The sequence below is a fragment of the Schistocerca nitens genome, chromosome 3 (assembly GCF_023898315.1).
Source record: "Schistocerca nitens isolate TAMUIC-IGC-003100 chromosome 3, iqSchNite1.1, whole genome shotgun sequence".
Lineage (NCBI taxonomy): Eukaryota > Metazoa > Arthropoda > Insecta > Orthoptera > Acrididae > Schistocerca > Schistocerca nitens.
Genome location: NC_064616.1, coordinates 975,304,118 through 975,448,296, shown reverse-complemented (window position 1 = coordinate 975,448,296; position 144,179 = coordinate 975,304,118). Strand labels below are relative to the sequence as shown.

The 144,179-nt window shown below is 41.6% G+C and overlaps 1 protein-coding gene across 2 annotated transcripts; it reads right to left on the bottom strand.

The window, feature by feature from the left end:
* Positions 1 to 79,096: 79,096 nt before the first annotated feature.
* Positions 79,097 to 134,056, bottom strand: LOC126249037 (exocyst complex component 3). Of its 2 annotated transcripts, XM_049950656.1 has the most exons (13): positions 133,753 to 134,056; positions 124,447 to 124,745; positions 111,882 to 111,990; positions 110,800 to 110,948; positions 95,594 to 95,792; positions 95,222 to 95,476; positions 94,986 to 95,141; positions 91,407 to 91,532; positions 90,867 to 91,043; positions 90,611 to 90,786; positions 83,088 to 83,205; positions 80,498 to 80,650; positions 79,097 to 80,422 (listed from the first exon to the last, which is right to left on the bottom strand). In XM_049950656.1, the coding sequence occupies exons 3-13, from the start codon at positions 111,969 to 111,971 to the stop codon at positions 79,811 to 79,813; spliced, it is 2,211 nt and encodes a 736-aa protein (XP_049806613.1). In that variant the 5' UTR covers positions 111,972 to 111,990; positions 124,447 to 124,745; positions 133,753 to 134,056; the 3' UTR covers positions 79,097 to 79,810. The 2 variants fall into 2 exon arrangements, with proteins under 2 accessions (XP_049806613.1, XP_049806612.1); XM_049950655.1 differs by lacking the exon at positions 124,447 to 124,745.
* Between the last annotated feature and the right edge of the window lie 10,123 nt (positions 134,057 to 144,179).

Genomic DNA, 144,179 nt, shown 5'->3' with positions numbered 1-144,179 from the left:
CAAATGAGAACAGGACAAACAGAAAAAGAAAGTAAACTGTTTATTATTTAAAAAGTAATTCCCAGAACTGTTAATACACTCCTGGAAATTGAAATAAGAACACCGTGAATTCATTGTCCCAGGAAGGGGAAACTTTATTGACACATTCCTGGGGTCAGATACATCACATGATCACACTGACAGAACCACAGGCACATAGACACAGGCAACAGAGCATGCACAATGGCGGCACTAGTACAGTGTATATCCACCTTTCGCAGCAATGCAGGCTGCTATTCTCCCATGGAGACGATCGTAGAGATGCTGGATGTAGTCCTGTGGAACGGCTTGCCATGCCATTTCCACCTGGCGCCTCAGTTGGACCAGCGTTCGTGCTGGACGTGCAAACCGCGTGAGACGACGCTTCATCCAGTCCCAAACATGCTCAATGGGGGGCAGATCCGGAGATCTTGCTGGCCAGGGTAGTTGACTTACACCTTCTAGAGCACGTTGGGTGGCACGGGATACATGCGGACGTGCATTGTCCTGTTGGAACAGCAAGTTCCCTTGCCGGTCTAGGAATGGTAGAACGATGGGTTCGATGACGGTTTGGATGTACCGTGCACTATTCAGTGTCCCCTCGACGATCACCAGTGGTGTACGGCCAGTGTAGGAGATCGCTCCCCACACCATGATGCCGGGTGTTGGCCCTGTGTGCCTCGGTCGTATGCAGTCCTGATTGTGGCGCTCACCTGCACGGCGCCAAACACGCATACGACCATCATTGGCACCAAGGCAGAAGCGACTCTCATCGCTGAAGACGACACGTCTCCATTCACGCCTGTCGCGACACCACTGGAGGCGGGCTGCACGATGTTGGGGCGTGAGCGGAAGACGGCCTAACGGTGTGCGGGATCGTAGCCCAGCTTCATGGAGACGGTTGCGAATGGTCCGCGCCGATACCCCAGGAGCAACAGTGTCCCTAATTTGCTGGGAAGTGGCGGTGCGGTCCCCTACGGCACTGCGTAGGATCCTACGGTCTTGGCGTGCATCCGTGCGTCGCTGCGGTCCGGTCCAAGGTCGACGGGCACGTGCACCTTCCGCCAACCACTGGCGACAACATCGATGTACTGTGGAGACCTCACGCCCCACGTGTTGAGCAATTCGGCGGTACGTCCACCCGGCCTCCCGCATGCCCACTATACGCCCTCGCTCAAAGTCCGTCAACTGCACATACGGTTCACGTCGCGGCATGCTACCAGTGTTAAAGACTGCGATGGAGCTCCGTATGCCACGGCAAACTGGCTGACACTGACGGCGGCAGTGCACAAATGCTGCGCAGCTAGAGCCATTCGACGGCCAACACCGCGGTTCCTGGTGTGTCCGCTGTGCCGTGCGTGTGATCATTGCTTGTACAGCCCTCTCGCAGTGTCCGGAGCAAGTATGGTGGGTCTGACACACCGGTGTCAATGTGTTCTTTTTTCCATTTCCAGGAGTGTATATTTAGTCCGCAGCTCGTGGTCGTGCGGTAGCGTTCTCGCTTCCCGCGCCCAGGTTCCCGGGTTCGATTCCCGGCGGGGGTCAGGGATTTTCTCTGCCTCGTGATGACTGGGTGTTGTGTGGTGTCCTTAGGTTTAAGCAGTTCTAAGTTCTAGGGGACTGATGACCATAGCTGTTAAGTCCCATAGTGCTGAGAGCCATTTGAAGCATTTGTTAATACATTTATCCCACTCTGAGACAAGACTGTCAATGCCTTCATGGAAAAATGTTTGTGGTTGTCTGCAGAACCACGATTGTACACAGGCATGCACTACTTGATTCAAAGCAAAGTGGGCCCACATTCTGCGAAGGTTGTATAAAGTACTCTGTAGAAGTTTTGTTGGAAAGCCCTTACACAGCCCTATCTCTCTCCATGCAGTTTCCATATTTTTGAAGACCTGAAAACAGACGTTCATGGTTGTCTATTTGCTTCAGATAAAGATGAGCACGCCTGGGTGCAAACATGGTTTCTTGAACAACCGCAAACAGTTTTCAGTGAAGACAGTGACTGTCTTGTCTCACAGTGGAATAAATGGACTAACATTCATGGCGATTGCTTACCTTCATTACTTACTTTTACTCATCTGTCTCATTTTCATTTGACTGTCACTTATACTTGAAGCTAAAGTGTCTATAGAAAATCAGAAAGGTCTAATTAATGGAGACTACTTAGTTTTCAAAATCATAAATGCTAAGTCGGGAAGAAAAAAACACAGAGATGAACAGAGAAGTATTTGTTTATATAGCATGTAGGACATTGTATAAGAACATAGTTTATTCAGCCTCTAATGAGAAGAATATTATTGTTTCTATATCGAAAATATTATTTGCTTCAGTGGTTTCCCTTATATTTTTGACTTAACACAAGATGGCGACTGTGGCATAATGGTACAACTTTATGACGTCCCAGTCCAGGTCAGATCTGTCAGGCTATTTATGACAGTGTAGAATTCTGTCATACTACCCCAGAACTGGAATACTGGCGTAACTTCCATGACATCAGAATCCTGCTCAAACTTGATATACTGGGTTAGGTTCTATGACATCAGATTCACATTCTCAAATACTGACACTATGACTTCTGATGCAAAGGATGTTTGTGCACGTCCAGCTCAGTGACAAGTTTTTCCCAGCTACTATTCACTCAGACATGTGTGGTCACTGCTTCTCCTAACTCTGAGTTTGGTTCTTTCCAGATTATTGATTTAACACCACACTGGGAGGGAAAGGCTCTCACTCAGAGGTGAATGGTCACTTAGATAATTCCTAGGTACTGCTTCTCCTAACTCCAATTCCTGTAACTCACCACCGAGTCACATCAGTGACAGTTTCATGCACTGAGACGTCACATGCATAACATTGATTCAATTATCTCATGCAAAATGGGGGACATCGCTGCAGTCACACCCATTGTCCTAAGTTTAACATCACATGTGCCATGTTTAAAACAACTCCAGGGACTAGGATTGTAACAGAAGTCCGCCCATGGCCGCTAAGATCCATGTCACCATAAACCACTGAATATGTCAGAACACAGGGCCGCTGCTTGTTCTTTAACGCAAGTGACAGGTAAGAGATAACAGTAGTGGAAAAGTTAGAGGTTCAAATGGTTCAAATGGCTCTGAGAACTATGGGACTCAACTGCTGTGGTCATCAGTCCCCTAGAACTTAGAACTACTTAAACCCAACTAACCTAAGGACATCACACACACCCATGCCCGAGGCAGGATTCGAACCTGCGCCCGCAGCAGCAGCGTGGCTCCGGACTGGAGCGCCTAGAACCGCACGGCCACCGCGGCCGGCCAAAGTTAGAGGAATCCTGTGATTGAGAAGCACCAGAAATTTGCTCCAGCCAAGCCTGCTCAACGTAGAATGAGACAGGAATGCTGGGATATTAAGTGAGAAACACCAAAAATCTTTTCCATCACATACATATGAACATTCTGGATAGAAATAGAAAAATCAAGAGGTGCATATTCATCCTCCAAGGCACTGGACCATCCTGTTTGGACCCCTGTTTGAGTACAGTGCCATATTATACCATCTGTTTAATGTGCTGTGAAAGGGTGACGTACGTGAGTGGCAGTCTCTCCCTCTCTCCCTGCCACAAACACATTTTGCATGGGTCACATGTTTGATACATGTAATTCCATTTGTACATGAATGTGAATCATCACGTCACATGATATAGGGTATACATGAGAGGGGTATGTATAGAATCAACCATCTATCACATAAGGTGCTGTCACCTTGGATTCTGAAGTATAGAAGAAGCCTTAAATCATGAAGACACATTTTGCTTTGTCTAATAAGAATAAATAGAATGTGCAGTTTGCAGAAGAAGGAGAATGTGAGACAGTTCACACGTTAACTGCAATGGATTATGCCTATTGTGTAGGATATATTGGTCCATGGGGACAGATAACCCATGATTATAGTTGCTTCCATAGACATATCGAAGACCTGTCCAAAATTTTGTCACATATACTAGATGAATGCTGCAGAAATGACAGAGTGTAAATTTCCTGAGGAAGATTTTTCATAGATACTACACTTTGGAACCAATATATATCAATTACTGCAAGGGATGCACCTAATATTAAACTTCAAAACAAAGTCATTCTCTTTTTCTACTTCTCTTTATTCACCACACTGCAATACTTGCCAAATAACTGTTTTTATATGCTTTAAATTCAGTATGTACTTCATGCACTCCAACTGGAACACTAATAGACTGAGGAATGCCTTCTCTAAACTCAACTTGTATGCAGTTTCTGTTTATAGGAGTAACACTAGCAGACTTAGGTATGGCAAACATAAACACAAAGATACACACATTTAACTCCTCATCCTCATTGTGTAGTTTGTGTTCTAATAGATACTTGACAATATCCTCAGAGTGGTTTAACACAAATTCGCCACAGACTGAGTCTCTCCATGGCGAACCTTATTGCATTGTGCAAAACACGCTGGTTTGGGACAGACTCCTGAACAATTCATATACACATATTGTTCTGGGTCTTCAGATGTTAACTTCATTGTACCACTCCACTCCAGAACATGACAACAACTACACTGCGGCTGCCAAAGATACTGACGTCTCGAGGGAATGCATTGTTCTCAACTGTCATGCAATCCTCGATGCATTTCAACTTGCTGTATAGTTGATCCCACTCTATATCACTGAACTGCACCTTTGTACCTCACTGGACATTCTCTTTATCCACTGTAACTTTGAAGTCTGTATCAAGTGCTAAACAAACATTAACACAAATTGATCCAGTGGTGGTCAGTTGATAATTAGTGTTGAACAACAGCACTCTGTATCGACTTAGGTGAGAATCGAATGAGTGGTGCAAACGTTGGATAAGGTGGATTTTTTCTACTTGCTGCTTGGCATTTAAGTCTGCTGCCTTTATAATATAGCGGGGTGTAAATACTGCAGTTGGTCACTTAGCCATTACATCAGTCACTCAAAGCCAAGTAAAGGGGAGAATCCACAGAATAATTAACATACAGCCACACAAAGGTACACACTCTAAGTCTGATTCACATACCTTCCTGAATGACTGATGTGCTGTTGCCCGTGTCCCGCCCCGTGGAGGCGGACCATATGCAGTGTCTGGCAGTTTTTACTAGTTCAGAGCAGCATTTTAATAATTAGAAAAGAAAAGACAAAATGACATACATGTTATTTTGAAAATACAAAAAATCTATAGTTATTTTAATATAATGAAAAATTAAAAAGAAATCATATTTACTGAAAATCCCTTCACCAACAAGGCCATGAGAAGAAAGCCTCGGAAAATTCCTCGAGCCTTACCGCTTTTGGCCTCATCCTAAATACTAATATTCAGATTTGTGAGTCCATATGCTACATCTATAATCATGTACTGCGCCCTTGATACAACGATACTACATTACATATATTATAGGTGGTGGTGTGAGGGGCAACTCTCGGAATAGTATCATCGAGCTATGGCCCTCTCACCAGCAGTTTTCTATCCTATTTCTATGTCTAAAACTACTCTTCTATTTTTCATGTTGTTCATTTTACAAATTGTCCTGCTGTACTCTACTTGTAATTGTCTTGAAACTTTGTCTGCTGTGTTATTTAATTCTGTCCGCGTAACTGAGTCCCTAATGGAGTTGTAAATATTAAACTGTCTCAAATCTAAGTGTCATATATGTGTGTATTGCATGCAAGAGATAATCATGTGTTCAGGGGTCCCAATGTCGTCACATGTGCATGTATCACTTTCCTTAATATTCATGCGGTGTAGGTGTGCTGGGTAAGCCCATGACTGTTCAAAAAGTGTCTCTTGCCTCGATTCGGATCTATGTATTTCATTTGTAGTCTCTCCCTGATGTTTGGGAAGAAGCCATGAACCCTATGGTCCTTTTCACTCTTAACCCAGTCACTCTGCCAAGTATCTAGGCGCCAATTTTTTAAGTGTAATTTGTCTTGAATGTCTTCTCCTGTTATAGCTCTTACCCGATCTCTACTGCCCTTTTTTAACCAGTTTGCTGCGGCACGGTATTTAATAGTTATTTCGATCAGAAAGACACCTTGGACCACAGACAGGGCATCCAGTGATGTAGTTTTGAAGGTGCCTGACAATCTCAGCAGCACCCCTCTCTGACTGCAGTGAACAATAGTTTTGTTTACCACAAGGCTCAGTTTATGAGCCCATGTACTGGCTGCAAAACATATGATACATTCAAAAATCGCACAGTGGTAAACCCTCATGTATCTTAATGGTAATCGCAATTCTATCGTATTAATTCTAGCAAGTTTCTGTAGTCATTTTTCTACCTTATCGGAGGTCATCCATATGTGTTCTCTAAAAGAGAGCCTTTCCTCAATCATGACACACAGAATGTAGTCTTTTTCCTAGATATATTGTTTGTTCCCAATTTAATGGAGGGGTCTCACTAAGACTTCCCTTTAGCATAACGTATAATGTTTTATGCAGAGCAATTGTCAATTTGTACTTAGTACACCACTTTACGATGTCACCCATTATACCTCTTGCTCTCATTTCTAATTGTGCTCTGGAATGCGCATTTTTAAGATTGACTCTGACAGAGGTCGTCAATTTAGTAGCATGTTTGCTCCTGGTATGAGAGAATCAGAGACGCCCAGGGGACGCCCGGACGTGTAGAAATTAGTAAGCGAAGCACACCCTACTTGGAGGCTTCTCTCGTGTCCCCCATCACGTCAATTGCGGTGCTATTAAAACAAATTTAGCACAACAAATTCTTTCGCAAAAACCTGAAGTGAACGCTTTACAACGCAATAAGATAACCTCATTTTCTGAGTACTCATGAAAAAAAGTTCTAACATTTCACGTCATAAAAAGAAACCATGAAATGTCAAAAGAAATAAAAGAAGTTGCCTTTGATAATCGGAATTTCCCCGATATTATCGCGTTTTTGCTACTTATGGGAAATTATACAGCAGTTCAAGCAGTATCCAGGTTGCCTTGTTCCGCGCACTTCTTACACCGCTTCCTTCTTCCCTGCAGTAGCTTCCCGCTTTTGCACAACGTGTGTTTGTTTGTGCTGTTTCTTGCTCACATTTCGAGGAATGTCCATTGGTGGAAGGAAGCCCTTTATAATGTTCATTCTGTAATCGTACAATGTCATTTTATTTCCTGAGTATTTGTTGTACAAATGTAAGGAATTGAAAACAAGCACCTCAATGACAAGGCCCCAGGAGTAGACAAAATTCCATTAGAACTACTGACGGCCTTGGGAGAGCCAGTCATGACAAAACTCTACCATCTGGTGAGCAAGATGTATGAGACAGGCGAAATACCCTCAGACTTCAAGAAGAATATAATAATTCCAATCCCAAGGAAAGCAGGTGTTGACAGATGTGAAAATTACCGAACTATGTGTTTAATATGTCACAGCTGCAAAATACTAACACGAATTCTTTACAGACGGATGGAAAAACTGGTTGAAGCCGATCTCGGACAAAATCAGTTTGGATTCCGTAGAAATATCGGAACACGTGAGGTAATACTGACCCTACGACATATCTTAGAAGAAAGATGAAGGGAAGGCAAACCTACGTTTCTAGCATTTGTAGACTTAGAGAAAGCTTTTGACAATGTTGACTGGAATACTCTCTTTCAAATTCTGAAGGTGGCAGGGGTAAAATACAGGGAGCGAAAGGCTATTTACAATTTGTACAGAAACCAGATGACAATTACAAAAGTCGAGGGACATGAATGGGAAGCAGTGGTTGGGAAGGGAGTTAGACAGGGTTGTAGTCGCTCCCCGATGTTATTCAATCTGTATATTGAGCAAGCAGTAAAGGAAACAAAAGAAAAGTTTGGAGTAGGTATTAAAATCCAAGGAGAAGAAATAAAAACCTTGAGGTTCGCCGATGACATTGTAATACTGTCACAAACAGGAAAGGACTTGGAAGAGTAGTTGAACAGAATGGACAGTGTCTTGAAAGGAGGGTATAAAATGAACATCAACAAAAGCAAAACGAGGACAATGAAATGTAGTCGAATTAAGTCGAGTGATGCTGAGTGAATTAGATTAGGAAATGAGACACTTAAGGTTGTAAAGGAGTTTTGCTATTTGTGGAGCAAAATATCTGATGATGGTCTACGTAGAGAGGATATAAAATGTAGACTGGCAATGGCAAGGAAAGCGTTTCTGAAGAAGAGAAATTTGTTAACATCGAGTGTTGATTTAAGTGTCAGAAAGTCGTTCCTGAAAGTATTTGTATGGAGCGTATGGAAGTGAAACATGGACGATAAATAGTTTGGACAAGAAGAGAATAGAAGCTTTCGAAATGTGGTGCTACAGAAGAATGCTGAAGATTAGATAGGTAGATCACATAACTAATGAGGACGTATTGAACAGAATTGGGGAGAAGAGGAGTGTCTGGCACAACTTGACTAGAAGAAGGGATCGGTTGGTAGGACATGTTCTGTAACATCAAGGGATCGCCAGTTTAGTACTGGAGGGCAGCGTGGAGGGTAAAAATCGTAGAGGGAGACCAAGAGATCAATACACTAAGCAGATTCAGAAGGATGGAGGTTGCAGTAAGTAGTGGGAGATGAAGAAGCTTGCACAGGATAGACTAGCATGGAGAGCTGCATCAAACCAGTTTCAGGACTGAAGACCACAACAACAACAGCAACAACATGTCAATGACATGAAAGAATAGTTTTTTCTGCCAGCGGACAGTCTTTCGTTCACCTAAATAATACGATAACATCTGATCTTTTTTATCAGTCCCAGACATACACGCACTGTACCTAATAATAGGCAAAGGTTTTGTGACTATTTGCTGGAGCACATTGGTCACTTGCTCCATAACATTTAGATGTTCTGTGGGAATCTCTCGTCGATCCTTCCATTTTCCAATCATAACTCCATTAGAATACCGCGCAATTGTCTCTCCTCTCTCTCTCATCTCCCAAGTTTTGCCGATACAACGTCTTCGGGAGTATATTTCATATTTACTTTCAGAGTACGTGTGGAAAGTATTTTTATGTTCAACAGCGTTGTAGCGAAATGAAAACTGTTACAATAACTGTCCAAGTAAATGTGATGACCAACATGCAGCTCTTCTGCCATCGCCGGCCGAAGTGGCCGTGCGGTTAAAGGCGCTGCAGTCTGGAACCGCAAGACCGCTACGGTCGCAGGTTCGAATCCTGCCTCGGGCATGGATGTTTGTGATGTCCTTAGGTTAGTTAGGTTTAACTAGTTCTAAGTTCTAGGGGACTAATGACCTCAGCAGTTGAGTCCCATAGTGCTCAGAGCCATTTGAACCATTTGAATCTTCTGCCATCAAATGCAAAACGACCTTTTCAGCGTGACCTTTTCCCCCCATATCTCCACTACTTCCCGTGTACACAGCGCACTTATTTATGAAACTGTCTGGATTGTTGAGCATGTACATCTTAATGCCATATTTATTACGTTCGCTTTTTATGTATTGTCTAAACGACAATCTTCCCCTCCAAAGAATCATTGATTCATCTATTGATAAATCTCTCGCAGGTAGTACACTTGAGACATGCTTGTGTTAAAATAATCCAATATAAGTCGTATCTTATTTAAACGATCGTCTGGTTTCCGCTTTCCTGGAAGCGGATTTTTTTATAAAATGCAGAGCGCGTTATACAATCAAATACCGGTCTCTGCTTATATTAATCGCTATTCCTCTATTCTCAAACAGCGGTTCTTTCTTCCAGTAGTCTTGTAATCGCGGACATTTAACGTTACCCATTTGTAACAAAACGCCCAGGAAAACTAGTAATTCGCCTATGCTTAGAGATTTCCATTTACAGATCCTAGATCCCTCTTTTCTATTTTCGCTCAGCAATATGTTGACTGCGTTATCGTTCGGTTCGTCAACTACAAGTTGCAAAAATTCGTCTGTTACCAATAACCTGATGAAATCCATAGGAGAATTGCCAGCAGGATGAATTTGCAAAACTTCTTCCTTCGTAAATGGGTGATACTGCATGTTATGTGGTTCTTTATGCCAGGACTCACCTGGATTATCTCCATGTGACAGGTCGGACTCTTTTTCGTCGTCGATTTCCACACAATCGTCAGATTCGGAACTGTCACAAAACAGATTCGTTAGCTGTGCTTCCACGCTATCATCACTCTGCAGTTCTTCTGCAGCCTCTAAATGACAATCTCCGTGGTATGCCTCGTCCTCACTACACAGACAATCACTGTCGTCTAGTACACTAAGTAACTGTTCCTCTGTCAACTTAACACTTTTCCTGCTCCTTTTCACATTGGAAGGTCCTGGTGTCGGTTCATTAGCCGCTATTACGAACAATATACGTTCGATAACTGACCACACAAAACAAAAGTTTACACGCTTTGATGCTAGGTTAGACGCTGCAACTACACTCCGACAGTGAGCGTGGACACTTGTAAGCGTCAGCCGCACTGGCTCATGGCTTGTTGTGACGCTTACAGGCGTCAGCCGCAGCGAAAGTGTTAAGAGACAGGATTTTGGGTCCTTGGGATATTTATCTGTGGGTTTCTTTATAATTATTCTACTGGCCGTCTTCCATGTTAAGGGTATTTTACCAAACTGTAATGCCTCATTTAAGGTCTCTGTTAGAAAAGTGGTTATATATGGTGCAATTTGCTGAAGCACTTCTGCATGAACGTTGTCACGGCCAGTGGCCTTACCCTTCTTTAGTCTTGCAATTGCTCTTGCCACCTCCTCGTTTGTAAATGGATCGACTATCCTTTCAGTTACATATTCTTGTTCCATTTCAGTTTGAATGTCAGTATGTATCTCTAGATCAGTATTTATGTCATCATCGGGGAGGAGTTTCTGCAGCAAGAATTCTGCAGTACCCCTCTAGCCTTGTGTCAGTGTACCGTCGTCTTTTGTCAGGGTAGCCAAAACGAATGGGGTTTTGACCCTTTCTGTCAAAATTTTGTAAGGGGTTCCCCACGTATTGTCCTGTAACTGTCACTGTACGTAGGTGTCCCATTGCCATTTTTTAATCTCAAGTATAGTAATCCCATATCGTTCTTTGGTCTCTCTGTATATTTTCAGTCTAGCCAGTTCTTCCTTAGCTTTATTTGCTCGCTGATAATATTTATGTGTTTGTCGTGTTCTTTTCCTTAGTTCCGCAAGTTCACAAGTCAATTGCATTTTTATGCGTGGTTTTGAAGTTTTGTTTATATGTGGTATTGATCTTAATTGCGCGTCTTGTATTGAATCTGTCAGTTTATGTATTTTATAATCCACACTACCTGTAATGTCTGATAGCTGGTAGTTCGAGATTATCTGTCGTAGACTATCCCAGTCTGCTTTATTCAAGAGAAATCTACTATACGTTGTTGTATATTCCACATTCCAAGTTTGGATGTTAATCATGATGACATTGTGATCACTTTGAGTGTACCCTTCATGAACTGTCCAATCTATCACAAACCTGAGGGTGTTATTGTTTACTACATATATATGACTGCGATGTGTATGTGTACACCAAGTCGGTGGTTGCCCTTCCCTGTTTAGTATATACAGGTTGTTTTCATATATTGTATCATTGACTATCCTACTTCTTCCATTTGTTTCGTCTGAGTACCATAACAGTGATCTAGAGTTTATGTCTGCACGAATGAGCAAGTTTTTGTGTATCGAATATTGTGCCACATTAGCTATCACTTGCGATATGGATGAATGTCGTCAGAATATTGGGCATAAAGTACGGTATGACCCATTCTGTATACCCCCCACGTAAGTTCCACTGTGACTAAGTGCTTATCACTTATTGGCTTACTTTAGTTACATTTCTATTTCTATTTAGTACAATAATATAGTGAAATATGGAAGATTAGAAACAATTCCGTGTCTTGCTGCAATATATCAGGTGCTGGACCAGGGAACTTGTCCGCATGCTGCCTTAGTGGTGCTGGTGATGGATACAGTGAAACTCGAAGTCTGGAAATAGTTCTCCATGCTAACTTAGTATCCACTCCAGTGTGACGAGAGCTTGTCTGTGTGCGGACTTAATTTCTGTTGCTCGAATGTACTTGATTTACACTCAAAAGTGCTCGGAGCTGCATCATGGAGCGCATCCGATTGCTGGCTTGATATCTACTACTGCTCCTCAAATGTATCAGTCACCACGTCTACAATGTGGAGCTGTTGAACTCAGGGACACATTAAAGAAAACAGTGCAAAAAACATACATACACACATTACGAATAATGAACATTGAGAGAGAGATGAATGGTTAAATGCTTATAATCGAATGTGTGTGGCGGTGGTAGATTTCTGAAGATGCTTTATGATTATGATGATGATAATGATTATGATGATGATGATCAGTTTTTCATTTTTTAGTATAAAGCACAACTGGTGGGTTTGCTTAATGGCCGGTAAGCCTGCACTGAGGGTGACTGGTGGGGTTAGACAATCACAGTGCCATGAAAACTGGAACAACTATTTTGGACTGCGTTCATATTCCCAGGTCAGCTATCTTGGATTCTGATGTCGTAAAAGATGTCATAGATTCTAAACTTAGAACCATGCAGGTTAGTACCCATAGGGTGACATCATGGAAATACTGCTACCCTGCTCTGTTGTTTACTATGTTGGAATCACAGATGAGAGTAACATGCTTGATGTCCGTAACAGCGACTTGATTCTTGATAAGTGGTTAGCCTGCATGCAATACATGTTGGAGAATATCCTATATCACTGCTAGTCAGTTCCTTTCTCTATTCCACTGCATATGGAGCGATGGAAGAACAAATATGTGCCTCTGAAGGCAGTAATAAGCGTTCAATTGTGGTGAAACTGTGGGACTTGTACTTTGCAATAAGGAGCACTATGGAGAGACACTCTGTGGTGGAGGTATCTCAATTATCCTTCTATTATGTTATCATATCAACTATTACAGCACATTTCCCTGTACAATACTAGTATTCCAGAACATTGCTCTTACGACCATAGAACCTGTCCCAGCATCTCAAGTGAGGGCCAGTATGCCAGAATTCTACACTGTTGTAAACAGAACAATAGGTCTGAGCTGGATTGTGACCTCATAGAGCTAGTGTCGGTGCCAGTATTCAGTCTTGGATTCTCGCTGTGAGTCGACCTCTTTTGCTATACCCACCTGCATTTGTAGCGAATGGAGAACGAATATGTGCCTCTGCCAAGTAAATATAAGTATTCAGCTCTGGTGACCTGTGTGACTTGTACTCTGCAATATGGATCGCTATGGATATACTCAATCTATGATGTTCATATCTCAGATGCTCTTCTATTATGAAAAAAGTATTTGTTGGAAAACAAAGTTAGAGTTTCTCACTTCTGGTTGGTGTTAAATACATGGAGTGCTGTGGGCTGGCAACTGTTTCGTGTGTTAAAATGCTCTGTGGTCTAGCATCTGGCACTGGTGACTGTTTTTTGTGTTGAAATATCACAGAGAAGAAGGGAACAAGGTATTATTCTCGTTAGACGTAGCTGCTTCGTCACATATGTCTATCATCGCTGACATCCATTTTATAGAGGATGATGCCAACATACCACAATTTCTGAACTGCAATCGGTTATGAACTTGTAAGTGGGGCACCCCCAGGCAGAATCACATTGGCAGCGAGGCACATCCTCAAATCAGAGAAAGTAACCATGGGTCAGCCAAGTGTGCCGAGTTCCAGACTTCCAGCAATCAGTGACGTATAAATTACCAAAGGTCCGGTTCTGTGACCTCAATTCCTAGAATTGGCATCCTGGTGGTCAGTTTGGCCAACTAATAAGCTCATTCATTCCCAAAATCCGAATATTACTGGGGGTCCAAATGAAAACAGCTGCCCATCCAGCTTGATGGAGGTCAGAGACAAGATCCAGGAGAGCCATAACCAATGGGGTGAGGAGAGCAGCACTGGTCTGTAGCCTGAAGGCTGCTGAGAGAGTCACTACAGATTAGGATACTCTTGCTAGTGCAAGAACAGACATGGATAAGGGCTAGTTTAATGGCCATCAATTCAGAAGTGAAGACACTGCAGCCATTTGGCAGAGAGTGGAATTCACTGCACCATGAAAGTGTGTATGCAAAGCCTGTTTGTCCATCGACTGCGAGCCTTCGGTGAATACCACTTCCAAACCCGGTTACATCTCAATGACAGCCAAGAGCAGACAGTGAAAAATTGTGGGGGTCAACGGAATCTTTTGGACCACAGGAGACTTCGATACAAATATGAGGTCAGGGCACAAGACATGGGGGCAGATGCGATGTCTCTCTGACCAGAGGCGACAGTGGAGGAAGTTGCAGTTCGGAACAGAGACACTGGAGGTGTGAAGCAATTGTAAACCCAGTTCTGGATCACTGGCGTGGGGGGGGAAAAGGACATGGTAGTTGGGGCGTTCAGGGAAGCTACGAATGTATAGAGGATAATTCAGCAACTGTTGTTGGCGCCTGATAGATAATGGAGGGACGCCAGCCTCAACTAGTAGCCTGTTCACAGGGCTATTTCAGAAGGCTCCTGTCACGAGTCAGACCACACAATGATGAATAGGGTCCAGTATCCACAATGCTGTCTTGATGCGGAACCATATGCAAAAATCCCGTAATCAAGACTGGACAGAATCAGGGCTTCGTAGAGCTGCATAAAGGTAGAGCAATGTGCACCCCAGCTAACATTACTGAGGCACGAATTTGTATTGAGGTGTCACTAGCACATTCACTTAAGCTGGAAAACGTGGGGAAGCCATGCCAGCTATGAAATGAAGACCAGTCAAAAAAGCGGTATCTCTCAACTACAAGAAGTATTGATCGTCTAGGTAAAGCTCTGGGTGTGAGTGGACAGTACAATGGCAACATAAGTGCATGACATGAGACTTGGTGGCTGAAAACTGAAAGTCATGGGTCAGAGCCTATGATTGTACCTTTCATATGACACCCTGTAGGCAACACTCAGTAATGCCCATACTAGAGCAGCAATAATAAAAGCAAAAAACAGTGGTACATAAGGAGGGTCATACCGAAGACCCCTCAGCAGCTGCTAGACCATTGATGGCCACCAAAAAAAAGCGGAACGCTCAGTACAGAGCCCTGTGGGACCGATTCCTCTTGGGTATGGGGTTACTGAGTGAAAGCACTCACTTGAACACAAGACGTACGGTGCATCAGGAAGTTCTTGACAAAAATTGGGAGTTGACCCCGGAGACCCCACTCACGTAATGTAGCAAGGACATGGTGATGCCATATCGGGTAATATGCCTTCGGTAGGCGAAAAAACACAGTGATGAGATGCTGATGATGTGCAAAGGCCATCCAGATGGTGGACTCCAGTTGAACCAAACTGTCAACAGTGTAGCATCCTTTGCAACAACCGCCCCAAGATGCAGACAAGAGGTCCTGAGACTCGAGGAGTTAACACAGCCACCTGCTACCTGCTCACCATGTGCTCGAGCAACTTAGAGAGAAAGTTGGTAACGTTGACTGGGTAGTAACTATCCATCTCTTGTGGGTTCTTACCCTGTTTCAGTACCAGAACTATTATTCTTCCTCCTACTGAAATAGGAACTCACCTTTGTTCCAGACCTGATAACGATAGATAGGATGTGATGCTGACAATCCACTGAGATGTTCCAGCATTTGCTTCGGAATGTGGTCTGACCCTGGGGCCTTATTGGGACAGTGGGTTAGAGCACTGGAGACTTTCGATTCACTGAATGGAGCATCATAGGGCGCCAGGTGGTGGGTAGTAAAAGATGAACGCATTCACTCCACCCATTGTTTACTGAGCTGAAAGGTGGTAGATCTCAGACACAAATGCACAAGCATAATGCTCAGCAAAATGTTCAGTGACAGTGTCTGGATCAGTATAAATGGCACCACCTTAGATAATATTTGGTACACCTATAGAGGCCTGGAAGTCATAGAGGGATCTGATGTTTGCTCATACCTGTGATGGAGAGGTACATGATCCAATGGTGGATACTGGTGGATACATACTATTCCCAGATTCTTGCTTTCATCATTTTATGAGGCAGCAGGGGTGTGCACGGAGCTGTTTAAAGGCAATGAGGATCTCCAGTGAAGGGTGCCACTTATGGCATTGGAAAGCCTACCTGTGATCTCTAATGGCCGCAACAATCTCTGGGGTCCACCAGGGTACTGTTTTCGTACAGGGAGGATCCAGAGGAAAAGAGGATGGGTTTGTTGGCTGCCAAAAGAAAGGCTGTAACTGTATGCTGAACAGCCGCATCAATACTGTCTTGCAGTTGGGAGCTGAAGACGACAGCAGAGATGACCCCATCCCACTCATCATTACGGAGGACCCATTTGGGCAGTGCTCAAGCGGAGTGATGCTGAAGAAGGGACCGTGGAGGCTGTAAGGTCATTGTGGACCCCCCAGTGGATAGATGGTAGAAGACCAGGGCAGCGCAAAAAGAGATCAATGGCTGAATAAGTTGTGTGTGCCACACTGAAGTGTCTGAGGGCACCAGAGTTCAAGAGGCAAAGATCGAGCAATGTTAGTAAAGCTTCGATATCTTAACCATGACCAGTGATCATTCCCACATGGGGTTATGGGTGTTCAAGTTGCCCAAGACTAGGACTGGTGGGAGGACCTGAGAGAGTAATGCAGACAGTAGATTCGGGGACATGACATCATCAGCAGCGAGATCAACGTTACAGACGGTAAAATCCAGATGTGCCCTTACCCGAACATCCATGGCCTCCAAAGGTGTTTCAAGAAGCTCAAGGTCACTGTATACAGAGTGTAGCATATGTGTACAAACTCCACTTGATACCCCCTCATAGTCAGTGTTGTTTTTCCTTGTTGTTATTGTTGTTGCTGTTTTGGTCTTTAGTTCTGAAACTGGTTTGATGCAGCTTTCCATGCTGCTCTATCCTGTGCAAGCTTCATCTCCCAGTACCTGCTGCAACCTACATCCTTCTGAATCCGCTTAGTGTGTTCATCTCTGGGTCTCCCTCTACGATTTTTACCTTCCACGCTGCCCTCCAATACTAAATTGGTGATCCCCTGATGCCTCAGAACATGTCCTACCAGCCAATCCCTTCTTCTAGTCAAGTTGTGCCACAAATTTCTCTTCTCCCCAATTCTATTCAATACCTCCTCGTTAGTTATATGATCTACCCATCTAATCTTCAGCGTTCCTCTGTAGCACCACATTTCGAAAGCTTCTATTCTCTTCTTGTCCATACTATTTATCGTCCATGTTTCACTTCCATACATGTCTATACTCCATACAAATACTTTCAGAAACAAATTACTGACACTTAAATCTAACCTCAATGTTAACAAATTTCTCTTCTTCAGAAACGCTTTCCTTGCCATTGTCAGTCTATATTTTATAGCCCTGCGCCTGCTATACGGACGTCTGAGTCACAGCTCTCGTACAAGATAAGTAATTTAAGTAGTAATAAACTGTTTGTAACACTTTAAACTAATTTATTACGTTAATTATAGTGCTCTTCAAGCGTACCATTAAAGGTTTTTTGTCTTACTCGCGTATTTTCACAGTAATCACGTAAAGTTCGCTTTGTTTACATATCGCGGCCGGGCCGAAGTTTTGAGCTTTCAGATTAAACTTCATACCGCAATTTTAAGTGCATTTACTGATAGTTTAGTGTGCTAAATACGTTTGCTGCCCCTTTATATCTGTAGAGTATCGTCATCTCTCAAGTAATTTCCAGTAATAAACTTCTGAACCACTGTTTACATTTTCGCGAGTAGGCCTAATTTTTCGTACACGTATTTTCATTGTTTTCCGTTAACTTAATTGTCTTTCTGTCACTAACATCGATTTGCACCATGAGTGTAAAGTGCCTGACGTGCCGTAGAATCGTTAGCTCCGGGGTCTGGTGTGATGGATGTAGTAAGTTTTTCCATTGGAGCGATTGTAGTGGCGTGGGAATTGGGAAAATGAGCGAGACTCATCAGTGGTTCTGTAGGATATGCAGTAGAGATAGAAAGATTGTGGAACAGGAGGGGAAAATTGCTGCCCTTCAGGCTGAGTTAGATGAGGCTAGGCGAGAACTGGGCAGGTTAAGGGGGGAGAAGGGTAAACAGGGGTGGGAAGTGGCAACAGGCATAAGGAATAGGCCAAGAAATTCTTCTGACAGCTTTGTTATTAACGTAAAAAATAGGTTTGACCCGTTGTCTCAGTCAGAAACCGATGAGCCTATCACAGAAGTAGATGTAGACAGGGCTCAACAAGCTTTCAGAAGCAAATTGAATAAGAATGTAGGGAAGCCTGCAAAGAGAAACAAAGTCTCGTTGCTAGGTAGTTCGCATGCTAGGGGTGTGGGCCAACTTCTGCAGGATGAATTAGGGTCAGAATACCAGGTCACAAGTTTTTTCAAACCTAGTGCTGGACTGGTTCACTATGTAGAAGCTTTACTAAGGAAGATACCGTGGTTATTGTGAGTGGGCCGGGCAACAGTATTGACAGAGATCTGGGGTACAGCATAGAGTGTGACCTGGCAAAGATTGCATCAACATCGAGTCATATCAGTGTTGGGTTTGTGTCGGTTCTGGAGCGCCACGACTGACCTCATTTGAGCTCTTCTGTCAGGAGAGTTAATTTGGAGTTGGAACGGCTACTTGGATCTGGTGCAGGGTCACACATTGGTGTGGTTCCTGTTGATTCACTCTGTAGGTGGGACTATACTGGACATGGCCTACACCTCAACAAGAAAGGGAAGGGTAAACTGGCTGGGCTGATAGCAGGATATTTAAAGGGGGGAGGAACTACATCTCATGGTGGAAACTCTTTTTTAGTGTAAGATCAGTGTCCAGTGGGAAACTCAGCCAGGCAAGTACTAAAGATGTTAAAAAAGTTCAAGATACTCACAAAAGTAAAGTGAAAAATAATGTTAGTATATTTCATCAAAATATTGGGGGATTGAAGAATAAAATTGATGAGCTTCTGCTTTGTTTAGAAGATATAGAAACTGAGAATGTAATAGATGTACTATGCCTGTCTGAGCATCACATTTTCACTGATATGCAAAAGGTTAGCATCAATGGGTACAAATTAGCTGCACATGTAAGTAGAGATAATATGATGAGAGGAGGAGTTGCCATATATGTCAAAAGCTTCCACAGTGTAAAAAATTTAGAAACTAAAAAATTTTGTGTAGAGCAACATATGGAAGCATGTGCCACTGAACTAAAACTAAATGATGGCACTTTCATAATTGTAACAGTGTATAGGTTCCCCTCAGGGAATTTCCAGCTATTTCTAGAAAACTTGGATGCTTTGTTGTGCTATCTGTCAGACAGGGGGAAGCAAATTATCATTTGTGGGGATTTCAATGTTGATTCCCTGAAAGAGTGTAATAGGAAGAATGACCTTGTAGTATTACTCAGTTCTTTCAATTTGAGCTCCGTCATTGATTTTCCTACTTGGATAACAAACAACAGCAGGACATTGATAGATAACTTTTTTATAGACCAAGATAAGTATAAGGACATAAATGCTTATCCTGTTGAGAATGGTCTTTCAGATCATGGTGCACAGCTAGTTACAGTACATGACATAGCTCCATGCAGTATATCAAATCAGAATTTCAAAGCAGCGCGTTCAATTAACAATATAAATATTGCAAACTTTAGGGAAAGCCTACAGCAGCTAGACTGGGATGAAGTGTACAAGGAACCCGATGCAAACTTGAAATATAACTTATTTCACGATACATTTTTAAGGGTATTTGAAAATTGTTTTCCCAAGAAAATAGTTAAACATAATTCCAAGAAAACATATAAAAGACCTTGGCTAACTAAAGGGATAAGAATATCTTGCAACCGTAAAAGAGAACTGTATCTAACAGCAAGAGGGAGTACTGACCCTGAAATTGTTCAATATTATAAAAACTATTGTGCGGTACTAAGAAAAGTTATTAAAAAGTCCAGAAGCATGTGTATCATGTCTGAGATCAGTAACTCTGATAATAAAATTAAAGCAATTTGGAATATTATTAAAAGGGAAACAGGGCAACCAAGAGCACAGCAAGACTTTAGTGCCATAAAACTGAATCACAAGTGTACTAACAAACAATCAGAAATTGAAAATACACTCCTGGAAATGGAAAAAAGAACACATTGACACCGGTGTGTCAGACCCACCATACTTGCTCCGGACACTGCGAGAGGGCTGTACAAGCAATGATCACACGCACGGCACAGCGGACACACCAGGAACCGCGGTGTTGGCCGTCGAATGGCGCTAGCTGCGCAGCATTTGTGCACCGCCGCCGTCAGTGTCAGCCAGTTTGCCGTGGCATACGGAGCTCCATCGCAGTCTTTAACACTGGTAGCATGCCGCGACAGCGTGGACGTGAACCGTATGTGCAGTTGACGGACTTTGAGCGAGGGTGTATAGTGGGCATGCGGGAGGCCGGGTGGACGTACCGCCGAATTGCTCAACACATGGGGCGTGAGGTCTCCACAGTACATCGATGTTGTCGCCAGTGGTCGGCGGAAGGTGCACGTGCCCGTCGACCTGGGACCGGACCGCAGCGACGCACGGATGCACGCCAAGACCGTAGGATCCTACACAGTGCCGTAGGGGACCGCACCGCCACTTCCCAGCAAATTAGGGACACTGTTGCTCCTGGGGTATCGGCGAGGACCATTCGCAACCGTCTCCATGAAGCTGGGCTACGGTCCCGCACACCGTTAGGCCGTCTTCCGCTCACGCCCCAACATCGTGCAGCCCGCCTCCAGTGGTGTCGCGACAGGCGTGAATGGAGGGACGAATGGAGACGTGTCGTCTTCAGCGATGAGAGTCGCTTCTGCCTTGGTGCCAATGATGGTCGTATGCGTGTTTGGCGCCGTGCAGGTGAGCGCCACAATCAGGACTGCATACGACCGAGGCACACAGGGCCAACACCCGGCATCATGGTGTGGGGAGCGATCTCCTACACTGGCCGTACACCACTGGTGATCGTCGAGGGGACACTGAATAGTGCACGGTACATCCAAACCGTCATCGAACCCATCGTTCTACCATTCCTAGACCGGCAAGGGAACTTGCTGTTCCAACAGGACAATGCACGTCCGCATGTATCCCGTGCCACCCAACGTGCTCTAAAAGGTGTAAGTCAACTACCCTGGCCAGCAAGATCTCCGGATCTGTCCCCCATTGAGCATGTTTGGGACTGGATGAAGCGTCGTCTCACGCGGTCTGCACGTCCAGCACGAACGCTGGTCCAACTGAGGCGCCAGGTGGAAATGGCATAGCAAGCCGTTCCACAGGACTACATCCAGCATCTCTACGATCGTCTCCATGGGAGAATAGCAGCCTGCATTGCTGCGAAAGGTGGATATGCACTGTACTAGTGCCGACATTGTGCATGCTCTGTTGCCTGTGTCTATGTGCCTGTGGTTCTGTCAGTGTGATCATGTGATGTATCTGACCCCAGGAATGTGTCAATAAAGTTTCCCCTTCCTGGGACAATGAATTCACGGTGTTCTTATTTCAATTTCCAGGAGTGTATGTTCAATAATCATTTTTTAAATGTTGTGGAGAAAATAGGATCTAAATCTTCACTAGAAGAGGCAAGGCTACTAATAGAAGAGGCCATACCTGTACAGTTTGAAACAACTGTATTTCCACCAACCTCTCCCTCTGAAATCAGTAAAATAATAAACTCACTGAAAAGTAAAAGCTCTTACGGAATTGAGGCATTTCCAGCAAGGTACTTAAAGCTTGTTCCCCACAGATAAGTAGGATTCTTAGCCACGTATGTAATAGCTCTTTGGAGCAGGGTGTTTTCCCCGATAGACTGAAATATGTCATTGTAAAACCATTGCATAAAAAGGGGGCTACGTCGGATGTCAACAACTACCGCCCAATCTCTCTTCTGACAGCTCTATCAAACATTTTTGAGAAAGTAATGTATTCAAGAGTAGCCTCCCATATTTGTAAAAATAAAGTACTAACAAAATGTCAGTTTGGTTTTCAGAAAGGCTTTTCGACAGGAAATGCTATATACGCTTTCACTGATCAAATATTAAATGCTCTGAATATCGGACATCACCCATTGGTATTTTTTGTGATCTCTCAAAGGCCTTTGATTGTGTAAAGCATGGAATTCTTTTAGATAAGCTAAATCATTATGGTTTGAGGGGGGCAGTGTACAAATGGTTTCATTCATACTTAACTGGAAGAATGTAGAAAGTTGAAATAAGTGGTTCATGTAATGTTCAAACAACAGCTGATTCCTCAAACTGGGGGCTATCAGGTACGGGGTCCCACAGGGTTCGGTCTTAGGCCCTTTACTGTTCTTGATATACATTAATGACTTACCATTCCACATTGATGAAGATGCAAAGTTAGTTCTTTTTGGTGATGATACAAGTATAGTAATAACATCCAAAAACCAAGAACTAAGTGATGTAATTGTAAATGATGTTTTTCACAAAATTATTCAGTGGTTCTCAGCAAACGGACTCTCTTTAAATTTTGATAAAACACAGTGTATACAGTTCCGTACAGTAAATGGCACAACTCCAGTAATAAATATAGACTTTGAACAGAAGTCTGTGGCTAAGGTAGAATTTTCAAAATCTTTAGGTGTGTACATTGATGAGAGGTTAAACTGTAAGCAACACATTGATGGTCTGCTGAAACGTCTGAGTTCAGCTACATATGCTATTACGGTTATTGCAAATTTTAGTGATAAGAATCTCAGTAAATTAGCTTACTATGCCTACTTTCATTCACTGTTTTTGTATGGCATCATGTTCTGGGGTAATTCATCGTTGAGTAGAAAAGTATTCATCGCTCAAAAACGTGTAATCAGAATAATTGCTGGAGCCCACCCACAGTCATCCTGCAGACATCTATTTAAGGATCTAGGGATCCTCACAGTAACCTCACAGTATATACACTCCTGGAAATTGAAATAAGAACACCGTGAATTCATTGTCCCAGGAAGGGGAAACTTTATTGACACATTCCTGGGGTCAGATACATCACATGATCACACTGACAGAACCACAGGCACATAGACACAGGCAACAGAGCATGCACAATGTCGGCACTAGTACAGTGTATATCCACCTTTCGCAGCAATGCAGGCTGCTATTCTCCCATGGAGACGATCGTAGAGATGCTGGATGTAGTCCTGTGGAACGGCTTGCCATGCCATTTCCACCTGGCGCCTCAGTTGGACCAGCGTTCGTGCTGGACGTGCAGACCGCGTGAGACGACGCTTCATCCAGTCCCAAACGTGCTCAATGGGGGACAGATCCGGAGATCTTGCTGGCCAGGGTAGTTGACTTACACCTTTTAGAGCACGTTGGGTGGCACGGGATACATGCGGACGTGCATTGTCCTGTTGGAACAGCAAGTTCCCTTGCCGGTCTAGGAATGGTAGAACGATGGGTTCGATGACGGTTTGGATGTACCGTGCACTATTCAGTGTGCCCTCGACGATCACCAGTGGTGTACGGCCAGTGTAGGAGATCGCTCCCCACACCATGATGCCGGGTGTTGGCCCTGTGTGCCTCGGTCGTATGCAGTCCTGATTGTGGCGCTCACCTGCACGGCGCCAAACACGCATACGACCATCATTGGCACCAAGGCAGAAGCGACTCTCATCGCTGAAGACGACACGTCTCCATTCGTCCCTCCACTCACGCCTGTCGCGACACCACTGGAGGCGGGCTGCACGATGTTGGGGCGTGAGCGGAAGACGGCCTAACGGTGTGCGGGACCGTAGCCCAGCTTCATGGAGACGGTTGCGAATGGTCCTCGCCGATACCCCAGGAGCAACAGTGTCCCTAATTTGCTGGGAAGTGGCGGTGCGGTCCCCTACGGCACTGCGTAGGATCCTACGGTCTTGGCGTGCATCCGTGCGTCGCTGCGGTCCGGTCCCAGGTCGACGGGCACGTGCACCTTCCGCCGACCACTGGCGACAACATCGATGTACTGTGGAGACCTCACGCCCCACGTGTTGAGCAATTCGGCGATACGTCCACCCGGCCTCCCGCATGCCCACTATACGCCCTCGCTCAAAGTCCGTCAACTGCACATACGGTTCACGTCCACGCTGTCGCGGCATGCTACCAGTGTTAAAGACTGCGATGGAGCTCCGTATGCCACGGCAAACTGGCTGACACTGACGGCGGCGGTGCACAAATGCTGCGCAGCTAGCGCCATTCGACGGCCAACACCGCGGTTCCTGGTGTGTCCGCTGTGCCGTGCGTGTGATCATTGCTTGTACAGCCCTCTCGCAGTGTCCGGAGCAAGTATGGTGGGTCTGACACACCGGTGTCAATGTGTTCTTTTTTCCATTTCCAGGAGTGTATATTCACTTATGAAATTTGTTGTTAATAATCCAGCCCAGTTCAAATGTAATAGCAGTGTGCATAGCTATAACACCAGGAGAAAGGATGATCTTCACTATGCAGGGTTAAATCTGACTTTGGCACAGAAAGGGGTAAACTATGCTGCCAAACAGCATCAAAAGCCTGACAGATAGCCAACCGACATTTAAAAATAAATTAAAAGAATTTCTAGATGACAACTACTTCTAGTCATTGGCTGAATTTTTAGATATAAATTAAGGGAGGGGAAATAAAACAACTTAAACATTAGTGTCATGCAATATTTTGTGTAATGTAATATCTTGTACAGACATCTTTTATTAGCCTGACACGTTCCACATCATTACGAAGTGTCGTATTCATGATCTATGGAACAAGTATTAATCTAATCTAATCTAATCTCTACTTCGACCATCATCAGTTATTTTGCTCCCCAAATAGCAAAACTCCTTCATTACTTTAAGTGTCTCATTTCCTAATCTAATTCCCTCAGCATTACCCAACTTAATTCGACTACATTCCATTATCGTCGTTTTCCTTTTGTTGATGTTCATCTTATATCCTCCTTTCAAGACACTGTCCATTCCGTTCAACTGCTCTTCCAAGTCTTTTGCTGTCTCTGAAAGAATTACGATCTCATCGGCGAACCTCAAAGTTTTTATTTCTTCTCCATGGATTTTAATACCTACTCCGAATTTATCTTTTGATTCCTTTACTCCTTGCTCAATATACTCATTGAATAACATTGGAGATAGGGTTATAGCCTATCTCATTCCCTTCCCAACTACTGCTTCCCTTTCATGTCCCTCGACTCTTATAACTGCCATCTGGTTTCTGTACAAATTGTAAATAGCCTTTCACTCCCTGTATTTGACACCTGCCACCTTCAGAATCTGAAAGACAATATTCCAGTCAACATTGTCAAAAGCTTTCTCCAAGTCTACAATGCTAGAAACATAGGTTTGCCTTTCCTTAATCTATCTTCTAAGGTAAGTTGTAGGGTCAGTATTGCCTCACATGTTCCAATATTTCTACGGAATCCAAACTGATCTTGCCCGAGTTCGGCATCCCACAGTTTTCCATTCGTCTGTAAAGAATTCGAGTTAGTATTTTGCAGCTGTGACTTATTAAACGCATAGTTCGGTAATTTTCATATCTGCCAACGCCTGCTTTCTTTGGGATTGGAATTATTATATTCTTCTTGAAGTCTGAGGGTATTTCGCCTGTCTCATACATCTTGCTCACCAGATGGTAGAGTTTTGCCAGGGCCAAGGCTAATGGAATGTTGTCTACTCCCGGGGCCATGTTTCGACTTAGGTCTTTGATTTCTCTGTCACACAGTATCGTAGCTCCCATTTCATCCTTTTCCATTTCCAAAATATTGCCCTCAAGCACATCGCCCTTGTATAGACCCTTCTATATACTCCTTCCACCTTTCTGCGTTCCCTTCTTTGCTTAGAACTAGTTTTCCGTCTGAGCTCTTGATATTCATACAAGTGGATCTCTTTTCTCCAAAGGTCTCTTTAATTTTCCTGTTTTATTCATAGTCAGTATGATTCTTAAAACAACCTTGGTAACACGAAGGGCAGGTGTCCGAGTTGCTGGAAACCACGTTTCCTGGATGGAAATACAGAATGCAAGGTTAGTGCTTAAAAGCTGCCATATTTCAGCCAGGTGGTGGAAAACCCCGTTACAATTCTACTGTCCAAATACTGTGGGGACATGATGAAGTGACAGGGGGTAGGGTTGAGGGTTTGAGGAGTGGAGGGGCGCAGGTTATGATCCAGGGTCATGTGCTACCGCCAGTTGAGATTACAGGGAATCCACTGACGTGTGTTCTATGGCACACTGTCATGGGAGACCTGGTGGCTCAGTGGCCACCAGGATTTCCTCCTTGGGCACAGGGATACATGCAAAGTCTGGTGGCGTGGGGGCCACCGGAATTTCCTTTGTCTTAGTGGAGTTCTTTTTGTCCGTCTTCTCTGTATGAGGACTGGAAAGTTTCCTTGAATTTGTTTCAGGGACAGAGGAAGTCTTTGGAATGGCTGTGTACTGATAATGTTGTGCATTAAATAAGTTACTTTGATAGTTTAACGACCTTAAGCTAAACATATTATGGTGTGTACATGTGGATTAGTAATTGTTCTCTGGGAGTAACTAAAAATACGGAGTCTGTTCAAAGAACAGGGACATATTGTGTTTTGTAACAAATTCGTGTACAATGGCCGCGACCAGTTCGGAAAATTTAAATACTATTTACGAAATAAGTGAGGGAGCGTGGAACAAACCTTGTTCATGTAACAAAACAGCAAGAAAAGGCGTTAGTTGTGCAAAGTATAAGAGGAAATTCCATTACTCGTATCTAAATGCAACGAATAGACTGAAAATCTGGAAATGTAGTGATTGTTTTCATACTGAATGTGACGATATCGACGAAATCAAAACAGAACTGTTACAAACGTGTGTGTGCGCGAAACGTTAAAGAATGAACTCAGAATAGTAAGAATGGAACTTAAGTATTCGAAAACAATTATACGTGTACTAAGAAGCGAACTACTGAAGCGAGAATCAGCCAAGAAAGAAATGTGTGAAAACTACAGATTTGAGGCATCCAAAATAAAACACGGTTCACAACACAGAGTGCATACCACAACACAGAATGAAGTTCAAAAAGAAAAGCAATCTAAGGGTGCAGCAATGAAAATGCAAACCTTTGCTCCTGAGAGTGAGTCAGTGGCAAATAATAGTCAAAAGTGCGTAAAAAACCACTCACACTTCCTAGTGAAAATAAAGGCCAGAACAAATCAAATAGACATACCAGTAGGCCTACCAGTGTAAGCAACAGTGGACAACGTGTAATAATATCTAACACGGAGGCCTTGCAAAACCAGGAGTGCCGTTTCGTGAGATAGCAGAACAAACAAATTCTGCTCAGATATCCAACTTAAATAAAGATGATTTTGTAGTAATTTTAGGTGGCTCAAACGATGTTTATCGGAATGAAACGAACGTGTTAATAAAAGAACTGAAGAACTGTTTAAACAAATTAATACACACCACTATTCGCGTTGTAAACATACCACCTCGTTATGACTTGTCTACCTGGTCGTGTGTAAATCGTGAAATTTGTGCTGCTAACAAACTATGGGAACGGGATCGGTAATTGGGATATAGAAAACTTAATTCCCATATATGTCGTAGCTCGGATATATTTACACTTGACACTGCATCCGTACAGAATGAAGTATAACAATGAACTGACTAAAGTAAAGTTAAGATGGAGCCTCGACAGAGCACTTAGAGTTCACAGATATAAAGTTTCGCGGTCAATACGAACTGTCGACGCCACACAGCCCCCTCCCCCCACCCAACCGCAGTATGGAGTACTACAGATGTCCAAGGTTGAGCGTGTGTGGGTTTCCACATTGGTGGAAATCGTGCACTTAGGCAGGCACACCACAGGTACTTCCATCTCGAACGAGCTGGGTTGTGCAGGCGGAGCGACGAGAGGCACGTCCACTTCGTAGTCACTCAGCCACCTTGGCTGGATGAGGCGGCGGCCGGCCCGGGAGTAAGTGGGCGGGGCAGTCGACGGCGTCGTGGAGGCGTGTGTGGCCCTTAAGTGGATCGAGCCGTCTGTAGAAATGAAAGCACATAGAGATGGGAGTGTGAGGTTGTGTGCAATGTTGACGTGTAAGGGACCGTCCGATGGCGGGACCTCGGTATCTGTCAAAAGAATGAGCACTCGGTCGTCGAACGTCACTATAGAAACATCATTCACTCGATGCAGAGGCACGCTGCAGGACAAACTGATAATAGGTGTGTGTGTCTCCGACGTTGGAGGTGAGGGTGCGAATCCTGCACAGGGTGAAACAGGAGGTGAGGTCAGGAAACCAGCGAACGGTGGCGAACAGTCTTCAGCGGAAGATGTGTGCGGTGAGGTTGATGGGAGCATGTCTTTGTTCTCGATCGAGGGTGGATCGTCTGTAGTGTCCGACTGCGGCGATGTGAGACCACAGGGTCGATGAAATCCGGTTTTAGGCAATGCAAAGAAACTGTCTGTGTACGGCCTTTAATCACGATATCAAAAGTCGTGTTCCCCCACCTCAGGACCTTGTAGGGACCAAGATAAGGAGGTTGAAGAGGCTGCCTAACTGCATCATCACGCAGCATGACGTGGGAGCAGTCGGAGAGTGTGGTGGGAACCTAAGTCTCGGGCGGTGAGTGACTGATGGGCGGGTGCAAACGCGTTTGTTGAAAACGCATGTGCATCCGGCTAATGAAATCTGGTGAGGGGGGAAGATCCTCGCTAACCTGGGGAAGAATAAGTTCCCCCGGTACGACCAGATTCTCGCCGAAAACAAATTTGGATATAGTCCCCTGTAGGTCAGGTTTATAGGTCGAGTGTAGACCAATTAGCACCCACGGGAGAGCTCCTGACCAGAGACGATCGTGGCATCAAAGGGCCATCTTGAGGGTAGAGTGCCATCTCTCCACCAACCCATTGCTTTGGGGGTGATAGGAGGTAGTGTGTATTTTTTTAATACGACTGATATTGCAGAGGATGGCGAAAAGGGAAGATTCGAACTGTCGACCTCGATCAGTGGTGATAGTGGTCGAGCCCCCGAAACGAGCAATCCACGAGCCAATGAAAGCCTTGGCTACTGTCTCGGCAGTAATGTTAGGGAGAGGGACAGCCTCGACCCAGCAAGACAAACGGTCGATAGTTGATAAGATATATCTATGGCCCTCCGAAGGAGGAAGAGGCCCGATCAGATCAATATGTACGTGACGGAATCGTCCTGCGGGAATGTCGAACTTTCCCAGAGGCAGGGAGGTGTGGCGGCTGATGTTGTTGCGCTGGCAAGCGATGCAGCTGCGTGCCTAGGTTTGACAGTCCCGTTTGATATTCTTCCAAACAAAACGTTCTGACACGAAACGCGTGACGGTTCGAACGCCTGGGTGGGCTAGGTTATCCAGGGCGTCGAAAACCTGTCGGCGCAGCCTGGGTGGGAGCAAAGGGCGTAGGGTGCCGGTTGAAGAATCACACCACACCTCATCGGAAACGCCAGGAAATTTAGCCTTTGTGAAAACAAGTGATGTTTGTGGGTCTCGTAGGAGAGCCTGAGAATCTTCGTCAGAAGCTTGAAGGAAGGCCAGATCGGAAAGATCAATGATGTGGGGAAAACAGCACTGATCTGCGAGAAGAAATCTGCAGCGACGTTATTTGCACCCTTGATGTAATGGATGTCCATTGTGAATTGAGAAACCAGGTCAAAGTGGCGGTAACGTCGAGGGGACGGGTCCTCAGGTGGGTTGCAGAACGCTTCTGCCAATGGTATGTGATCGGTGAGGACGAAATACGAGTGTCTATCGATGTTTGGGGAGGAAATGTTTGATTGCCTCGTAAACAGCAAGGAGCTCTCTATCGAATGCAGAATATTTTCTCTGAGCCGTAGATAGTTTCTTGGAGAAGAAATGAAGGGAAGAAACCGTGTCGCCCTTGCGTTGTTGCAACACTGCTCCCACCACTATGTCGCTGGCGTCCGTAGTGATGAATAACTCAGGCCGAGGGGTCAGGGTGGGCGAATGTCACTGTGTGAGCTAAAGAATTCTTCAGAGCCTCGAAGGCCTCTAGCATTGGAGCAGTCCAAGAAACGGGTTTGATACCGGAAGTTTGTTTGCCTAATAGCACGTACGTCAGGGGTGCCTGAACAGCGGCGGCAGAAGGCAGATGGCGACAATACTAACTGATGGTGCTGAGGAAACAGCATAGCTCTTTGTAAGTAGCCGAGTGCGGCAGAGACGTGATAGCCTGCACACAAGATTTGGGAGGCTGTATTCCGTCAGCGGAGACGGTGTAACCTAGGAAGGAGACTGACGCCTGGCACAAGTGAAACTTGTCTTTGTTGACCTCGACACCGTTGGAGTTCGAGGTCTGGAGGACCGTAGACACATGATTTTCATGTTCCTCCGCAGAGCTGCTGAAAGCGACAATTATGTCCAGATAAGCAAAGCAAAACTCCAACTGTCGCAAGATACAGTCAATGAAACGTTGCCACGTTTGGGCCTCGTTCTTTAGGCCGAACGACATGAAGTGGTATTGGAATAAACCGAGCGACGTAATAATAGCCGTCTTAGGAATGTCTTCTGGCGCCACGGGAATCTGGTGGTAGGACCTTATGCCTAATAGGAGGGTCGGCAGTGGTAACTATCTTGTGTGTCGTTGTGTCAGTGACGGAAGAAACTGAGAACTGCACATGAGACTGATAACGTCCTGGGGCCGAGTCTTCGGACGAGTAGGGCATGACGAGGCGTAGCTGTTAGTCCCATCTGCACGACCAGGGGGACTTGATTGCTCACCTGGTCGACGCCCCGGACTCATCTACCCAGTAAACGCTAGCCAAAAAGACAGTTCTGCGTCAGCTTGCACGCTCAACTGAGGCAGCAATACGGCAAGTGCTCCAAGTCGAGCAACTAGGCAATGACAAAACTTCCCAGCTCTGAATATGGCTACGTGCCTTGGTCAGCGCCAATTTACTATCTGACACAGCTCTCCTCGCCATCTGGTCAGATAAACTCTCCCCTCACATCCGCTTTGCTCTGGCTCAAAGGTCTCTTGAACTTGTTGAGCAAAGAATGACAATTGCTGACAAGCTACACGATACGTCACTGCTCTATTTCGCCAGCCACTGCCTACCTGAAAGTCTCAGGTTCAGGCTCATCGCCCTGCGGCCAGACGCGGCCGGGGCCGTACTGTGCCGACCGTTCTGCTCGCTCCGGGAAGCAGTAAACAAGCAACTGGGACGTCACCGGCTCCGCCCACAGTCACGCCCCCTCCTGCAACCGAACCTGCTGCGGCCACCGAACCTCGGCCACCACCACTGACAACGAATGTTCCGCAGGAAATGCAACCGCACTACCCGTACTGTTACTTCCACACGCGGTTTGGTGAGGCGGCACGGAACTGCAGACCATCCTGCTACTTCCCAAACGCCAATAGCAGGTAGGTCCGGAAGCCGCCTCCTGCGCACAACATGTCAGGCACCCCTCAGTGCTCCATTCTGTCCGGGAACAACTGGATAACTGCGGACGACTTTACATTAAAGACATTTCGTCGGGATACCTTTTCCTAGTAGACACAGGCGCCGATGTTTCGCTGCTGCCTACGTCCTTAGCGTCATCGAACATACGCCCTCATCATACTTCACTGCAAGCCGTGAATTCAACTAAACTACAATGCTCGGGTTCAACTTCCCACGTCGTCTCACTCTCCGCAAACTGCAAACTCGAGTGCACTTTTTTAGTGTGCGAAATTGATGAGCCTATACTAGGCATTGACTCATTGCGACACCACAAACTTTCACCGGACCTAGTGCAAAACACTGTGTTTCATCGTCCGTCCAAGATTCACTTCCCCTGTGCTCCGTCGAGCACGAGCACCCCCCCCCCCCCCCCCCCCCGTGACACATCGGTCCGGGCTCATCTCATCCGTACATGCTCGTCTCTGTCGACGACGTTACAAAAAACCACGCGCAAGTGCCTTGTCGAGCTTGAACACGTCACTCGCCTACGCAAGGAAAACTTCGAGCTCTCCCTCCAGCTCCATGAAACACAGCTCCAGCTCTCCGATGCAGCAAAAGAATTACAGACACTACAGCAAGGACAAAGCAAGGTCAGTACGTGCGCCGAATCTGCTTGCAATCCCAGCAATCGAGCCTCCGTGTGTTTACCTCCCGCTACCCCTCGCAACTGTACTATCAAGACTGCCATAACGTGTACTGACAGTTCCGCAGGTCCACACCCTCCTAACACGGCAGCGTTTGACACTCGGTAGGACACAAGTGCGCATGCGCAACGAGCGTCACGTGTTCCCGAACTGACGGCTCCTACCCCGCCCCTCACGGACAGCACCTCAAACTATGCAACTTCGGCAACTTCGGCTCCTGTGCGTCGCCGTGCGACGGCCACTGACAACACAAACAGTGCACTCGCGCCAAGCGTTTCGCCCGCGACCGTGCTGCCACAGGCCGCGCCCTCGGACAATGGACTCACTAACGGCTCACGAGCTCTACCGAGCTCACCCGACCACAGTGCCACTGCTTCAGGCCGGCGGCCATCTTGTTGCGTTGATTGCTGGTACACTTCGCTGCCTCGACTTCCGTCGGATCCGCTGAGTGGCTCCGAACACCACGACCTCGCCTCGCCTGCCCTCCCCCCCCCCCCCCCGCCACACATTGTAAACAAACTGCCTCCCGTGCCGCCAGCAACATTTCCGTCGTCACCAAGGCACCGTTCACAAGCTTCGCCTCACGCCAGGTCCCCCGATCTCCAGTAAACCACGTCGACTTTGTCCCGATTTCTGAACTAGTAAGCTCCGGCGTCATTGAACCCTCTGCCAGTAGCTGGTCTATGCCCATACTTGTGAGATCCAAGAAAGCCGGGTCCTGGTGCATGTGTGGAGACTACCGTTCCGTTGACTAAACGCACGAACAATTATGGACACCTACCCCATACCCAGCATTGCTGACTTTACCAATTCCCCCGCAGGTGCGACCACGTTATCTGTCATTGATTGCAAACGGGGGGCCTACCACCAGATCCCCATGGCACCTGAAGACATCGAGAAGACAGCAATCACCACCCCGATCTGGTTATTTCAGTTTCAATTCATGCCCTTCGGTCTGAAGAACGCAACCCAGACCTGGCAACACTTCATCAACGAAGTGCTATTCGATCTAAAATTCTGCTTTGCATATCTTGTTGACATTCTTGTATTTAGCTCCTCCGTCGAGGACAACATCCGACGTGTGCAGATTGTTATGAACACACTCGCGGCAGCAGGCACCGAGACCAACCAGGACAAATTGCAGCTACATCAACCCGCTGACACTTTTCTTGGTTTTCGGGTCTCTGCCGACGGCATTTCACCGCCTCCTGAGAAAGTTCCAACAATACTAAACCTACCCAGACCTTCGTCATTCAAAGAGCTCCAGCGCTTTCTGGGGACGGTTAATTATTATCGCCGACATCTACCTCGGGCTGCGGAGATTCAGGCTCCACTGATGGACGCCTTGGCAGGCACCAACACTTCTGGACCTCAGCCCGTTCCATGGACTCCTGCTATGACTGACTCTTTCACTGCCCTCAAAAATCTTCTTGCCGAAGCCTGCACCGTTGTGCATCCTCATCCCAATGCGCAGCTTTTCATCACCACAGACGCGAGCGATAATGTCATCGGCGCTGTCCTTAGCCAGACAATCGATGGCCAAACTTCGCCTCTGCAGTTCTTCTCGGGCAAGCTCACCAATGTATAACGGAAATATTCTGCGTTTGACAGGGAGTTGTTCGCGGTCTACAAAGCGATTAAGCATTTTAAGACTGACGTTGAGGGACGCCCTTTCTATGTTTTAACGGACCACAAACCCCTGGCTGCGGCCATTACAAACCCGCCAGCCGACCCATCTCCTCGCTGCTTCAGATACATGGACTTCATATCTCAGTTCACCACTGATGTCAGACACATAAAGGGTGCTGACAATATAGTTGCTGATTTCCTTTCATGAGTCAACGCTGTCCATTCGCTGTTAGACCTCTCTGAACTGCCTAACCTCCAACCCACCGATGAGCAAACACAAAACCTGATTTCAGACTCTACTTCTTCACTACACTTCGTCCGCACCACCTTCACTGGCATTTCTGGTGGGATCTGGTGCAACGACAGTACGGGCACGTTACGCCCCCTCATCCCAACCACGCTCCGTCGAGCTGTCTTCAACACACTGCATGATTTATCCCACCCCAGTGTTTGTGCATCCCCCCACCTCATAGCAGAGCGCTTTGTGTGAAGAAATGTCAATAAGGACTGCCAGCAATGGGCACGCTCCTCTGTCGCGTGTCAACACTGCAAAGTACACAAGCACACTTCACCCACCATTAGCACCTTTTCGATCCCTCCTGGGTGTTTCCAGCATATCCACATTGACATTGTCGGCCCTCTCTCCCCCTCTAACGGCTTTCGTTATGTTCTCTCGTCTATCGACTTCAACTCGCTGGGTCGAGGCTGTCCCCCTCCAATATTATGGCAGAAACTGTTGCTCGAGCTTTCGTCAAGTCATGGGTATCGCATTTCGGATGTCCAGCTATCATCATGTCTGACTAGGGCAGACAATTTGAGTCAGCCCTGTTCAACGGGATTTGTAACATTTGCGGCATCTGGCACGTCCATACCACAGCTAGTTGAGCGCTGGCACCGTATCTTCAAGGCGGCTCTTCGATGCCATGACTCTCTATGGACAGAGGCCCTTCCCATTGTGCTTCTCGGCATTTGTGCGATCTATAAGGAAGACCTCAAAGGCACAATAGCCGAGTTCGTATACAGCCAGAACATTGTTCTCCCTGGCGAACTTGTGAGCCCTTCCACTTCTCTCCCTCAGTCTGACTTACCTTCCTACTTCATCAACCCCCATATCCCTCCGCCCACCAGCCATTCCTGCCCTAAAGTTCACGTTCTGGAATCTCTGGACAATTGCGAGTACGTCATGCTCCAAGATGACACTGTCCGTGCTCTCCTCCAACCTCTATATACTGGCCAATACCGAGTTCTCCGGTGCTCAGCCAACACCTATGACATCCAGATGAAAGATTCAGCTGTTGCAATCTCAATCAACAGACTTAAGCTTGCTCATGTCGAGCCTTCTTCTACCCCCCTTCAGGCCACAACCATGCCAATCACTGTCATGGCTCACGACGCTCCGACCACTCCCTCCACGTCAGACTTACACACTCGATCGAGTGACTTCCAGGTCCAATTATCGAGCTGTCCTCCGACCTCGGCCTCTACGCCGATCTCACGCATTCTGTCGAAACACATGCTCCCCATGTCGATCTTACCTATGATCTTGCCCTCGCCGCCGGGCCCTTCACCAGTCCCTTCGACCTCTCCACCGTCGCCTGCCTCGCCCTGTCGAGGTTTCTCACGCCCCCCCCCCCCCCCCGTCTTCAACGTGCCCTCACTCGAGGTGCTTGTGCCTGCCCCCGGACATAATCCAATATCTCAATAATACTGCGCGATCATACACTGTTTGTCATGTGTTTCTCTTCATCCAGTGCTCATGAGACAACCTCCGCCATTCCCTGCCACATGGTGAAATGTGTTTCCCTCCCGCCTGACATCGACTTGGACATGCTTCGTGTGTTCGCCACGCCCACCGGAGACATCGTCGTCGTTGCTCCGTTCCACCCACAAACCGCCGGCCTACCTGTTGCCATACGTCCAGCACGACCAGTACAACGCCCGGCTCGCTTCATCGACTTCCAGATTCAGTGGCTGAACCTTCCTTCACGACATCTACCCATACAGCTCCCCGTGACTGTGGTCTGGCTCCCGCGGACCACCCCTACTGACGCCATAATCACCCCTCCCCCCCGGCATCTCAAGAGTATTCCGTACTGTGGAGGGGGGGGGGGGCTACGTGGCGCCGATGAAATCGACACCAACATCGATATGCATTCATCTTTGGACTCTAAGCATTATATTTGGATGTTCCGCTATGTTCGAGTCAGTTCTTTGTGATCCTTGTATGTGTTAAGGTTAATAAATTAACTATTGCTAAATGGGTGTGATTATTGGTGCAACCAACCCGTTAATCCTCCTCAAAGGTATTAATAACAGCTGATTTCAATATAAATTTATTAAACCAAACAAATGACTCAATAAATTTTATGGACTTAATCCAAAAATTTGGATTCAAGATAAACTTTCAAGGTAATCACAAAAGAAAACGAAAATACAGGAAGCTGTATTGATAACATTTTAACAAATTATAAATCTGATGATGCGAGGAAGTTATGTGTGGAATTAGTACTCTCAGATTATTCTGCTCTGTTCATTGAAATAGCAAATGCAAATGAAGCAAGCACTAAAAATACTTATGGCAAAAGACATTTTACTGCTGAAAATTTAAAACGGTTCTGCTGTATATTAGAGTTGTAAGATGGCGGCTAGTGTAAAAATTCGTTGTGCGTGTCCGAGAAAAAGTGTGAATTTTGCCGTGAAAAAGAAAAATTGTGACAGTTGTAAGGATGAAATTACAAAGCTCAGCGAACGGGTGTCTAGTTTACAATTTATTATCAGTTCCTTGAAGATGGATATCAAGAAACTTAAAGAAGAAAAAAGTGAACGGAACATGAAAAACTCGCGCCATGAAAGTACGAATATGTCGGAGAATTGGACGGGAGTGAAGTACATAAGACGCAAACAGATAATACAAGATACAGAAAACGGTGAAAGAAACATAAATATAGTGAACGAAAATTACTTTCAAGCTCTTTCGACTATGGATTGTGAAAGTGAAGTTAACAGTGCGAGTGTACCATGTGGAAAACCAAACGACTTTGTGAATAAGGTAAAACATGGAATATTTCAGCAGCAGTTAAGTAAAAGATCATATGCGAAAGTGCTCACGAAAAATCTTCCACCGCTAAGCTGCTCTACTGAGACAATATCGACATGTGTTAGCAAAAAAGACACAATAAATAGGGCCAAACAAGACTTCGCTTACTGCAAAGATAGGCAGGAAACAGGCAATCTCGGAACAGCAAGTACCGGTGAAATTGAACTGTATGCCGACAGCCAAGGACGAAATACAGCCGCTGAATTTTAGTTTTAACTGTACAATAAAACCAGGAGCAAAATTCAGTGCTGCTACGTCAATGAGTCAAGAAAAAATTTCCTCATTCAGCAAAAAGGACTTTTCCATCTTCCTGGCGGGATCAAATGATATAGCTAGGAACGAAAAAAACGATCTCTTAATCTCGCTAAAAAGAAAACTGTATGAGCTGAGAGGAACAAATGTTATTGTTTTTTCAGTGCCACACCGTTACGACTTGATAGAATGGTCCTGTGTAAATAAAGAAATTGAAACAGCAAATAAAGAGATGCAAAATATTTGCAAGCGGTTTGAAAATGTAACATTTGTGAACATCAGCAATTTAGGGAAAAGATTTCACACAACACATGGTTCCCATCTAAATGTACTTGGAAAAAACGTAATAGTAACCAAAATTTTAGAACTTGTAAATAAAATCTCAAATGTGCAGTGTGGTGATAGAAAAGTCATACCTCTCATGGACAGGAAGTGTGTGTATCCTGTAGAATCCAATGTGAAATCTGCTATCAGTGAAGCTACACCTCTCCAAGACAAATGTGAAATTTTATTAATGCAAGTGAACCCTCCAAATGTTAATAATTCACAGAAAGGCACAGCAGTTATGGAACAACAAACACCAGAAATAAGTGAAACAGCAGCAGCACCATCATTATCAGCAGAAGCAGCAGCAGTAACAGAACCAACAATGACTGGAGCAGCAACACAGCAATGCTTAAGGAGGAGCCAAAGGAAAAATACATCTGTGTCATTCAGTGATAATTTTTTATGGTTTCATGCCAAGAAGAAAATAAAAATGTGAAAAACCAGCCTGCTAACTCACAGATAAGTCACAACAACATCCTATTTTTAAACATTCAGGGTCTTGAAAATAAAGTTGAAATTCTGGATGAGTCATTGCCACAGAATAAGTATTCTTTCTTATGTCTATCAGAACATTGGCTTAAACCAGAACAAATACAATACTATGTACCAGAAGGTTATAAATATGGAAACAGTTTTTGCAGATCTCAGTACCGTTATGGTGGTACTGTTATCTATGTTTCAAATGAAATAGAGTGTAGAGAACTAGATCTTAGTTGGGCATGTGTAGAGAAACACTTTGAAATTACCGGGATCATATGTGATATAATGAAACTTATCATAGTATGTATCTACCATTCCCCTGACTCAGATGATAAAACTTTTTTAGATAATTTAGACAGTGTACTCTGCTACATAACGAAATGGAAACAGTATGTAACTGTAATTGGGGGAGACTTTAATTCAAGCTTTGATGTAACATGTAACAAACCCAGTGTAAATAAGTTACTGAATATGCTAAGGCAGCACAACTTCCATCATGTAAATTCAGAACCAACAAGACTACAAGCGTGCTTGGATAATGCTTTTGTCAACTGTGCTCGTGATATGTACTCCACCAAGGTAAAGGAGTTTGTTTTCTCAGACCACTCCATGTTAACAGTAAAGTTAAGACATTTTATAAAAGGGGATGAGAGCAAGGCTGGACAAAAGTTAACAAAATCTAATACCTTAATATTAACAAAACACAATCTCATAAAACTAACACACCAGTTGAGCATAACAAACTGGGACAAATTATTTCAAAACTGTGATTCCAGTGCCCAAACAGTTTATGAAACATTCCACAATTACATAATAGGTATTTTAAAAGCCCATCTTGTTCAAAAGAAATACCATAAAACAAGAAAAGGTAAATTTTGGTACACCAAAGAACTGGAGAATCTAAAAAATAAGCTACTGCTGTTGAAGCGCCTTGCCAAAGTAAACAATTCTAATGAAATTAAGGATCTCGAAAAAATCACTAAGAAACTGTACAAGAAAGAGTTGCAATTAGCGAAACTAAGATACAACACAAATTTCATAAAAAATAGTAAAAACCAATGCAAAACAGCCTGGTCAGTAATTAATATTGTTAAAGGTGAAGTCAGAAACTTCGACAAGACAGTCCCAATACCAGCAGATACATTCAATAAATATTTTGTAACCTGTGCTGATGATATCAAAAAGCTGATCAGTAAACCCAATGTAACATGTATAGATTATATGAAGAGAGCAAACCTAAATCATAATAGAGCCAGATCATCATTGAAACACTTCAAAGAGGTATGCCAACATGAAGTTCTTATAATAGTCAAAGAAATGAAAAATTCATACAGTACAGATATTTTTTAATATGTCAAACAATCTATTGAAAGAAATCATACATTACATTGCAGCACCATTAACATATTCTATAAACCTGTGTCTCATAGAAGGGTTTTTTCCTGATCCTCTCAAACTACCCAAGGTAACTCCAGTCTTTAAGAAGGGTGTCAAATCAGATCCTGCAAACTACAGACCAATTTCACTAATTCCAGTACTAGGAAAAGTCTTTGAAGGCATAATATATAAGCAGATGTATGAGTACCTAGAACTAAATGGTATGTTAAGTGCATCACAGTTTGGTTACAGAAAAGGAAGGTCAGCTATACATGCCATAGAGCTCTTAGTCAGAAACATTCTAAGAGCATTTGAGGACCATGCGCACGCACAGGTAACCTTATGTGATCTGAGCAAAGCTTTTGACTGTGTTGACCACTCACTTCTGCTCTCTAAACTTGAGTACTATGGAATATGTGATAAAAGTTTAAAACTCATCAAATCATACCTCAATAAAAGGAACCAGGTGGTGAGTTCAGGAAGTCATCTGTCAAACATACTCGAGGTTCAACATGGAGTGCCACAGGGATCTAAATTGGGACCCCTTCTTTTCCTTGTACATATAAATGACTTACCAGGAAATATAGATGTAAAGACATATATGTATGCAGATGACACAACTTTTCTATCTGTAAACCATGTACTTGATAACCTTGTAAGTGATATGAAATTGGCAAAAGAAAATGCAACATCATGGTTTAATGCCAATGGTCTGCTATTAAATGAGGAAAAGACCCAGAATATGTGGTTCAGTCTATCAAAGACTACAAAAATAGAAAAACAAAAGCCAAAGTTTTTAGGTATTGTACTTGACAACAGTCTAACATGGAACTCTCATGTTGATCACATAGTGGTTAGGTTGTCAAGAGTTATATATTTGTTGAAGAGACTGATGTGTTGTGTGACATTTGAGTACGTAAGGACAGCGTACTTTGCCTTTTTTCAATCTGTTTTAAGGTATGGGTTAATACTTGGGGAAACAGCAGAAAAATAAATGAAATTATGGTGATCCAGAAGAAAGCAATCAGAGAAATGGCTAAGGTAGATAATAGAATGTTGTGACAGTGCCACGACATTCAAAAGTGCCGCTACGTTAGTACGCGAACACGGCGATAGAGGCGCTCCGCAGCTCGGCCGAGCGCGGGAGCGCCACCTGGCTATGAACGGCGCCGGCCGCATGTCACGGCACGGCAGTCGAATGACAGTTACGAAGTTAGTAGTATGTAACCCGCTAGTGTTTCTACTTGTGCTTATCCACGCAAATTATTAGTGATTAAAGGTTAGAACATTTTGGCGACGAGGTCGGATATTTTTTTTCCTGCGTTGTGGACTTGGGTGTTCGTGTCGGGGCAGACATGGAACAGCTTATGCAAGCGCTCATTGAACAACAAACACAGCTGACGGCTGCTATTCAGGCGTTGTCGACGTCGCTTACTCATCGTCTGTCTTCCTCTTCTCCGCCTCCGTTCCCTCCTTACGACGAGGCCGCTGAAGACTGGGACGATTATGAGAAGCGTTTGCGGCAACACTTCTTGGCTTTCGGCGTTGTCGACGCTCCTCTGTGTAAGTCGTTATTTCTATCGTGGATTTCCCCACGGATCTATCAGCTGCTCTCTCAGTTAGCCCCTCTGCGGGAACCTGCCTCTCTGTCCTTCCAAGAAATGTGTGAATTGTTGTCTAACTATTACCGAACAAACACCCACGTCGTTGCCGCCCGCGTGGCGTTCTACCGGTGTCGTAAACAGCCCCATCAATCTTACCGGGCTTGGGCGGCGGAACTACACGGTCTGAGTAGGAAATGTCAGTTTGTCACGGACACTCATCATGAGTCTTATGCTGATTCGATGGTTCGGGACGCTATTCTACGGCTTGCTCCTGATAAAGAAGTTCGGCAACGTGCCTTACAACTGCCAAACCCGTCGTTGTCGGAAGTTCTCAGCATCGCTCAATCTTTTGAAGTGTCTCACGCTGCTGGTGCGCAAATAGACGCGTGGTGTGATGTGGGCGCTGTACAGACCACTTTCGACGCGGACAATTTGCCTGTTTCACAGGGGAACGACGATGTGGCGGCGGTTCACTCGCGTCAACAACGTCGCGTTGGGCCACCACGCTCGCAGCGAAAACAGCAACCACAGAAACAGGTTCGTTCCGCTCTTCCTTCTTGTCCACGTTGTTTCGTACAGCATGACAGGGCCGCGTGTCCGAAACGTTGGGCCACGTGTAATTCATGTAGGAAAAAAGGCCACATTGCTTCTGTGTGTCAGTCCCCTAAAGTTCCTGTCGACGAGGACGAGGCATCGGACATTGATGTTAACTGTGTGCTTTCTCAAACAAATAAGTTGTTTGTTACTGTTCGTGTTCTGGATAACGACATTCGCCTGCAAGTGGACACGGGCTCTGCTGTAACTCTCATTAATTCTCGCACGTATTTGGAGTTGGGCTCCCCTCCCTTGTCTCCCGTTACGCGAAATCTGCGAACTTATAATAAGCAGAAAATTCCTATCGTTTGCCAGTTTGATGCTTCCACTGCCTACAAGTCTGTTGTTAGGCCCCTCACGTTTTATGTGGTGGATCATGCGGGCACGGAAAACCTGTTCGGTTATGATGCTTTCCAGTTGTTCGGGTTCTCCATTGATGATGATTTGCACCTCATATCTGAGGATATTCCGTATCAACAACTGGATGGATTGTGTTCTGAATTCTCGTCCGTGTTCTCTGCTGGTCTGGGTCGGGCCAAGGATTTTGAAGCCCACATTACTCTTAAACCTACAGCTCGGCCTAAGTTTTTCCGGGCACGCCCTATTCCGATGGCGTTGCGTGCGCCTGTCAAGGCTGAGATAGACAGGTTAACAGCTTCAGGGATTCTCCTTCCTGTTACCTCCAGCGAATGGGCATCGCCCATCGTGGTGGTTTCTAAACGAAACGGGAGTCTGCGATTGTGCGGTGATTTTAAAGCCACTGTCAACGCTCAGAGCCTCATTGACACTTATCCTCTTCCCCGTCCTGAGGAGTTATTTACCAAGCTCGCTGGGGGCCAGTTCTTTTCCAAACTTGACTTATCGGAGGCGTACCATCAGTTGCCATTGGCTGCGTCTTCCAAGGAATTTCTCGTCATCAACACTCCTTGTGGGTTGTATCAGTACCAGCGGTTACCATTTGGCGTCGCTAGCGCGCCAGCCATTTTTCAGCGGTTTTTGGAACAGCTCACGGCTTCCGTTCCCGGCTGCATCAACTACCTGGATGACATTGTTGTCACGGGGGCGTCCACTGAGGAGCACCTTCGCAATTTGCGTTCACTGTTTCGGGCCCTGCATTCAGCTGGGTTGAAGTGCAATCTGGACAAGTCACAGTTTTTCCAACCCTCCATTGTGTATCTTGGTTTCCACTTGTCCCGTGAGGGTATACGTCCTCTACGACAGCACGTTGCGGCCATTACCGCTCTACCCCGGCCGTCTACGGTCAAAGAACTTCAGGCGTTTCTCGGCAAGGTTGCTTATTATCACAAATTCATTCCATCCGCGGCGGCGGTGGCTCATCCTCTGCATCAGCTGTTACGCAAAAACGTTCCTTTATGTTGGTCCGACGAGTGTGAGCAGGCTTTTGTCCGCCTGAAGGCTCATTTGCAGTCGGCGCCTTGTCTTGCCACATTCCGTCCGGGTCAGCACTTGGTTCTGGCGACTGACGCGTCACAGTATGGCCTAGGGGCTGTTCTCGCCCATCGGTATGAGGATGGGTCGGAACGACCCATCGCCTATGCTTCCAAGACCCTCAACGATGCTCAACGGCGTTACTCTCAAATCGAAAAGGAGGCGCTCGCTATCGTTTATGCTCTAAAAAAGTTCAGCGTCTTTTTGTATGGTTCTAAGTTTCACCTCATCACCGACCACAAGCCGCTGGTCTCTCTGTTCAGCCCCTCGGCGTCGCTTCCGGATAAGGCAGCTCACCGCCTGCAACGTTGGGCCTTATACTTGTCTCGTTTTCACTATGAGATTCACTATCGCCCCACGGCCCAGCACGCCAACGCTGACGCGTTGTCGCGTTTGCCGATGGGCCCCGACCCAGTTTTCGATCGAGATGAACTACTCTGTTTCCACATTGATGAGGAAGAACGTCGTGCGGTCGAGGGTTTTCCACTTACAGGTTCGCAGGTCGCGTCGGCTACTGCGCGGGACCCGGTCCTGCGTCAGGTGATCGGTTTTGTTCAACGGGGTTGGACGGACAGGACCGAGGGCCGGGCATCGGATCCCCTTCACAACTACCGTGCCTTGCGCCTTCGTCTGTCTGTTCGTGAGGGTGTTGTTCTTCTGGCCACGGATGGCGCATCTCCACGAGTCGTGGTGCCAGCATCTCTTCGCAAAGCTGTTCTCAAACTATTGCATGAAGGCCATTGGGGGATTTCTCGGACTAAGTCCCTGGCCCGCAGGCACGTTTATTGGCCCGGTATTGATTCGGACATCGCCCACATGGTCGCTGCGTGTGATCAGTGTGTTCAACAACTGGCTGCACCTCGTACTATGCCCTCTCCGTGGCCTGATCCAGCGCAGCCGTGGGAACGGGTGCACGCTGACTTTGCCGGCCCCTTCCTCGGCACTTATTGGCTACTGTCGATTGACGCCTTCTCGAAGTTTCCGTTTGTTGTTCGATGTCCGTCGCCCACCACTGCGGCGACGACGCTGGCTTTGTCCAAAATCTTTGCGCTAGAAGGTCTTCCATCCACGATTGTCACGGACAATGGCCCTCAGTTCTCTTCGCAGGCCTTCCGTGATTTTTGTACTGGACAAGGGATTCATCATGTTACAGCACCGCCCTTCCATCCGCAATCGAATGGGGAGGTCGAGCACCTTGTCCGCACTTTCAAAAGCCAAATGAAAAAAATTCCTTAGTAATTTTTTCCACAGATGACGCTCTGTTGCAATTTCTGAGTTCTTATCGCTTCACGCCTCTGGGTGATCGCAGCCCTGCTGAACTCTTGCATGGCCGCCAACCGCGCACTCTACTGCACCTGCTTCACCCTGTCAGGCCTTGTACTGTGTCCCCTAGTGCGGGAAAATACCCGGTGGGCGCCGACGTGTGGGCACGGGGGTATGGATCTCGCCCTAAATGGATTCCAGGGGTGGTCCAGGCTCTTCGCGGCCGCCGGCACGTACGGACGACGGCACGGTTGTTCGCCATTACGACCAGATGCGCCCACGAGTGGTGGCCACGCCGGTGCCACCGCCCCTTCTTCCGTCTCCACCAGCCCGAGAAGGCAGTCCTGTCGCTGCTGCCGATCTACCGTACGTGTTGCTGCAGCCGATGTCGCTACCGCTTCCGAGTACGCCGGAACCGGCCCCAGTCGCGACGCCGCCTTCTCCGGGACCCATCTCGCTGGAGCACACCCCCAGGTCCACGACACCTATGGATGCTGCTCCGGAGTTTTCACCCATCATCTCGTCCAGGAGGCACGTTCCACGCGCAAGCTTCCGTCCTGGACATTTTCGACCCTACTCTCGTGTTTCTCCGCGGGATCTTCTCGGGGCCTCCCAAGAGGCCATGGATGTCTCCGCACTGTCCGTGTCTCCAAGGAAGTGAGTGTTTTTTTTTTTTTTTTTTTTTTTTTTCAAGGGGGGGAAAAGTGTTGTGACAGTGCCACGACATTCAAAAGTGCCGCTACGTTAGTACGCGAACACGGCGATGAGGCGCTCCGCCACCTGGCTATGAACGGCGCCGGCTGCATGTCACGGCACGGCAGTCGAATGACAGTTACGAAGTTAGTAGTATGTAACCCGCTAGTGTTTCTACTTGTGCTTATCCACGCAAATTATTAGTGATTAAAGGTTATAACATAGAACACATTGTAAACCATTGTTCACTAAATATAGAATTTTAACAGTAATTAATTTATATATTCTTGACAGTGTTAACTACATACTTGCTGAACTACCTAATTTAAGTGTAACAAATGAAAGACATGGCTACTATACAAGAAGGTGTACTTCTCTGCTGTTGCCACAAAATAGATTGGCTAAAACTAACAATAGTCATAAGTATATGGCAATTAAAATATATAACAAATTGTCTAAAAATGGGTCAATCAAGCTTGACAAATTATTTAAAGACAATGTTCATAACTTCTTGTTAACTAATCCATTCTATTCATTAGAAGAATTTTTAGAAATGCCCAATATCAACTTAAATATGTAAATTTTTTTTTGTAAAATTAATAGGTTAAGTGAACTGACGAAGTCTATTGCATGTAACAATGCTGAATGACTAATAAAGAATCTGAATCTGAAGAGGTGGAGTGGCAAGTTGAAGATGATACTCCAATTTCTGTACTATTTAACAGGTTTCTAGAAAGTTTCTAACATGTATTTAATGAAATATTTCCACTTAGAGCGTTCCACACAAAGGTGACAAATAAGCTAAATTGGATCACTGCTGGAATAAAAATATCCAGTTGGAAGAAAAGACAACTGCACAAGGAGTTGAAATACAACAAAGACCTTGCTTTCATAAATTATGTCAAACGGTATAAAGGCTTATTTAAAAGGGTAGTGAAAGCTGCAAAAGAAATGGTAAATAATAAATACATCTTGGCTCATGAAAACAAATTAAAGGCAGTTTGGTCTGTCGTAAAATCGAGGATGAGAACTAACAGCAAAGTTATCTCCAAAATTAAGGTGGGAAATAAAACTATAACAAATCCTGCTCTGATCTGTTAACAATTTTTTTTATAAATGTATCAAAATCAGTTGCAGATGTAGATAGTTATATCGAAAAATTAGAATTAGGTCAGAAGGCAGAAAAATGCTTTAACAAATTTAAAAAAATTTCAGCCAAAGATGTAGACAACACTATACTACAGCTCAAAAACAAAAATTCCACAGGGTGGGATGGCATACCTACTAAAGTAGTTGAATCAGCTGCCAGGATAATAGCTCACCCCATTTGCTCAATAATCAATAAATCACTTGAAGAAGGCCACTTTCCAGATGCACTGAAACATGCAAGATAAAACCTTTGTTCAAAAAAGGCTCAAGAGAAGATATGGGGAACTACCACCCAATCTCTATTCTCCCAACTTTCTCAAAAATATTTTAAAAAGTGGTAGTAAAGCAAAACAAAAAAAATTATAGAAAAATCAAACATACTATCAGATAATCGATAGGGCTTTCAGAAAGGCAAAAACGCAATAGACGCCATAAATAAGTGTGTGAAAAAAATTTGTTCTGCATTAGACAAGTCTAGCAAAGTTGCAGGATTGTTCTGTGACCTCACAATAGCATTTGATTGTGTAAACCATCAACTGCTCCTGTATAAAATGGAAAAATTGGAGGTCGTGTTTTACAGTGGTCCAGGTCATATCTCTCAAAGAGAAAACAAAGAGTAGTTATATCATCAAGCAAGGGAAATTTCTTCCCTGAATCGACGATTATTTCACAAGGCTCAATTCTGGGTCCAGTTTTATTCTTAATTTACATAAATGACTTGCCACTAAACATAAATTCACACTCAGTTTTATTCGCTGATGAAACTGTAACGAAGCAGGGTTGCCCACTGCTATCCTGTTTTGGTTTTACACTCCTTCAGTAACTTAGTTAAGCAATGAACTGTTCTTTTTTTTTTTTTTTTTTTCATTTTCACTACTCAGATTCCGACTACAGATTTTGTGGCCTTCAGCCTCATAGTACAGAATTCAGAAATAGTTTAAATAAAATTTCCCTAGTAAAATCTATTATTTCAGTACATTCTAATGTCTATTCTGAAAGTAATCAGCTAATTAATTTGATTGGAAATGCATCCTATTAAAAACTATGAACAATGACATATTGTGCAATACATATTAAGTAAAATTCAAGTGAGCTAATAGATCGAATTCAGCTATAAGACTGCATCCAAAAGAAAGCCTAAATTTTACTGATTCCAGCAAAGTGTTTAAATTAACCTAAAGTCTATTAGTTAAATAGATATTAAGACTTGAAATCTGTAACCTGTATGACTTTCAGTTCCAATTGTGACCAAACTACTGTATAATTCCAAAATCTGTTTTGATACTTTTGCTACCTATATTTTTCTACATAAAATGACTCCAGTCTCAACTTTGTAAGTGCATTAATCAAGAATTAAGTAAATTTGAATATGTAAAAATTATTGTCCAAGAGGGCTGCCATGGTTATAAGTCGGGAATTCCCACAGCGGATGCACAAGTTAGTTCTGCGTATTTAAATTGATACAGCTCACTCATGTTATTTAAATAATACAACCCAATAGTTAACTTCAAAACCAGTTAGAAATGATCATTTTAACCCTGGGAAATTATAAACTATAATATATTAACAGAAATAGTCAAAATTCAAGCGCTCGTCTATATAAGGTCCGAGCTGGTGCAGTTCTCAAGTAGTTCTCGGTCAGATTCTCTTGGAGCAAAAGTGCAGCAAGTTGGTTAATTTTTTGGTAATTGTAATTGTGGACATTGTTAAAGACTGGAAGTTTTTGACCCATCTAATCTGACGATTAAGTGTAAGAGACCTGGTCACATGAATATTGTGTGCGCGAGTGATAACACATACAGGGTGTTTCAAAAATGACCGGTTTATTTGAAACGGTAATAAAAACTAAACGAGCAGCGATAGAAATACACCGTTTGTTGCAATATGCTTGGGACAACAGTACATTTTCAGGCAGACAAACTTTCGAAATTACAGTAGTTACAATTGTCAACAACAGATGGCGCTGCGGTCTGGGAAACTCTATAGTAGGATATTTTCCACATATCCACCATGCGTAGCTATAATATGGCGTAGTCTCTGAATGAAATTACCCGAAACCTTTGACAACGTGTCTGGCGGAATGGCTTCACATGCAGATGAGATGTACTGCTTCAGCTGTTCAATTGTTTCTGGATTCTGGCGGTACACCTGGTCTTTCAAGTGTCCCCACAGAAAGAAGTCACAGGGGTTCATGTCTGGCGAATAGGGAGGCCAATCCACGCCGCCTCCTGTACGTTTCGGATAGCCCAAAGCAATCACACGATCATCGAAATATTCATTCAGGAAATTAAAGACGTCGGCCGTGCGATGTGGCCGGGCACCATCTTGCATAAACCACGAGGTGTTCGCAGTGTCGTCTAAGGCAGTTTGTACCGCCACAAATTCACGAAGAATGTCCAGATAGCGTGATGCAGTAATCGTTTCGGATCTGAAAAATGGGCCAATGATTCCTTTGGAAGAAATGGCGGCCCAGACCAGTACTTTTTGAGGATGCAGGGACGATGGGACTGCAACATGGGGCTTTTTGGTTCCCCATATGCGCCAGTTCTGTTTATTGCGAAGCCGTCCAGGTAAAAATAAGCTTCGTCAGTAAACCAAATGCTGCCCACATGCATATCGCCGTCATCAATCCTGTGCACTATATCGTTAGCGAATGTCTCTCATGCAGCAATGGTAGCGGCGCTGAGGGGTTGCCGCGTTTGAATTTTGTATGGATAGAGGTGTAAACTCTGGCGCATGAGACGATACATGGACGTTGGCGTCATTTGGACCGCAGCTGCAACACGGCGAACGGAAACCCGAGGCCGCTGTTGGATCACCTGCTGCACTAGCTGCGCGTTGCCCTCTGTGGTTGCCGTACGCGGTCGCCCTACCTTTCCAGCACTTTCATCCGTCACGTTCCCAGTCCGTTGAAATTTTTCAAACAGATCCTTTATTGTATCGCTTTTTGGTCCTTTGGTTACATTAAACCTCCGTTGAAAACTTCGTCTTGTTGCAACAACACTGTGTTCTAGGCGGTGGAATTCCAACACCAGAAAAATGCTCTGTTCTAAGGAATAAACCATGTTGTCCACAGCACACTTGCACGTTGTGAACAGCACACGCTTACAGCAGAAAGACGACGTACAGAATGGCGCACCCACAGACTGCGTTGTCTTCTATATCTTTCACATCACTTGCAGCGCCATCTGTTGTTGAAAGTTGTAACTACTGTAATTTCGAAAGTTTGTCCGCCTGAAAATGTACTGGTGTCCCAAGCATATTGCAACAAATGGTGTATTTCTATCGCTGCTCGTTTAGTTTTTATTGCCGTTTCAAATATACCGGTCATTTTTGAAACACCCTGTAAATCGCACTGTGGTTGACATAAATGTTCAACAATGAATACGGTCTTGACTTTTGATTTTGGAAAACTTAATCTAGGATCCTGGCTTCTTAATTTCAGTGTGATTTAGGTGAGATGGACGCAGCTACCGCGAACACAATATTGAATAAGCAAAGCAAGGTAGGTCGAGAACACTGCGCACTATCTACTGGGTGAGGAAATGTTTCAATACCGGTACATCCGGTTGTGACGTGAACTTTAAGTCGCACTAATACAAGGATATGTCCCGGCACGTTACATGTGGTGCCCCTTTGGCTGAGGAAATCGAACTTACGAACCTTAAGATTATATTTGGAAGACCGACTTCGAGTGATTACGAACCTTAAGATCATATTTGGAAGACCGACTTCGAGTGAGAGTCAAATCAGTGGCAACAACAGCAGAAGTGAGAACCGTGCACGTATAACTACATCCAACGCAGTTTAAAGATAGCCGCAACAGCAGCAGCGGTGGCCACGATGGAAGCAGCAGCCAATCCACGCAAGCCGGACATAGCTGACCAGGGTCAGTGATAGCAGGCGCCAAATACGAATGGGAGCAGCTTGGCAGATCGTGAGTTTGCAGCAGCAGCAGCAGACCACGGACATCTTAAACAAGACACCAGCTGACGACCGACGGAGAAGACACCCGGAACTTAAAGGTATCGTACGAGCAGTATATATATTGTAACTTTCGTCAAAATGGAAAGTGAGGAAAACAAAGCAGTAGAGATTGAGCGAGTGGAAAACATTAGTGACATTGCGAGTGGAATGAAAGGGAGTGACACTTTAGGGGGTAGAAAAGTTGAAGTATTAGAATTCGCAGACGACAGTGGGTATAGGTCAGAATTAAATTCGACCATAACTGACTGTGAAGTAAGTGGTATTCAGGAAGAGGAAATTACGGCTTCGTCCACTGCAATTAGAGACAAAGTGGGAAGAGAGGGGAGTAATGTTGATGGGAAGGACTTCAGTGAGGAAAAGAACACTGATAGTGGCGCTCAAAGGGCACAGGCTTCGTCAAATGAGAATTATTTACAAGATATGCTCATGCAAATCATGCGGGCTATGAATAATATGGGTAATGATATAAGTAGTGGTAATGCAGAACTTAGTAATGAACTTAGTAAGGTGAGGAGTGATATCATTAGCATGGGTACCAGAATGACCATACTAGCTAATGACATTAAAAAGGAAGTTAATCTCATTCAGGAAAAAGTGTCTAGGATGTACTTAGCTTAGAGAAAGAAGGCTGGCAAAGTGTACTTTCTTCCTCAACAACAAATGAAAAATATGACAATTTTATGCAGATATTTAAATATTACTTTAATTGCCATTTCCCAGAAAAAACAAAGACTATCACTAACAAAAAAAAAAAAAAAAAAAAAAGAATGCTTGGGTCACAAAAGGTATTAAAACTTCATCAGAAAAGATGAGGCTGCTGCACAGACTTAGCAAACTTGACAGTGGCAAATCCAGAGAGTTCAAAGTATACTATAAAAATTACAAAAACACATACAGGAGAGTTATCAAATGGGATAAAAAAGCCCATAATGATAAAACAATTAGGTGCTCTTCCAACAAATGTAAGACCATCTGGGGTATAGTAAATGAACAGACTGGTAGAAAGTTAAGGATAGAGGATAAAATCACACTAAATATAGAAGGACAAAAGACTGAAAATGCACATAAAATTGCCAATAAATTCAACAGCTATTTTTCAGAAATTTCCACAAATCTCCTAACCAACTCTTCAAATACTGTTCACTCTCCTCCCACAATATCCTGACTAACTCTCCAAACACTGCACACTCTTGTTTCAAAAATAATACTCCTCTGAACTCCTTTTTCCTATCTCCTACTACACCATATGAAATTGAAGATATTATTAAAAAAAAAAGTCAACATTTTAATTACTTGTAATAAGCTGTCTATTCACTTGTAGATATTTCTACTTAGTAAGATAATTTAACTACTGTTTGTTACTCATTTTCTGTCTGTATCTCATATATGTATTCTACTATGTGGACTATGTACCAAAATATTTTAATTACTTGTAATAAGCTGTATATTCACTGGTAGATATTTCTACTTAGTAAGATAATTTAATTATTGTTTGTTACTCCTATTCTGTCTGTATCTCTTATACGTATTCTGCTATGTGCAGTATGCACCACTGTCATCTCTCATCACACACCACCTTTTTTTATATTTTGTTTATATATCCTGTATGTATTCTGCTATGTGAGTTATGTACCACTACTGTTATCTCTCATCATATACCATCTTCACATAATTTTTCAAATTGACTTTTCCTATATTATGATGTGCATTGCTGTACAAATTGTATGATCTACAGGACCAATAATAAATCAAATCAAATCAAACAACATGTCAATGAAGTAGAAAAGAGCTGTGATAATAATATGATAAAAGTAACGGAAGAGATTGATAACAAACTTAAAAAAGTGAGTACTAATTGCGTTGAGGGGAGAAGGAAGTTATGTGAGAACTTTGTGAATACAGTACAGGCTGTTGAGAAAAAGGGTAAGGTGGATGTACAAGCAACTAGGAAATTTTGTGCTGAAAATAGATCTAAAATTGAAAGCAAAATTGAGGATGTAGAGAGTGAACTAGATGTTAAGCTACTGAATGTAAACACTAGTGTAGAGTCTAAGTTAGCTGAAATGGAAAAGAAAGTGCAAACTGTAAAGCACAACTCGTGTAATGGTGTAAATAGTTCTTTTATTAGTTGTAAGAAATTCAGTAACTTTGACCCATATGGGGGAGTGCATCCATTAGATTTTGTTAGAGAATTCAATGACTTACCTGATACCTGGAGTGATAAAGAGAAAATGTCTTTTGCTAGAGGTTTTATGATAGGAGATGCTTATGGATGGACTGCACAAGCAGCTGATTCTTGTAACTTGTGGGGTGACTTCAAAACTGCATTTTTGAAGGAATATTGTTCTAAGGAGAAACAGCGAAAGATTCTGAGTGAGTTTTGGGGAGAAGAGAGATATGAATCTAGAAAGGGTACTGTCAAAGGCTTTTGTCAGTACTGGATTAACAAACTGAAATATTTAGATAAGGAATTGGGTAGTGAAGTGATTATTATGGGATTGGAAACAAAGTTACCACAAAAGGTTAGAGAATTGCTGGTACCTGCTCCAAGGAGTAGCATTAATGAATTTTTAAGTTATGTGGACAAAGTGGAGAGAGCAAAACCTATCGTTGATAACAGTAGGAGAAGTTTTGATGACAGTATTAATTGAGGGAGGGATTTCCATGTTAATAATATGAGTGGATCTAACTCTTGAAACTATGATAATGCCAATAGGAGTAATTGGAGGGAAAATAACCAAAATGGAGACAGTAGTGAAGGGAGAATGTCCGGAGATAGGAACAGAGGGAGGAAATTTAATTTTCAGTTAGGACATTTAAACTAAGACAAGCTCCTGTGAAGGCTCGCACTTGGGCAAGGTACTATGTAGAGCCACAGACAAATGATTATACAGTAACTATTGAGGAGCAGAGGCACTCCATAGACGATAGAATAAGTGAAAAGTGTAATAGACATAGTAGTTCAAATGGAAATCTTACCAGCAGTACCCAGAGAGTAAGTGCTGAAATGGTTGTTCCATCAGATAATGCTGATGAATTGAGTAGAAGTACTTCTATTCAGGAAATAGCCAGGGATAGCAGTGTGTGCCATATTGATGCTAATAGTGTTCCGAGTACAAGTTATCAAGGAGAATTCAGGTGTTTAGCCTTATGGTCATCTGAAGAGGGTAAGAAACAATTAATAGATCAATTATTGAAAGAAAGTGAAAGTGACAGTAGTTCAGAGTCTGAGAATAGCGAAGTAGTGGTGAGGATAGTGATGATTCTAGTACTGATGATGATGATGATGAAGTGTTTGAATTTGTGTTGGATAATGAGAATAATTTAATAAGTAAAAGGAATATTAAATGTAAGACTGATCAGGTAATGAAAAAAAATGGTAGAAAATGATGAAGAAATGGTAAGTGAAAAGGAACAAGCTATCTGTCACTTAGCTGTGGTTAATGAATGTTTTGGGGAACCAGATGATCATTTTAGCAGGGAGAAAATCATTGAAGATATTTTTTTATGAGGAGAAAACAGAGTTAGTGAGATATGACATCCTGTGATTACTGCTAAGATACAGGGTGTACCTGTGAAATGTTTACTGGACAGTGGTAGTGATTTAAACTGTATTTCACAAGCTTTCTTTGAATCTATAAAAGATACTGAAGGAATAGTTGTTGTGCATGTATCTGGTATAAAAATTATTGGTGCTACTGGTAAACTATCTAAAAGCATAAAACATGAAGTACTCTTAAATGTGGAATTGGCAGACCAACTATTAGAATGCAACTTCCTAGTGGTTCCCTGTCTCAGTGTTGATGTTATTTTTGGGATTGAATTTTTGAGTAAATGGCATGTAAACATTGATTTTGCAAATGGTAAATTTAGTTTTAAGAGCCAAGAGCATATGTACGAAATGGCATTTTCAGAAAAGGTCAATAGTGCTAATGAAAGTGGGTTAGATTTACCTTTAAGATATGTGTCTGTGGAAACAAACTTTGAGTATGGTGAGGAAGAAAAGATTAAGAATGAAATAGTAAAGAAAGTAGAAGCTATTGAGGGCATCACAGTCAAACAAAAGGAGGAACTGAAGGGGGATCTTGTTACAAAATAGTAAATCTTTTTCTGATAAACCTGGTTTAGTAAGAGAATTTGAATGTGAACTGAGGTTAAAAGAGCATGAACCATTCTTTAAAAAGCCACATGCTATACCATTTTCTAGAAAGGAAGCTATAAGGAAAGAAATACAAAGGATGTTGTCCTGGAACATAATTGAAAGATCAAACAGCAGGTACTCAAACCCCTTAGTTGTAGTAAAAAAGAAGGATGGAGGTGTTAGGCTGGTCCTTGATGCTAGGAAATTGAACGAAATAGTAATAAAAGAGAGTGACAGGCCAGCTAACATGGATGAGATTTTATAAAAGTTTTATGGGTGTAAATTTCTGACTTCTTTTGATGTGACTTGTGGATACTGGAATATTAGTCTGGCGAGGAGATCTAGGCCATGTACAGCATTTTCACATGAAGGTAAGTGCTACCAATACTGTGTGGTTCCTTTTGGGCTAAATATATCTGTATATGTTTTTATCAGGGCTATGGATAAAGTATTAGGAGACGTATTATCCAAGGAAATAAGGACACAGAATTAATGAACATGGGATACTACCAGACAAAAGTAAATTGGCTGCAATTGCTGAATTTCCGCCTCCCAGAAATAAGAAAGAATTGAAAGCTATGTTCGGTCTATTTGGATTCTACAGAAAATATGTGTCTGATCAATCATTCAATCATCCATGTTTGGGTAAATTACTGAGGAAAAATGTACCCTGGGTTTGGACAGAGGAATGCCAAGAAGCTTTTCAGAAATTAAAAACAGGATTAGTAAACAGTAAGCTATTGTACCATCCTGACTTTTCACAACCTTTTTGTATGAGTACTGATGCCAGTATTTGTGGGCTGGGAGTTGAAATCTTTCCGTTGATTATGACTGAAACTGGTGTTGAACACAGAACTATAGCCTTCGCCAGCCGTACATTACATAATCATGAGAAAAATTATTATATTTCAGAATTAGAAGCCTTAGCTATCATCTTTGGGTGTCAAAAGTTTGAGTACTATTTGTTGGGTCATAAAGTAATAGTATATACATATCATAAAGCTTTGAGCTACCTACAAAAATGTAAATTGAAACATGGCAGGTTAACTAGGTGGGCTATGTATTTGCAGCAATTTGATTTGGAAATGAGATATGTAACTGAGAAAAGTAATATAGTGGCCGATGCTTTATCTAGAATGCCATTGGGTAGAAATGACCAGGAAAATGAAGATGGGCAGGAAGACCATATTAAACTGTTCTATATGCACGGGGTGAAGGATGAGAGAGCTGTCAGGAAAATTTGTAAACAAATGAAGAAAGAACAGAATGATGACCCTAATTTAAAATTGGTTATACAATACTATAAATCCAATGATTATCCCAAGGTAAAACAATATTATACTATGTATAAAGAGCTTCTATTTAGAAGAAAATCCTTAAATGATCAGGACTGGAAACTGTGTTTTCCTGAACAACATGTTGACAAACTGATAGATTGTTTGCATGAAAGCTGTGGGGACTATGGGGTTAGAAAAATTGTTGCTAAGATTCAAGAAACAGTAACTTTCAATAATCTATGGAGAAAGGTAAAACAGAGATTAGAAAAGTGTGACTTGTGTCAGAGAGTAAAAACAGCTAATAATACTTCTAGGGGTTTAATGCCTCCTGTCCTCCCTTCTGAACCTAAGGAACTGTTAGCGATTGACTTACTAGGACCCCTTCCTGCTTCTATAGGAGGTTGTAAATATATATTTGTTGTTTTGGACACTTTCACCAAATTTGTGACGTTGTACCCCATTAAGAGGGCCAATACTAAAACAATAGTCGAAAAATTAGAGACTGATTATTTTCCTAATGTAGGAGTACCAAATTCTTTACTGTCTGACAATTGGCCCCAATTTTTATTAGAAAGATTTATGCACTGCATGAGCATATACAAAATAAAACATATTAAGACATCAACCTACTTTCCCCAAGGAAATATGAGTGAAAGAGTAATGAATGAAAATGGTTCAAATGGCTCTGAGCACTATGGGACTCAACTGCTGTGGTCATAAGTCCCCTAGAACTTAGAACTACTTAAACCTAACTAACCTAAGGACATCACACACATCCATGCCCGAGGCAGGATTCGAACCTGCGACCGCAGTGGTCGTGCGGTTCCAGACTGCAGCGCCTTTAACCGCTCGCCCATTCCGGCCGGCCGAGTAATGAATGAAATAAATAGACTGTGTCGAACTTACTGTAGCAAAAATCACACTGCATGGGCAAGTTATATTAGATCCTTTGAAGATATCATTAATCATATGTGGAATGAATCAACAGGATTTACTCCAGTGGAATTAATGTTTGGAGAGAGACCATCAAATATTATAAGTGAGGTGGTAGATTTTCCAGTGATTAGTGAAATAGCTCATGACGAAAAAATTAGACTTGCAAAAGAGATGATGAAAAAGAAAGCCATGGGTAGGAAGAAAAGGCATGACAAGAATCTAAACCCTGTTACTTTTAAAGTAAATGATTTGGTGTTAGTAAAAACCAAGGAAAAGTCAAGTCAAGTAAATGAAGAAATTAAGAAATTCTTACACATTTTCCATGGACCTTTTAAAATAGTAAGGATAGCACATGATAACACATATGAATTGGCTTATGTTAAATCAGGTAAAATTTATGTCCTTAAGAACATTATTGATCTAAAACCATATATTCTGCCAGTCATACATTTAAAGATTGATCCACATTTATTTATTTATTTATTTATTTATTTATTTATATACTTGTTCCATAGATCTGTACATGTGAGCAAGTCACTCAGATGTGGAACGTGTCAATGTACGTAATAAAATACATAGAATAGAGACATTGTTATAGTATTAATAACAGTGCACAAAAGTCATACTTATTAGCTTAAAAACTAGTCAACATAAATGTGAAGATAGCAGTTTCATATTTAGGGCATTACTGCATCTATTTTAACCTTGAACAGTAATCAAAACTTCCCACTTTGGGTTTAAAAGTGACCCAAAAATGGAAATGAGAAAAAACAGGAATTTTTACATTAGGGCATTATTACATTAGTTTAACAGTAAACAGTGTCAAAAAATTTAAAAACATCTTTCCAATCTGGGTTTTACTTATTTCTCTGAAAGAATTCCTCTAGTGAATAAAGGGAGGTCTCAAGTAAATAATTTTTCAAGCTACGTTTAAATACTGATGTACTACTCCTTATACTTTTGATGCTGTTGGGTAGGGAATTGAAAATTTTCGTTCCAGCGTACTTTACCCCTTTCTGAATAAGTGTCAAGTTCTTTAACTCACAGTGGAAATCCTCTTTTCTTCTGGTGTTATGTTCATGATGTAGGCAATTTGTTTCATACAGAGTGGGGTTATTTATTATGAAGCACATCAGTGAATATATGTACTGAGATGTTGCTGTCAGTATTTCAAGTCGTTTAAAAAGATTTCGACACGAGGTTCGTGGGGGTACACCACAAATGATTCTTATTGCTCTTTATTGTGCTGTGAGGATTTTCTTTGCGGCAGGTGTATTGCCCCAGAAGATGATGCCATAATACATGACTGAATGAAAATAGCCAAAGTAAGTTGACTTTGAGATGGTAATATCATTGAAGCGTGACAAAATTCGTAAAGCAAATGTTGCCGACGTCGGCCGTTTTAGTGTTTGTAGAACGTGATGTTCCCAGTTCAGCCTACTGTCCACGTATACGCCTAGGAATTTTGATAAGTACACTTGCTTTATCATCTGATCATTCTGTGTGATAACTATTTCTTTTGGGTTTTTGTGGGTTGTCTGGAACTGGATAAAATTGGTTTTTTTCAGGTTTATTGAAAGGGAGTTAATACTAAACCAACCCAGAACTTCTTTAAGGATATCATTGACCTCGGATTCTAAGTCAGTAGTTGACGCATTATCCACCACAATGCTCGTATCATCATCATCAGCGAACATTGTAAATTTACACTGCTTATTGATGGATAAAGGCAGGTCATTAACATATATGAGGAACAGCAAGGGCCCAAGTACTGATCCCTGTGGCACTCCATGCTGCACAATTCCCCACTCAGAGTCCACTATATATTGTGATACACTATCTGAAACAAGTTGAGCTGTTTAAAAAACTGGGAGAGGTACAATTTGCAAATAGATTTGACGGCATGGTAAATAGACCATAAAAATACACCACCTACTAAGGTAGGGGTCTATGTTTATTTTAATGGACACACCAAGTTGGTATTTGGTGCCTCCCCAGCTGTGTTTGCCATTCTTCCAGGTAAGTTTTTTTGTTTTTCTGCTATCCTGTGTTAAGTGTATAAATGAAACCAATTATCTTTAACTTTCCCTTTGTCTATAAGATTGATCAATGTTGCTGTGGTATATGAATAATTGTTATTTGAAGGTGCTGTCATAGTATTTGTAATAGTATTTGGAGAAATAATTAGATAGAAAGCTGCAGAGGAGGAAATATGATTAATGATAAACTTTATTGATATTACCCATTTTTCTACTTGGCAAGTGCCCGTTGAGAATATCTTAGCTGGTCGGTGTTCTTATCGTATAAGTTAGGCCATGCAAATTTAATTTTCAGTTTACTATTTATATATGTATTAGTAATGATATTTGGTAACTGGTTGAATAGGAAGCTGCGAAGGGTGGAAAGTGATTTGAAATAAGTTTTAAAAATATAACATGTATTGGAGTTTGAGTAGAAACGATATGGATTACTTGGACAGCAATTATGTTTATTTTGGAATCTAGGAGGTAAAAAAAAAAAAAAAAGCAAAATGGGAAAATGAAAATTAAAGTAAGAAAACACTTGCCTGAATGTAGAGTAATAACGTATCAGTGAACAGCAGCAATAATGTTGTGAGGTTATAAAATAATATGAGAAATATAATACTATTTTTTTTCAAATATAATTAGAAGGAATATTGTCTTCAGGCATGACTGTGAAGTGTCTTTCTTGTTATTACAGGTTGAGTGAAGGCAGAGCAGGGGGTTAGTTAATTAATTATTTAATGATGATAATGAGAATAATGGTGAATAAGGAATATGAAGTCAATGAGTATGAAACAGTAAAATGAAGTAATGGTTAGGGAATGGTTAGGGACCCTGTGTCTGCTGTAATTAATGTTTTAGTAGGGATACACTTCACATATTCAGAGTTAAGAGAGGAAAAAAAGAGAGTATGGCACAACTGAAATATAGATAAGAATTATAATGAGTTAAGAACTAGAATACAAAAAGGTATTATGACACCTGGGTAAAGAAAGGCAACAAATTGGTTCTCTGCTATAATCAATATGACACTCCTAAGGAATTAATTATTAAAATGGCACCCGTTGAATCCAAATTACAAAAAATATATAGCATTTGACAAAGTATGTGTACTGCCGGTTAGACTCCATCATATCTTACCTCCTTGGGGGGGAAAATAATAAATAAATAAATTAATTAATTAAGAAACAATAAGTGGAGAACTTATATTAGAAACAGTTTCCATAAAGAGGAATGTTTGTTCATATGCAATGTTTATATAATACTATAACTTTATTGAAAGCTTTGAGGAAATCCTTGTTGATCTGCAGTACTAAATAGTGTTAAATATGTATCTGTATGTTAGCTTAGATAAGACTTTATATTATAATTTTAAAATGAATGTCAGAAAGTTATTTTTTAATCAGTAATGTGGGATTGAAAGAAGCAACGAAGCACCCTAGTGGCGAAAGGACAACACTTCTGGGTAATAGGTAAATAATGGACACTACGGCAGTGATCACAAGTGGCATGAGTTAGCTCAAGTGTGAGGAATCACTCACCAGTAAGCTACGAATTGTTATATGATCGATATAACTGACAAGCTGTCAGATAACTGTCATGTGTGTGAAATAAGAATGTTTTCATGTAATGTAAATATTATTATGTCAATTTTTTGTACATGTTGTTTTTTGTTTCGTAACTATTTTTGTATTGAGATAGGAAGATTTCAATATGTCATTGAAAATTCAAATTTAAATGTGTTAATTCTTACTCTGTCTTTTTGAATAATATGTGTTATTTGATGACCAGAGCCTCCAGGGTTTTCTATTGAAATGTTTTAGTGTATGAAATGCTACATGTGTGAATTTAAAGTGAAATGATGTTGGTATATATGCAACACCTGTATGTAAATTTTTTCCATGGAATTATCCAGATTCATATTTAAAAATATTCATCAGTATAATTCCGTGGGGGAGCCGGCCGTGGTGGCCGTGCGGTTCTAGGCGCTACAGTCCGGAACCACGGGACTGCTACGGACGCAGGTTCGAATCCTGCCTCGGGCATGGATGTGTGTGTTGTCCTTAGGTTAGTTAGGTTTAAGTAGTTCTAAGTTATAGGGGACTGATGACCTAAGATGTTAAGTCCCATAGTGCTCAGAGCCATTTTATAATTCCGTGGGGGAGGGAGGGGGGTGATGTAACGAAGCAGGGTTGACCACTGCTATCCTGTTTTGGTTTTACACTCCTTCAGTGACTTAGTTAAGCAATGAACTGTTTTTTTTTTTTTTTTTTTTTTTTTTTTTTTTCATTTTCACTACTCAGATTCCGACTACAGATTTTGTGGCCTTCAGCCTCATAGTACAGAATTCAGAAATAGTTTAAATAAAATTTCCCTAGTAAAATCTATTATTTCAGTACATTCTAATGTCTATTCTGAAAGTAATCAGCTAATTAATTTGATTGGAAATGCATCCTATTAAAAACTATGAACAATGACATATTGTGCAATACATATTAAGTAAAATTCAAGTGAGCTAATAGATCGAATTCAGCTATAAGACTGCATCCAAAAGAAAGCCTAAATTTTACTGATTCCAGCAAAGTGTTTAAATTAACCTAAAGTCTATTAGTTAAATAGATATTAAGACTTGAAATCTGTAACCTGTATGACTTTCAGTTCCAATTGTGACCAAACTACTGTATAATTCCAAAATCTGTTTTGATACTTTTGCTACCTATATTTTTCTACATAAAATGACTCCAGTCTCAACTTTGTAAGTGCATTAATCAAGAATTAAGTAAATTTGAATATGTAAAAATTATTGTCCAAGAGGGCTGCCATGGTTATAAGTCGGGAATTCCCACAGCGGATGCACAAGTTAGTTCTGCGTATTTAAATTGATACAGCTCACTCATGTTATTTAAATAATAAAATCCAATAGTTAGCTTCAAAACCAGTTAGAAACGATCATTTTAACCCTGGGAAATTATAAACTATAATATATTAACAGAAATAGTCAAATATTCAAGCGCTCGTCTATATAAGGTCCGAGCTGGTGCAGTTCTCAAGTAGTTCTCGGTCAGATTCACTTGGAGCAAAAGTGCGGCAAGTTGGTTAATTTTTCGGTAATTGTAATTGTGAACATTGTTAAAGACTGGAAGTTTTTGACCCATCTAATCTGACGATTAAGTGTAAGAGGCCTGGTCACATGAATATTGTGTGTGCGAGTGATAACACATGAATCGCACTGTGTTTGACAAAATGTTCAACAATGAATACGGTCTTGACTTTTGATTTTGGAAAACTTAATCTAGGATCCTGACTTATTAATTTTAGTGTGATTTTGGTGAGACAGACGCAGCTACCAGGAAGACAATATTGAATAAGCAAAGCAAGGTAGGTCGAGAACACTGCGCACTATCTACTGGGTGAGGAAATGTTTCAATACCGGTACATCCGATTGTGACATGAACTTTAAGTGGCAATAATAAATAAGGATATGTCACGGCACATTACAATACATCTGCCCTCATCGAAAGCAATCACTCAGAAAAAATTCTTTCAACTGTCACAAAGCTACTAGACAGTTTAGAAAACTGGTTCCAACTAAATGGGTTAAAATTGAATATTGGGAAAACACATTTACTACAGTTTAAAACTAAATACTCTAAGATAAATGAAATTCATATTACCTCCAGAAACCAGGAACTGAAAGAATCAGATTGTGTTAAATTTTTAGGCATACATTTGGAACAAAATTTATACTGATCTTCACATATAGAATGCTTAGCAAATAAGTTAAACAGCCTGACCTTTGCTATGAAGATTTTGTCATATTCAACTAGCATGGAGATAAGAAAAGTAGTTTATCACAGCTATTTCGAAGCTGTTATAAGGTATGGCATTATCTTTTGGGGTAATACAAGCAAAATCATTAGAATACTAAAATTACCAAAAACCAATTGTTAGAAATATATGTAACGCAAGACCAAAAGAATCTGGTCGCCCACTGTTAAGAAATCTAAAAAAAAAAAAAAGTGCCCCCTGTTTGTACATCTATGAAATGATTATTTTTGTATACAGTAACCCTTAGTTATTCACAGACAACAATTTTAATCATCAATACAGCACTAGGAATAAGACAAACTTCACGCTTCCTACAGGTGAAAGTTATATGCACAAACCCCAGAATATATGGGTATGGAAATCTACAACATTCTAAAAAAGAAACAAATAAACAGCATGGAGCTAGCCATCAATACAGCACTAGGAATAAGACAAACTTCACGCTTCCTACAGGTGAAAGTTATATGCACAAACCCCAGAATATATGGGTATGGAAATCTACAACATTCTAAAAAAGAAACAAATAAACAGCATGGAGCTAGGGCAACTGAAACAAAAGCTGCACAAGTTATTAGTGGAGAAATGTTATTACTCTGTAGAAGAATTTATTAATGATGATGTGGAAGTCTGAGCAAGGAAACATCACCTGCAAATTAAGCTTAGCAGTTTTGTATCAAATAAATGATTTTAAAAATATTTTCTTTACGTAAACGCTCTGTAATACATGTAAACTGAGTTGCGGGTAAGAAATTAAAGAGGAAGCCGTCTGGTAGAATTTTGCACAGAACATAACTTGATCATAGCTAACACTTGGTTCAACAATCATGAAAGAAGGTTGTATACATGGAAGAATCCTGGAGATACTAGAAGGTATCAGATAGATTATATAATTGTAAGACAGAGATTTAGGAACCAGGTTTTAAATTGTAACACATTTCCAGGGGCAGATGTGGACTCTGACCACAATCTATTGGTTATGAACTGTAAGTTAAAACTGAAGAAACTGCAAAAAGGTGGGAATTTGAGGAGATGGGACCTGGATAAACTGACTAAACCAGAGGTTGTACAGAGCTTCAGGGAGAGCATAAGGGAACAATTGATAGGAATGGGGGAAAGAAATACAGTAGAAAAAGAATGCGTAGCTTTGAGGGATGAAGTAGTGAAGGCAGCAGAGGATCAAGTAGGTAAAAAGACAAGGGCTAGTAGAAATCCTTGGGTAACAAAAGAAATATAGAATTTAATTGATGAAAGGAGAAAATATAAAAATGCAGTAAATGAAGCAGGCAAAAAGGAATACAAACGTCTCAAAAATGAGATCGACAGGAAGTGCAAAATGGCTAAGCAGGGATGGCTAGAGGACAAACGTAAGGATGTATAGGCGCATATCACTAGGTAAGATAGATACTGCCTACAGGAAAATTAAAGAGACCTTTGTAGAAAAGAGAACCGCTTGTATGACTATCAAGAGCTCAGATGGAAACCCAGTTCTAAGCAAAGAGGGGAAAGCAAAAAGGTGGAAGGAGTATATACAGGGTTTATACAAGGGTGATGTACTTGAGGACAATATTATGGAAATGGAAGAGAATGTAGATGAAGATGAAATGGGAGATAAGATGGTGCGTGAAGAGTTTGACAGAGCACTGAAAGACCTGCGTCGAAACAAGGCCCCGGGAGTAGACAACATTCCATTGGAACTACTGACTGCCTTGGGAGAGCCAGTCCTGACAAAACTCTACCATCTGGTGATCAAGATGTATGAGACAGGAGAAATACCCTCAGACTTCAAGAAGAATATAATAATTTCAATCCCAAAGAAAGCAGGTGTTGACAGATGTGAAAATTAACGAACTGTCAGTTTAATAAGTCACAGCTGCAAAATACTAACACGAATTCTTTACAGACGAATGGAAAAACTGGTAGATGCCGACCTCGGGGAAGATCAGTTTGGATTCCGTAGAAATGTTGGAACACGTGAGGCAATATTGACCCTACGACTTATCTTAGAAGAAAGATTAAGGAAAGGCAAACCTATGTTTCTAGCATTTGTAGACTTAGAGAAAGCTTTTGACAATGTTGACTGGAATACTCTTTCTCAAATTCTGAAGGTGGCAGGGGTAAAGTACAGGGAGTGAAAGGCTATTTACAATTTGTACAGAAACCAGATGGCAGTTATAAGAGTCGAGGGGCATGAAAGGGAAGCAGTGGTTGGGAAAGGAGTGAGACAGGGTTGTAGCCTCTCCCCGATGTTATTCAATCTGTATATTGAGCAAGCAGTAAAGGAAACAAAAGAAAAATTCGGAGTAGGTATTAAAATTCATGGAGAAGAAGTAAAAACTTTGAGGTTCGCCGATGACATTGTAATTCTGTCAGAGACAGCAAAGGACTTGGAAGAGCAGTTGAACGGAATGGATAGCGTCTTGAAAGGAGGATATAAGATGAACATCAACAAAAGCAAAACGAGGATAATGGAATGTAGTCAAATTAAATCGGGTGATGCTGAGGGGATTAGATTAGGAAATGAGAAACTTAAAGTAGTAAAGGAGTTTTGCTATTTGGGGAGCAAAATAACTGATGATGGTCGAAGTAGAGAGGATATAAAATGTAGACTGGCAATGGCAAGGAAAGGGTTTCTGAAGAAGAGAAATTTGTTAACATTGAGTATAGATTTAAGTGTCAGGAAGTCGTTTCTTAAAGTATTTCTATGGAGTGTAGCCATGTATGAAAGTGAAACATGGACGATAAATAGTTTGGACAAGAAGAGAATAGAAGCTTTCGAAATGTGGTGCTACAGAAGAATGCTGAAGATTAGATAAGTAGATCACATAACTAATGAGGACGTATTGAACAGAATTGGGGAGAAGAGGAGTGTCTGGCACAACTTGACTAGAAGAAGCGATCGGTTGGTAGGACATGTTCTGTAACATCAAGGGATCGCCAGTTTAGTACTGGAGGGCAGCATGGAGGGTAAAAATCGTAGAGGGAGACCAAGAGATGAATACACTAAGCAGATTCAGAAGGATGTAGGCTGCAGTAGGTACTGGGAGATGAAGAAGCTTGCACAGGATAGTGTAGCATGGAGAGCTGCATCAAACCAGTCTCAGGACTGAAGACCACAGCAACAACAACAATAACAACAACAACAACAACAACAACAACAACATGTAAACTGGAGTGTTGGTATATTGTTTTTGTAATACTGTATATACAAACTATACTTGTATTGTAAATGTAATGTTGACAAGTCCCCTGTACATCAGATCTGTTATTTGACTTTGTATGTTATGGGATAATAAAAATTCTAATTCTGAATGGTCAGCAGCCTGTGCTTCCATCATCCACAGGCTTATGTCTGAGTGTAGTCCAGCAGGAACCATGGGAGGGAGGGAGGAAGGAAGGAAGGAAGGAGGGAGGGAAGGAAGGAAGGAAAGAAGGGACTTCTTCCTAGCTAGAGAAGCAGGAGGAGGATGAGGGACCTCTTACTCAGGAATGGGGACCAGTGTACCTGGCTGGTGGGGAGCAATTGCTCCCAAAGTGGCTGTGATGGAAGCAACAGAAGGGCCCCAGACCATCCATGGGGGCAAGTATCAAAGGGGAGCTCTGAGGGCCCACTGTAAGAGGCACAACAGAGGAAGGCACCATTGAAGAGGAGGTGGTGACGTTTCAGCTGTAGCGTAAGACTGTGCCATTTTTATCGGATTGAGATGCTCACCCTTCTTTCTGGCCTCTTGATATGTGAGCTTGTCCAGGGTCTTATACAAACTAATTTTCTGCTCACACTTAAAAATGGAGCTATCTGGTGAGCAGGGAGAGTGGAGTTTGCCACAGTTTACAAAGTTGGGGGGGGGGGGGGAGGGGGGGCGGGAAGCGGCACAAGGAACGTTCGTGTGCAGCGGATGTCCACAATCCCTTCAGACAGGTGTAGTGGTGCAATGGGAAGACGTATAACTGAACTTCATACACCTGAAGCGTCTTATAGGAGCAGGAACATAGGGTTTCATATCACACCGGTAGAACATCGCCTTGACCTCGATGTATCATCCTCAAAAGCCAAGATGAAGGCCCCAGTAGCAACTCCATTTTTCCTTGGTTTCTTGTGGACATGACAGATGAACTGCACACCCCGTTGCTCTAAGTTGATCTGCAGAGCATCATCAGATTGCAAAAGAACATCACCGTGAAAGATGATGCCCTGGACCATATTGAGACTATTGTGGGTAGTGACTGACACAGGAATGTCACCCATCTTTTCACAAGCGAGTAGTGCCTGTGACTGGGTAGAATATGACATTTTAATCAGAATTGAACCGCTGCTCTTCTTGGAGATGGCTGCAATTCCCTGTATTTGTCTTTCATGTGTTCCACAAAAGATAAAGGTTTTATAGCCTAAAAGGTGTCCCCGTCAATCGTGGTACACACCAAGTGCTGTGGGCGGGAGTTTGCTCCTTGTCATTTAGTCCTGCATTCCTCCCACAGTGTGGTCAGGGAAGGGACCACATTAGGATCATACTTCATTTCATCATACAAGGCCTTTCCGTTTTAAGAGACTGCTGAGTGCATGTGACCACCAGCAGGACAAAGTTTAAGTCATTTCATGTGTGAACTATCTGCCATGGTGCCACCCACTCTGGACAGGGGCTCTCCCCATGGGCACCATCCACCCACAGCAATGACTATGTGGCCAGTAAGCCATTGCTGTGAGTCCCTGTGCCCTAGTCATGAGGGGCACATACTCACTAGTGTACATGTAGAGAGTGCAGCACAGGCACCAAGAGTGCAGCACAGGCACCAAGAGTGCAGTCCCATTGTGGTCAGGAGGCTGCCATCGTGCAGGTACCTGATCAGCCCCCCACAACTGGATGGCTTACCGTGCTGGGCTTTGGCCATACTACAACAACAGGAAGGAAGGGTGCTGTGGTGGAAGGGAACAGATGAGGAACATACACCACAGTGGGTGACCTTCCCTGCACGACACACACTTCTGTAAAATTTGGAAAAGGTGGCAGGTCAAACCCAATAATGGGGACTATACAGGGTGTTACAAAAAGGTACGGCCAAACTTTCAGGAAACATTCCTCACACACAAAGAAAGAAAATATGTTATGTGGACATGTGTTCAGAAACGCTTGCTTTCCATGTTAGAGCTCATTTTATTACTTCTCATGAAATCACATTAATCATGGAATGGAAGCACACAGCAACAGAACATACCAGCCTGACTTCAAACACTTTGTTACAGGAAATGTTCAAAATGTCCTCCGTTAGCGAGGATACATGCATCCACCCTCCGTCGCACGGAATCCCTGATGCGCTGATGCAGCCCTGGAGAGTGACGTATTGTATCACAGCCGTCCACAATACGAGCACGAAGAGTCTCTACATTTGGTACCGGGGTTGCGTAGACAAGAGCTTTCAAATGCTCCCATAAATGAAAGTCAAGAGGGTTGAGGTCAGGAGAGCGTGGAGGCCATGGAATTGCTCCGCCTCTACCAATCCGTCGGTCACCGAATCTGTTGTTGAGAAGCGTACGAACACTTCAACTGAAATATGCAGGAGCTCCGCCGTGCATGAACCACATGTTGTGTCGTACTTGTAAAGGCACATGTTCTAGCAGCACAGGTAGAGTATCCCATATGAAATCATGATAACGTGCTCCATTGAGCGTAGGTGGACGAAACTAAAATGAGCTCTAACATGGAAATTAAGCATTTCCGGACACATGTCCACATAACATCTTTTCTTTATTTGTGTATGAGGAATGTTTCCTGAAAGTTTGGCCATACCTTTTTGTAACACCCAGTATATTGAAATTAGACCAAAGTCAATACGAAAATCATGAATGAAGTCCAGGCAGTGTCTGCACCAAAAGGACCATCTTACGGAAAGTCAGAGGTGGCAAGATTTGCAGCAAGAAAGACAATGTAGTGTGGTAGCCATGCATGTACTCGCCAAAGAGTGGTGAGCCACCTAGGGGGTCTAATTTTTTTTGTTAACCATTATTTCTTAACCTACGCTCCAACACCCTTACAAGATTTTCAGAGTTTCTGACCACACTGTATATGCAACAACAGTTTTACAAGGGAACATTAAATTTGGAATATTCTACGGAATACACTGTTAGTAAGTGTTCCAAGCTATTCTTCAGGCTATTTTAATTAGGTATCTTAAAATCAGATGGTAGTCTATTGAAAAAATGTCCCTATTGTATGCAGACTTCAGTGCGCAGTCTTTTTATGACAGGTAATTATGTGAAAATTTCCCTTCCCTGTATATTTTAATTACATACACTACTGTTCATTACATTATATTCTGGATTTAATCTAAACAAACGTGATTGCTAACAGGATGTATGTGGAGTAGATGGCAGGTATTTTCAATTTTCTGAAAATATCTCTACAAGGCCCTCTTGTTTACTTTACCTACCACTCCTACTGCCTTTTTAATAGTTCATAAGGCCTATCAGAATAGGCTGCTGGTGCCCCACTCAGTACCTCAATGCCACATCACATATGTGGATTTATCAATCCAAAATATATTTGTCTTAAGGTGACATGGTTCAGAAAGGCTGATACTCATGTTATGAAATACACATCTGTACTTTCTTCCAAACATAATCTATTTGTTCTTCCTATACCATGTGTTCCCCAAAGATTATTTCCAAAACTTTTAGCTTATTTGTATAGCTGCACGCAAATGGAAGTACGATCGAAGTTACATTTTTATGTAAATTATAGTTAAGCAGGAATTGCATTGTTCCTGTCTTCTTTATTCACAAATAGGTTATTTGCAATACAGTAAGCTGACAGAATACTGTAACTGATTTCTCTAATGTTGGCAGCAGTTTCCATATCATTGCTCCGGCTGACAAAGGATATGTCCTCCACATAGCTTATGAACCTGCAGTTTTGGGGTGCAGATAAAACATTAACATATACGAGAAACATAAAAGTTCCTAGTACAGTTCCTTGAGCCAAGCCACATTGAATTATCCTGTAAATGGATTTAGCTATAAGTAACTGTTCATTTCTTTTATAAGTTACTCTAACGCACTATTTCCTCTCTTGTAAATAGGAGGTAAGAAGTTTTAAGGCTACACCTCTCGTCCCACATTATTCTAATTTGTGCAATAAAATGATAAGATTCACATTAAAAACTTGACTCACGTCTAGGAGAGCACCTGTTACTTTGTCTCCTGTATCAAATTTGCTTCACGTTTTGTGTATAAATGTTCCTACAGCTGTTATGGTAGACTTTCCTTTCCTAAAACCATACTACAGATTGTTGGGTAGATTATATTTGATGAAATAACCCTTGACTTGATGTACTATAACTTTCTCTAGCAATCTGAAAAGTTCTGAAGTTAATTATATTCTTTTGTAATTTTTTGTGTTAACTTAAATTCATTTTTTACACACTGGCAGGATTTCTGTGATTTTCAACAAGTCAGATAATTTTCAATGGTGGAAGGAGGTGTTTATTAGCTGTCACAGGTTCAACTACACTCTAAGACAAAAAAAGTGATGCATCATGAAGCAATTACCCGAATGGGATGGAAATTGGTAGATGTGATCCACATGTAGTACCTAACACAAGATTACAGTTTCAGAAAAAATTGATGATTTATTCAAGAGGAAGAGGTTTACCAATTGAGCAAGTCAATAACACATTGGTAGGGACAGGAAAAATTCGTTTAAACGATAACACGACGAATAACGCAAATTCAGTAGTTTTTAAGGAAGTAATGCGAATTCGGCAGTTTTGAAGGAGGTAATGCAAAATCAGCGTTTTTCAATAATATTTTTCTGTGTCCTCGTAAGAAGTGTCATAAATCTAATGATGTCAGAAACATACTTAATGTTGAAATGTTCCATGTTCAACCGTCTTACTACTTTTTGCAGTTGTGGCGTCACTAGTGGCCTTTCGACTATCAACTTTTGCGAGTGCGTACAAATGACCACCGTGCGAATTCTGATTATCTTTTTTGTAGTGCATGCGCCACAGTATGCCATTTCAAAGTAATGGCGCAATGAAAACCTATCACAAACACATCACAATGGTGAAGCCTACAGTAACCGCTGACAAAAGGGTGTGAGAATTTGAGATCGGTGGTTTATATGCTCCTGATAAGCTAACAGTGTTTTGTAAATTCTGCAATACCAGAGTTTCAAGGGAGTGTTAAGATTCAACAGTGAAACCTGTGCAGACTGAAAAACATAAGGGCAACAAGTTGAAGCAGACCAGTTTGCCAATAAAGCAGCAGTCTAAAATTAGCAGCACCTTTGAAGCTGCAAAAAAGAAGAGCGATTGTGAAAATCTGGCCCAAAGGACTGTGGAAACTGTTTTTTTATTATTATTATGAGTGCCACTTCGAACTGAGCCAAGATGACCAGAAATATATATCTGGAAATGCACTGGACAGTGGTGTGATACCCACCCATTGCCTGCCATATGGCCGGACAACCAGGAGTAGTTGTCTGGTGTGCCATTTCATTTTAGCAGGTCCCCTTAGGTTGTCATCCATGACACCCTTACAGCACAGCAGTATGTCGATCATATTCTATGCCGAATTTTGTTGTCCTTTATGGAAAGCCGTTCTGGGCTTACATTTCAGCAAGATAACACCCAATCGCACACAGAAAGAGTTTCTACTACTTGTCTTCATGCATCTTTTTAGAAAAAAATATGCATTGGCTGGGATGACGAACTGTGATGATGGGTTGAAAACGGGAAAAGTCTTGACTTCTGAATAATTTTGCATTATTATTATTATTATTATTATTATTATTTATTATTATTATTACTGATGAAAATTCAATTTATCTTTCCCTGAACATGCATTGTTTTTAGTACTACAGAGGCTAATTAGCATCTGGAAGGTACATACCACACAAAAGGATGTAGATATGCAAGTGGCTTACTAAAAAAAAAGATGCACTACAAAATTTCCTTGAAGAGTGATCTCCCATTTTCGTGACTGCAGTATCCGAAAGGCAGCATATTTTGGTTATTTTCATTTAATAATGTGTAATGCCATAATATTCTGGGGCAACATGCCAGCATAAAAACAATTTTCACTGTATGGAAAAGAGTAATTTGAATCGTGTATGGGATACGTTTTTCATGAAATCCGTATAACTACTGCAACATCACAGTACATAGGCCTATATTCCCGGATGTGTTCGGTCATAAATGGCTCTGAAACTTCCTGGCAGATTAAAACTGTGTGCCGGACCGAGACTCGAACTAGGGACCTTTGCCTTTCGCGGGCAAGTGCTGTGGTAGAAGTAAAGCTGAGAGGACGGGGTGCGAGTCATGCTTGGGTAGCTCAGATGGTAGAGCACTTGCCGCGAAAGGCAAAGGTCCCGAGTTCATCGAAAAATAATATCAAAGGAGTAAGAAATAATATATCTTTACTTCAGAACATTTTAAGGTATCTGCTAGACACCCATTTACACTATGGAAGAAGTCTTTAGCAGCAGTAAACAAGACAATTTCTTTCACAGTCTTGTTATGTACAGAAATGGAAATCCTTGTGAACTGTCTATGAAAATAGCCATTCCCAACTAAGGGGAAAAAACTGTGGAACATACCACTGTCTATAAACTTCACTACTGTTTAGTAGTAGTAGTAGTAGTAGTAGTAGTAGTAGTAGTAGTAGAAATTTGTATTTATATTCAATGTATTTCTATTTGTAGTTCATGTATTGTCTCGTTCCACATCTAAGCAACATGCTCACATGAACAAATTGAGACAACACATACACCAGAAATAAATGGCCTTTGTTTTCGTATGTGAATGTTCCATTGGTTCTAGAGAACAGAGTTCTCAACTGATTTAATTTCTTGTTTTTGCTATCTTAGACACTCTAGTATCCAAATTCAGAACACCAGAAGGATTTCTATATTCTAAAGTGTCCTAAGAGGCATACAGACAGTTGTTTTTCTCTCGCTCTATTTGTGTCAGGACCAGGGAAGGAAATGACTAGTAGTGGTAGTGGGTACCCTCTGCCACGACCGTACTGTGGCTTGCAGAGCATCTGTTTGGATGTAGAAATGAACTATGATGTTCTTGAGACAGGCACTCATTTCTCATTCCTACTAGGAAGCCTCTGCAAATGACAGACATTTTAATTTTGGATTCAGAGGTGACAGGATACATGGAGAAAGCTTACTATCAAGGACATTAGTACAAGAGCTTCCATGTGCAGCTGCCTATGTACAAACAGATATATCCATCTCTAGAATTGAGCGACTCAGGGGGGGGGGGGGGGGGGGGGGAATGCCATGCTCATATCTCTTTCCATTAACAAGGGGACCTTAAGGTCTCTGAAATCCAGTTCATGATGAGAAATTGCACGTTCGCAGTATACCTCAAGGGTGCACTCCCATAAAAGGTAAAGCACACTTGCCAGAAGATTCTGAGAAAAGGGCTGTTATGTTTTATGCACAGCTTGTATGCCGGACAATTTATATGCTATGGTAGCATAGCGAAATGGCTGGGCCTTTAGTAGACTCGTTTGCCATCAGTGCCATCCAGGTAAGCTCACACCTTTGGGAAACAATTTTATTTTTTCAATTGTTTCAAAAATTGTACTCTTAAATAAGTCAATGACCTAAAATATTATCAGTTACATCACAAACAAGATATTTAATTTATGAAATTACTGTTACAACTAATTAACATAAAATATGAATTTTAAGTAATATTTTCTTTTTAAAAAGTTGAATAATTTCAAGTGCATCTTAATGGAGGTAAATTAAAGTTTTGATTACTATTGTCATTAAAATGTTACTAAAAATTTGATGATTATATAAGCTGTGGAGAGATTAAAAACATTCATTGTAAATTTGAGGAACCAGTTTCTACATGGGAGAGTAAACTATAGCTGTTGCCCTGTTGTACATAAAAATAGGCATATTGTCAGGTGTCAACACCCTCATGGAACTAATCAACCAATGGTCCCTACCTGCTACAGTATGATATATACAGTTGTACTCACCCTTATTCTTCTAGAAACTCTTAATGTGTCAGTTCATTCTTGACTTTCTTAGAGATTCGAGCATTCTTTACTGTCACGTATTACAGGAATTTTTGAAATATTATGAATTAAAAAGTCTGTTAATGAAAACATCGTGTAAGTATGAGAAGCTGCAGATCAAGTCAGTCAAGATTCAATAAATAGTGAAATGTTGAAGGCAAGGTTGATGAAAATAGTTTTGCCTACTTTTTCAGTCGCAGTTATGTTGTACACCAACAGAAAAACTTTCTGGCTAAACATAATTTGATTACATCAGAATCTTCACTGTCAATTTCTCGTGAAGCAATGTCAAAGGGTGAAAAAATTTATGAATGTACTATGGACACGCTGGCTCTGACAAGGAACCTTTTTCAAAACTCTAAGACCGTAACTCATCAGATGAGGCCGATCCCATTGGGGAAGACTCATCCCGTTAAAAAAAGAAGGAATATTTATCCCCATGGGAAGAAGAAATATAAAAAGGAGGCACTTAATTTTATAAGCATCAACAATCAATTCCTGGACATATCATCATTTTGTTAAAGCCAGAGAGAGTTATCAACACGTGACTACTCCAAATTTACAATGATGGGCTTTAGTAGCAGCACAAAAATTTACAGATTTTGAATTTAAAGCTTTTGACAAGCTGGGTTTATAAATAAAAAAAGTTCAAATTGATACTTAATTTCAACATAGATGATGATATCAACACTAACCAGAGAGGCAGATTATTGCAGAGTATTTACAAATTTATTTTGCTATCTATTTTTATGACTCTCTGGCAAAATACTTCAATTTCGGTTGTTGTCTTTTTCCAAGACACCGGTATCAGGTGGTGTACAACTGGGCTCTGGCTGAAAAAGGAAGCAGAACTATTTTCATCAAAAGGAAGGACACAAATAAAATGACACCCCCAAAGAAAGAGAAACAACATTAAACTAAGGAAAAAGACAATACATGGGATCCCCTAAATGAAGATGATGTGAAAGAAGTAATAAAAGCACTGAAGAATAAGAAAGCAGCAGGACCTGATTATATATATATATATATATAATGAACATATAAAAGATGCAAAAGAGGCCCTCCAACACATATGGACCAAACTGTTTAACAAATGCCTGGAACTTGGAAGAATTCCGACACAATTGAGACACTCGACAATAAAAGTTCTCTACAAAGGTAGAGGAGACCCAATGGACCCAAACAAGTACAGAGGCATAGCCCTGGAAAATACTCAATTCAAGATGTTTTCAAAAATAATAACACAAAAAATCCAAGCCTCTGTGGACAGTCATCTCCCAGAACGACAAATGTGTTTCAGATCTGGAAGATCAACACTTACGGCAGTCAGGCTTCTTCTAAACAACATCGATGATGCACTACAAAAGAAACAAATGTTCTACACAGTGTTCATAGACTTTACCAAAGCCTTTGACCTATTGGAAAGAGAGCTCATAGTCCGAAAACTGGAAAACACAATGGGAGAAGATAGCGTATGGGCAAGAATAATCAAATTAATCCTCGAATACAACTTAATTACAATATCAGACAACCTCTCTTTTTCGAACCCCATTCTGCAATCGAACGGAGTCTTACAGGGTGACCCAATGAGCCCTTTGCTGTACATTCTTGCCACTGAAGAAGTACTCCGAATTGGAGAAAATGAAGAAGATGTGTATGTACACTCCTGGAAATTGAAATAAGAACACCGTGAATTCATTGTCCCAGGAAGGGGAAACTTTATTGACACATTCCTGGGGTCAGATACATCACATGATCACACTGACAGAACCACAGGCACATAGACACAGGCAACAGAGCATGCACAATGGCGGCACTAGTACAGTGTATATCCACCTTTCGCAGCAATGCAGGCTGCTATTCTCCCATGGAGACGATCATAGAGATGCTGGATGTAGTCCTGTGGAACGGCTTGCCATGCCATTTCCACCTGGCGCCTCAGTTGGACCAGCGTTCGTGCTGGACGTGCAGACTGCGTGAGACGACGCTTCATCCAGTCCCAAACATGCTCAATGGGGGACAGATCCGGAGATCTTGCTGGCCAGGGTAGTTGACTTACACCTTCTAGAGCACGTTGGGTGGCACGGGATACATGCGGACGTGCATTGTCCTGTTGGAACAGCAAGTTCCCTTGCCGGTCTAGGAATGGTAGAACGATGGGTTCGATGACGGTTTGGATGTACCGTGCACTATTCAGTGTCCCCTCGACGATCACCAGTGGTGTACGGCCAGTGTAGGAGATCGCTCCCCACACCATGATGCCGGGTGTTGGCCCTGTGTGCCTCGGTCGTATGCAGTCCTGATTGTGGCGCTCACCTGCACGGCGCCAAACACGCATACGACCATCATTGGCACCAAGGCAGAAGCGACTCTCATCGCTGAAGACGATACGTCTCCATTCATCCCTCCATTCACGCCTGTTGACGATCACCAGTGGTGTACGGCCAGTGTAGGAGATCGCTCCCCACACCATGATGCCGGGTGTTGGCCCTGTGTGCCTCGGTCGTATGCAGTCCTGATTGTGGCGCTCACCTGCACGGCGCCAAACACGCATACGACCATCATTGGCACCAAGGCAGAAGCGACTCTCATCGCTGAAGACGATACGTCTCCATTCATCCCTCCATTCACGCCTGTCGCGACACCACTGGAGGCGGGCTGCACGATGTTGGGGCGTGAGCGGAAGACGGCCTAACGCTGTGCGGGACCGTAGCCCAGCTTCATGGAGACAGTTGCGAATGGTCCTCGCCGATACCCCAGGAGCAACAGTGTCCCTAATTTGCTGGGAAGTGGCGGTGCGGTCCCCTACGGCACTGCGTAGGATCCTACGGTCTTGGCATGCATCCGTGCGTCGCTGCGGTCCGGTCCCAGGTCGACGGGCACGTGCACCTTCCGCCGACCACTGGCGACAACATCGATGTACTGTGGAGACCTCACGCCCCACGTGTTGAGCAATTCGGCGGTACGTCCACCCGGCCTCCCGCATGCCCACTATACGCCCTCGCTCAAAGTCCGTCAACTGCACATACGGTTCACGTCCACACTGTCGCGGCATGCTACCAGTGTTAAAGACTGCTATGGAGCTCCGTATGCCACGGCAAACTGGCTGACACTGACGGCGGCGGTGCACAAATGCTGCGCAGCTAGCGCCACTCGACGGCCAACACCGCGGTTCCTGGTGTGTCCGCTGTGCCGTGCGTGTGATCATTGCTTGTACCGCCCTCTCGCAGTGTCTGGAGCAAGTATGGTGGGTCTGACACACCAGTGTCAATGTGTTCTTTTTTCCATTTCCAGGAGTGTATATGCATACGCTGACGACATAGCCGTAGGTTCAACAGATATACAGAAGCTGCAGAGAATCATTGAGAAAATAGACAGATGGTGCAGTGAACACAAACTACACATAAACATAACAAAGACAGAAATGGTAATTTTCAGAAAAGGAGGCAAAACACCCAAGAATACGGAAATCAGTATCAGAGGACAAAAAATAAAAATCTCATCAGACTTTAAATACCTAGGAGTGACATTGCAACCAACAGCCAAATGCTTCACAAAACATACAACAGAACGTGCAGCCCAAGCAATAATAGCAATACAGGACATCAAAAACATCCGCCTACTCAGTCTAGAAACAGCCATGAAATTATTCAACACAAAAATCTTGCCAATCCTGGCCTATGGGATGGAGGTTATATGGGACCACCTGACAGAAAAAAATCTAGAAACACTAGAAAAGGTAAAATTGACCTCTCTAAAAAGAGCACTAGGTCTCTCAAAGACAACAAGATCTAGACTAGTGTACCTGCTAACGAGAGAGACATTCCTAATTGAAGACATCAGACTTCGATATATGATGCCACACACCAGGGCTTCCAGAAAGCAACTGAAGATCATGGAGGACAAACGAGAAAAAATATGGCCGGAGTTTTATGGCACCGAAGCAATGACGAACCGCTCATGGACAGCACCAAACTTCGAACAGCGACATGTCGTAACTTGACTTTCTATTCACGGCTTTCATCATCTAATCTGCAAGAACAAAACTTATCATGACCGAACCGCAACATGTGTATGTGAACTGTGTAACAAAGCCTGTGAACGATATCACATAGAACTGTGCAGTAAAAGAGTGAAATCGATAAATGAATATGCAAAAATGTAAAATGTAAATGTAAATTATTAAGCAAAGTAACTGTATATGGCTATTTGGCTGCAATTTTATTAAATAAAATAAAATGACACGTGTACCACTCAATATGATCTCACTCTGTTTAGGAAAGTCTACCTGAATTATTTGTTCATTTACAAGAAGCAACTAGTAACTTTGACACCTGAGTTTAAAAAAACAGTAATTGAATATGCACAAAAATATAAAAATGTTGTAATAATGTCTTTTAAATCTGCCAAGCTAATGACTACTGCATATTGACTTTTTCAACAGTATTTTAAAGTCTTATTAGGGAAAAGAACAGTTTCTATTAATTATTCAGTCTTGGAGTGGACAAGCAAAGCCTGAATTGTATGATGAAATCTTTCAGAACGACAAGAAATCACTGACATGTACAAATAAAGTGATTTCCCCAAAATGTACTCTTTTCCAGTCCTTTGATGTCTTTTTTTATAGACAGGTAAAAAAAATTTAATGAAGTGTGTACAAAATTGTGCTTATCTGATTGAAAAGAACAGAAATAAATTCCCATGAAGACTGTATAAAAATAAAAGCAACTGTCATTGCCAATTTCCATGAAATGATCCAGTATGCCTGGTATGCTTCCAAGCTATCTGATGAAAGAGAAATTTTCATGAATGTTAACAGAGTGTTTTCCAACAAACACAAGGTAGGATCTTACCTGACTTGCCCACATGGCAAGTGAGTCCACTACAGAGACAGCCATTTTGCTGTGCTGCCACAGTATATAAACTGGCTGGTACATGAGCTGCATGTAAAACTTTAGAGCTTCTTTTTTTTCTTCTGGCTAGTGTGCTTTAGAACCTTTATGAGGTATACTACTAACATGCAAAGTGTCATTCCAAACTGAATTTCTAAGACCATACAGACCCCTTGTAAGGTGAAGGGAATTTTTTTTTTTTTTTTTTTTTTTTTTTTAATACAATTCCAATATTTCTACATGTGATTTGAAGATTGACCCTGCCCAACCTATAACACACATCCCAATTATTGTAGCACCAAATGGCAATTTACAATAATTTGATAATGGTTCCAGATAGCTGATTTAAAAAGGGTTCATCCTAACATTACCTATTATGTGGACAATGGGACATATATGAATTGAACAAACTGAAGAACAAAATTTTGCACAACGGCAGCAGAAAGGAATATATTCCTGTCTCTGGTGAAATGTATCTTGTTCCTGTGAAGCAACTTAGTGACATGTAACACAGGTCTAAAGTCCACCAGCTGTTTTTAACGAACATTATTAAGAGAAACAAAACTTTGTTACTTCAACAAATTACCTTCATGCAATAGTCAAAACATCTGCTTATACAATCTTCTCGATAATTACAGGTCCCAAAAGTCTACAAGAAGAAAAGCTACTGGTTAAAGCTAACACAGAAAAAAAATGCATAAATGCTACTTCTAATTCCTTCTCTTCACATTGTCCCAGTCCAGAATTTAGAACTATATATTCCCTAATAGTTATCTTTCCTGTTGTTCTGATATTTATAGAAGTTCTAAAACAGACACCACTTGCGTACTCTATTTTTTGCAAGTCAGCTCTGTTTCAGCTATTCCTATTTCTCTTCTACCACTCATACTGATGGTACAATGATTGACAATGATTACATTTTGCAAAGGTGTTAGGAAAAAAATAAACAGGTGATTAAGATTATAATAAAAACACATACAAATGATTGAAAATATTTATATTTTCTTGCACATTAGTCTTTTTATCAAACGGTTTTCACACACTTGATTCCAGTTTCAATAATGATTACATTACAATTAACTTTATTTACATGATTCTGTACTTATACCACATCTTTCCAAAAAACAGTTATTTTACAGGAGGCCTTACACCACATATCTTCTTCCAATCATTACTAATTTAATTAACAAAACTGACACACACACACACACACACACACACACACACACACACACACACACACACACACACACACACACACACACCACCTATCTACCATTACACATAATTTACATGATTCTGTACCTTATACCATTCTTTCCACATCAAAGTTAATGTACATGATTCTGAACCTTATCATTTCTCTCCCACTACTCTTTATGTCTGCTATTACTAATGTTGATATGAACTTTGTTATCTACAATTTATTTTAGTATTTACATATTATTGCACATTTTGAAGCCAACAGCTAGCGCACTATTCTCTATACAAGAGCAAGTGTACTGCTTTTAAACATACACACAAAATTGTAACAAATGTACTTTTTCATGATAGTACAATGGTATTCACAAACACTGAATATATTAACAACAATTACTAACTGAATATATTAACAACAATTACTAACATACATTTCAGCAATTTGTGTCCCGCAATAATGACTAACGAGCACTTCATTGAAAGAGGAACTCTACTATTAATTCAACTGAGAAAAAATAGTTTTTGGAACAGAAGCTCTTTGTCTACTACTATTTGTTTGGAAAATATAGCTAACTTTTTCAACACATTCTGAGCGGGAAATATCTCCTCTTAAACTTAAAAATTGTACCAGCTGATCTTTTGTGACATCTGGATATTTATCTACAAGACCATGAAGATCAAGTGACAGTATCTCTGGATCCTGAATCTTTAGAAGCTCAGCCAAATTGGCAATTATGTCAAATGGCGAATCAAATTTTGACAGCTTTGGAGCAATACGAACAAAGAAGTCTTTCAACTGATTAGCTTCTTTCATGATCTTGATAGCACAGTCTCTCCGTTCTTCATAAGACTTAAATGAAAGTTTCTTGTGAAGCATGGCAGAAATATATCGCTTTGCAACTAAATTTTGTGCCTCTGATAGAACGTAATCAAAATTCCGTGGTCTTAAATGACTGTAGTCAACAAAATAATCATCTAAGGTTACACATATCGTATCAACAGCTTCACTTTTCCCAACCCATCTAGGTGTTATCAGACTCTGAAAATGGCTGTCCAAGTCCAAAAAGGCTTCATCAAGAAGATACTGTGCAGCATCGTCCCTCAGTTGCTAGGGGGAAAAAAAATATCAAAAAATGAACCTCGCCCAATGAAACTGGGCACAATAATTAAAGTAACAACTTACTTGGAATGTATTTAACAAAGCCTCAAATTTCATGCCTCCCTCATTGTCCCTTACACCTGGAAGCCAATAATGCTGCTTCATCTGCTGAGCCAATTCGACAAAGTGTAGACAATTGTTAACAATGGTTATCATGTACTGTGTGAAGTATGGCATCTGCGAAAAATAAAAATGAATACATAATTTCTTTTGTCAAATAATACAATTTGATAATATGAAAATAAAATAGAAAATTCCAAGAGTGCCATAAGGCAATTACGTCACACCAGTTGTGCAAGGGCAGAAGCTCCTTAAAACTTCCAGAAGTGGAGATGACCTCATGACCCTGGTGTCATGTTTCACTGAGACTAGAGGAGCAATATGTAGCACAGCACGGTAGATGTAGTGCCGCATATTTCAGATTATCGCATTTACATTACATTTAACAGCATTCGAAGAAAAATAACCAATAAATCCTCAAGGTGTCAAAAGTTAGCATGTTCAAATGCTTTTGGAGAGTAGCCACCACTGGCTAGTAATCTGTCTCTCCAAATGCTATTAAGTTACTATAAAGGTAAACAAAACTTTTCTTTTCAGCTAAAAGAAATACCGTATTTACTCGAATCCAAGCCGCACTCGAAAAATGAGACTCTAAATCAAGGAAAAAAAATTTTCACGAATCTAAGCCGCACCTGAAATTTGAGACTTGAAGTTAAAGGGGAGAGAAAAGTTTTAGGCCGCACCTCCAAATCTAAACAAAGTTGATCCATTGTAATATGAGACACAATTTAGGTCGAATGAATGTCGATACAGCTACAGAAGTTTGGTTCGAGTCGTAAGCTTAGCAGTTAAGCTTTACCAGGTAGCCACTGCTATGCGTCAGGCGCTCCGTTCGTATTTATACGGGTACCCTTCCTTTTTCACGTGCTTCGCCTGGTTTGAATTGATTGCTTATTTTTCTTTGATCTGATAAGTGCCGTTCTCTTTGATTTAGGTGTTTACGTCACTCTAAACTGAAAATGCATTACTGTACTGTGTCATGCACTGTTTGTCGCATTCTGATAATGTGTGTTTACAACCTGACGCCGCTTACAATTAAAAAACAAAAGAGAGGAATCGTCTCATTAGCGAAACAATGGCAAGAGACTGCTATTTATTGTTACTTACACTGCTGCTTCTTCGATAATGATCAACAAGAACCAAATAATAGACTGCGTATGATAGAAGATGTTCTGAACGAAAATTTAACGAAAATTTTTCTCCATTTGAAAATCTTTGCAGACGCCTCTTTAGTACATTACTTTCTGCACAGAAATTAGAGTCATGTTAGATTTAAAATTCTAGTCAATTGTTGTGCTTCATTTCTGACTGTACCACTATTAGGCATAAGAATAATACGAATATAAACATGACATTATATGTATATTCTTCCACGTTTGCTGTTGTCTCACTGAAGTTTTGTAGTTGATTAGACAGACAGGATTTAAATGAGATAGCAGCAAACACGAAACAATACATGGCAAAATGTTTATATTCGTATTATTCTTGTGGTGAAGAGAATACTGCATGTGATTCACAATACAGAAAAGTTCCTATTAGCAAACATCTCTTCTCACAGGTAGGAAAAAATTCAGAACGTAGAGTTAGCCATATTGACAAACATCCCGAACAGTCTTGCCAGTCAATTTTTCGTAGTATATTGAAATGCTTCTACATTCGAAGATGAACAATACAGAATTTGTATTTACTTCATTGGATAATGTATGAAAATGCAGTGGTTGAAACTCGGGGCGGAGAAAAAAGCTCATCTTCCACCTTTTTTTTAAATTTATTTACTGACACAGAGGTTTTTGCGTCAGTATTTATCTTTGTGCCTGCAAAGCATGCCTGTGTAGCGCTACATATATTCGACGGCAGAACTTGGTTGTGGCGGCACCTACTAACATTTTTCAGAACTTCCGCTTACTTTGCACTCGATTCTAAGCCACAGGTGGTTTTTAGGATTACAAAAACCGGAAAAAAGTGAGGCTTAGATTCGAGTAAATACGGTATTGAGACATTTTCTCCTCTTCCTCTCAGTAATTAGGTGACAAGAGTACTCACAAACAGAAATTTGGCGGGAATGACACAATGATGCCTTAAATTCTTGTAATGCAAGAGTGAAATGACAAATTTGAGCTCATTATACAGTAATCTTCGTGTAGTGATTGAACATTCAGTTGCCTTCCACTGTGACCACTCTGTCTCATCTTTTTTGTACTGCTATCCGGACTCTTTGTTACCAGTGATGATTTAATGAAGAAATTTACTCAAGAACCTCCTCAATCAGATTACAACAAAAGAAGTAGTGATGTCACAGAGTGTCATCTTTTCTACACTACTATGTAAAGAAGATTTTCATTTCATAATGTATCATAAACTTAGCTTTTTAATTAAATAACAAAAATGTCTTTTATTGAAACCTTGACGCAATTTTCAAAATGAGTACTGCATAATAAAGAAATATTAGGGGAAAAGTACATTTAATTATATGAAAACACTCCTGTGCCTACACACTGTACTACATGGTGCTTATACTTTAACAATGACCACAAACACTGAAACAATGACCTACCTGACTCCTATCTTCAAAATGCTTCTTTTTGAATTCCACTATCGCTTCACCATACATCTTTCCGTATTGTGTTACTTGTTCCATGCTGAGAATCAGTGCTCTAAATGTGAGGTCCTGGCTGGAATTTTTTGAACACCAAATTAATATTAAGTATGAACATATCAAAGACACATTACTTTGTCTAAAAATGTATAACTTTACACTGCAGATAATGGGGTGTATCAGTGAAATAATATTTGGTTCTTCTTAATAAATGAAATTTTGGTATGTTCTTTAGTGCATGAGTGAACTGACTACCAAGCTACTCTATGCAGTTTATCAAGTCATTGTGTAGCAGTTTTCCGTATTATGGGCAAAACATGCCACAAAGAGCCAGTTACACAAGTCAGTTAACACGACATGTTGACAAACTCATTCGCTCACATTAAAGGCTACACTACATTTGAGGACAATAATTTTACTTCTAAAGATGCACTGTGCAATTAAAATACTCGTAAAATCCTCTCACTCTGCTAGAAAAGTTTATTTATTCTTATTCACAGATGTCAACATTCACATGAAATGGAAAGTATTGGTTTGGTGATTTACCCACATTTGTAAGGGTTAAATAGCATTAGTCTTCCATAACTTACTTTTGACGTAGTTCAATAATTCTCGAATACCGAGCATTGAGATTGAGCATTACACCAGTTGGTCCAGAATACAGAAAAAAATTGTCTGTGTCCTTGCTCAATCGTCTTAGTATTTACTTGAAATTAATAAAAATCAAAAATCATCATCATGGTCATACCACCATCTAAATCACATTCCTTCCACTTCGACATTGTTTTAGATTTAATGTAGAATGATTCTTGTGAAATGAGAATATCAATTAATTTCTAAATTCAGCCAATGAAATGCAAGATAATGAGAAATATATATGAAATGCAGCACAATTATTACTGACACTAATGTACAGCCAGAACAGAATCAAACTTTGGATGGAGAGTACTGCTATTTACACAAACATTGAATATTCCAGAATGTTTGTATTTATACAAATATTTAAGATCACAAAATATAGAAGCAAAACATATTTGAAGAACATTCCATAAACTGTAAGTACTAAACAGCAAATAACTGCTTGTCGCAAGGGTTGAACTGGTAAACCACAGCACAGCAACCAGTGATGCTAATCACTACACCACACTGCACGTACCATTGGTTGTGGCACTGTTCAGTTTCTAGAAGAAACAGTGACCTAATGTTTCAGAAATTCTCATTGGAGCCAACTACTGCACTCTGACTCTAGATCGTGTCAGTTGTCTTCCATATGGAGTCACTGGTGACTCCTTACATTCTGGTCATGTTGTTACATCATCTTCACTATGATGAGCATTGAAACTAGCCCCTCCTGTCAAAGCTTTGCGATCGACCAGTTTCCTTGAACCTACCTTTGTCAATCTGCACCTCTGGACTGTAGCAGGGCTTCACGCAGAGGATATGAATGACATACCTGTGCTTTTGTCATCTTGATGAAGGGTCATAATATTCTACTTTGTATGTGACATCCGACAAGCAAGGAAGGATATGATATGGCACAAAGTGGTTTTTTATCCTTACTCCATGCACAGGCATACAAATTCAAACTGGATCCTGTGGGCTGCAGCACTCTCTTAGATTAGATTAGATTAGATTAGTTTTTCGTTCCATAGATCCGTGCTGAGGAGATCCTCGTGGATGTGGAACATGTCAATTTTTTTAAGCTGAAATAACAATACTAATAGTATGAATATATACAACACATAATTTGTTTCTATTAAAAAATTCGTCAGTGGAGTAGAAGGAGTTGGCCACTAGTAAGTCTTTCTTTTAAACTGATCTTTATTTGTAACTAAATTTTTTATATTTGCTGGCAAATTATTGAAGATGAGTGTTCCTGAGTAGTGGACCCCTTTTTGAACTAAGTTAAGTGCTTTTAAGTCCTTGTGCAGATCATTTTTGTTCCTGGTATTGTATGTATGAACTGAGCTGTTTGTTGGAAAAAAAGATATATTATTTAGGACAAATTTCATTAAGGATTAAATATACTGAGAGGCAGTAGTTAGTATACCCAGTTCTTTGAACAGGTTTCTACAGGACGTCCATGAATTTACTCCACAAATAATACCTATTACACGCTTTTGGACTCTGAAAACTTTTGTTTGACTTGAAGAGTTACCCCAAAATATTATACCATATGACTTTATGGAATGAAAGTAGGCAAAGTATGCAAGCTTTTTCATTTTTATGTCGCCTATGTCTGCTAACACTCGAATTGCAAATACAGATTTGTTAGGCGTTTCTACAGTGCTGTGCTCCTCCCAACTGAATTTATTATCAAGTATTAATCCCAGGAATTTAAGACTGTCAACCTCTTCTATCTGCTCTTCTTCATACTTTATGCATATTCTGGGTGGAAACCTCTTACATGTTCTGAATTGCATATAGTGAGTCTTTTCGAAGTTCAATGTCAGTGAGTTGGCTTTAAACCTTTTATTAATATCCATGAAAATATTGTTAGCAGATCTTTCTAGAACTACACTCAACATACTATTTATTGCAATACTTGTGTCATCTGCAAACAAAACGAACTCTGCTTCTGGCAGTGTAACTGATGAGAGATCATTAATGTACACAAGAAAAAACAATGGCCCTAAGATGGATCCTTGTGGGACACCGCATGTAATTTCTTCCTATTCTGATGATGACTGATGACTTAATTCACTAGTCCCTTTCACTGACACCCTTTGTTTCCTGTTAGTGAGGTATGACTTGAACCATTTTGCAGCACTTCCCGTGACACCATAGAATTCTAATTTACTTAAAAGAATGTTGTGGTTTACACAATCAAATGCCTTTGACAAATCACAGAGAATACCTGCTGCTTGTAATTTGTTATTTAATGAATTAAGTACATTTTCACTGTCGGTGTAAATAGCCTTCTCGATATCAGAACCCTTCAGAAATCCAAACTGTGTTCTTGATAATATGTTATTTGTGGTCTGATGGTTGAGAAGCTGCCTGTACATCACTTTTTCTAAAATTTTTGAGAATGCTGGAAAAAGTGAAATTGGTCTTTAGTTTGATGGTATGTTTTTATCTCCTTTCTTGAATAGAGGCTTAACATCTGCATATTTCAGCCAGTCAGGAAATGTCCCAGTTATAATTGACTGGTTACACAAGTAACTTAGAATTGTACTAAACTCTCACGAACATGCCTTAATTAACTTTGTTGATATTTCATCATAAGCACTAGAATGCTTTGTTTTTAAAGATTTTATTATGGAAGTTATTTCTTTTGGTGAAGTGAGTGACATATTCATGTATCTGAAGCTATTTGTAAAGGCTAGTTTCAGATATTCAAGGTCATTATTTGCTGATCCTGACAATCCCATTCTATCAGTAACAGATATAAAGTACTTGTTAAATAGATTTGCCATACTATGCCCATCGGTTACTAATGTGTCATCTACCCTTAGTGCTATTTGCTCCTGTTCCATTCTGGTTCTACCAGTCTCCTCTTTCACTATATCCCATATTGTTTTTATTTTGTTTCCTGACATTGCTATCTTCTTCTCATAGTGCATTTGTTTAGATGTCTGAATTACTTTTTTTTAATATTTTACAGTATTCTTTGTATTTAGCTAAATCATCAGCATTGGAGCTATTTGTGGTAGACAGATACCTTTTCCTTTTTGTCTTACAGAAACTCTTTATTCCTTGTGTAATCCATGGTTTTATTATAGACTTCTGTTTAATTTGAGTAACTTTTACAGGAAAACAGTTTTCAAACATGGTATCAACATTGTTCATGAATGTGTTATATTTTTCATTCATGTCATGAGCACTATAAACATCTTTCCAGTTCATATCTTTGAGCAGTTTTCTAAAACAATTTTTGGTTGATTGACTACTCTCCTGTACTCAGATTTAGCAGTCTTGATAATCTGCTTAGAATTTACATCTAAAACAAGGAGCTGCATGTCATGATCTGATAGTCCATTTATTACAGGTTTTATGATATGATTTTGTTCATTTGATTTGTCTATAAAAATGTTATCAATGGCTGTCCTTGAGGATTTAGTGATCCTAGTTGGAAAGTTTACAGTGTGAGTTAGATTGAAAGATAACATTACTAACTGCAGTAAATGTTTACTAGAAGATTGCATTAGAAAATCTGTATTAAAGTCACCAGCAATCAAAATTTCTTTGTTTATTCCTGTTAAATAACCCAAAAGGGCTTCCAGATGATTTATGAATAGATTTTAATTTCCTGCAGGTGCTTGGTAAATAGTTACTATCTGTTATGGAACTCTACTTCTGTCGCACATGCTTCTAGATGCTGCTCTAAACAGAGCGCCTGGGTGTCCAGGATCCGTATGTGACCAAGCAGTATTGCTTCTTTGGTACTGGTGATGTGGTGTTTCACAGTCAACCTGAGTATCGTCCAACTGAAACAACGAGAGTGTATCCATTGTAGTTTCAGCCTCAAGACCTTGGAGCAGGAAGAACGGTATGAAGCCCGTACTGTTTTGCTCCGCTTTGTTGTATGTGACTGTCACGATGAGCAGTACTGTACCCCAATATCTCAATTCGTCATCAACATACATCAAGAGCACATCTACTGGCATCTTATTAAAGCATTTTTTACCAACAGAATACTGCAGAACCTCACACATCAAAAACATCCCAAATAAGTGGCATAGTACAGGGGGAAGAAGACACTTGAAAACGAGAATCATTTCCTGATACATGTCACGTAAAATAAAAATAAAAGAAAACCTTGACTAGTAGCAGAAGTGTTATTTATAAACAAACCAACTCTGAAAACATTCCTGTAAAGAGGTGTAGGAGATTAGTGTTTAACATCCTGTCAACAGCAAGGACATTAGAGATGGAGCATGAGCTCGGATTAGAGAAGGACAGAGAAGGAAATCAGCCATGCCCTTCCAACGGAAGCATCCAGGCATTTACCTTAAGTGATTAAGAGAAATCACGGAAAACCTAAATGTGGATGTTCAGACGTGGGTTTGAACCATCTTTCTCCCAAATGTGAGTCCAGTCTGCTAACCACTGTGCTACCTCATTCAACATTCCTGTAAAGAACATTGTGGGCTTAGCAACTGATGGGGCTCCTGCGATGGAAAGGAGAGAGAAGGGATTCATAACCTTGTGTTGGAAAAACAATAGCTTTCCAAAATTTCTGGCTTAACATCATGTAATACACCAGCAGTCACTGTGTGGAAAGCATTTAAGTACGAACAACATAACGGAAACAGTCATAAAAGTAGTGAACAAAGTTAGAGTATATGCAATTCTACTGCAGTACTAAGTTTGGCTTAGTAGATGTGGAGATTCACAATGTGACACTTTTTCTGTTTGAAACAAACCCTTGAAGACAAGTTCTCCAGCATCAATACACTGACATTCTTTCGGAGTAGAGAAGTGAATTCAAAAATGCTTCCAAGATTTCAAAAGCATTTCAATTGCTGCACAGTCTGTTAAATCATGTTTTACAAAGGTTGATGGTGAAGACTCCTCTATTTGTGTCATGGAACATTGAGTCTAAATAAGTGCAAATGCTGAACTTGGCCAGGATGGGAAAATGAGTGAAGTGTCTGGTGGTGTTAGGAGTAAACTTTCGAAAGAAAATACTGTTTCCAGTCACCAGTGAAGATGTTATTTCTCCAAAAGCTTATGCCTATGCGTTGCACTAACTCAAACTCGCTATGACAACCGGAGGCTGCTGCAGTTAAATTGAGAGGCATTGCGCCCCCAAAGGGAGGAACTAGTAGACATCAGTCGTGGACTGAGCTGGCAGGCAAGAGAGCATTCCCAGTACTGACTACTGACACATTCTCATCAACCCATCTCGTGCGTCCCATGTGGCCCGCCCCCCCCCCCACCCACTGTCCTATTGATGGGCAGAGCTTGCATCATTGTGTGTCCCTTCGTCAGCGGTACTACATGGGATGGTGTTTACATCGACTGAGCATGGGTGTTCCGCAAAACATCCAGTACTATGCAGGCCCAGGCTCAGCCATTGTCTTACCAAAGAGAAGTACAGTATGTCACATGAAAGACAATTAAAAAGTAAAATTCAAAAAACCATTTTTCCTCTCAATAAAACGCTCACCCTTCACAGACGACCCTGCTTCGGTGGAGCTGGAACTGATTTTCAAAATGATTTATCTTTAAAACCACTTTCTTCAAGTTCTGAAAACATTTCATCTCTTGCTCCTAAAGTAAACTACTCAGTTTATGTCCAGTTTGGTCCTAAAGTGAAGGCAACGTTCAGCTTTACATACCTATGTGAGGTTTCTTTTACTAGTATGATATTAATATAAAACAAGTAGAGAAACAGACTCATTAGTGAATACTGACAACTATATTTGAATGACAGCCACTACCCATTCTCCCAACACTAAAAAGAACACTTGTTGATGACAAAAAAAGTGCCATCCCCTCATTAAAGCTAGTAAGGCTGATACAAAAATCTGTTCTTACATTTGTAATTTATTACTCACTACACTTTCACATTTACTAGAAATATAAATTTACAGGCAATAAACAACTTTAAGATCTTTTAAAGTACTTATTTTTGTCCCATTTCTTTTAATGCCCCACAGTTGGACTCAAAAACAGTACAGTGGCTCAGAGGCTTCATACGTTTGGCAAGCACTGTGTTAGATGCAATTTTGATGATCACAATCATGACAGCCTGCAGTTTCTTGGCATATTGGTTCAACATGAAGTGTGATTGATTGGGGCACCACTGGAATGAAATAGGACATTGATGGTTTTACATTTAACGCTATCTGAACAGAAACTGCTACTACATCGGAGAGATTTTAAAGCCCTTGGTACTGATCCACCTTCAGACAACTCCACATCTCATATTTTGATAGTTTTCCTACGAGCACATGGTGGGGAACATGGATTGCTTCTTCAAAGAATGACTGGTACCAGTGCTTCCTTTGTTTTACACATTCAAACATGTCTGGGATACGGTTGGTCGGCAACTTGTTCATTAGCGTCATGTGGCAAACCACACTTTTGCTATGTTGACCCATGTGGACGAGGAGGCGGAGGAGGGCAGATCTCAAGAAGTGTATCCCAGACCTCTTTGAATTCTCTGTCATGATATTAAACTATCTTAGATTATTTGTTACTGGGAAAAGCTAAGTTATATTATACAAAGGGCAGGGGGGATGCCTCTTACTTTTGATTTGGAATTACATTTTATGTTTACTGCTTGGATATATGCAGAGAGAAATAGCAATTTAGCTACTATTGACCTATACATGGACACCTGTTACGTATCACAACTTAATTAGTATCACACAAAAATTATTCACTAAAGAAACTGAGAGCAAGTAATATGCCTTTATAGTAAATATTACTATGTACAATATTTTCTTTTAATCAGCGTAATTGCTGCTTACCAGAGAAGGTGCATTCTTTCCATGCCATAACAATACCAAATACTGAAAGTATATTACCTGATAGTTCTTGTTACCTGAAGATTCTGATCAATCATTTGAAACACAATGACTGGAGCAGCAGTGTGATAATAACCTTCTTGATCACCAACTTCTGGTAAAGCCCCACTGTTCCAGTCTGTTTTTTCTGTTTCCAACGTTTTTTGCATCCACTCAATATAGTTCTTTTGCATATTCTACAAACAGAAGGGGAGCCAAAAATCTTATTTTTTCAAGACAGAGTACTCTGAATTTAGTTCATGGTTAAGAAACTCACACTTAAATATTTCTGTTGTAGATCTTCTACAATTGCATTGTTTAAGAGTGGTCCAACAGACTGAATATTTAGTTCTGGATGCTGCATTAGTTCTGGACCAACATACGTATTCATTATCCATGAAAGTATGGAAACATACTCATTGCCTTCCAGGCCATTGCTGATCAGCTCCTGCAGCTGCAAAAAGACAAAATACAGTTGTATCAAACACACAAAATTCTAACACAGGAAAGTCCAATCCAAGCATACTCACTTTCTGCATTTTAGTATTCTAATGAAGACCAGTCTGAGGGCCAAAAAGTATCACAATGCAGATTTGTTTGAATATATAATGAGAACTGGCCCCAATCGAAAATCAAGCAGGAAAAGCAGTTACAGTTTCCAATTTCCACAGCACAATTTTTTGCTGAAGTATGTGTTAAGTATCTGTTATTTAGAATCAGAGCACAAGTTCACCTATTTTTTAGTCTGTTAAATAAAGTTTTGAGCATTGTGCATGGTTAGGAAGAATTACGCTTTGACTTACACTTTTCTACTTACATGTCTAGACAGACATTTGTGATACATGTGAACATATGTATTCAAAATATCCCACTGTGGTGGAAAGCAAGGCACACACAATGTCTTTACAACTCTCAGGTCTTCCAGGATAAGCTGTCTTGTGAGCTGTGGGGGGAAAGAAATTAATTAGTGTGCACAGCAAATTGCAAACAACATTCATCGATATAGATGTCATCTGGAAGGAGGAGGCGGAAAAATATTCTTCAGTTAAAGTCAAAGAAAGGAGAATAACAAAGCAACAAATATCTCCAAAAAATATGACATTATATTGTGATTTGGCATAAACTTATTTTACCTCATTAGGACAGAAAATCAATGAAGCAGGAAGTGTTACAATGATTTTTTTTTCCTCATATGGCACAAGCATTTTCTTTCTGTATCATTTTGTGCTTCCAGAATAATAATTCAGTTTATTAATTTAATTCCACTTTGCATAATACTGAAAGTGGTACTACAAAGGTTAATTCATTTAATGCACAATATTTAACAAAAAAAATTGAAGAGGTTCCACAGTAAATTAGGTATAGCCAAGATGGAGATATAACACAAAGAAAATGTATAAGTGAAAGGTAAGACAATCATAATATAATGATATTATTAACCCTTTTCTTCTATATGTTCAAGTACACTAAACAAAACTGGCCACAAATTGATATTCGGGCAAGTATCAATGGAAAATTATTAACTTTGGTGGCCAATGGATGAATGTGTGACACTTAAGTGCAATTCCACCATGCAGCTAGCATGGATAGTAAACAAGGGACTTGTCGACACCAGGGCATAAAGTCTTTGCAAATTTCATTCGGAGTACTCAGTTGGACAGTAACTAAGACTTGCAAACAGGGGCCTGAACAATACATATGCCCCTATTCAACAATGTGCACAGGAATGGGTGAACCATGGCCGAATGCAGCATCAATAAGGAAGCAGTCGACCTACAGATATGAGAATGTGAGGACAGAGCAATCAGAGGCACCATTCACCCAATGTGCAGCTGGTGCTCCAGTGATCACACGGAGCATTAGTAGGTGACTCTTCACAGAAAGGGGGTCGAGTTCACAGTGCCCTTTGAGCCGACCACCATTGACCTCTGTACACCAAGCCAATTTGTAGTGGTGTTGGCACATTTGGCCTGAAATATCGACTGGAGAAGAACTGCCTTCAGTGGTGAAGATGAATCCTGCTTTGAACTGAGCCTTGACGACTGTTGGAGATGTGTCTGGACACACTCCAGACAGCAGTGGGATATCAACCTGACTTTGCCGCTGGATGGGCCGACAACCAGGAGTGATGGTATCAGGAGCCATTTCATTTCATAGTAGGATGCCTTTGGTTGTCATCCGCAGCAGTCTGCAGCACAGTGGTATGTTACCAATATTCTAGGTGCCATTTTCTTGCCCTTCATGGGAAGCCATCCTGGACTTATATTTCGACAAAATAATGCCCACTTGCTCACAGCAAGAGTTTGTACTGCTTGTCTTCATGATTGCCAAACCCTACCTTGGCCAGCAAGGTTACCGGATCTCCTCCCAATTGAGAACGTTTGGAGCATTATGGGCAGAGCCGTCCAACCAGCTTGGGATGTTGATGACTAACGCACCAGTTGGACAGAATTTGGCATAATATCCCTCAGGATCCCTTGCGTTTATGCTCTGGTAGCTTTGGTTATTCGCAAATTGAGCTTCGCCAATGAAGTAACCAACTGAGAAATATGAATAATCTGGCCAAGGATTCACTACTCCTCTTCGGTATCAAAAGGATGAACATGTCTTTACAGATAGGCACTACCACCAAACCTAGTCCACACAGACAGATTTACCATGCCATATCCTTACAAACCCCCAATCCTCCCACTACCCCAAAAATTAACTACAGAAGACCACCTCCCTTATCACCCCAATATCATCCTGGACTGTAACAACTGAACCTTATCCTTGTCAGGGCTTTGATTCTCTCTCATTGTGTCCTGAAATGAGGGATACCCTAATCAAGATGAGCAACTAGCTCCCCTTTCATCAATATGGGAAATAAATAAATGTGGCCTCCAAAAGTTCCAATTTACAGTCACTTTAATTTAAGAAATTCATAAAACATCTTTATTATGACAGATTTGGAAAAATAATTTTTCCTTATTATGAACTGTGACAAAGTGCAGGATCTGTATATTGTAAACAAAAATAAAACAGTGTGCTCTCTCAGAGTAAGACTGCAATCAGAAGTAAATTATTCTGACACTTCAAAGGACAGTTCTATCTGCTCACAAAATATTAATAGAAAAGCTATTAGCAAGTACTGTTTGTACGTTCCATAAAAATGAGGCAAACTGTCTTGGAAGAAGAATTTAATATTATGGTTTCATGTAAAATTGACAATGAGGAAATTAGAGGTGGAATGCACACCATTGCACCATGTTACACAGTCGAAATTATATTTGTGTGAAATGGGATTATGTAATGTAAAGTGAAGGAAGATTAGGATTTAACATGCAATGACAACATTGTTTTAGAGACAAAGCGTAAGTTCAGACTGAGAAAGGATAGGATAGGAAAGGAAAGGAAATTAGCTGTGTCCTTTTTTAAACAAACCAGCCTGGAATTTGCATTGATTGATAAATGGAAACCACAAACAACCTAAATGCGGTTGGGTAGATAGGGATTTGAACTCAGTTCTACTGAATGCTTAGCTATTTTTTTCCTTCAAATGTTCAAATGAATGAAACTTCCTGGCAGATTAAAACTGTGTGCCAGATCGAGACTTGCACTCGGGACCTTTGCCTTTCGTGGGCAAGTGCTCTACCAACTGAGCTACCCAAGCACGACTCACGCCCCGTCCTCACAGCTTTACTTCTGCCAGTACCACGCATCCTACCTTCCAAACTTAACAGAAGCTCTTCTGTGAACCTTGCAGAACTAGCACTCCTGAAAGAAAGGATATTGCGGAGACATGGCTTAGCCACAGCCTGGGGGATGTTTCCAGAATGAGATTTTCACTCTGCAGTGGAGTGTGCACTGATATGAAAATTCCTGGCAGTTTGGAAGGTAGGAGACGAGGTACTGGCAGAAGTAAAGCTGTGAGGACGGGGCTTGAGTCGTGCTAGGGTAGCTCAGTTGGCAGAGCACTTGCCCGCGAAAGGCAAAGGTCCCGAGTTAGAGTCTCGGTCCAGCACACAGTTTTAATCTGCCAGGAAGTTTCATATCAGTGCACACTCCGCTGCAGAGTGAAAATCTCATTCCCTTCAAATGTATGATAGTGCAAATTGCTTGCTACTTCAAACAAATAACACAAACAATTCTTTCACACCATTGTCTGGGTTATTAGGATAAAAATTTTGAAAATGCATTAATAACAGTCCCAAATCCAATTTGTGGTGATTTCATAACCACCAGAAATTTATCAGGTTATCGTCTTTTGCAGAACACCCCACCATCAAAATTTGCACTTTCATAAAATTAAATACACAACTAATCAATATGAACACAAGAGTTCTTGTATTTTTATGCATGAACAAACTGGATTAACTTCATTTGAATGGAATACTTATCTACATGATATACTGACCTCTAAGTATCGCACTAGCCACATTTTATTGTCTTCTCGCTCATCAACTTGTGTACCTTCAATCCGTTGAGCTACAGATTTTTCAAGCACATCCAAAGCTTTCTCGCGCCATTTCTTTGGTCTACCTGGCGGTAAAAACCCACTCTGTTTTTGACGCTAAAAATGAGAAATTGGAAAGTGAATTGTGTGTGTTGCATGACCGGTGACTTAATTTCAAAACAACTATTTATGACAACCTGAAGAGCAAAACTATCCGCTTTCTCTTCCCTCTCGATAATGCGAAGAGCAGTTACAATAACTGTGGGCTCTTTCCTCACTGTATTAAGTGTGCGGCTCAAAATAAGGCGTATCTGCTTCTCCAAAAGATTGGACAGCTCTTCCACATCCTGGAAATAAGCTTCTAACATGCTTTTATCTGCAGGGGCCTGATTAGGCAACTTATGTAGTTCATAGAGAAGATCATCTCTAGAATTTTCTAGATCACTCAAACTCTGGAACAAACGTATACAAAATAAAGAAATGCACAAATAAATAGACAAATTTTAATGTATAAAACAAAAATGCCCAACTAAATACGTGAAAGTAAATGTTGTATAAAAATACGTTACCTGATGTGTGTATAAAAGTTTTCCTTCATTTATCATCCACTGTTTCGTTCTCTCAACACTTTCACGCACTGTAAAAATGTGCTTAAGATTCTCCATGGCTGTCACATATTGAGAATGTCTCATATTCTCATCACAGACAACTTGTAATTGTGAGTGTAGTTCAGGAACTGCTACAAATGAATCTTCGATCCATTTTAAGCTGGATAAAACATACAAAAGCATTAATATTTTGACTATTTTTGTAAAAGTGATCATTAGACTGAGAAGTATTTATGCAACACAAAAGATCTTTTGCACAGTGTAAGATTTTGTTAGGTCCTTCATGCAAACTGACAAATAAGTCACACAAAACCACACCACTTCACCACTGCATGGATTTTACAAGGTAGAGAGAACAAGATGGTGAAGTACATGCACACAACTCTTGTTGTTAAAGAAAGTAGTCTGTAACCTCCAAGTTGGCACAAGCCAATGTCTAAGATAGGCTTGACAGGCTTTATATATTGTGAATTTTGGGGCCAGGGTATCAACTGGCTTTCACCATGGATCATGAAAACATTAACACAATTCTGGCTCTGTGGCATGTAACATCTTGTGGCTAACAAAGCAGCAATGAAGGGATGCAAGCAGTCAGCAATAAAATTGGTGTAATCAGCAGATTTCATTGCACTTACTGTAACAATTACCAATGTTACAGGAGGTCCAACTGAATAAACCTATAGTACAATATAGAACAAGTGTGTGTCACAAGAGGGGAAGCAGTCTTTTCAGTAACTACTTGGTTTAACAATCATGTAAGAAGGTTGTATATGTGGATGAGACCTGGAGACACGAAGGTTTCAGATTGATTACATGATGTTACTGCACAGATTTCAAAACAAGATTTTAAACTGCAAGACTTTTCCTGCAGCAAATGTGTACTCTGACCATTCATTGGTTATGAATTGCAGACTTAAACTGAAGAGACTGAAAAAAGTTTGGAAATTTATGAGACAGCGCTTGAATAAATTGAATGAATTGAATGAACCACAGGTTGAGAGCTTCAGAGGGAGCATTAGATAATACTTCACTGAAATGGAGGAAAGGAACACAATAGAAGATGAATAGGTAGCTTTCACAGGTGATATACTGAAGAAAGCAGAGGATCAAATATATAAAAATATATGGACCAATATATAACTAACAAGATACTGAATTTAATTAACAAATGGACATAATAATTAAGAAATTCAGTATATAAAGCATCCTTATGCTGCTGAGCAGTGTGTCAGCAGTGCGCAAATAGCAGCATTACTGCATTTACTAGACAGTCTTGTATTTTAATAACCGTTTAAATTTTGTGTCAAATTGATTGTGCTTTCTGTAGATTAGTTCAGATGTTCTTCGCACAACAGTATATAGCATGGATAGGGACTGCGACTGCTGTGTTCGGACGCAGGCTGAGTTGGCATCCCTTCACTCCCAGCTTCAGGCAGTGTTGGCTTCGGTCACACAGCTTGAGGCTGTTGCCAATGGGCATCACTGTGGGAATCCCGACGGGGGTTTGTCGGAGACTGCCAGCTCGTCCCACGCACCCCCCATCGGACTATGGCTGTGGCTGCCCGGGATACTGTCCACAATGAGGCTGACCCCTCACCCGTGGTAGAGTGGGAGGTCGTCTCGACCTCGAGGTGTGGCAGGGGGCAAAAGACATTCCAGAGGGCTGAACGGAAGGCCTCTCCAGTTTGTCTGACGAACCGGTTTCAGGCTGATACCGATCTTCGGCCGGACGTGGCTGCTTGTCGTGTTCCAGAGGTTGCCCCTCAGTCTGCAAGATCCAGGCGGTCGCAGAGGGTGGGTTTACTGGTAGTTGGGAGCTCCAACATCAGATGCGTAATAGGGCCCCTTAGGGATATGGCTGCAAGGGACGGGAAGAAAACCAATGTGCACTCCATGTGCATACCGGGGGGAGTCATTCCAGATGTGGAAAGGGTCCTTCCGGATGCCATGAAAGGTACAGGGTGCACCCATCTGCAGGTGGTCGCTCATGTCGGCACCAATGACGTATGTTACTATGGATCAGAGGAAATCCTCTCTGGCTTCCGGTGGCTATCTGATTTGGAAAGGACTGCCAGTCTCGCTAGCGGGATGAAAGCAGAGCTCACCATCTGCAGCGTGGTCGGCAGGACTGACTGCGGACCTTTGGCACAGAGCCAAGTGGAGGGTCTGAATCAGAGGCTGAGACGGTTCTTCGACCATGTGGGCTGCAGATTCCTCGACAACTGAGAGAAAATATGGAATACATTTCACATAAATTTCCTCAGCATGTTATAGTCTTAGGTGGAGATTTCAATTTACCAGATATAGACTGGGACACTCAGATGTTTAGGACGGGTGGTAGGGACAGAGCATCGAGTGACATTATACTGACTGCACTATCCGAAAATTACCTCGAGCAATTAAACAGAGAACCGACTCGTGGAGATAACATCTTGGACCTACTGATAATAGACCCGAACTTTTCGACTTTGTAAGCGCAGAACAGGGAATCAGTGATCATAAGGCTGTTGCAGCATTCCTGAATATGGAAGTAAATAGGAATGTAAAAAAAAGGGAGGAAAGTTTATCTGTTTAGCAAGAGTACGTAATAGAAGGCAGATTTCAGACTATCTAACAGATCAAAATGAAAATTTCTTTTCCGACACTGACAATGTTGAGTGTTTATGGAAAAAGTTCAAGGAAATCGTAAAATACGTTTTAGACAGGTACGTGCTGAGTAAAACTGTGAGGGACGGGAAAAACCCACCGTGGTCAACAACAAAGTTACGAAACTACTGCGAAAGCAAAGAGAGCTTCACTGCAAATTTGAATGCAGCCAAAAGCTCTCAGACAAACAGAAGCTAAACAATGTCAAAGTTAGTGTAAGGAGGGCTATGCGTGAAGCGTTCAGTGAATTCGAAAGTAAAATTCTATGTACCGACTTAACAGAAAATCCTAGGAAGTTCTGGTCTTACGTTAAATCAGTAAATGGCTCGAAACAGCATATCCAGACACTCCGGGATGATAATGGCATTGAAACAGAGGATTACATGCAGAAACCTGAAATACTAAACACCTTTTTCCAAAGCTGTTTCACAGAGGAAGACCGCACTGCAGTTCCTTCTCTAAATCCTCGCACGAATGAAAAAATGGCAGACATCGAAATAAGTGTCCAAGGAATAGAAAAGCAACTGAAATCACTCAACAGAAGAAAGTCCACTGGACCTGACGGGATACCAATTTGATTCTACACAGAGTACGCGAAAGAACTTGCCCCCCTTCTAACAGCCGTGTATCGCAAGTCTCTAGAGGAACGGAAGGTTCCAAATGATTGTAAAAGAGAACAGGTAGTTCCAGTTTTCAAGAAGGGTCGTCGAGCAGATGCGAAAAACTATAGACCTATATCTCTGACATCGATCTGTTGTAGACTTTTAGAACATGTTTTTTGCTCGCATATCATGTCATTTCTGGAAACCCAGAATCTACTCTGTAGGAATCAACATGGATTCTGGAAACAGCGATCGTGTAAGGCCAAGACCCAGAAAATATTAGATACAGGCTCCCTGGTAGACGCCATTTTCCCTGACTTCCGGAAGGCGTTCAATACAGTTCCACACTGTCGCCTGATAAAGTAAGATCCTACAGAATATCAGACCAGCTGTGTGGCTGGATTGAAGATTTTTTAGCAAACAGAACACAGCATGTTGTTCTCAACGGAGAGACGTCTACAGACGATAAGGTGGCCTCTGGCGTGCCACAGAGGAGTGTTATGGGACCATTGCTTTTCACAATATATATAAATGACCAAGTAGATAGTGTCGGAAGTTCCATGTGGCTTTTCGCGGATGATTCTGTAGTATATAGAGAAGTTGCAGCATTAGAAAATTGCAGCGAAATACAGGAAGATCTGCAGTGGATAAACACTTGGTGCAAGGCGTGGCACCTGACCCTTAACATAGACAAATGTAATGTATGGCGAATACATAGAAAGAAGGATCCTTTATTGTATGATTATATGATAGCGGAACAAACATTGGTAGCAATTACTTCTGTAAAATATCTGGGAGTATGCGTACCGAACGATTTGAAGTGGAATGATCATATAAAATTAATTGTTGGTAAGGTGGGTGCCAAGTTGAGATTCATTGGGAGAGTCCTTATAAAATGTAGTCCGCCAACAAAGGAGGTAGCTTACAAAACACTTGTTCGACCTATACTTGAGAATTGCTCATCAGTGTGGGATCCGTACCAGGTCGAGTTGACAGAGAAGATCCAAAGAAGAGCGGCATGTTTCGTCACAGGGTTATTTGGTAAGCGTGATAGCGTTACGGAGATGTTTAGCAAACTCAAGTGGCAGACTCTGCAAGAGAGGCACTTTGCATCGCAGTGTAGCTTGCTATCCAGGTTTCGAGAGAGTGCGTTTCTGGATGAGGTATCGAATATATTGCTTCCCCCTACTTATACCTCCCGAGGAGATCACGAATGTAAAATTAGAGAGATTCGAGCACGCACGGAGGCTTTCCAGCAGTTGTCCTTCCCGCGAACCATATGCGACTGGAACAGGAAAGGGAGGTAATGACAGTGGCACGTAAAGTGCCCTCCGCCACACACCGTTGGGTGGCTTGCAGAGTATAAATGTAGATGTAGATAAGGATTATAAATGTGCCTAAGAAATGATACTGACAGAAAGTTCAAAATGACAAAGTTCCTGGCTAGAAGAGAGATGCAAACTGTAGATGCATGCATAACTGCAGGCAAGATAATTCATGCTTCAAGGAAAATTAGAGACCTTTGGATAAAAGGGGAGTATCTGTATGAACATCAAGAGCTCAGAAGGTAAGCCAGTATTAAGAAAAGAAGGGAAAGCTGAAATGTGGAAGGAATATATAGAAGGTCTATAAAAAGGAAATTAACTTTAAAGCAAAGGAAGAAGATGAAGATAAGGTAGTAGATATGAAGGCTTAAGTTGAAACACGGCCCCTGGAGTAGATGATATTTCCTCAAAATTATTAAGATGCTTGGGAGAGCTATATATGACAAAACTATCTCACGTTGTGTGCAAGATATATGAGACAGGTGAAATACCGTCAAGGCTCCAAGAAGAATGAAATAATTTCAATTCCACAAAAGGCAGGTGCATTACTAATGAACCATCAGTTTAAGAAATCATGGTTGCAAAATACCAACATCAATTATTGACAGAAAAATGAAAAAATAGGTACAAGCGAACCTCAGAAAAGATCAGTCTGGGTTCCAGAACAATGTAAGAACACACGTGGCAATACTGACCCTACGACTTGTCTTGGATGATAGGTTTAAAAAAAGACAAACCTTCATTTATATCATTTGTGGGTTTAGAGAAAGCTTTTGACATTGATAACTGAAATGCACTTTTGAAATAACGAATATAGCAGAGATAAAATACAGTGAAGAAAAAGTTACTAACAACTTGTAAAGACTCTGGGCTGCAGTTACAAGATTTAAAGGGCATGAAAGGTTTTTTGTTTTGGTTAAGGGCACAAAAACAACTAGGGTCATATGCACCCATGACAAAACCATAGAACATAATGAAAAAAAAGGAGTTAAAAACAACTACACGTCAAGTCCAATCGATGGAAGGAAAGACAGCTAAAAACAGGGACTTAGAGAAAGGTCCATAAAATACACCATAGAGAAACAGAGACCCTGATCTAAAGATTAAATGTCCTTCACCATATCGCTACGATGGATAGAAAGTAAAACGCGGTCGACAGCCCACACATCATTCGCTAAAATAGCCGATAACTCAGATGGCAAACATAAAAGAGAATGTAAGTGGTTAAAAAAGGGTCAAACCATCTAAGGTTGAGGGCAATGAGCACAAAGTGGTGGGGGAGCACCATTTAACAAATGGTGATGGCTAAAAATACACAACCTAGCTAAAATGATCTGTTCGTGGTGATTGGGCTAAGAGGGGGTTGTCCAAGCTGCTGGGAGCGGCTTAGTTCTCTGGAGCTTGTTCCCATGAAGGGAGGACAAGTGGTGATGTCAAAGTGACACCACCTGCTGACAGACGGCAACACAGAGACCATAGGAAGGAATGGAAGAACTAGTGGAACAAGGTACGAGGACTGCAGCAGCGTCAGCGACCTCATTTCCCATCAGACCGACATGACCAGGAACCCACATAAACATCACAATGGCTACATCATGAGTGAACAAGTGACAGCTTTCCTGGACCCATTGAACTAATGGATGGACGGTGTACAGCACACAGAGGCTCTGAAGGGTACTGAAAAGTGTCTGAGCAGCTGACACAATTGAAAAGCTTCTGTTGCCAGATGTACTGCGAGGCCCAATACAGGGCAAAGGGCTCTGCTGTAAATACTGAGCAATGTTCCAGAAGGCGATACCAAAAATCATTGGTGCCAATGATGAAGGCACATCCGACACCACTGTCTGCCCGAGGGCCATCAGTGTTCACAAAGGTACTACGTGAAGTTCTGCGTGAAGGTAGTGAAACTTACAGTGATAGAGTGAGGCTGGAGTAGTGTCCTCAGGAAGCAAATCAAGGCCAAGATGAACACGGGTCACCACATGAAGCCAAGGTGGTGAAGAGTTCACATTCATCGAGAAATGGCAGGTAGCACGAGGTTAAGCTGCCAGAGCATGAGCCAAAAGTGAACTCCAGGTGGTCAGAGAAGAGGAACACATCCCATACTAGCAATCAAAGGAGTCATCGAAGGAGATGGTACAGGATGGGTGGCCAGGCATGGCAGACAAACAGCATGCTTATCTGGTGACTAGAAAATCACGGCGATATGACAGCAGTAGTTCGGCAGCTTCTGCATACAGACACTCAACCAGGCTAGTGTAAAAGGTGCCAGTGGCCAAGCAGATGCCACAATGGTGGATAGTATTGAGATGGTGTAAGAGGGACGGACTTGCAGATGCATAAACAAAACACCCATATTCTAGTTTTGAACAGGCAAGGGACCAGTACAATGGACAAGGGTGATCTGACCTGCTCCCCAGGAAGTACCGCCGAGGACATGTGGGACACTGAGGAAACGAGTACAGCAGGCAGCATCCAGGTAAGACATGGGAGGACCACGAAAGTTTCGTATCGAGTATGAGACCCAGGAATTTCATATTTTCAGCAAACAGAAGAGCAACAGGACCGAGATGTAAAGACGGTGGAAGAAACCAACTGCGCCAATAGGGCGGAAGAAACCAACTGCGCTGCCAGAAATTCATATGAACAGTTTTGTCAGTGGAGAAGCGAAAGCCATTGTCAATGCTCCATGTGTAGATATGATCGAGATACTGGTGAAGATGCCACTTGAGGACACTAGTCCATGGAGAACTGCAAAAGACCACAAAATCGTCTTCAAAAAAGGAGACGCCCAGTGGGAGACAGGCCATAATAGGGTTAGTGGCGATAGCAAAGAGGATGATGCTCGGGATGGAGCACTGAGGCACACCGGTTTCCTGTACAAAGGTGTCCGAGAAGGCAGAACCCACACGTACCTTGAAAACTCTGTCTTTTAAAAATTCCTGAAGGAAATGGGGCATGCGGCCATGGAAGTCCCGTGTGTAGAGTGTACAGAGGATACCAGTCCTGCAGCAGGTGCTATAGGTTTTCTCCAAATTGAAAAACATGGCCACAGTCAGGTTATTCTGCAGAAAACCATTCATGGCATGTGTTGACAAAGTGATAGATGGTCAACTGCAGAACGGCGCGCTCGAAATCCACACTGTGCAGTGGTTAATAAATTGCGAGAGTTGAGCCACCATACCAGCCGGGCATGTATCATACACTCCATCACCTTCAAACACATCTGCTGAGAGAAATTGGGTGATAACTAGAAGGACGGTGTTTGTCCTTACTGGGCTCACGTATGGGTATGACAGTTGCTTCACACCAGCATCTGCAAAACATGCCCTCTGCCAAAATGCTATCACACGTATGAAAGAGAAAGTGCTTACCCGCAAGAGAAAGGTTCTGCAACATCTGAATGTGAACATCGTCCAGCCCTGGGGCGGAGGATCAGGATGAAGTAAGAGTATGAGCTAGTTCCCTAATAGTAAAGGTGGCATTGTAGCACTCACGATTCTGAGAAGAGAAGGGTATCGCCCAAGCCTCCTCCACTCGTTTCCGATGGGGGAAGGTGGGGTGATAGTGGGTGGAGCTTGAAATCTCCACAAAATAGTGGCCAAAGTGTTGGAGATAGGAATGGCATCTACTATGACATCATCTGCTACTGTCAGGCTGGAAATTGAGGAATGGACCTAGGCCACAGAGAGTCATAGGAGGTTGGCCCACACAACAGAAGAGGGAGTGGAACTGTTAAAAGAACTAGTAAAGAAAATCCAGCTAGCATTTTCTGCTATCCGAAAGAACAAAATGAGACTGTGTAAGCAACTGTTTATAATGAATGCAATTTGTCATCTTAGGATACGTTTAAAAATGTGGAGAGCATGTCTCTGCACGCGAATTGCGTCACTATATGCCTCAGTCCACCAACAGATCGGGACAAGGCATGGTAAAGTGGAAGTGTGAGGAATGGAACATTCTCTGGCGGTAAGGATAATGTTTGTAAGATATTCTACCTGGTCATTACAACTGGGAAGGGAGCCACTTTTGGCAATGGAGAACCCGCCTACAATCTCTAATGGCTGAAGTGATCTCTGCGGTCCACCACGGTACCATCTTCTGACAAGTGGATTGACAGGAAGAGGGGATGGTTTGGCTGGCTGCCAAAAGAATGGCTGCCATTGAATGCTGAACAGCAGCATCGATACTGCCTTGCAATCAGGAGCAGGACAACAACAGAGGCTAACCTATCCCTGTCAGTATTACGGAGAACCCATCTGGGCACGCATCCAGGGGAGTAATGCTGATTAAGGGACAGGAAGATTGGAAAGTGGCCACTATCACTCAGGTCATTGTGGACCTTCCAGTGGATAGACGGTAGAAGAGCAGGACTGGAAAAGGACAGATCAATGTCTGAATAAGTTCTGTGTGCTAAACTGAAGTGTGTGGGGGCACCAGAGTCCAAGAGGCAGCCAGTGATCATTGTAACACCCCACACATGGTTATGGGCATTGAAGTAATGCAGGACTAGGAAAGGTGGGAGGAGCTGAGAGAGTAATGCAGACAGTATGTCCTGGAATAAAACGTCATCGGGAGGGAGATGAACATTACAGATGGTAAAATCCAGATGTGCCCTTCCCAAAACAGCCACAGCCTCCAGAGATGTATCAAGAGGTACAAGGCCACTGTATAGAGTGTCCAGCACATTTGTACAGACTCCACCTGATACCATCTCATAGTTGGCACGATTATTAAAATAACCTCAGCAAACATGAAGGGCAGGGGTCCAAGCTACTGGAAACCACATTTTCTGGATGGCAATACAGGATGCAGCATAAGTGCTTAAAAGCTGCCGTAGCTCAGCCCGGTGGAGGAAAAATCCATTACAATTCCACTGGAGGATCACACTCTCTGAATACTGTGGGGGCATGAAGTGACCAGGGTGGAGGGGGCAGGGGAGGGGTGAGGGGGTGAGGTTATAACCCAGGGTTACATGCTGCAACCAGTTGGTCATCAGCTTTTCACAGCACACTGCCATAGGTGATCTGGTGTCTGAGGGGTCACTGGGATCTCCACCTGGGGCACAGGAATACATGCCGAGTCTGGTGGTGTGGGGGGCCACTGTAATTTCCTTTGTCTTAGAGGAGTTCTTTTTGTCCTTCTCCTTATGAGGACTGGAAAGGTTTCCTGAATTGGTTTCAGGGACAGTGGAAGAACAAGAAGTCCAACAGCTGGCATCTGACTGTGGACAAGCTGGAACCATGGAAGGAAGGGTCCCGAAGGACCTCTTCCTAGCTGGAGAAGCCAGAGGAGGATGAGGCACCTCAAACTGAGGAATGGGAGCAGTGTCCCCAGCAGGTGGGGCGCCAATACTCTTGAAGGGGGCATGGTGAGGCACCAGAAGGGCCCCCAACCACCTGGGCAGGCAGGTATTAGCAAGTGGCTCAGAGCCCACTGTAGGAAGCACAACAGAAGAAGGCACCGTTGAGAGAGAAGGCAATGACATTGCAACCGTAGTGTACGATTGAGCCATTTGTACAGGATTAAGACGCTCATACTTTTTTTGGCCTCTCGATATGTGAGCTTGTCCAGGATCATCTCCATCTGGATTTTCTTCTCACACTTTAAAATAGAGCCACCTGGTGAGCAGGGACAGTCGTGCTCACTACAGTTTTACACATGGGGGGGGAGGGGGGGGGTGGCACAAGGAACGTTTGAGTGCAGCCGATGCCCACAATCCCTGCAGACAGGGTTAGTGGTTCAATGGGAGTATGTGTCTAAACTTCATACACCTGAAGCATCTCATAGGAGGAGGAACATAAGGTTTCAGATCACACTGGTATACCATCACCTTGACCTTCTCAGGCAATGTATCACCCTCACAAGCAAAGATGAAGGTCACGGTAGCAACTCCGTTTTCCCTTGGTCCCCTATGGACACAAAGCGCACCCCATCGCTGTAAGTTGACCTGTAGCTCATCAGATTGCAAAATAAGATCATGGTGAAAGATGATGCCCTGCACCTTATGAGACTTGTCGAGAGTGACTGTCACATGAATGTTACCCAACTTTGCCTGTGACTGAGCAGGAGATGATGTTTTAATCAGGAGGGAACCACTCTTCACCTTAGAGATGGCTGCATTCCCCTGTATTGGTCTTCAATGTATTCCACAAAAAATAGAAGTTTTGGAGTCAAAAAGGTGTCCCCATCAATCCTGATGCAGACCAGGTATTGAGGAGAGGATTTTGCTCTTTGTAGTCTAGTCCTGGATTCGTCCCTTCCTGCATTCCTCCCACAGCATGGCTAAAGAAGGGAATGCATTGGGATCGTACTTTGTTGCATCATAAAAGGCCTTTATATTCGAAGAGACTGCTGGGGCCATGTGACCACCAGCAGGACAAAGTTTAAGTCGCTTCATGTGCGAAGTATCTGCCATGGTGCCACCCACTCTGGACAGGGGCTCTCTCCATGGGCACCACCCAGCCATAGCAATGGCTACCTGGCCAGTCTCCCATTGCCTGGAGTCCCCATGCCCCAGTCATGAGGGGTACATACTCCATGGCATACATAGGAAGTGTGCAGTGCAGGCACCAATAATGTAAACCCTGCACGGTCAGGGGACTACCATCGTGCAGGTATTTGATGACCTCGGTGGAGCCTACACCAAAATGGGCCACCTTCCCTGCATCACACATACTTCTGTAAAATTTGGAAAGCTGGCAGGTTAAACTCAAGAATGAGGACCATATAATTGTTAATGGAAGGTGAAGACAGCACCACGAAGGAAACTAGAAATCAAGACCAAAAGAGTGAATGAGTCCCAGGCAGGGTCTGCACCAAATGGACCATCCAATGGAAACTGAGAGGAGATAAGAGATAGTTGAAGTGTATGTAGGTTGGCAGCACAGAAAGGTGAAGTAGTGCTGCAAAGGCTGGGGCTCCTTGATAGCCAAGCACGTACTCACCAGAGTAGTGAGCCCCCTAGGAGGTTTGTTGTAATTACAAACAATACTACTTTCAGACTGTACCTGGTTTGTAACAACAAAATCCATAAATAAGAGTATCATGACACTACTGTTAACACACCTAGATTTTAAATAACTGTTGACATGAGGTTTGAGGAACTACATCAGATAAAATTCTTAGAGATCATTTTTGTGCAATGAATACTTCAGATCACAGAAAGGAACTGCCCTAGAGTATTATTCTATGTAACATTAGTGAACGGAAATGTACAAATTAAGCTAACATTTTGGAGATTTTATAACCAAAAGCAGCAATCACACATAAAGCAAATATTCCCAGAATGAGAGACGAGATACTGGCAGAAGTAAAGCTGTGAGTACCGGGCGTGAGTCGTGCTTCGGTAGCTCAGATGGTAGAGCACTTGCCCGCGAAAGGCAAAGGTCCTGAGTTCAAGTCTCGGTCGGGCACACAGTTTTAATCTGCCAGGAAGTTTCAAAGCAAATATTGTCAGACTTAACGATTTTATATTATCTGTGAGAAGTGACTTCCAATTTAAGTTCATATTAATATGCATGTACAAGAATTCTGAACAATATTTTCCACATATTTCCTATACCCCATGATATATTGTTATTAATGGTGTTATATTCTGTCCTGTAGAGAAATGAATTAAATGTCTTTCTAAATACTGCTACTGGCAATTTGCTGATTTTGGAGAACAATCTCTCACACCCTCTGTTGGTTACCACTACATGGCTTGATGCAATATTTGCAACATAAGCAAGGAGAACTATTTCAGCCATCTCAGTATGCCATTTATAGACAACATGCACAGGAGTGGACTTAAAATATCGAAGGAGAAGCCCAAAAACTTAACTGAATTTTTAAAACTTAAATAGTTATCCTCACACAAAGTTCAGATAAATTATAAATGCAATAGGAATGACTCATTAACACACATCATTTTATCTATTTTAGCTTTTTTAGAAGATTTAACACCACTGAAGATTTGTGCAGATGAACGACTTTTGAACAGTCACACTGCAACATGTTGGGCCCTAACTGCAGAGTGTCATTTGACAAGTTACTCAAATAGACCTCAACTTACATTAAGTCACCTCCCAATGTCAAGGCGATGTTTTGAATAGCTTGCTTTAATTGTTTCCTGAAACTTTTCTTACTGCTTGCCCTAAACCACCTCATTTCTATAGATTAAAAAGGTGTTCTTTCTGGGTTGGACACAATGTGTTTCGATGGTTTTTACGGGAATGGTGTTGCTCCTTCAGACGCTGAGCCCTGATTACTGGAATTGATTTAGCACTAAAGTAGCAGATTAAACAATGATGGCACTTCTTAAGGTGTACCTGCACGAGCAATTGTTTTTGTAAGTAGTACTGCTATCTTTGGTGTTGTGATGGGGTGATATAGTACTCGGAAAGTTTTGAAGCGGAGCACACTTTTTCTCTGGCAGAAGGTTTGTCTTGGTTTAATGTCAACAATGGCAAAGTGCTACTGGTCATGCACCAAGTTAGAGTGCAGAAAGTTGTCGTTGAGGTTATGTAAAGAGCAGCCATGCACGCTGTGTCGTACATAAATAGTATGAAGAATTTGCTAAAGAATACAATTAAAAGCTGAAAGTGTTTTGTCATATCATATGGTAAAAGTATGTTTGAGTAATTCTGTTTATTCACAGAAAGGTGCACAGAACTATTTAATGGAGGTTATAGACAAAATGGTATTGTAGTTATTGATTAATAACTTTGTTATTGGAATATATTGTGATTTAAATACATACAGAATGGTTTCTGTGATCAGTTATTACCTGTTAAATTAATGTGAAAGTGCAATAAAAGCAGTGGTTTCTTTAGTACGAATGTGAAATGAGCTCAACTGTTACCACGAGAGTGGATGAGTTTACGCATTGTTAGGGAGTGTGGTACGTGCCAGAGGAATGAATAAAACGAAATAATATTAATCTACACTGTTATTCTTTCAAATTTCCATTTTTATTTTGTAATTAAGAATTAATATTTGCAAAATGAAAGAGACATGTGATTGTATTAGGCACATGATCAAGTTATTTAGTAACAAAGCTCGTTATCTCAGTAAAGCTACCAAATTCGAGTCAGACAGTTACAAAAAAAGCATTGAACTACCATGACAAGGACATTATTTCCTTTACATGTTTGCCTCCATGACTTGAGCTCTGGGTAATGTCTTTGGTCTGTGTGTTATCTTATTCATGATTGGTGTGAAAGAAGTTGCAATATGGAGGTGAACAGAGATGTGTGTCATTCTGGCCTTGGCATAATATATACATTTCGCCACCTACAGATCTTTTCCTACTTTATTCCAGAACAATTTGATATTTATTAGTCCATACCAACTAACTCGAAAAACAATTAACACATGCTTTGGTGAGGTGCTGGCTGTACGCTTACTTCCTGTTGATTACCTGAAAATTAAATCCCACACTGTATGAACTTCTGGCACTTTAAACATTGTATCTACTTTGTGATGCATTGATCATAATACACACTGAGTCTCACAAATCGTGCTTTGAAAAAATCCAGTCACAGTCATTGCTCAGACACCCAAGAGCAACAGGGAAGCACTATTTTGGGTCTAATTAGTGATGAATTATTGATTCTCGACAGTGTAGCTGAGTTTATATTTGGTAAAGCATGTGTAAACTATACCAGGAAGTTTTTACAAGTACAGGACATGCAGATGTGTAGGAAGGAAATTAGAAGTTGTTCTACCAAGATTGGTAGGATGGTGCAGTATTTAGTACTGGGTGGAGCAACACTGCAGATGTGTGAGAACATGTGCTGGAAACTGTAAGTACTGCCACTAAGGAACTGGAACTGCTGCTCGACTAATGCTATGTAGCAAGCAAGGTGCCAATGTGTGACAATAGAAGCTGTCAAGGAAAATAAGATTGTGACAACAGACACTGAGTGTTGTGGGAGACATGTAAGTTAACACACAGAATGGAATACTTGCTAAGATAATTTGTAGATGCAGGTAGCTGTCTATCCATCAACACAGATTTTGTGACATGGCAGCATTTTGCAATTACCAACTCTCATAAAATTCAGACATCCATGCTAGTTGAGTGCAGTAGGTGTAGCTGATTTATAAAATTGTAGCTTAGTTTCAATGTCTGGTTGCCAGCAGTAGTGCTAATAAAAGAAGTGACATGACAGATGATACAGAATATGAATGTGGTAGTGGATGCTTGAGTAGGCCTACTGACTTATTTCGAATGGTTTCTCAGCTGTTGGGTAGTACATGTTTAACTAGACACAGTTTTAATTAAAACTGCAAACAAATCATAAGCATATCAGTGACATGGGTTCCATGGCAGACAGCTTAGTCACACTGGATAACCTGTAGCAGCCTTCTTTTTCAAGAAATACTGAGTTAGAGTGCCCAGTTTTCATGAGCTAATGTGTAAAGTCAACAGTAAATCTATACTCTACTGCATCTTTAACTAGCTGAGGAAGTTCATTACCATTCATATTTAAAATTTGTAGAAGTTATTACTACATAAATAGAAAACTGAAGACTATCTGCAAAGCTTATTAAAAGAGCATTAACTGTAATATTCCAATTAAGCTATTATTAATACATGAAGACATACTTTTCCTTTATTGTTTGAATATCACTGAGAGCTGTTTGCAACTGGTTTAGCCCAACTTTCACACCATCAAGCTGGCTCTGCATGGCAGTCTTCAACATAGCTTCAACAGATGCTTTCTTTCTGCTTACCCGTCTCTTATACTGTTCAACCTTCAAAAGCAGAAATTTTATTACTAACTGAAAAAGTACTGGAATAATAAAGTTACAAGTTTCCAGTTTATAGTGAATATATTTGTCAAAAACACATTTAATGGACTTCATCTTAAAAGGTTATGAAATCAACACACAAAATTCCACTCCACCTTCAAAGCATTTCCCCAATTTATATACTTTTCAAAACTTTGGTAATTTATATAATCATTACTTTTGAATGTGTGGCTTTTATGCCAACCAAAGGAAATTAAAACAGTGCAGTTACTTTTTACAGGTTTCCACTGTTCCCAGTGTTTCTAAAACACTAAAGACAACAATAAGAACAACTAGTCTTTGAATAATCTTTAAGCTCCAACCACTGTGTTTATCCTCCATATTTTAAACTGTTTCATGTTAAACAATGCTACTTCCCTGGAATTATGATACTGATTTGCTCGCAGGGTGAATTAATTAGACACGAAAAGCCAAGTTTGTATCCTACAGTTCAAATTCACACAGCACTTATTTTCCTCCAAATGTCCTCATTTTTTCAATGTTCTCAAATCTTATGGAAGAACCATGTTTAGTTTACCCTGTTTAAATATGATAGGGAGGGCTAAATAGTTTGTTATACAACACAGAACTGTAACAGACTACAGACACACTTCAAGGAAACTAACAGTAAAGCTAGGAACTCCGTGGTTTTCTTTTGAAGACAAAGTAAAAGAAAGAAAAGTTGATATATTTGAGTGAAATTCTGTGTAATAAGATAAAGAATAACCTAATGTGAAAGCCATATACACACAAAATTATGATGCACATAAGCAATAGCTTACAATGTGTGTGTGTGCGTTTTGCATACATGTATATCACAAGGAATGTTATCTAATAATACTGAAAAGGAAGCTCTTCTTTGTAGTAGTTTTAGTGATAGATGTTTTGCAGTTTTACCTTTTCCAACTGGTCGGGTCGTTGTAACATGTTAATTACGTGTTTTGCTGCTGTGGCTCTTGCTTCCACTTTTAACTGTTCAATATCCATGTCTGTAATATACGATTGCCTATGTAACAGAAAACAATGTCACATATAAGTTACCTGTTACAGCAAAAACAGTCTCAAATTCAGACAACCAGTATTAATGTTAGTATTAATAATTTATTCATCCAAGGATTATTTTAAATCACAGATGATGGTGATTATGGATTTAAAGGGACTTAATATCTCTGTTATCAGTCCCTCGTCGCCACAAGAAATTTACATAATATTATGGGGAACAAGAGAAGAAGAGCTGACAGCTTCAGGGTTTGTAGCATCATCATTGTTGTCAAAAATATGCATGACAGGATGTTAAGTCAGACGGATAGAAGTGAGGGAAAACCTAGGCAGCTACAAACTGTAACCTGTCACTGAAGGATACTCCAAGAAGAGTCATCATAGCCAGTACTACTAAAATGGGGTATGAAAATGAGGGCAGTATGGGCTATATAGTCAATTAGCTTAAACTATTACATTAATAAAATACATGCATGAAACATTTAAAAATGTTTGACAGTGCAGAGGTAAAAAGTAGTTGGAGACCACATGGTGCACATGTTGCAGCACAAGTTACCCCTTACACATTCACTCCTCACATGCAAAATATTGAGGTGCATTAAATCGATACATCTATACAAAAACAAGTCATCGATTGACTTTGTTAGCAAAATTTTCAAAAATTTCTTGACCAATTTGATTCAGATTTTTGCATGATACTCTAATAAATGTTCAGACGGACATACGCCACAAACTTCTTTAACATATGTGGTATATAAATATATGTGTAGCATATAAAAGGGAAAGATCTCTTGCAAAAATCTTGAAAAGTTCTTGACCGATTCACTTCACGTATATATAATATACAGAAGATACATTGTAAGCAAAAAGTCTTGAAAAGTGCTTGACCAATTTACTTAAATTTTTTACAAGATTTTATAATAAAAATGCATTCTGACATATATTATGTAATTTTTCAATAACAATTTGCAGGTTTTCTGCTACAACCAACTGCAAAAAAGAAAACACAGTGATGTGAAAATGTTCAGTTTTGTAAACTTTTTCAGAGTCAATTTTAACTGATACCAGGGCATTTAAACCAGCAGTCAACTGGTTTCTCTCAAATACAATCTTCTTCTTCTTTTTCATACACATTTAAAAAAAATTGCATGCACAACAATGTGCTGTAGTATTTTCTCCCTCAATGTTGGTTTTAACGGAAAATAGGAAATTTAGTTTCTGTGGCTTAGTGGTGTATGATCAGAATACTAGCACGTAATCTGAATCATTTGAAATATTGTAACCCTACCCACTCAAAGATTAAAAACTACACAAAATATTGCCATTGAAGCTACTAGCTTCACAGATACAGCAGGTGGAGAGATCCCTCTCATATCCCATATAACAATAATACCAACTGTTTTCCCATTAATTTTAAGCAGTGTCAACACCCAGACAAGGTTTTGTTTGCAGTAACAGTAAACAAGGTTCAACATTAGAGATGGTGGAAAGGGAAATGGAGAGGAGGGGGGGACAGACACAGAGAGGGGGAAGGAGGAGATGAGGACATGTACCCAACCATCAAACATATTTAGCAGTTGCGAAGCATTGCCAGGTTTGCTAGTCTACACTAAAATGTATTTTTCCTCATGAAACGTGCTGTTAGCTGCATGTATCTGGTGTATGGATGTAGACTCGTCTCAGATTAGCCAGTTGGAGGAGAGGAGGGGGGGGGGGGAAGCAGAGAGAGAGAGAGAGAGAGAGAGAGAGAGAGAGAGAGAGAGAGAGAGAGAGAGAGAGAGAGAGAGAGAGAGAGAGAGGGGGGGGGGGGCACTATGGACATACCAATGGTGGTGGTTGTTGGGATGTTTAAGGGGGACTAAACAGCGAAGGTCATCAGTCCCCCATTCCAAAAAAACAGGCGAGACAAAAATTTGTGGAGCAGGTAAAACCCCAGGGGGAAGGAGACTCCCCCCCCCATGCACTGAAAGAACACAAATGCGGCAACGAACACTACAGACAAGAAGAGTACAGATGAACACCAGACAGAAAGAAACAGAAGAAAAGAAGATGGCCGGAGACTGGTTGACTGACCACGAGAACAAAAAAAAAAAGGGAAAGAGTCAACCATCCGACTACACACCAAAATCTGCAACCAATTGTGAGAGACTCGAGGACAAGAGAGACAGAAAGGGAAAGGTGCAGGACCTCCCTAAATGGAACCATAAAAAGAACTACCACGGATAAAATTTAAAACATCGTCAGCCATGGAGGCATCGTCACATAAAACCAAAGGCAAAGTGCCCGGGAGATTAAAAGACTGCCGGAGGGTGCGCAGTCGGGGACACTCCAACAAAATGTGGGTGACCGTCAGCCGGGACCCACACCTACACAGGGGGGAATCCTCCTGACGCAAAAGATGGCTGTGCGTCAGGTAGGTATGGCCGATGCGGAGCCGACACAGGACGACAGAGTCCCTGCGAGAAGCCCGCAGGGAGGACCGCCACACATCAGTCGTCTCCTTAACAGCCCGCAGTTTATTCGGGGACGTCAGGCCACGCCACTCATCATTCCACATCCCAAGCACCTTACGGCGCAACACCAACTGCAGATCACGAGCCGGGAGGCCGATCACCAAAGCTGGGGCGTCGATCGCCCCTTTGGCCAGCCTGTCGACACGTTCGTTCCCCAGGATGCCAACATGACCTGGCGTCCAAACAAAGACCACCAAACGACCAGAGCGGGTAATGGCAGAAACAGACTCCTGAATAAATGATACCAGAGGGGAAGAGGTATAGCAGCAGTCGATAGCCCAGAGACTGCTCAGGGAGTCACTGCAGATGACGATGGACGTACCTGAGCAGGAACGCAGATGCTCAAGAGCGCGCAATATGGCCACCAGCTCTACAGTAAAAATACTGCAGCCAGCCGGCAAGGAGCGCTGTTCAACATGGGCAGTGTGAGCAAAAGCGTAGGCAGTACGACCATCAACCAGGGAACCATCAGTGTACACAGTCTCACAGCCCGAAAATGAGGCGAGGAGCGCAAGAAAACGGCGACGGAGGGCCACAGGCGGAACCAAGTCCTTGGGTCCCCGTGCCAAGTCCAGACGGACGGACGGCCGGGGCATACACCAGGGAGGCGTAGGTGCACGGGCCCGGAATGGAGGCAGAAGAGGAAATGACCCCAGTTCCGACAGCAGGGACTGGACGCGGACAGCAATGGAAAGCCCAGACCTAGGTCGCCGTTCGGGCAGATGGAGGACCATGGCAGGGAAAAGCAGGCGATGATTGGGATGGCCCGGCGAGCAATGCACGTGGACAGCATAGCCAGCAAGTAGTCTATGGTGGCGAATCCGCAGCGGGGGAACCCCGGCCTCCACCAGTAGACTATCCACGGGACTCGTACGGAAAGCGCCAGTTGCAAGCCGAACCCCACAGTGGTGTATGGGGTCCAACAACGTCAACACTGAGGGCGATGCAGACCCATAAGCCAGGCTCCCATAATCAAGCCTGGACTGCACAAGGGCTCTGTACAATCTCAACAGCGTGCAGCGATCTGCACCCCAAGACGTGTGGCTCAGGCAGTGGAGGGCGTTGAGGTGCCGCCAGCACTTTTGCTTCAGCTGAGTAATATGAGGAACCCATGTGAGCCGGGCATCAAAGACGAGACCTAAGAAGCGGCTAGTGTCCACCACTTCAAGTAGGTGGCCGTCGAGGTAAAGTTCAGGATGAGGGTGGACCGTCCGACGTCTGCAGAAGTGCATAACTCGAGTCTTGGCTGCAGAGAACTGAAAACCATGAGTCAGAGCCCATGATGCTGCCTTGCGAACGGCTACTTGCAGCCTGCATTCGGCGACTCCCGTAGTCATTGAGCTAAATGAGATGTAGAAGTCGTTGGCATACAAAGAAGGAGACACCGACGACCCCACAGCTGCAGCCAGACCATTAATGGCCACTAGAAATAAGGAGATGCTCAACACCGAGCCCTGCGGGACCCCATTTTCCTGTATATAAGAGAAACTAGAGGCGGCACCGACTTGCACCCGGAAAGAGCGGCGCAATAAAAAGGTTTGAAGAAAAACCGGGAGCTGACCACGAAGACCTCACGCATGCAACGTAGCAAGGATGTGATGCCTCCACGTGGTGTCATACGCCTTCCGCAGATCAAAAAATACAGCAACGAGATGCTGACGTCGGGCAAAGGCCGTACGGATAGCAGATTCGAGCCACACCAAATTGTCCGCAGCAGACCGGCCCCGATGGAAGCCACCCTGGGATGGAGCGAGGAGATCACGCGACTCAAGGACCCAACACAAACGCCACCCCACCATACGTTTGAGCAATTTGCACAAAACTTTGGTGAGGGTAATGGGACGATAGCTGTCCACCGCCAGTGGGTCCGCACCGGGCTTCAAGATGGGGACAATAACACCCTCTCACCATTGCGACGGGAACACACCCTCGCTCCAAATGCGGTTAAAGATGGTGAGGATGTGTCTCTGGCAGTCCCTGGAGAGATGCTTCAGCATCTGGTGCTGTATCAGGGCAATCGGCGAGGGCAGTGAGGAATTCCCTCTCACTGAAAGGAGCATTGTATGTTTCAGAACGACGCGTGTGGAATGATAACGGCGTCTGCTTGGCTCGCTCCTTTAGAGAGCGAAAGGCGGGGGGGGGGGGGGGGGGGGTAAGTTGCAGTCGCAGAGCTCGTAGCAAAGTGTGCGGCAAGCTGGTCAGCAATGGCGGCAGCGTCCGTGCAGACAGCGCCGTCCAGGGAGATCTCAGGGACACCCATAGGGGTCTGGTATCCATAAATCCGCCGGATCCGGGACCACACGAGCGAGGGGGAGACACGGGAGCCCAAGAATGAGACATACCTCTCCCAGCACTCCTGCTTACGCCGTGCAATAAGACGACGGGCCAAGGCACGGAGCCTCTTAAAGGCGATGAGGGTCTCCAGAGACGGGTGCCGCCTATGACGCTGGAGAGCCCGCCTACGGTCGCGAATAGCCTCAGCAATCTCCGGCGACCACCAGGGTACAGCCTTCCTCCGAGGGAGTCCAGAAGAGCGGGGGATGGCAGCCTCGGCCGCAGAAATGATCGACATGGTCAAGACACGGACCACCTCGTCAATGCCACCCTGTGGGGGAGACGCAATGGTGGCAGCGGAAGTAAAAGCCGGCCAGTCAGCCCTGTTGAGAGCCCAGCGGGGCAGGTGCCCAGAAGAATGACAATGGGGCAGTGACAAATAGATGGGAAAATGGTCACTACCACACAGGTCAGGATGCACTATCCAGTGGAGGGATGGGACAAGTCCGGGGCTGCAAAGAGAGAGATCGATGGCCGAGAACGAGCCATTGGCCACACTGAAATGCGTGAGAGCACCGGTTTTCAAGAGGCTAAGGTCGAGCTGAGCCAACACATGCTCCACGGCACGACCGCGGTCATCGGAGACAGTCCCACCCCATAGGGGGTTGTGGGCATTGAAATTGCCCAGAAGCAGCAATGGTGGCGGGAGTTGAGCCAGCAGCGCAGCCAAGACATGTCGGGGGAGCTCCCCATCTGGAGGAATGTAAACAGAGCAAACAGTAATAGCCGGTGAGAGCTCAACCCTGACAGCGACTGCCTCTAAAGGTGTCAGAAGGGGTACTGGCGAGCTACAGACAGAGTGGTGAACAAAGAGGCAAACTCCACCTGACGCTCGTTGGCAGGCAGCGTGGTTCTTATAGTATTCCCGTTAACCGCGAAGGGCGGGGGTCCGCATTGCTGGAAACCAAGTTTCCTGAAGAGCAATGCAGAGAACAGGGGAAACACTCAGAAGCATCCGGAGCTCAGGCAGGTGGCGGAAATAACCGCCGCAATTCCACTGGAGAATGGAAACAGGAAGGGACTGGGAGGGCGTGAAGGCGACTAAGAGGCAGACGGCGCCTCAGAGCCAACTGCTGCCACTGGGGGGAGAGTCAGCTGCGTCCATATGAAAAGCCCCCGAGGGTTCCGTGAGGGCGAGGTCCGCGGCAGAGGCGAGGATCTCCACCTCATCCCCGGAGCCAGAACTATTTACAGCAGGCGGTACTGAAACCGCCGGAACGTTGTCCTTCTTGGACACGTTCCGTTCCTTCTTCTCGCGTCTGTCCTTAGGGTTAGGGCATTAACACGTCTCCTGTTTCTTGTATACAATGAAAATGGTTTGTCTGTTAATACAACAGCTGTACCATAATTCCTATCGCCCTTAACTCCAATAGAAAAGGTACGATACGAAACAATATCTCTGTCATAATAGGCCTCCAAACCTTCAAGAGGCTTCTCATTACCTCTAACAATAGCAATTGTCAACCAACTGTTACCGGTAACAACCTCTGTAGTTGTACAAGAAAAATTAATCTTGGCTCCAACAAATGTAATTGGCCCCGTGAGTAGCTCTTCTTGGACAACATTATTAGGTGTCAGAAAAAGTGTCAACAGTCTTGTATACAGGCATTCTTGATCTTCTTGCATATCTCCTCCTCCTGTACGGCACGGCTGTGCGCTTCGTGCGGCTGCCTCGAGTGAAATGAGCGTGCTGCTGCCTGCATGGCGGATGTACGTCTGTGATAAGATGGGCGCGGCAGGAAGTCTCGCCTTAAAAAACCGCAATGGCGGCCCGGAAGCATGTTTTTAGTTAAAACTATAGCGCGCTCCGGCGAGCCCTAGCGGCAGCCGAGCGAAACTCGTTCAAGGTCACCCGCCAATATGGCGGAGCACACAGCCATAAAGAGCTTCTCTGAAGGAGCGTCGGAGGCTGACGACAACGCAGAAGCCCTACGACCAGCAGGTGGCAGAACCTTCAGCCACTGGCTGACATCCGGCTGGGTAGGAGAAGAAATGGAGGAAGGGAGAGCCCCGAGGGACCCCTTCCGCGAGAGAGGAACCGGCAGAGGCAACGCCGGCAGAGAAGGAGGGGCAGGGATCGAGCCCCCCGGTTTTTGAGCAGATGTCACTCCCAAAGTAAGCGTGGGGGGAGTGACAGAAGAGGGTTTGCCCCCAACTGCTAAGGGGGCAACAGAGGAAGGCTTGCCCCCAGACACTAGGGGGGGAAGACAGAGATGCACAGCCCCGAGGGCCCACTGAAGGCGGCACAGATGAGGCGACAATTGCTGCCCGCGAGGGCGACGATAACATGGCTGCAGCATAAGATATTCGAGGGGAAACAGGATACAACCTTTGAAATTCCAGTTTTGCCTCTCGATAAGTAAGCCGGTCCAGGGTCTTAAATTCCATTATCTTCCACTCCTTATGAAGAACGGGGCAATTCAGTGAGCATGGAGAGTGGTGCTCCCCACAGTTGACACATACAGGCGGAGGCGCACATGGAGAATCGGGATGAGAGGGGCGTCCGCAATCTCGACATGTGGCGCTGGATGGGCAACAGGAGGACATATGCCCAAACTTCCAGCACTGGAAGCACCGCATCGAGGGAGGGACGTATGGCTTGACGTCACAACGGTAAACCATTACCTTGACCCTCTCAAGCAATACAGCACCCTCGAAGGCCAAGATAAAGGCACCGGTGGCCACCCTGTTAGTCTTGGGTCCTCTATGTACACGACGGACAAAATGTACACCACATCGTTCCAAGTCGGCTCTCAGCTCGTCGTCGGATTGTAACAATAGGTCATGATGGTAAACAATCCCCTGGACCATATTTAAGCTACTGTGGGGAGTGACGGTAACAGGGACGTCACCCAGCTTATCACACAAGAGCAACGCTCGTGATTGGGCTGGGGAGGACGTCTTGAGGAGGATGGACCCATTCCTCATTTTAGACAACCCCGCCACTTCCCCAAACGTATCCTCCAGGTGTTCCACAAAAAACAGAGGCTTCGTCATAAGAAAGGAGTCACCATCAGTCCTGCTGCAGACAAGGTATTGTGGCACGTAAGGCTCCCGCTTGGCACTAGATCTGCGTCCCTCCCACGGCGCAGCCAACGAGGGGAACGACTGAGGGTCATATTGCGCAGCATCACAGTCAACTCTGCCTCGCTTAGAGACGCTGGTGGCTGTGCGACCACCAGCTTGGTGCGATTAATTGCACTTCATTGCGCTACATCCGCCCAGATGCCACCTACTCCGAACGAGGGCTCTCCCCAAGGGCGCCACCCAGCCAAAGCAACGGGTACCTGGCCGATATCCCGTTGCCCGGAGTCCCCGTGCCCCAGACAAGATGGGCACATACTCCTTGGCATGCATGGGGAGGAAACAGCTCCGGCATCTGTAGTGAGATCCCTGCGTGGTCAGGGGGCTACCACCAAGAGGGAACATGATGATCCCACCACAACGGATTGGCTACCGTGCTGGATTTTAGGTGTTGAAAGGGTCCACAGTTGTCATGTGCGCTAAGAAGGGGATTGCGCACAAGACGAGAAGGAGGCAACCCAGAAGATGTTGGGTGTAAATCCCGCCACACGACAATAGGTAGCATGCAAGATGGTGGTGCATGATGGACCAATAGAAAAACACCACGTAAGGCGTCCTTCCCCAAATGGCACGCACTAACAATGGAAATTTGGAAAAATGGAGGTCAAACCCAAGAGGGGACCATCAAATAAGGCCGAAACATTTGAGACTCCTTTTAGTCGCCTCTTACGACAGGCAGGAATACCGCGGGCCTATTCTTACCCCCGAACCCGCAGGGGGACATACCAATGGATCAAAGGTGAGATGAGATGCCAAAGGTGAGATGCTCAGACTACAGACTGTGGGATCTATGTCCGAGAATGTTCCATGGGCGCTACTGAAAAGGTGTTGTAGCTCCAGTGTTAAGTAGGCTGACTCCCAGCTCTGAAATTAATTGTTCTATTACTTGGTCCCTGCTAGATGTAGTTTCACTGCCGCACAGAGGATTGTGGGGATTAAAGTCTACCAGTAGGAGGAAGGGTGGAGGCAGCTGTTCCACTAATTCAACCAGCTCTTGATATGTTATAGATCTGTCAGGGTTGGTACAGTTACCTTAACTGACAAGCAGGCACTGGCAGCCACAGCTTCTAATGCAGTGGTCAGTTGCACAGCTTATTGAATGCATCAGAGTGAATGGGCATGCAGACTCCTTAAGATGCGCTCTCAGTGTTACCGTGATTTTTACAGTAGTCATTACTGTTCCATTTAAGAATATCAGATGGGATCTGAGAAAGCAGTGATGGGGAAACAGGAGTCTCAGTTACTTTGCTGCGGAGTCATGTTCCACCTGAATGCGAGGTTCTTCATTGCCATTCATAAATTCAACTTCTGGGGGGTTGGAGCTGTATTAATTGGAGCTGCAGAATTTGGTTTAATTTTTGACTCTTCCTTCTTGTCACTACAAGGTTGCAGTTTTTGGAACTTTTTCCTGCCTTGAGTTCTGAGGCAGATTACCATTCTCTTCTACAACCCACAGCCTGTGACTATCAGCCACTGGTTGGTAGTAGACAGTTGATATGTTTAGTCCTTCAAGCGGAGGAGGGGGGGGGGGGGGGGTTGGCAGGTGTCCTTTTCCCTGATGATGTGTATCTACAGCTCCACTGATGTGGTGGTTAGCACTAGTGCTGTCGGTTTTAGGTCAAGGGAGCTGATATATCTCTCACATCTGAAAAACAGGCATAGGCATGTAACCAGCAGTGGCTGTCTGAGACCGTCATCTTGCTAGGTGTGGATTTTGACACAATGCTTGCAAAGTTTGATAATAGTTCAGTGTTTTTACTGTGATGTATCCATTTTGGCTAGACTGCCATCTTCAAACCATGAAGTCGCTATCACTCTGTATTCTGTTACTATGTTGTGAAGATTTAGGACTCTCATGCTATCAGCTGCCTTGTGGTTGGTTTGCTGCTGTTGTGAATCATCCTTTCTCATAATTTTTATAATTTGACATTTCATTGTCAGATTTGACAGATTGACAGCTTTTTGACCCGACCCCTACCTCAATAGTGGATTGGCTCCTGTGCAGAATTTTGGGTCCAAACATAAATCCACTCTAACAGTAAGTGCAGAAGATCACAGCACACGATGGATAAATTATGCTCCACATTACGTGTTCTTTCCAAATGGCCCACACTTCTATGAAATCTAGAAAAATGGAGGTCAAACCCTATAAGGGGACTAAGTAATTAAGCCAAATGATTAAGGGAAAGGTTGTAAGCTGCGCTAAAACTATTCATTCACTGTGTAACATGCATTATTTAAGATGTGCACTCTGCCTTTTTAATGTACTTTAGTTTTCCCTTAAATCTCCTTGGGCTGCTTATTATACAATTTTAATCCCTTGCAGAAAATGGTGTTTTGAAATTTAAATTTATTTTTCCTTTGAAAATGTATGTGCAAACTAGTTTTTATTGCATGATCGTGTATAGAACTATTTGTGACATATTTACATATGATTTTTCTGGTTTGCACAACAGACTGGTATATGAACTCACTTGGTGCATTAAAGGTAGTAAAATACTTGACTACTACTAGCCCAACTACTGCTTTTAGTTATCATTCTTATTGTCCTTTTCCTCAATTTGAAAATTTGCCCATGTTTTGTGCATTTCATCCCCACAGAAGAATTCCATAACTAAGAACTAAGTGTAACATATGAACGACATGTCACATCATAACACACTGTCTGTATTATTATGATTATTACTGTAATGATTTAGATGATAATAGCAACCTAAGGGTATTAAAAAAATCAATGACATTTTCTTTGCCAGTATATATGTATGTGCGTTCCACGTCAGTTGGTAATCAATATTGATCTTAAACACACAGTTTATAGATTTTTCGTTTGTTTAACATGACAGAGTTGTCTTCTCTCATAAGCCGAAGTGAATGCTATTTGTTTTCTTTATGTCCTGGGCTGTTGCTAACTTTGGTACCCAAATTTTCAGGTATTATTATTAAATACTCATTAGATATCCTTGTTTTACCCAATGCTTTTAATTTTTAGTGGTAGTTTATGATCAATTATCAAATACTTCAAGCAGCACTTTTGTAAATTCTTTGTACTTTTACTTCTTCAGAAGTCAAACTGTTTTTGTTACGAAGGTATTATTTATTCAGTTACTGTACCTCACTTTTCTGCCTTTCATGATAGATTCTGCTATTTCCTAAATTGATTGGGGGGTAAGGAAACTGGCTTGTCACTTTGAGTAGGTCTTGTTTTGTCTTTCTTTAGTAGAACAAGAAGTCGTCCATGCTTTAGATAGTCTGGAAAAATAACTGAATTATAATAATCATTTATGTTTATTAGTGGAGTTTCTATGCTGTCTAAGAATGCCTTCAGAATAGATTGTTACATAATCTGTGCCTGCTGACTTCCTATTTTTTAATTTTTGCATTCCCTTCCTGACTTCATATTCTGTTTTGGAAAACCAAAACACTATGCTTGCTACATAATTCATACTGGGTGTTGTACCTGTTTTAGGGAAATTTTATTGCAGCATCTTTGAAATACCTGAAAAACAGACCTTTACAAAATTTACTACTCCCTGTGGATGTTCTGCTTATCTAACTCCACATTTTTTTCTTTGTTATTGTACTTCAATCTGCCTTTTTCCATTTTATGATGTCCCACACCAATTTTCTGCATTCTATATTATTCTCTCTCTCCCCCCTCTAAAATATCTCTCTCTCTCTCTCTCTCTCTCTCTCTCTCTCTCTCTCTCTCTCTCTCTCCCCCCCCCCCCCCTCCCTCTCTACAGTCGGTACTGTGATAAGAATTTAGGAACTGTGAAATAGTAAGTGTTTTTGTACAGAATTGCAGGTATTTATAGTTATCTATTTATTTTCCTTTGCTAATGTGTTACTGCTGCTGACGTGACCATGTTTGGAAATGTCCCCTCAGCTAGTTGGAACAATATCCAGAATTCTGAAAATAGTTTTCTGTACACACTTCATTCGAAGTTTGGTTGGCCAATACCCTAGAGAAAGTATTTATTTTACATTTCACAAGATTCTTTAATAAGTATGTAGTTATGTGAGATTTTCAAAGTCAGCAAGTAACTTTATTATCGAGCAGTTGTGAAATAAGAGGCATAACATATACTTCACATCTACCAGCACACTGAAAATTTTCCTGGCTCATATCTTTAAGCATATGGCCTAAGGCTGAAGGTGCATTTTTAGCCATCTTTGTATTCACCATTTGTAACATTTCAAAAGTACTCAGGATGTTTACAAAGTTCCTCATTTCATCCTTAACACTGGTTTCTATGTTCAAATCTCCAGATAAGATTTTATTAGTTTTGTGAGCTGAGAGACTAACCAGGATTTTAATTACTTTGTTGAAAAAGGTGTGCACATTGCCACTAAGTGAGAAATACATGCACAAAATGATTAACTTTTCATGGATGTCAAGCTTCAGTGGCTGACTTTTCAAAAATTTCATGCACTTTGTGATTAGATCTTGTCTATCTATTAATGTGTTCCATTTCTAATAGAAATGCATGGTCCCCCAACATACGTTAGTTTTACAGTAGCAGCTTTCCTACCTTATGGTGATAGCACTACACACTGTATTTCAGTGTCTGTACACCAGCACTCTGTAATGCTGGGCCAGCCACAGGGTGCGAACATCACGTGTGCAGGGCATACAGGCCATGGCATGGCCTGTCTCTGCTTTGCTTGTTCCTTGCAGGAAGTACGCAGTACAGCACGACATTTCATTCAATACTGCGATGTGGCATTTATCAGTAAGCACAACTCTCTTCAGTTCGGCAGAATCTTGGTGTCTGCACTCTTTACCCTTCACTGTTTGTTCATGATATGAAGGATGTCACAGGTCCAGTGGCTGTTTGGATAAAAAGAGGCAGTCTAGCAATCCATCGTCTTAAGCTTTTAAAAATGAGTGGGAATTACAGAAGAGAGTGATGAGAATTATATATACGAGGGTTGGAACATAAATAGTGACAACTATTTATTCACAACCGATACAAAAGAGTTACATGTTTGCACCTGTTACTGTCCTTCGAAGTAGTCACCAACATTGTGTAGAACCCATTGCCAGTGATGTGGAAAGCGTAGCATACAATTAGCAGAGCCTGTTCTGTTGATGGTGCAAATGGAGCGGTCTACTGCCTGTCAGATCTCTGGAACAGTTCTGAAGTGAATACCACGAAGTTGTTCCTTCATCTTCAGACTCAAACCAAAGTCACAAGGACTTAAGTCCGGGGAGTGTGGTGGATGGTACAGTACTTCCCAGTCCCATCGACCGAACAGAGCAGCCACAGCTTATGCTGTATGCGCCCACGCATTGTCGTGCAAAATGATGGGTTGGTTGCACAGAAAGTGTTGCCACTTCTTTCACAAAGCTGGTCGTAGGTGATGCTCCAAAAACGAAAAGTAATATGACTTAAGTCCTTGTGACTGATTTCATTCCGAGGATGAAGGAACCACTTCACGGCATTCGCTTCTGAACTGTTCGAGAGATTCGACAGGCAGTAGACCTCTCCATTCGCACCATCAACAGAACAGGCTCTGCTAATGGTATACTACACCTTCCACATCACTGGCAACTGGTTCTACACAACGCTACTGACTACTTTGAAGGACAGTAACAGGTGCAGACATGTAACTCTTTTGTATTAGTTGGCAATGAGAGAGAAAAACTGACTACAATTAACAGATGGGATTCATTGCTCTGTACATCAAAAGCACTTTGTGCTAAATTTTCAGGCTTGGAGCTTATAGAAATTGGTGGTACGAATAGAAAATTTCTGAAGTCATATGCAGTGCGTCAACTGCAATGGTTTTCAATGGAACTGAACAAAGACTATGGAGACTTTATATATTACTGTTAAGTGTTTTGGTTAAGTCAACGAGCATGCCTGGAATGACTTTTCAATTTACAACTCCCTAATGTTGAATTTATGATGGAAAAAGGAGTTCAGGAACAAACATTAGAACATCCAAACTGGATTGCAGACCTTGCATTTTAAGTGGACTTGACTATACACTGCCCACAGTAAGAGACTGCAAGGTATTCTACATTGCTTTTCTCAGGTAGTTTCCATGTTTCCATAATGAAGGTGCAAAAGTGTTACAACGTTTTGACCAACCTATGTGTATTAAAGACTCTTTTTATTACAAAACAAAACAAGTCACAATTACGTGCCAACCTGAATGTGGAAAGCTGTGCAATTGTCTGTGTGTCTGTCTGTATGCCAGCAGTTTGTACCGGAGAAAAACTGTGTGTCTTCAGTGCATCAAAAATAATTCAATAATACCGAAAATTTGTTTTGCTTTTGAGAAATGTGAAATGCAAAACCATATGCAGTGTGGCTGCATTGCCATTTAAATGTGGTGCATTTGCAGTTTCACTTCCTTATGGTGAGACAGCATAGCACGGTGTTGGGGGAAATGTGCCAGCCAGGCTGGGCACTATAGTAATCATGCAAGCGAAATTCTTGGCCACCTCTATTGCAATGCACACCACTATGCTATTCAAAGACTGATCAAGCAGCCTTTTTTGTTTTTGGTAGGCTACATATCTTGATAAGGGATTTATAATTCTGTGATGTTTGTCATTACACTTTCTTTTTCTTTCATGTGACTGGTAAGTGCTCCCTCCTGCGTGACACATTCTACTTTCTGTGAACCTTTTACAGAAATCTCTAAATGTGATGAAACCACTGTTTACAGTTTCAAGTGTGGTGTGCATTTTTATTTGTTAAAGGATGAACGAATACACAATTTCGAATCTTCAATAAATCTTAAAATGAATCAAAATTCAAAATTATTTCCTTAAACACATAAAAACTTAGAAACCATGGCTACAGTAATGTGAACTGTTTCTGTGGTTTCTGTGTACTTCCAGACCAAAGTGGAACTTTAACACTTAAGTCTACCTTTTGCAGTTAATAATTTAGCATGTTCATGGAATGTATACCACTACCAACAGTCATCAGCACCCTCTCCAAGTCCACATTAAATCACCACAGTAGTGAAGAGACAAGGTTCATTGTGGTGCTGGATTAGCTCAACACAGCATACATTTGTACCACCAATTAAAGAGTCCATATTGTTCAGGTCAGTACCTACTTCAAACGCCATTTCTGTCTAAGCTGTTTCATGCTGCACCCACTATTACTTCCTGGTCATCTTCACTGAAATCCTTACATATGGGTTGTAAGTCATATCACCTGACAGCCTTGCTCAGCTAAACAACAGTTGTGACCTGATACTATGATCCTAACTTTTGTAACTTATGGTCTATAGCTCTGGTGTGATTACTACCAACAGCAGTACTTTCTTCTTCCATACATTAAGAATGTCACCAGCTTTCCTTATCACTGCTTCTACTTCTGCTTGAGGATCTTCTCCAATCAACTCTGACAGCTGAAACTTCTTTCTGGTACTTACAACAGTACTGCCAGATTGTTTGTCAGAGTTCTGATTCTTTATGATGCTAAGTGCTGTGCATTTTCGCACAAGAATGGAATGACAAATGAATTAAAATTCAGACAAACCCTCATCAATGGATCATACACTCAACTGTGTTATGACTGTGGGAAGATACAATAATGAGTTTTTGTTCGTGCAGTTGATGATAAAAGCTGGTCAGTTAAGAACCAGATTTTTTAAAAATTTTATGTCAATGACAAAAATTATGAGAAAAGTGTTCTAACAGCACATTTACTATCTGTTAGTGTAATTCGGCACTCAAAATAAAAATTTATTAATATCAGTTTTATATCACCTTCAGCTATTTGTGTGGTTTAGATACACTGATAATATTATCATACAGACACATGGTGAGATAACTTGCATTTTTTATTATTTTTCACAGCTACATTTCAAGTAGTGTTTCTCAAACTGTCATGCCAGCTTCCTTTGTGTCTGTCTTAGCCTTACCAAAAATCACATCTACACCTCAGCATACCTCAAGTCAACCAACAAACAACACTAGTCTGACAGTTGCTATCCCTTCCATGAGGAGTGTGGCATTCACAGCAAACTTCTCCCCTCAGATACTGACTCCTTATGGGAACACACTACCAGTCTTAATAGCCTACCAGTGCCTCTGATTATGCCACTAGCATATTTCACAAATAGATTTTCTCACAGGCCTCAGCTCATCCTGGAACTATTGATTCCTGTCAAAAGTAACAAAGGGGTGCACCTTCTCATTACCTTGTACCATGCTGGTATATAGTATAGTAACCAACGTCTTCAGATGGGCTGTAATTTTCTGAAATCATACCACGAAATGAGGTCCACCCTATTCATAACTGTCTCCACACAACCTAAAATAGCTTTTTTTTAAAGCCATGTCCTCACCTTATGAATTTTATCACTGAATTCCCCCACTATAAGACTTTTCCTATGAACTCTTCTAACACTATCTATACCCGCCCTATTACTGGCAAGACCTGTTCCATCGTAGAGAGATCCACCTGCTAGACAACTCACATCATATTCCAACTTACGAGCAGTCATTGCACAACCTTTTACATTTGTGTGACAGTCACCCAGCTGTCAGTAAAGATGAATCCGCAAAGATTATACTTGCAACACAAAACACTCAGTTGCAGATTCTGTTCTGCAACACAATAATGATGACCTTTGTGCCCAATTTACCACATTCTGTATTATATTCTCCCTCCAGGCATTAGTTCCATAGAATTTTGCCAATGGTAACTTCCTTTACAACATGTTATTGATTCCTGCCACCCATTTGGTCCCAATTTATTACATTTTTTCCTTTACTCCTCTACTGTTGTTTATCTTGGTCTTTCCAAATTTTCTTTTTGCACCTTGTGCCTTTTTCATGCACTTTAATTTCTCCCTCTTTTAGGTTCTTTCATGACAGACTTCCACTCATTTCTGACTTGCCAATTATTCTCTCTGCCCTCTTTAGTTACCCAAGTTTCAAATCCGACCTAGTACTAAAAATCTAGTATTCCATTGTATCTTGTCTGATTAGTGTACAAATATCTGGAGCCCTGGGTGACTTTAATGAATCCTGAAGCCTCAACAGTCTCTTTTCTTCAAATCCCTTTCTCTCTTCTGCCAAGGTGGAAGAACACCTAATTCCAACACTGAACAATATTACATCTTTCTATAGGTTTCTATCTGCTGCCAGCTGATGAACAAATTCTATCTTTCCATACTATCAGTTTCATGTCTGAAAGATGTCACGAAGAGAAATTAAATAGCATATATCTTGAGTATTATGATTTTTTGCTTCATTTATAGTAACCTAATTTCACTGTCACAAATGTCTTCTAAGAAAACTAACTCCACAATGAAATATTTCAGTCATATGAAATTATCTACAGTAACAGAGTAATAAAAATAGTTTAGTAAAAATGAGTAAAACTAAGTTAAGTCCATTAGCAACTGGTTAAGCTGTCTCAATTCTTGAAATGGCACAATTAATTACAACACATTTACAAGATAGACACCAAAACCAATGTAATTCTGTGATATATGAAATGAAGATGAAGTTACAATTTAAAGTGACATGATATGTGTGTAAGTTCTGCACTCTAACTGCCTGAGAACTGCTACTTGAACTGATCATTACCTTAAGCCGAGGTTTCCATGTCATCACATTTGTATACTTCAAACACTCAACAAAACTACCTCCTTCCCAACATAACCTAGACAACAGGCTATGCTACACATAAATCTGTAACCACATACTAAAAATACATTCCAAGTGTTATGTCCTAATGCTGCTCAGTTCTGAAAAGCCACTTGCAGCAATATACAAACATATCAAGGAGATACTAGCTGTGTAACTTTTCTTGTATCTACAGCAAGAGGTATTGAAACCATCAGTTTTAGATATAATGTTTAACCTGAAGTGAAATGTCTTCAGTAGTACTGTATTCAAGGTGTCCATAGAATTGTGAAAGTCTTCTGTAATGTCTCTAATTAAGGCAGACATACTACTGCCATTGTTGTAGCCAACCAGTCACTTCTGGAATCAACACAAAGGCTGATGTAGTAAGAAAAGGGCACCAGGAGTGTCCCTCAGTATTCTGAAGCACACAGCAGCTACATATATTGAATAAACTTTTGATTAATCATAAGATACCTATATCTAAGTGTATCTTAATCTCTGTCACTTCAGGCAAGCAAATGCATGTGTACCATTTGCCACAGGTTTCAATTCTCTCCAAGCAACCAACATCAGCTTCTTGAAAGATCACAGTTCTTAGACTACAAATTGTGTAATCATCTTCAAACATATTTGGTTAAGTATCCCAGTAATGAAGCCGAGTACAACACCTGTTTGACACAGTAAAATTTACCATCTGAAAATTATTTGTACCATAATGCCCTTTGCACAATTTTCTCTTATAATTAGTCGTCTTATACCCACATGTGACTTTAATGTGGTCTTTCAGAATAACGTGAAACAAGTGTTTAGACAAAAAATTCTCTATCCAGTAGTACGACACATTAGTTTTTCTCATTATATGTACTGCAGCAATATTCTCTTCTTAGGTGGAAAATGAGGTAGTTTGAACAGAGAAGTGTGTGTCCTGTGCGTTTAAACAAAATCCCCCACCCCAAATCTGAAGCCCCTGAATGTGGGAGAGTAGTATGGATAGGAGGCATTTCTGAAAGATGAACCAATCCACTATCAACTCTCAAGAAAAATTTTTATAGAACAGGGCAAACTGCAGCATTAGTCCACACAGAAGCACAATAACCCTTTTATCACTTCACTATGGAATCGGGTGTACAAGTTGGAAATGTGCAGCAGACCACTTGTGAGCATAAAGGTTACAAAAAGCACAAATGTTTGTAAAAAAAAAAAGAGAAAACTGCTGCAACAGAGGCATAGGCCCTCAGTTACAAGAGAAGTTAGGGGGAAAAGTACCAAGTCACCAGCATTTTCAAGCCAAGTGCTGAGCTAAATTGTGAGATTCAGGGTTAGGGCATTTGCGTAAGGATTTAATTGAAGATTATCCGGTAGTGATACTGGATGGGGCAGGGAGTAGTCCAGGTAGGGATACGGCATACATCATAGTTTGTGGACCTGAGAAAGATAGCTTCCTTAACTAGAGCCACCAATGTGAGCACAGCTGAATTGTTCCAGCAGCATGATCCGCCTCATCTTGGCAGTGCTATACAGTCAGTAAATGAAGAGCTGGTGCTGACGATTGCTGACCGGGTGCACACTGCACTGGTGCCAGTGATGCTATCGGGAGATGGGTTACACTTGACAGGGTCTGCACCTAGACAGGACTGGAAAAGGGAGGTTAGTGGAGTTAATTAGTGAGGGTCCAGAGAGTTCATCAAAATGTACACAGAAGATGGAATGTACCACACTGAAAGGCACACACATATATCAGAAATTTGCTCAAAATTATCAATTTTTCATCAAAATGTTCAATCCATTGAAATCAATTACACCAGCTTGAAATTGAATTACAGTATTTCGCAGCATGGTAGTATTGTATTATACTGCACTGGTGTAGAGATTATCAAATACAGCATACAGTGCTATCTCCATACGAGTGCCCAAATTTCTGCAGTGAAACTACTGTAAAGGGTGTGGATCGTGTATTTGTATTTGTGGTGGCACACAAAATATCTATATCAATCTTAAACAGTACACTTTTTTTTAAAGCAAATATCACTTGGTATTGTTGTTAATATTGTCAGTTGACAACACAATTTCACAAAGTTAAGATGACGAGCACCCAACGTACTGCAATTATGTTAGCTGTAGCTAGCAAGAAAAAACAGAAAACAATGAAAAACAGTATAAGCGTCAGAAAGTGGCTGAGAAAAAAGAGCAACTTGTCACATGTTGATTTACTGAAAAATCATCAGAACCACATTTCCAAAAGATTTCATAAACTATTTTCACACCAGTCCCACATCACACAACTAATAATGTTGGTATGACATTAGGGAAGAAAATATGTCAATGAGTGATCAGTCACTACAACAAGAAATTAAGAATAACCTAATAGATTTCTGGAGATAGAAAGGTCATTCAAACAGTAAGTTTACTTCTGTAATATCACCAAACAATTGATGAAATCATTATGAAAACCTGTGCAGCTGCTATATCTGCCCAGGAAGGCTACATTAACATAATTAATTTACAAAATCTTATGTTTTGTGATAATCTGGTGACTCATCCATTTCACAGACTCCTTATTACTCATTGTAGATATAATACTTTTCACAGTACAGGCATTTTTCTGAAGTGCTGTGTAATTCACGAAGCTATAGCAGACTTCCAAATTAATATAGTACGCAATGTCAGAGTATCCTAAAGTGGTATGTACAACTGACAGTATATCAATATGTGCCGTCACACTGTCAATATATTGACAGATAACATTACAGAAAGTGTAAGAGGCCTCTGTAGACTCTTCTAAGGTTTTTGACACTATTGATCATAAAATACAACTAAACAAGCTAAAAGTGCTAGATGTATGAGGTATAGGAAAGAGTTGGTTCCAGTCTTACTTGGAAAAAAAAGTTGCAGTAGGTACAGTGTTTTCACACATCTACTGATAAATTTTAGTACAATAGTTGTCAGATAAATGTGTGTAACTCAGAGTAATGTATTGGGTCTAATTCTGTTTTTAACATAGGTATATCAATTACTTTCCAGACAGAATAAGACACGGCAAAAAAGTTAGCAAATAATCATACATTTATGGGCTTTGAAGGTAGTTTTGTGAATGTACATTAAAAGGGCACGACAGCAAGTTCATGGTTCTGAAATCACCAGCCGGTTTCCTTGATGTCTACAGTGCTGAAAAGCAAAATCTACTTTTTATCGAAGAACACTGTAAAACTTGGACCAACTGAATGACTAAGTGCAATTGACGCCGATGACATATTTGGGAGGATGGAGGTTCCTCTGTCTGGTCGTACTGATTTTGGCATTCTGGGGTGGTTCCTTCATCAAGGCCATGGTTGACCACCTGCACTACCCTCATAAAGCAAATGTATGTATGCTGTGTGTGTGTGTGTGTGTGTGTGTGTGTGTGTGTGTGTGTGTGTGTGTGAATTAACAAGCCTGGCAATTATTTCAAATTTTTCTCGCTCTTCAACAACGAACTAATCTGTAGGGACTATATCAGTCTATGGTTTCACCATTTTTTCCCAGTGTTTGTTTGTATAATTAAAATTAGCATTTGGGGTTTAAATTACATTAATCCTCACAACGCGAGCAACTGAAAGAAGTTTGTACCCACTAGAAACACGTACCCAAAAGTAGGCCTACCTATCTCTTTAACCTTTTGTTTACTAACCCCTTACATAGCAGTAAATGTACCTAGCTATACATACTGCAGATAACACAAAAATTATGGACTTCATCCATTGTGTTAGAACTGAACTGACAAATTTCATCCTGATTCGTCGGGCGTAGGCCTACAGGCATGACGTTCACACGAAATTGTCACACAAAGTGTTCCTGCACAGTACGCCTGTAACTGCTTTAAAAACATCCATTGTTTTTCGTACGTCGTATCTGTGGTAATATAATGAATCTGTGCTACCATAATGAAACAAACTACTTTGGAACGACGTCCTGTTGACGAGCACACGTCAAATCTTTTAACAACTCATTACACTGATAATATGCTGAAAAATTTAACGCTACAGTTTTATGTAGAAATTTCATCCATTAAATGGCAGTTTCCATTACCGGCTTTATCGAAACGAGTCACAAAGGAGTGACCATAAATCAAACGCTGTCATTACTATGCTGCATACAAGATAAAGTGAACGACATATAAAAATGTGGCTGGGCATAAATCTACTGAAATTCTGCATATTTTAGAAGATTTTTGGCACTATTTGTATCATACCTGCTTTCCGAGTTTAAAATGTATCGCACAATTTAATAGACGTCCATCACATTACAACCACTCTGTGAAACACAATACGCCCACTTTAAAAAGCCCGTTTTTCTTCACACATAAAACTCTTCATTCAGGACTTAACTGAAGTAAAACACAAAATCAGATGATTTTACTGGGTTTCCTCTCACGAATGAGACCTAAACCCTTTAATTTCTTCATCATCTTATTCCACCACCCTCAAACGTCAACACCAATCTGCAATCTGCCATCACACCACAGAACACAAAAATAGAAATGCAAGGCACAAGTCCACACGATGCCTTTCTTTCTGTTCAACTTTGCGCATGCGTATAAATTTCCAACAGGGCAAGAACGCATGCGCGTTTGTGCATGCGTGTTTTCCTGGGATTGCAGGCCGTGGGTTAAGCCTAGCCTTGTTTTCACGACACTAGGTTGCAGGCAACTGCTCTACCAGCCACTGCGCATGCGCGCAACTCTGTGAAACTAGACACTTTCGGCGTGTTCCAACTTTTTAACTGAATTAAGAAAAATATAAGCAAGTGTAATTTTCGCTGTGGTAATGCTCTCGTCTAAAAGACTAAAATCCCATCGTTAGAGTTGGCCAACTCTTGTTAAAGAATATTGTTGACAGGAGGGAAGGCTATACAAATTCAAGAAGCAGCATTCTTTATTCAATATTCATCTTTTCAAAACGTCGCTGCAGTGCTCCCCATTCACATATGTTAGAATTTTGAAATATTGTCACTGTAAAGATCTCTCTTCAAGAGAGTAGATTGCAAACCATTCTCTTCTTAATCCAGCCTGCTTCGAGTAATTTTTGTTGCTAATGTTTATAATTATTACTGTCGTTGTTAATAATTATTGGTGTTAATGAAAAAGCGTCATCACCAACTAAAACCGCATGTTATACATGGAGGTGAAAATACCTCCATGATATTATAGCATGCCGAGTGTTCTCGATTGTAATGCATGCAATGTGATATTTGATTTCAGTTCTGGCTACAGTGCTTCATGCATTACAATACCTTTATTCCTTATCGCATGATTAACTCTGTTTAGAAGAAACGTTAACAGTTCTGGTGACATTCTAAGATAATTAAAAGAACTTATTGGGTCTTCCATTACAAATTATTTCAGCAAGGATGCTGAGCAACGGTGCTGACGTCTTTTCTTCATCCAGTCACGAATCGAAAAACGTTTCTTATGCAGCGATTCCACGCAATAAGCTTTAACTCACAACTCGTGCGACGTGCAGCTGCCAAAACTTTCATTTCAGACCGACTCAGGAACTCACAAAACCACGAAACTGAAGTATATACTGGTTTCGCCGTGTCTACAGTCAAATATGAAACCATTTGCGTGCAACTCATTCACGCAACGAGTGGCGCAACCCAATGTCGTTGTGCAGACTTGGCTTGAGGCTCATTGCTTCCCGCCTTCGGTGGGAATCCTTGTGCTTTTTGACAGATGACAAGGCAGCTGGGCCCATGTGTTTTTCATTGTGTGGTGTATTGAGGCTAAGCTGTGAAAGGGTTTATGTGCAATAGTGGTTGTTGGCTGCAAAGGAAGCACACTTAAATTTACACATGATTACAGACAAAAAAACCATATGGAGTCCCGCTTCTAAGGATTATTTCAATAAAAAATTGAAATGTGACAACCTGAGCATATACTACCAGATGAAAGTCTCCAATAACATTATTGTAGAGAATAAGATACAGTATGTTTGACCGATGGCCCTTGTAGTCTGGTCCCTTCAATCCCACAGTAAGTTGGAAAACAGAGAAGAATAAGTCTGAAATTTATGAAAAGTGTATACGAAAACTGTGAACGAATATTCATGCTATGGCGACTTATAGCACAACTACTGAAGAAAAATGATGGGGGATGTATATAGCTTAAGCACAAGGGAATTAAATCATAATTAGAAAGTCTTGAGAAAAATAGATGTAAAGTTTTTGCTGAAAAATTAATTACAGTACAAATTTTACACCACTTTAAAATGTTTGAGTGATGGGAGATATTTTGTATAAGGTAGTCTCATACTGAATAAGAATACATTTAAGTGCTGTTACATGCTACTTTGAATAGTAAAGTGAAGTTTTGTACTTAGAATAGATTTACTTTCATTCCAATTGATGCATAGTGAGGAGGTCCTCCAGGATGTAGAACATATCAGAAAAACAACAATACATGACAAATATTTAGAACTAAAACAAATAAGCTAATGTACCATTTCACAGGTCCCAAGTGGAATGATCATCATTTTTTAATGAACACTATATGAAAGAGTCATTTTACAAATACTGATGCACTGAATCTAAAATAAAAAAGTTTTTTATTTATTTATAAGGTAATAAATGAGCAATACAACTACTATAATACTTATTTACGATGAACACATTACTGCACTGAAATGGTGCAGAAGTTAGATTGTACTTAAACACACACACACACACATATTTACAATGAAAACATTACAGCACTGAAATTGTGCAGAAGTTATAATATCACACACACAAGTCAGTTACTTCTACTGAGAAATTCATTCATGGAGTAGAAGGAGTTGGCCACCAATAAATCCTTTAGGCTTCTCTTAAACTGAATTTCATTGGTTGTTAAGCTTTTTATGACTGCTGGCAAGTTATTGAAAATGTGTGTTCCAGAATAATGCACACCTTTTTGTACAAGACTAAGTGACTTTAAATCCTTGTGAAGATTATTCTTATTTCTGGTATTGATCCCATGAATTGAGCTGTTGATTCGAAAAAGTGATGTATCTTTAATGACAAATTTCATTAAGGAATAAATATATTGGGAAGCAGTAGTTAGTATCCCTAGTTCTCTAAACAGGCTTCTGCGGGATGTTCTTGAGTTCACACCACATATAACTCGTACTGCACGTTTTTGTGCCTGGAAAACTTTACCTTGGCTTGATGAATTACCCCAAAAAATAATCCCATATGACATTATGGAATAAAAGTAAGCATGGTACGCCAGCTTTTTCATTTTTATATCCCCTATGTCTGACACAATTTGAATTGCAAATAGAGATTTGTTAAGACGCTTCAGCAGTTCTGTGCTGTGCTCCTCCCAGTTGAATTTATTATCAAGCTATAATTCCAAGAATTTAACACTGTCCACTTCTTCTATCTGCTTATCATCGTATGTTAGGCATATACTCGTGGGACACCCCCTACAAGTTCTGTACTGCATGAAGTGTGTTTTTTCAAAGTTTAGTGACAAGGAATTGGCTAGGAACCAGTGATTAATGTCCACAAATATTTTATTAGCTGATCTTTCTAAGACTACACTTGATTTGCTGTTTACTGCAATGTCTGTATCATCGGCAAACAAAACGAACTTGTCATCTGGTAATGTTACTGATCGACATACACAAGAAAAAGTACGGGCCCCTAAATGGAACCTTGTGGGACCCCACATGTAATTGGTTCCCAGTTGGATGATGCCTGATAGCTTGATACATGTGTCTTTCCTAATAACACCCTTTGTTTCCTGCCAAAGATATAAGATTTGAACCATTTTGCAGCATTTCCTGTTACACTATAATATTCTAATTTACTTAAAAGGATATTGTGATTTACACAGTCAAAGGCCTTTGACGGATCACAAAATATACCAGTTGCCTGCAATTTTTTGTCTAATGAATTAAGCACTTTTTCACTGTAAGTGTAGATAGACTTCTCAATATCAAAACCTGTGACTTTGACAGTATGTTATTTGAGATAAGATGGTTATAGTGTCGATTGTACATTACTTTTTCCAAAATTTTTGAGAATGCTGGCACAGTGAAATTGGACGGAAATTTGATGCTATTTCTTTATCTTCCTTCTTAAACAGTGGCTTAACTTCAGCATATTTCAATCATTCAGGAAATATTCCACTGATAAACGACTGGTTACACAGGAAGCTTAAAATGTTACTTAGCTCAGAATCACATTCCTTAATTAACTTTGTTGATATTTCATCATACCCACTAGATGTTTCTGATTTTAAAGATTTTATGATGGACATTATTTCTGCTGGGGTATTGAGGGTCAAATTCATATTATGGACGTTATTTGAAATGTCTGGTCTGAGGTATTCCATAGCAGCATCTACCAAACCTGACAACCCCATCTTTTCAGTAACAGTTATAAAATGCTTGTTAAAAAGTTCTGCTATACAAATCTGTCACCAATGTATCATTTACTCTTAATGCTATTTGTTCCTCTTCATGTTTGGTTCTCCTGGTCTCCTCCTTCACTATATCCCATATTGTCTTTATTTTGTTATCTGATACGACTATCTCTTCTTTGTAATATATTTGCTTTGATGTCCATATTACAGTCTTTAATATTTTGCAGTATTTCTTGTAATGTGCTATAGCATCAACATCGGAACTGTTTCGGATTGACAGATACAGTTTTCTTTTTGTTTTACAAGATATCCCTATTCCTTGAGTAATCCATGGCTTCTTTGTGGACTTTGCTCTAACCTTGGTAAGTTTTGGGGGAAAACAGTGTTCGAATAAGGTAAGCACTTTATTAGCAAAGGTGTTATATTTTTCATTCATGCAACGAGCTCTGTAAACATCAGCACTGACTCCTGTGCTACAACTGGCCACCTCCTAACCACCCTTTCCACATTGGTGAGGTCTGCTCTGTATTTTCAGATAGGAACCCCCTTGTTTCCATATTATGATTCTACGCCAGAAAATATGTACAGTTTACTCAAACCATTGTTTTTCATTCGTGGTAGATGGTGATATAATGACAAATATCAAGTATGCCTGTTTCTGCAATTAAGAACCGAAACATCTGACTCTACATTTCATTTACAATGGAAATGTAAACCTTTGTTTTCTAGTGGTTTATATTTATGTCCGAAATTTACTTTAGTGTTGCAAATTCGATTGTACATTACAACATGGTCAGCCATTTCAATGTCTGGTTAGAAACTACGTTTAGTGTGAACTAGTAACAACATGGATGTAATAATTTTCTGTTCCCATCTGGATGCTTGGTATCGATGAGTGGAGTTACCCCAAAATATGATACCATATGACATAATGGAGTGAAAACAAGCAAAATATGCCAGTTTTTTATATTTATATCTCCTATGTCTGGCATCATTCGCGCTGCAAACACAGACTTGTTTAGGCACTTTACCAGTTCATTAGTATGTTGCTCCCAACTGAATTTATTATCTAGTTGTAATCTCAAGAATTTTACACCCTCAACTTCTATTTCCATGTCATCATATACACACACCAGAAGGGAATCTCTTGGAAGTTCTGAACTGCATGTAGTGGGTCTTTTCAAAGTTTAATGACAGTGAATTGGCTATGAACCACTTATTAATGTCAGTAAAAATTTGATTAGCTGTCCTTTCTAAATTTTGTATTTGATTTACTATTTATTGCAATGTTTGTATCATCTGCAAATAAGACAAAATTGGCATCTGGTAATGTAACAGATTACAGGCCATTAATACACACAAGAAACAGTAGTGGACCTAGTATGGAACCTTGGGGAACACCACATGTAATTTCTTCCCAGTCAGGTGATGTCTGATTGCCTACTGCTGAAGTGTTATGCAATGACACTCTTTGTTTACTATTAGTAAGATATGACTGAAACACTTTGCAGCACTACACCATAATATTTTTATTTACTTAAAAGAATGCTGTGATTCATACAATCAAACGCCTTTGACAGGTCACAGAATATGCCAGTTGCCTCTAATTTGTTGTCCAATGAATTAAGGACATTGTCGCTGTAAGTGTAAATAGCTTTCTCAACATCAGAACCCTTAAGAAACCCAAACTGTGACTTAAACAGTATGTTATTTTCACTAAGGTGCTTAAGTAGACGTTTGAACATAACCTTTTCAAAGGTTTTTGAAAAAGCTGGCAAAAGTGACATCGGTTGGTAATTTGATGGCATTTCTTTGTCCCCTTTCTTGTGGAGAGGTATAACTTCAGCATATTTAAGCCAGTCCGGGAATGTTCCTGTGACAAGTGATTGATTACACTAATAAATTAAGATATGACTAAGCTCATATGAACACTCTTTTATTAACTTTGTTGATATGTTATCATAACCACTATAAAGCTTTGATTTGAAGGACTTTATGATGGATTCTATTTCTTTGGGTGAAGTAAGTCTCAATTCCATGTTACTGAGATTGCTTGTGTGGACTGGTCTCAGATATTCCATTGCATTATTTACTGAACCTGACAACCCCATGCTATCAGTAACAGAGACAAAATACTTGTTTAAATGGTTTGCAACACAACATGCGTTTGTTACCAGGGCTTCATGTATTTTTAGAGCTATTTGTTCATTCTCATTTCTGGTCCTACCTGTCTCTGACTTAACTATATCCCATATTGTTTTTATTTTATTGCTGGATGTATTTATCTTCTTCTCATAATTCAGGTGTCTAAATTTCTGGATAACCTTCTTCAATATTTTGCAGTAATTTTTGTAATGAGCTATAATGCTAATATCAAAGGTTTCCCTACGTATCAGGTAGAATTTCCTTTTTGTCTCACATGATATCTTTACCCCTTGTGTGATCCATCGTTTATTGTTAGACTTCTCCTTAATTTGAGTTACCTTCAGGGGAAAACAATGTTCAAATAAGATGCTAACTTTATTAATGAATGTTTGTATTTTCCATTTGTGTCTTGCATGCTGTAAACATCCATCCAATTAATTTCTTTGAGCAATCTCCTAAATTTCTCATTTTTGACTGTTCTATTGGCCTTCTGTACTCAGCTCTGATAGATGTTTTACCCTGACAATTCTCATAATTTAATTTTAGGTGTTGCATGTCATGGTCAGATAGCCCATTTACTACTGGTTTTGTAATGTGGCTTAGTTGCCTAGAATTGTCTATAAATATATTATCATTGGCAGTCTTAGAATATTTGTATAACCTAGTTGGGAAATTTACAGTAGAAATTAAATTGAATGACAATGTAACAGATTTCAGTAACTGTTCACTGACAGTGTTTTTCAGGACATCTATATTAAAATCACCAGCAACCACTAGTTCTTCGTTTTTTTTAAATTTTAGATGAGATAATAAATCTTCAAGACCGTTTATAAACAGGTTAGAATTTCCTGAAGGTGCTCTGTATATGGCAACTATTATAAAGGACCTATTATGAAACTCTGTCTCTGTTGCACATGCTTCTAAGTGCTGCTCTAAGCAAAATTTATTAATTTCAATATTCTTAAATTTAAAACTATTTTTAACAAATGTGGCAACTCCTCCTTTCTCCATCTTTTGTCTACAGAAGTAGGAGGCTAACTTAAATTCCATAAAGTTTAACATATCTACACCAGAGCTCACATGATGTCCAGAGAGGCAGACTATGTCCACTGGGTTCAAATACTCTAACTCATCAATGCACACAAGTAGTTCATTAATTTTACTTCTAAGCCCTTGAATATTTTGATGCACTAAAGATAGTTGGCATTTCACATTTACCGAGATGAAATCGGGTGGAAATAAAATTTCTGCTGATCGCTGTAAATTTTTAACCAAGAGCTGTGTTCGCTGATCCAATGTGCCAGGATTATGCTGTTTGATTTCTTTATCAAACTGAAGGTTTGTTTCAATCTTTACTTCTCTCAGAACTTGACTTCCTTCTGTCCTACCTATCCTAAAGAAGGTGCTGCTCCAACACCTATGACCACTGGTATATTACCACTCATGGCAGTGCCTCCCCCCTTTACATTTCCTGCTATTAGCCCAGCCAGTTTACCCTTCCCTTTCCTGTTGAGGTGTAGGCCATGTCTAGTATAATCCCACCTACTGAGAGAATCAACAGGAACCAAACCAACATGTGACCCTGCACCCGACCGAAGCAGCCATTCCAACTCCAAATTAACTCTCCCGACAGAAGAGTTTAAATGAGGTTGGTCATGGCGTCTCAGAAAAGACACAAACTCAACACTGGTATGTCTCATTGGTGATGCAATCTTTGCCAGGTCACACTCTATATTATACCCAGGATCTCTTTCAATACTATTGCCTAGCCCACCGGTAAATTTGCCTGAAAAATTGTCAGGAAGTTCGTAGGATAGGCCCTAAAATTGGCAACTTACTAGGAAAAATTGGCAAATTGGTAGGACAACCCATAAAATTGATAGGAAATTGGTAGTGTAGGTTATAAAACTGGCAGGTCGGTTGCGTTAAGATCACGATGTATTCCATAGGATTGTTTTATATTTTCCTTTAAATAGTTTCCAGAACATCCAGTGCATATCCTGCAACTTTCGATTACTTTCTCCTCATAAATACTGCATATCCTGTATTCCTACTCTTTATCCATGTTTTTCCACATTTGTACCATTTTTCCATATTTTCCATATTTCTCCATATTTTTATGACGTACTGACAGAAAAAAATCACAGCTGCAAGAAGGGGTTGTGCAATATAAACGAAAGTTGGTAGGCATGTTTTTACATCTGAAGGATGATGTCTGTCCAAATTTCGCGCCAGTCTCAAAAGAGTGGCGCCAGTAACACCAGTATGAAGAATCAAATCAGGATTGCCTTTAATACAAACTGTAACGGTCGTGAACGTTCGTTACTTTGAGTTGGATGTGGTGAGTTGATGTTGTCATGAATGTCTTTAAAGGAAAAAAAAATGCTATTATCAACACCTCATTGAGTTTGAACGAGGTCGTCTAATAGGTCTACAAGAAGCTGGATGCGTTATTGTAGCAAGATTTGGCAGGAATGTTCATGATTGCTGGCAACACTGCTCATGACAGTGTACAGTTGGAAGAAGACTGGACTCTGGACAGCCACGTCACTCTACCAAGTCCTATAATAGTGGCGCTAGTGACACCAGTATGAGGATTCAAATCAGGATTGCCTTTAATACACATTGTAATGGTCGTGAACGTTAGTTACTTTGAGTTGGATGTGGTGAGTTGATGCTGTCAAGAATGTCTTTAAAGGAAAAAAAAATGCCATTATCAACACCTCACTGAGTTTGAACGAGGTCATCTAAAAGGTCTACAAGAAGCTGGATGCGTTATTATAGCAAGACTTGGCAGGAATGTTCATGATTGCTGGCAACGGTGCTAATGACAGTGTACAGTTGGAAGAAGACAGGGCTCTGGACAGCCACGTCGCTCTACCAAGAGGGAAGACCACTGTGTTCTGCATATGGCTCCAGCGCTCTGAACTGCATCTGCAGCAGTAATTTGAGCGGTAGTTGGCACTACAGTGACACAACGAACTGTTGCCTGTAATGTGCATTCCACTGACCCCAACCCACCACCATTTGCGACTTCAGTGGTGGCAAGTGAAAGCTCATTGAAGATCAGGTTGGAAATCTTTTGCGTTTTCTGATGAAAGCTGGTTCTCCCTCAGTGTCCAGTGATTGCCGTGTGTTGGTAAGGAGGAGGCCAGTCGACTGCCTTCAATCAACCTGTCGGTATCATAGTCACACTGGACCAACACCTGGAGGTATGTCCTGGGGTGCGATTTCGTATGACAGCACGAACACTCTCGTGGTAATCCCACGCACCCTGACTAACAATTTTTATGTCAGTCTGCTGATTCAACCTGTAGTGTTGCCATTCATGAACAGCATTCCAGGATGTGTTTCCCAACAGCATAACACTCGTCCACAAACCGCTGTTATAGCCTGACATGCTCTCAATGATGTCAAAATGTTGTCTTGGCCTGCTCGAGCACCAGGTCTGTCTCGATGAAGCAACTCCAGCGTCATCCACAAACAGCATTAACAGTCACTGTATTAACTGACCAAGTGCAACAGGCATGGAAATCCATCCCACAAACTGACATCTGGCACCTGTATGACACAATGCATGCATGTTTGCATGCTCGCATTTAACATTCTGGTGGTTAGACCGGTTATTAATGACCAGCATTTGACATTTGCAATGGCTTATCTCACACTTACATTAACCTGTGATCTTGCAATGTTAATCACTTAAATATGTTACTTAGACAAGAATACATGATGGTCTTATTGTGTGCCCTACCTAGTGTCTTTAGTATCCAGTAGCGATTTGGATCCCTCCACCAACCCAGAGAGATTCTACATGTCTGCAAGATCAATTCTTCCTCCATATGACAACACAGAAAGGAAACCTTAGTCACCACACACACACACACACACACACACACACACACACACACACACACACACACACACACACGGGATAGGGACAGAAGTGGACCCACCCATATTAAGTCTGGGATAGTGACCAAAGGTGGATCTGCCACCATTATGCCCAGTATATTGTTCAGGTTGTCTCCACCCACATTTAAATCTAGTATAGTGTGCGAAGGTGGAGCCATACATATGAAGTCCTGGGTAGCATCTAAAGGTGGATCCATCCACAGTAAGTCTGG

Bases quoted from the DNA above. Each gene is read 5' to 3' on its own strand.
- LOC126249037 (XM_049950656.1), bottom strand. From the start codon at position 111,971: ATGGATATTGAACAGTTAAAAGTGGAAGCAAGAGCCACAGCAGCAAAA. The intron at 83,206-90,610 runs GTAATATACTTT...AAAAAATTCCAG, and splicing joins CAGGTAACAAGAACTATCAG to CCAGGACCTCACATTTAGAG. The intron at 80,651-83,087 runs GTAGGTCATTGT...TATTTTTCGCAG, and splicing joins ATTTTGAAGATAGGAGTCAG to ATGCCATACTTCACACAGTA.